At 29.4% G+C, this 118,849-nt stretch overlaps 2 protein-coding genes across 2 annotated transcripts; both read left to right on the forward strand.

Annotated features, from left to right (window-relative positions):
- The first annotated feature begins 23,357 nt into the window (after positions 1 to 23,357).
- On the forward strand, positions 23,358 to 99,614 carry LOC129956229 (receptor-type tyrosine-protein phosphatase mu-like). Its single transcript, XM_056068285.1, has 17 exons — positions 23,358 to 23,924; positions 40,098 to 40,248; positions 49,719 to 49,806; positions 53,073 to 53,149; positions 57,326 to 57,362; positions 57,566 to 57,663; positions 61,294 to 61,410; positions 62,614 to 62,774; positions 66,861 to 66,996; positions 69,491 to 69,640; positions 71,867 to 71,966; positions 75,730 to 75,797; positions 76,462 to 76,596; positions 93,215 to 93,346; positions 95,786 to 95,934; positions 98,239 to 98,374; positions 99,357 to 99,614. The coding sequence occupies exons 2-17, from the start codon at positions 40,114 to 40,116 to the stop codon at positions 99,417 to 99,419; spliced, it is 1,782 nt and encodes a 593-aa protein (XP_055924260.1). The 5' UTR covers positions 23,358 to 23,924; positions 40,098 to 40,113; the 3' UTR covers positions 99,420 to 99,614.
- On the forward strand, positions 85,271 to 90,594 carry LOC129956245 (cilia- and flagella- associated protein 210-like). Its single transcript, XM_056068286.1, has 2 exons — positions 85,271 to 87,173; positions 89,217 to 90,594. The coding sequence occupies exons 1-2, from the start codon at positions 86,592 to 86,594 to the stop codon at positions 90,192 to 90,194; spliced, it is 1,560 nt and encodes a 519-aa protein (XP_055924261.1). The 5' UTR covers positions 85,271 to 86,591; the 3' UTR covers positions 90,195 to 90,594.
- Positions 99,615 to 118,849: the final 19,235 nt, after the last annotated feature.

A 118,849-nucleotide genomic window follows, 5' to 3' on the forward strand; every position in this document is an offset into this window, starting at 1 on the left:
TGTTCACCATGAGCCGCAATCACATGTCGTAATCGGAGGACGAAATTGATAGATGTTTTTTCGAAAGTGCCCAATGGAATGGCTGCACATCATTGATTATTTCTTCAAGTGTTCGGTGAATTATGAAGTACACTGCATCCTTCAAGCAATCCAAGGGAAGAAATCGCAAGGACTTAAGTCTTGTGAATACGGTACTTCTCTTTCCTGTGAAACATGGGTAATTTGAAGCAATTACATGGTTATCAAAACATTCCTCTAAGAAACGGAAAAGGTCAGGAGTGTGGTAAAGGTTTGTGTCTAAATCAGGATGCAGCGGATGGTTCGACTAAGCAATTTCAAAGGCTACAAAATCGTGCAAAATTTGAATATATTGTTTTGTAGTCATTGTATCATGTAGAAAAACGGGTTCTTATATCTTTGCTGGAAACCAATGCGCATACCGTCACTTTTTGAGAAAAGAGTTATTTTAGGACCGCACATAAGTATTCTCAGTTCTCCAAATTCACCAATTTTGCTTATTGATGAGTCTATCGAGATGGAAATGTGCTTCATCTGAAAACCAAAACGAGTTCACATCAATATTGCCACCTTCAATCATGTTCAGTAGGGTGGAACGAAAAAAATCAATTTTTAATTTGTAATAGTGAGGAAAAGTTACCTTTTGGTGTAGATAAAATAAATTATAAATATGAAAAATATTGCAGTAGGTCTTGAGATGCTTCAAGGGCTTTAAAGTTTCAAAAAAATTGAAATTTTTGTTACATTTTAAAATTTTTTTACAAAATAATCAATTTTTTATTTTTTATTTGTAATAGTGCGGAAATGTTGCCTTTTGGTATAAATAAGATAAATAAAAATTATAAAAAATATCAGAGTATATCTTTAGGTACCGCAAGGATGTTAAAGTTTCATAAAAACACACTTTTGCAACTTTTTAAGGATTTTTGCGTGCCTCGATTATGAAATAAAAAGCTTTCATTAGGCATTGCCATATGAATAAAAGTATAAAAACAGTTTTACTATTGCACTGGATGATACTGAGTTGTCGCCGGAGCAATTATGGAGGTAAGGCGGAGACAAGACAGAGCTGGTTTCAAATCAGTAGCGTTGCAGAGTTCAGTTGAGTTGGCGTCTCCCCTCCCTCTATTGCGTAACTGATTTGTTAGTTTGTGCTTATGTGCTTTGCTGTGAGTTAAAATGGCTCAGTCTAAATTAGTGAAGACAAGATAAATATCGGAGTGCTTTATTTTTGGGAAATTTAGTGATTCCTTTGAAGTTGAAAGCACTACTGACGAATCTGTGTTGCTGTTATATTAGACATAACCTCAAAATTGCTTCAGAGAAGGATCTTTCGGTAAGCTAAATATGTGACACTTTAGTTTCCATAATAGAACAAATATGGCCAAGAGCTTCTATTCCCGTTGCTTCTAGCAAAAGAATTTCACAAATGATAAAAACTTATTCTGCTAAATACATGAATTTATTAAAGTTCTGATAAGTTTAATCTCAACGTCACAGAATTTAGACGTTTATTTAATATTGCTGACTTGAATTTAAAAATGTCCCAGCTGTGGAATAAAAGGTTCTAAACGATAAATGTTCTAACAGGAAAATGGTTATAGATAATGTTGATATTGCTACCACAAGCGCTTTGAGGAAGAAAGAAGCAAGAAAGAGTAAAGAACTACAAAGAATCGTTAAGTTTAATCAAGAACGGGCGAAAAATACTAATGCATCAGAAACGATTACTGGCGACAATGACAACGCTGATGAACAACAGTGTTCTTTACATAAAGAAGCAAGCAAATCAGATCCATCAAATAGACAAGGAGCGATAAAAGTATCAAGTGCCTGTGCGGTTTAATATTAAGTTAAAACTTTATACAAATGGCATATGAAGCTGATTCAAATAGTATAGGGGACTCAGTTATCGACTTTTCCTATTTTCCTTGTCACATGTAAGCAATGGAAAGAGCTGTGAGACTGATGGCGGAATCGGTTCAAAAAGTCTGTGGTTCAATCGCAAGAGAAGGATATATAAGAGAAAAAATTTATTCACATGTGAATTTGCCAAAATTTAATTTAAAAAACAGTTTATTCTGGCAATGAAGTATAAACAAACATTTTGCAGCTGTAATCATTAAAGATACAGAAGTAAGAAACGCAATACTGGACATAAAAAATATTTTTTTATTATTATACTTTGTAATTAATATTTTTTTCCAGTTGTAATACTTATGTATGTATTTAAAATCATCTTTTGTAACATTAGTTGAACAAAAAATTCATAAAAATATTTTAAGGTTTAATATATTAAGGTTTATAATTTTTCAATTTTTTTACAAACTTTAAGCTCTTTTCGGCACTTTGAAATATTGTTACATCGAAACTAGAATTTTTAAAAATCTTTTTGAACCTAAAAGCTAATTTTTCATAACCATTGCGAAACTAAAATCTAAGAAAATTTTTTAAAGGCTTTATTTAAAAATTTCCGTTTTTTCAATTTTTTTTTTACAAATTTTAAGCTTTTTGTGGCACTACAAGATAATGTAATATTGCAACCAAATTTTTAAATATTGCTTTTGAACGTAAAAGGCAGCTTTTCCATACTATTACCAAAGTAAAATCTAAGAAAAAAAATTTTAATGCCCTTTTAAAAGTTTCCATCTTTTTAATTTTTTTAAAAAAATTTCAAGCTCTTTGTGGCACTTTAAGATAATGTAATATTGAAACCAAATTTTTTAATATTGTTTTTGAACCTAAAAGGCAACTTTTCCGCACTATTACCAAACTAAAATCTAAAAAAAAAAAATTTTTTTAAGGCTATTTTCGTTCCACCCTAATGTCCAGCCATTCATTCACAAACATGTTTCTATTCTCTGCGGACACGTATGAAGTGGTTGCTGTGTTTGAATTTTGTATGGGAACAAGGCTAAACATTCACGTATTATCTTATGCGCCTCCGTTTTGCTCATTTGTCTTGCGGCTGCATTTTTCGTATTGATTTTCCAGTGGAGTGTGCAATTGTTTCTCCTAAACGATCAATACATTTGCTTTTGTAATAGCCGAATGGTGTCGTCCAACAATCCGATTTTCATATCCGCAACACTTCTCGTACAATTGTTTTATTGTATTCGACTGCGGACCCTCAGCGACTTAGAATTTGCATTGAAAGCTTCTTATTGTTGTAGTAATACTCTCCCGCAATCGGTGGAATTCCAATACAAGAAAAATCTTTTCCTCTAACAAATATATCATTTTCAAAACTTTCCTACAAAATCTGCTATTCAGCTCTCTACTGCTCGTCCAGGCACAGAAACTCATTTTAAAGTTGAAATAGTAACCCCTTCTGAGGCTGCGTATCTTAATGATTTGCACGCTGGAAGAACTATAACAGTGACTTGCAGGGCCATCTATTGATAACGTTTTGAACTAAAACCAAAGACTATAGAAGGAAAAATTTATGCCCTGTCCCAAGAATTTGCTTCAAGAATTGTTTTTAACCTCAATCGTTTTCCTGTTATGCATTTTTGAAAATCGTCATATCATTTCAAGACACCATGCACATTCCATTACGTTATTATTATTTGTAGTCATATTTTTTTAAATAAATTTTTAAATAGTTTTATAAAAATTAATATTTATTTAAATATAAAAGACAAAAATACAAAAGAAAATACTATTCATCAACATTCAAAATATAACGCACATCAAATATGGGAGGTTCATTATTATTATTATGTTATATTAAATGTTCATTATAACTTGAATAGGGGAAAAAAAAAACACTGTAACATATCTAAGCCATTAAAAAATTTTCTTTTTAGACTTCTTCAAATTTAATTCTGGACTAAATTAAGTATCTGAGATATAACAATCCCTTTTATTTTCTTTCATATGAATTATAGAAAAAGTATTGAAATCGTCAAAAAATTCAAACTCTAGATTTTGACGAATCAAGAAAATGTGGATCAGGGAGATCTGATCCACAATTCAGATCTCCCTCAGTATGAAAAACACATTTTTAACATTATGCCATTCAGTTAGCGAACATAGCAACTCGAAATCGCTTTGAGTTCGACGAATGAAATTCGGTAAATAGTCTTTACACAGGATATGTAGATTTATATTAAATCTTGAAAGAAATCTAACAATAGAAAATCTGTGCAATTATAAGTTAACACAGTGACTGCAAAACGAAGATATCTTGACGGATGTAACGTGGTACACAAATGTGGCATCTAAAGTGGAAATGCTTATCAAATTGGGTTTCAGATTCGTCGAGAGGTTGATCGTCCGTTGGTTTGTAATTTCAAAAACATATAAAAGCGATAACTCTAAAAACAATGACTTAAATAAGTGATATTTGATATGGGATTTTGTGGCTACAGTTGTAACTCTGTGTCAGATTTTGGTTTTGATCGGTCTGAAAAAATCCGTTTAAAACACAATTCGATTTTGGGGTACTATTAGCATCATGCCAGGAATTATTTGCTCATAACAATAGCCAAGGATTACATGATAGATTCCATAAAAATGGTAGTTTCACGCCATTTTATATTTCGAACAACTGTTCGCAAATGCCATGCAAGTCATTCACCAACTCACCCAAGGTCTATAATTTTATGAATGAGGAATTTGACAGTAAATGAGAAAGGTTTAGGGAACAACTATCTGGCTGGTGATGCAAATGATTGTCAAGGCAGTTCATTATTTCACGCACGCACGCACACCACAGAGTAAGAAAGAAAGAGAGAGTTAATACATGAAAAATATTTCTTTCAGCATTCACTATCTTTTCAAAGCCGAAATGAAATTCTTGATTAAAATGGCATGTGAGATATAACGATCTTTCTTAATAGAGGAAAATGCATGCGCTTAAAAGATTTAAAGGAACAATGTAATAGGTTGATTTTCGTTACAACAATGGACAGTATTAGTTAAGTAAGCAGTTAAATGAAAATCATATTTAAAAAAATTATTTTTTTTTAAATTGGGGGAATATTGCATGCAACAAAATTAGTTTTATTAAAATTTTAAATGGTAAAAAATATCTTTTTTTATTAATATTTTCGCAAATTATGACAAAAAATTAATTTTCTCTTCGAATTTTAACAGAAATTGTTTAATTCAAACTTTTATCAAAATTTCGAAAACCATATGTGCATTCCCAGAAAAAATGTGAATATGAATGTTCTCATCATTCAAAGTATATTCATAATTAATTTGACAATTATATATTCCCTGCTTTGTTTGCACAGTAGCAAATGAGAGACAAACAATAGCAAATGAGAGGCTTTTATTATCAATAGAATTTTTGCGTCAAAAGGCAAGTCAACCAATCAACCAACTGACTCTCCGATCCGCCACGAAGGTGCACGGATTTAAGCCATAAGGCTGAATGACCGGACCGCCGCAGCAGCAACACTGGCGGGAACTGTGGATGAATCCTAAGGGCCATCACCGGCCACGGTACAACCCTCCCCGAAGGAAGTACGTCCGGTCATCGATGGAAGGAGTCAGATCCCCCACCTATTTGTGTACCCTCCAGGGTGGCGAAATCCAACCACCATGCTGGAAGCATTTCATCCCCATTTGAAGGTCACCCCCCGGGGGGTTGCATGAAAAGGCAAAAATAAAAAGTTTTAAACAGAGCAGAAAATAATTTTTCAAAATAGATAAAGAAGGATTGTTAAGTGGCAATTAATTATAACAATTACAATTTTCAAATTTTTAATATGTGGGCCTAATTTTTCTATGCTATTTAAATCATGACCCATTTCAATGAATTCCTTTTATATCATTTGTATATATATATTTATTTTAAAGAGTGGCATATTAGTTTTGTATTAAAAGAATGTGCTGCACTTTTTTTAATTAGAATTAGAAACAAATAAAATAAATTTTCTAAAATAAAAAGTAAATAAATAAAAGTAAAAGCTCCTTTCATAAATATTTTCTTTATGATGCCGCCTCAACCAATGATATTGAGAATTACTTATATCACAATTTTTTTTGTTTAATCTAGTTATATTAACATCCCGTTTTAAAGCAACACTAGGGCTATTTTGGGACGAACCTCAATTCTGAACCACGGTCAGATGACGAGTAGGACACCTGAGCTGGCACCCCTTCTCCAAACTTCCACACCACACCAGCGGGAGGACGCTTGGTCCAGACGGATTTAACATGCACCAGACCGCTTACACGACGTTTTTCTGACAAAATCGGGTCTTGAACCTGAAACGCGCCAGATCCGAAGCCGCGATCTTATCACCAGGCCACTGCGGCCCGGCTTATGTCTCAAATAAATATGCTTATCTTTTTTTATTCCTCCCTTCATTAATTGCATTAAAACATATTTTTATCAGTAATGATAACTCAAATGTATTTTATGTTAATTATATATTAGTAATGAAATCATTTCTTTTATTTAACAGTGCATGCTATCTTATGGTTTTTTTTTTCTCTAGGAATACATGCAAAAGATTTCAGAAATAAAATTATCTGTATCTACTGAACATGAATTGAGTATTCTGTGAAGAAAAGAGTTTTTATTTGTTTACATTGCACAGTAAAGAAGCCGTAAATCGTTTTCTGTTAGACAATTTGAAACAGAATAAAATTTATCATTAATGAACTTCACAGGAGAAAAAAAGGTCCCAGATTGACGGTAATTTCTAAAGGGGAGGAATATTTCACGGAACGAGCAGGTTAAATGGTTATGAGTTTTAGAGGACATTCAGAAAGAACTGAACAACGCTTATTTTATCTTTCCTCTGCATCGTTTGAAGGTTTTCGAACATATTTTGCTTCTATTCCATTATTTTCTTTTCTCGCTTTTTCTTTACTGTTTCTCCAATACAATAAAAGTGAGGAAGGTTAAATCTAGAAATTAAATTCAAGGACTTTGGAACGTATTTTCTCTTATCAATACAAAAAATCGTCTACGTTTGCCTGTTGCGAGACGATGAGAAACTTTGTTGTGAGCTTAAATTATTCTATTTTGTTTATTAAAGAATAAATGAATAGTTAAATATTTAACATTTTACATTTAAAGTAATAAAAGATATAAAAAATGAAAAAGGCGTTGTCTTTTGTAAAAGTTTACTAACTACTTTTTTTTTAAAAAATAGCCAGTCTATATTTGAAAAAAAAATTTATAAAAACATTGCTTCTAAGTATTTTTTTTATTTGAAATAGATTATAAAAACAATAAATTGAATGATATTAAAAAATATTTTTAAAAATTTTCCAAAAACAGAGTATTTTATTCAAAAAAAAAAAAAAAAAAAAAAAAAAGAGAGATATACATATAAGTAAAGGGAGTCTTTATTTGTATGCTTTTTTTAATACAAATTCTTTTTTGTTCGATCTTTATGAAATTTAGCCCGTCCTCTTCATGACAAAAGATGATAACTGTTAGCTTTTCAAAGTTCAGCATTTAATTAAAATGTATTAGTTTAAAATCCAGCAAATTTTTAAAAGTTTTTTTTCAGTTATATTTTTTGAAAATACATTGTTTCCAAAACGATTTTTACACTATCATAAAAACTGAAAAAAAAAAAAAAAAAAAAAAAAAAACAGTATTTTAAAACATATTAACTTTATTTCCATACACCATTTTTAAAAGTTCAAAATTTATTTTTTTAAAAATTTAATTTGATACACATTCTTTAATAGTATTTTATCGTTATTATTAAATTGATATTAATTTCATTGTTTCATTCGTTCGTTTCATTTGCCAGTGTTAATATTAAGACAAAAAAATCACTTTCTGTGGATATTTACTCCAATGCAGCATTTCCTCTGCTTTCATTTCGTAGTATATATACTTTTAATTTGCATGCGATTTTATTTGCAATAGATTGATTCTATCAAATTTATATTTGTTTAAATTTATGAAATAATAAGGTGAAATTTTAAATAAATGCTTTCCGTGTTAATAAGTTAACAGCATGAAAAGCTAATATTCTATGCTATCAAACTGGTTCTTAAAGGCGGCTTATCAGCAAAAATGGCATCATTCAGAAAAAAAAATGTCCATAATTTGTTAATACTCAAACGATAGAAATGCTAGAAATTATTTAAAAAAATTGTATGCCTTTTATTCAATATTCTGTTTTATTTGTTCTCATCATTATGTATTAAAGATATTTTATTTATCGCTTTGTTTTGAGATAACTTTTATCTTGATATCTTTCTCTTAAATTAAATTTCTAAAAATACATTATAATGCATTCTTGGAATGAAAAAAAAACTTTTCAAGTTACGTTTATTGCACAATAAAAATATTATAGTTTTTAACTTTATAAATATTTTTGCTTCTTCTGTAACAAAATAAATTTGCTGTGCGCATAAAATTTACGCATTAAAATAAGCGTTAAATAGAAAGTTAAATATATCAGTTTCTGCTCCACGACGCAGACACACAGGAAGGATAGAGCGAAAGGAAATTGTTCAATCACATTCGAATCTGAACCAATACCAAGCAGTTTTATAGATAAGGGGCTGTCTCAAAATACGCGTTTTGAGAACAATCAAATGCTTTTATGTCTTAGAATATATGATTCTTTTCTAATAGCATGTAAAAATTTCAAGTTTCTGAGTCAGTTATCCCTTTTCACAAACATTGAAGAAAAAATTCAAAGAAACATTAATATCCCGCTCGAAGAGTAGATATTTTCTAAATAAAGAACACAACATAATTCGAGTATTAATTCTTTTATATTTCTGTAAGCCTTGTGCTGTACTTTGTCGTGCACAAGGTTGACTTATTATTAATAAAAAAAATTCTTTTATATTATGTAAACTAAAAGCTTTTTACTATAATAAAATCTATATTGTCTCTAACCATTCTTAAAAATTAAAAAAATAATTGAATTAATAAACTGTGTTTTTGATAAAGAAGGATTTTCTTCGTGTGACATTTTTTTTTACCCTATGCTTATATCGATTTAATGTTGTATATACATCTATTTAATGTTAATATATAAAAAATTGAGTAAATAACCAATTATACCCTGCGTTTCCGACTGCAATGGGCTGGTAGCAAATCTAGACTTTAAGATCAGAAAGTCAAGGGTTCCAGACCAAAGATACTTTGAACACAAAGGTATATAAAATCTTTGCCTACTGATATGATGTTGAAGTTTAAAGAGAGGTTTGAAAATTATCTTCATGATCTGAATTCTCAAGTAACTTGAAAAGGTGCATTAATCAAATCCAAATTGCAGAATGTCGTAAAATCAAGCTTTTTTTTTTTTTTTTTTTTTTTTTTTTTTTATCAATAGTGCATCACAAAATCGAGCTTGGGTAAGCGTGCTTGAACGTGCATCACGTAAACTGGATTTGATGCAATTTTTTGAAATCAATTATCATGCCCAACACATAATTTTTGGCAGAAAATTACTTTTTAACAGCCTTATTTAAGACTGACTGCACTGGAAGATAATTTCAAATAATTGAATATTGTTTCCCTAATCATGCACAGGCTTATTTTTCAAAATTATTAAGGACTAATTATATTCGGGTATTGGAACAAAAAACATACCGATAAAAACAAAGTATTTGCACATCTATACAAGTGGTTTTCAGAGCTATAAAATTCAGAGATAAAACATTTGGGTTTTGTTTACCACAAGCAATACACTTTCGGTTATCAAGGTTTTTCCTAAGGAGCGAAAAGTATTTTTTGAACAGGAAATGCTTTGCCTTGTTCGCTCAATATAAAAAATAAAACCGCAGATCTATTAAGTACTATTTTCAATGCCTTTTGAATTTAAAACTGAAATTTCGTATCTTTCGAATATAAGGGACGATATTTTTTTAAAAGAATGAATTTTTAACACACACAGTAGATTTTTTAAAATTAAAAGCAATTTTAAAAATAGGAATCCAATTGCCTTATTTTCTTCCCAGTTTTACACTGTTTATTTCAAATATTTCATTTCTGATAAAATTTTCCTTTATAACTAAAATTCATTTTTTGCGACCATACAAGTGCTTTAAATGATTTTTAATGTTAACAAATTAAAACAATTAGTAAATGTAATTCTTTATACTTTCAATGTAATCTTCAATATATACTGCACATGTCCTATAACATCAAATTGTATGTTGCCCTTTTTTTTGGTTATATGACACCATTTTTTTCTTGCAAAATTCAAACTTTTTAAGAATGAATCAATTCGGAGCACTGATGTATATCACGTGTGCTGGATTTGACTCCACTAGCCCGTACACAAATCAGAGTTTAAGAGTAATCATGGTACAGTTTTAAAGAAGGTCACTGATCATAATATGAGATAAATGCATTTAGAGGCAGAAATTCGGAAAAGGAAATTTTTAAAGTTGTTGATCAATAAAAAATAAACAAAAAGAGAGAAAAATCGTTGCACTTTATTTCGTACTTAGGGATGTACTCGGCATTATTCGGGTAAGATTTTCATATCTTTTATTAATAAAAAATGAAATTATAAACTCTAATAAACGACCTTTAAAAATCATCGAATGTTCTTTTTTTTTTTTTTTTTTCTAAGAAGGATACTAACTTTAATAAAACTTTAGAATGATAACTCGCGGGAAAACTAAAAAAATAATTTAAATTATCGATAATATTTTCATTTATAAGGAATGGCAATACTAATTATGAAATGATCATTTCCATATTTGGTAACACACTTTTTAATAAATAAAGAATTCATATAAACGATGCGAAATCTTCATAAATTTTTTATGATTCATAATATTTAGAGGGAAATTTGTACAAGAAAGCTTAGATAAAATTATGTCTGTTTACATCGCTATGTAAGAGCGAAGTGACAGATATTTTCCCCTTCAGTGATTTTACTAAGAGAATCTGATAGGGATTTCTTCGAACGTGTAGACTTAGGAAAAGGAATCTTAGGTATTTTCGAAAGGAATGTGCGAGTGATAGGGAGTTTTATCCCCCCCCCCCAAAAAAATAGCCACCAGTTTTCTAGAGCGCATTTTATAAATAAACAAACATTTTAGAATGAAATTAATATGGACTAATTTAAGTATCCGAACACGTTCAAAGCACTTTTTTTTAGAAATACAGGGTGTAGACATACTTTAACCATATTTCTGGATTTATGATTATTCAAAATTAGTAATAAAATGTCAATATTTGAAATAAATATTAATACTTTTTGAAAATTGGCATTTAATAGCATAAATTTAAGCAAATTCTTAAAACACTTCAAATTGACTACACCGAAAACTATTACTCTCATCCGAACAAAACTTATACCAAAATAAATTCATAGTTTTGTCTAGGAAAATTACAAGCGTATGGTTATAATAATAAATAAAAATTTTATAACCATTCGTAGATTTATTATGGAAATTTTAGTAAATTTATGTTATTATTCAAACAATCGGCTGTAAATTAAAAAAAATATTCACTCAATCTAAATTCTTTTAGTTCATTCCCTAGAAAATAGCATAAAGACAAATTCAACCAAATTTCATAGTAATATGATAATTATATTTGGAGTTATTTGATTTGAAGTGAGCAAAAAAATAAGTAAAAATCAATTTTGAGAAAAAAGCATTTAAAGTATACAGTAACATATTTTAATAATAAATTATGTGTGTACATACTAAAAATTCACCACATTTATAGGTCATACCTTCTTCCTCCTCAGCTTTTAATAATTTTCCTTTTTTAAACGTTTTAATTTTTTTTTCTGGCAATTTTTGCATTTGGCAGTGAATGCCGTCTAGATTCAGTTATTCTTTGTCGAGCTCAGCAAATGCACCAACTGCATTTGCACTATTATACACTCCACTAACCTTAAGGATATTCAGTAATCCTATAAAACCTTCGTTAAAATGTATTAGAGACATAAATGCTCCTAATCTAAGGGTTCGGAGCTCAGCAAAGACATCTTTAGGTACAAATTTCCACAAAACACCGTTGAAAACTCTCATGGCATTTTATGTCTTTTTTGTGCAAAACATTTTCCGTATTTAAAACTAAATTCGTGTTTATACAAATTTTTAACATGTTTTTTGCCTTTTAAATTGGTACTTTCAGTTATTTAAATGTCCACTTCCAGTTTACCGATCATTACTAAAATATCAGTATATTGATTTGTAATTAACGTAGAGACAAAAGTAAACCTTTTTTGGATAGCTCAGGTCTATCTAATAAAAGAATTTTAAAAAAAATGCCATTTTTAGCTAAAATCGACCTTTTCAACGTGTTCGGATACCTTAAGATAAAAATAACGAAATGAATAAAGATTTAATTTGGTATGTATATATTACTTGCATGTCGAGATTAAGATTTTTTTTTTGTATCTATCAAGATGAATTTTCTGCATTCTTTTTAAGTTCTAAAGAAATAAAATGAACAAAACAATTTTTGAAGTCAGATAAATAAGATCTAATAGATTGAGACAGTAATATAAAAGATATTCGTCGCTAAAATAGTGATAACTTTTCCTGATTATGTTAGATCAGAGAATATAATTTTCTTAATTATTGGTAAAATTTTGCTATTTTATCGTCTGATGCATTTTTCTATCAATATATGCATGCGTGACTAGATATTTCGTTTAACCTTGAAATATAATATTATTTTTGTCGTTTATTTCAATGAAGTTTAAGTTATTGAGTTTCTTCCTCATACGTCAATAGACAGCCGTTACAATGTACGAATTGCATGCATTATTTCTACGTAAATGCTCGTAAAAAATCTATGAAATTGAACACAATTATGTAATCAGGGAAGTATCATTTTGTGAATATTTGATCTATCATCACAAGTTGTAAATAAGCGACCGGAATTCAGTATTCAGAATGGATTTTAATGTTTAGCATAGCATGAAAACTTTCTAACATGTTAATGTTTTTCTTCCCTAGTACACCACCTGCAAATTGCTACCTGCATAATGACATTTGTGGTTAAAAGTCCTGCAATTATGACATGCCATTGGATGAGGAGCTACCAAATTTTTAAAGTAGTTATTTTATGGGTTGTAGATGTCCAATAAGAAAGGAATTTTTCAAAACTTTAATTAAAAATTAGTTCATATTTTAATGTTTTGCTCAATAACTTAAAAGCATAATACCATATATAATTTTTTTTTCTGCACTCAAATTCAAAATATAAATTTTCTTCTTCCTTAATACCAATTTTATTTCTGTATAATTTATTATCCACTGTTACGATATTAAATACGCTTTTTTATGTGTCCTTATTGTTGTTATAATTAAGAGAGTACATTTTAAAGAACAGTATAAAAATAAACGAATTAACCCTGAAATATTTTTATTGCTACAATATTTTACATTAGAATTTCGAAACTCTCTTGATTTTTTCTCTCAATTGTAAGCAGCGTATAACGTTGTTTTACTGCATTCTAAGAATCTTATCAACTCATTATGAAATCAAAGAAATTCTTTTTGGAATGTGTGAGCTGAAGTACGTGATTAAACGAACCAACACATTTCAAGAAAAAAATTATCTGTTGGTACGAATCTGGCTGAAGGGTTCGAATTAGTTTAATTTTGGGAACTATTGTGCATCTTTATCTAGTGTACATGATATTAAGAACATTTCTGCATTGTGAAATAATTCTTTACGTTTTACTTTATATAGTTATTGGTAATGTAATATTAACATTAAAATTTTTACTTTTCTAAAGCTTTTTTAATAGTTCTTTTACTTGTATAATTTTTAACACTATTTTATTTACAATAGAATTACTTACATTTATTAATTTGATTAGAATAAATCTAATCTAAACTGTCTTGAAGTTTTTGTAAATTCATAATATATTATTTTTTAGGTTTATTTAAATTAATATAATCTCTTTTGTATTTTACGATAAAACCATTAACATGTTGGAAAAACATGTTGGAAACATTAACATATTGCTTTGATATTGAAAGTGCATATGTTGATGTAAACAAAAATTTTCTTTCGAATTTTAACTGTTTCTTTTTCAAGTGACAATAATTTTTCTCGTTTTCATTAAAATAATCAAAATGCGAAAAATAATCTCTTTTCCCTCACTTAAATATTCTGTGCAAAAGGTAAACATTTCGTCACAGCTCAGTTTAAAATATTACATGAAATATATGATTTACTGTTAACACTGATAGGAATCAGTATAAACTAGCGCAATGTTTCATGCTGTCACGAATTTGTTATACTGGTTGCTTGCAATGTGTCTCTTCACTGAAAAGAGAGTTTTACGCGGATTGTTAATTGATGCCAGGTCAAGGACCTCCAATATTAGCAGCAATTTGAAAAATGGAGAAACTGGTTTTGGAAAATACAGGAACTATGGGTCTATCTTCGTTAGAAACAAAGATCTGGTGATTATTCTAGAGAATTCTATGCAATGTCATGCTTTGTTAGAAAATCAATATGAGCTAAAGGGGCTGAAAATTCAGTTAATTCTTTCTTTCAAGTGCTTATTACTCCCTAATGTTGCCGCTCACATTCGCGTTTGTCGTTATTTAATTAGCTATTTGTTGTTTGCTTGTGTGATGCTAATTTTGCTGCTCTTCTTGTACACATCGGCTGGATCTTTGTTATCTGCTCTTAAATTCGTGGAATAAAGCATCATTTCCAATCATTCAACATGTTTGTTTCTTAAAATATAATTATCATATATTCAGTGGTTTGTACATTTACATTTTTTATGGGATTGTGGGATCAAATACATTGAATCTATGAGATGTAAAAAAATAAACAATAATGAATAAAATATTTTATTTTTTAATTTTGCTTTCCATTTTTTTAAAATTAATTTTGCTTTTAATATCCTTTCAGAGTTATTAGTCCGTAAGTGAAGGGAATTTGCAGAATAGCTCAACTCCTTACTATCATTTATTAGTTTTAAATAAATATAATTTTTTAAAGAAAATGTCAAAAGAAAAATCATTAAGACTAGCGAATAAATTTCCATGTAAATTAAAAAAAATATTCATTTTTAATTCGAGGGTGATACAGTTTAAAAGTTCATTATATGTTATCCAATGATAAAAATGATTGTATTTGTTAAGAGGTTAACGATCTTTTCTTTAAATGATAGCAATCTATGGAAACCAGGCAGAAACTTCCTTCCGTGTAAATAGTTTGTCTGGCAGGTGCATGGGTCGTGACAAAAGAATTAAGAGACTTTAAATTGTTTCAATAGTTTATTTTGTTGCTAATAAGTGAAACAATCATTTAGTTCAAGTCTTCAATCAAGCATAAAAGAACAAGAAGTTTTTGTCGTGAAACAGCTATTAAATATCTCCCTGAAGAGTTATAAATATACTATATACTTTATAATCTTTCGTTTAATAATATTTGCATAAAAAATCTGATTTTATATCGGCTTTATGTCTTTTTATAATTTATTTAGTCATCTTTGAAGACTAGTTTGGTCATCCGGATTTATGGTTGCTAAAAATTTCAATTATATATTTTGTGTTACTTGATTTTAATGATTCCCTAAGCAAACCATTTTTAAATTTCATATTTTTATAAACTTATAATTCATACTATTTTAGATGTCTGATAAGTTGTGTGTCACTTACGTTCAGTTGCATTTGCGCTAACTCATTAAATAGTGTCATTTGCGCTCAAGCCTTAAAAAGGTTGCCACATTATAAATTTTATCTTTCCATGCAAGATTTGGCGTTTTTACAATGCACACCATATGGTAATCGATCACTGTCAGAGTGAGAATGATACTCCATGTCCCTGATAACGATTACTGAAATTCCTTCAAATCTGAAATATATTACCTCAATTTCTAGATTATTTACTGTCAGATTTAAATATACATAATCCAATGTACAGCAGTCGACATGTAAATGCAACATTTATACGTACTACATTAAAACGCTTAATTCTCGGATACAGTATCATGAGCTAAAGTTTTATTCGCAGATAATGTAGTAATAAATTTCTGCCTATTTTCTTAAAAGCCCTGCCAATGATTTGATACTAATTTTCAATTTGTCCTAAATCTAAACTTGAAAGAAAGGCAGAAATATAATATATTACTTTTTATTTTATTCATTCTTTTTTTCCCCTGAATTTCTTGTCTAAAGTATAGATTCATACAGACTAGATCTTTATCGTAATCAAAATTGTATTTACAATAGTAAATATTCAAATATTAGGGCGTAAGATAAGACTAATTTCACAGCTATGTAAGCATGGTTTCTGAAATTATTTTTTAAAAAAAAGCATTAGGGAGTTGCACTTAGGAACAATTTTTTTTTAAATACTGCATCTAGACATAGTTCCAATTACAAAATTTCATTAAATAAGATAATCAATTGTATGAAAATTGCAAAAATTAAATTTTTATCATAATCTCAAGTGTGAATTAGCATAATTTTTCTCTTACTTTCATTTATACGTACAGAATTTCACATTTCTATTTAGAAAATTTGAAGGGATATATTTAGTTTTAAATTTTGAAGGACTGGCCACAAATTTGGCAGAAAGAATTTATTTCAGAATGCAACAAGTTCATCAATCAAACATTATCGTTTCAAAAAAATTTGATAATTATGCATAACGTTGTTCACTTTCATTGTTCGGCAGTCTTGGGAAGAGAAACTTGAGAAACTGAACATTTAAGATATCTCAGAGACTTACTGGAATACTCAGTAAGAAAAAGAATAAAAAAAAAAGAACTTGTGCAGTTTCTTAAAGAATGATATACATATATAAAGCAACAAGAAACTTTTGGTTATGATGATGGCTTATTTAGTATGTAATCATGATTCTTCTATAGTTCTAGAAGAATGCAATATCATTTTGCTTCTCGTCATTTTAATAGACTGTGTGATTTAGAGATTAAAACTTGTAGGATCCTTACTTCAATCGGAGTAAAATAGTGACAATGAAGTGTCATATATGTGATGAAAAAAATTGACATGTTGCTCTATTTTTTAGACTACTCTTTTGCTATATTAGAAACAGTCAGTCCAGAGCTCAACATTCCAAAATTGACTGAGTAGAGAATATAATAAGTGACATTCATGCAGAACATAGGATCGGCGTCTTAAATCAAATAAATAGACCCTTCATTAGGCTTAATCAAAGCTTTCTTTGCTGAAAAATGTTATTTGGAGAGATGAATGCTGCTTTGATCTAGATAGAAACAATAATTTTTAAAATTGTCACGTTTGGAAAAGTGAAAACAAATTCTTCGTGCAAATTCTTCGTTCATCATCAGTCGCAGTTTTCTGTTCATATGTTACATGCTGCTGTTTTTAGAAGTTCTTTAGTTGTTTTCATTTCCTACAAAAGTATACTGTAAGGTACTAATAGATTCAGTTAATTTTTATATAATATTAAATATTATATAATTATTATATATATAAATTGAGAAATGAATTAAATTTATCAGTAGATATTTGATAAATCTTTGCTGACTAACTCAAAAAGCCAGTCCTTATGTCACTTGAACTCGATCACGTATGCCCAAGTATTATTAAGATAATGCATTTCTGTATAGGTGTCGAAGATGTTAATTTAGAACCAATTTTAAGCACTTTAATTAATGCAATACCAGGCTATTTAAAAAAAATAATGAAAGCTAATAAGTATGTTGTATGCTTTAGCAAAGGAAAGATAGAATTTAAAGCGCTTGAAATTAATTAACAAAACATGGTATATCCTTTGAGAATAAATATTATTGACCACAGTTAAGTACTTATTACAGTATAATTTTATTCAAATACTGTAAAGATAAGGTTAGGTTATTCTTTTTTTTGAGGGAGGGGGTGGGGTGTTCCTCCAAATAGGGCTTAAATTGGAATTAAAATTATTTCCTGAGTCTGATATTCAGATCAAGAAGTCTATCGTATCACTCAGAAAGCAGTTATAATCATTATCATAAATTGGAATTGGGAAAAACTAAAGCAAAAAGATAATAATTAATATGAAAATATACCAAACAATAGAAAAACTGAGGCTGTGGGCTTTTATATCTTGAGGAACAAACGAATAAAAAAAAGAAGTGCTACAGCTCATAAAATACCAAATTTGAGTTCAGATTTTATATGGTGATATGAACTCAAAAATCAAAACCTATTTTGCATTATTGAGCTTAAAGAAATTAGTGATGTAATTTCAGGAACCATTTCTTTAATTGAACCGATGAAACCATTTTAATAGGCTATGTTTTATTCTTCTTTAAAGTGTATTTCTCAGAAAGTTTATATTATTTTAAAGGCAAATGAACTACAAAAAAATTACTGCTTTTGTTTTACTGAAGTTTTCTGTCGGTTTTCATTTCATTTTCATCTTTTGACAGTAACTGCCAAATACCGGTCCTCATTCGGCGTTGTAACTTGGGGGGCGACGTATTCTGTAATGTTTACTCACATTACCATTATCTTGGAATCGTTGCCAAAGCCTGGCGATGATACTCTGGGCTATTCCAAGTTCCTCGGATACTTCCCACTGGGTATGTCCACATTCCAGACGGCCGATAATTCTACCCGTAAAAAATCATCCAAATGCGTACTATGTGTCATAACTATGCGGCTATTGCACTAAAAGGCTTATAAAGCTTTTGCGAACAATTTTACTTCTTTGCCTGTATTCCTTATACATCACTCTCTTACACTTTCGTCATTCTGAGGTACTATCGGTGTCATCTGGTAGCTTCCTGCAATTTGCATATGATTTTTGAAGATGTGTATACTCATTTTAGGGGTGATGTGTATTAAGAGTTTAGGGTGATGTGTATTTAAGAGTTCGATTTTCACGTGACTCTTAATTATCCTTAATTTATGGACATGAGTGTAGAAGAATATGCCTATATCTGACAGTTTAGAAATTAGTTCCTGGGTTTTGATTCGGGCGACTATCATTTATATAAAGCAGAAAATAATATCTATTTGTCCCTCAAAAGTACTCCTCCAAAAAGGTGGCAGAAGTGATATGGAATCTACACATGTCTTTCTGAAGAAAGAGGGAGATGGGGAGGGAGGGTTGTCTGCATTAATATCAATACTGCTGTTTTTAAACTTCAAATTCAATTATTTCTTAATGAAAATGAAGTCAAATTTCGACATTTATGTTATTTTTCTCCAGTAATTTCTGAAATAATTGTCGGAGGAAAATAGTTTAAATACCATTTTGAAGAGCAAGTAATTCTTTTCCATGACGGTTAATGCTTTATTTAATTTTCACTGATTTTGGAATGATTCTAGTCTTTGTGTAAAAGTCATTCAGAGAGTTCCCGTTCCAACTGAAAGAGCAGAATTAGGAGGGAAAAAAAAGAAGAAAGATTATGCGATTTTTTTTTCGGTCACACACACAAAGAAAAGAACGGTACTTTGGGCCATGAATAAACCATCATAAGATGGAATTCCTATTGCCGTCATACTTATGAAGGGAAGAAAAAAATGGAATCCCAAAATGCATACACAGTTTCAAGAATAGTTTTAGAAATTCAAATAACAGAAAAAACTTTCTTCAAATCAATCTTCTCAGCAATACCCCGAAGAAAAGGAAAGAAAGTCTTTAGTAAAGGTTTTATGATAATTAATTAAATAATTAACCGTTTATTAATTAGAAATTGTGTTTCCGTGTTTAAAAAAATACACTCATTGGGACCATTCCTACAGAATGAAATTATTTAAATTGTTTTATTTATTTATCTACAAATTGCTCCTGCAGATTATTTTTTATATATAATATTTATATATAAAATATTAAAAAAAATTTAATTTATGGAGAAAATTATCTTTACGCTGTTTTTGAATTCAATTAATATTCTCAATTTAACTATGAAACATATTAGACTATAAAAAGATTTTGTGCATCATAATATTTACCAATTATTAGAAAGAACATGCAACAAAAATTCTTTTTACATTATGAACTTATTACTTACTAGGCAAAAAGTATTATTATTCTAAGAAACGTCAATTGTATCATCCAGTTTATTACATTTAACGATCACAGCTGTAAACGCATGACTAACGCTTGGAAACGAATAAGAAATCGAATGCATTCGTGCGAAGTGAAAGTAGAATGAAGTCATCAATTTGGATGATTTGTAGAATTTTTGTTCTGCTTCTTATGAAAGTGTTTGCCTTTCTAGAGAACATTTCAGAAGATCTCATGCAGTTGGAACGCAACGAACTTTTTTTTCCTTGTTTTCGATTTTACAGTATTTGTTTTTGAATGAATTAATATTTTCTTGCATTTTTTTTCTCTTTTATAACTCTTTGCGGTAATAAAGTACATTTTAGATTACTGAAGGATTTAAAATATTATTTTAATTAGTGAATCTTGACGTAGAGAATTTTAAAAGTATGACTCTAATAAAATGGAGAATGTTTTTTTGGTGTAGGAGAATCATTTCTTATAACATCAAAACCAAACATAACAGCGCATATTAATTAACATTTGTAAAGGGTGTCCCAAAATCAACACAAGATTTGAATCTGCCACCATTCGTGCAGTAAAGTGTTGGATACCCTATTAAAAAAAATATCGTAGCTGATAGTTTAGAGATGATAAAAATAGAACTTTACACAATAGAACATCGTGTTAACCTACAATTTTAATTAAATAAAAAAAAAGTTTTTTTTTTAATTATGTAGGACAAATGATCTCCACGCCTTTACTGTCACATGCGCACTCTTTTGTCGAAATTTTCCATGACAATTTTGTATAAATGTGGCTGAATTTCGTTGGTGCAGCATTGAATTTCCTCCTTCAATGCACGCGTGCTTGTGGGCTTGTTAGTATATACTTTTGACTTCAAACAACTCCATAAAAAGAAACTGAGTGGTGTTATATCATACGATCTAGAAGGCCAATTCTCAAATTTTTGAACTGTGGCCACCAGACTTTCATTACTTTTGAAATATTGTTCAATAATGAAAATACGTTGTTCTATCGTGTAATACTCTAACGCTTCATTTTTAACAACTCTATCAGCTGTCAAATGCCTTTAAATAGGGTTGTCAACACTTTACTGCACGAATGGTGGCAAATTCAGACTCAGAATTTTGAGTCACTCTTTATCATATAAGTATAAGTAAACCAAATTTACATATCTTACTCGAAATATAATAACGAAGAGTAGTTTTAACCTTTAAAAATTAACTATTTTCAGGGAAAAAAATTACTGAAGAAACAATAAAAAAATGGAGATTATGAAAAATATTGTTTTAACTTTGACAAATCTTATCATTCATATTGCAAGCTAATAATTATTCGTTTTAATACAGTTATAGCCCGGTTGCAAATTAATCATATAAGTTAAATTAATAAAAATATTATATATGTATTACATATGATTAATAACTGATAATAAATTACGATTTTTATAACATACTTTAAAATTCCAATGTACAAAGGAATTAAAATTCTTTGTATGATATCTGATCTTACCAAAATAATATCTCTGGTATATTTATTAACAAATTTAACGGCTCATAAAATTTATCGAAAAGCCTTTTGTAACTGCTTCGCGGTTGAAATACCAAAGTGATATATTTCTTGATAGTATACAGTTCTTTTTCTTGGTGATTTTTAAAGGAAATTTATTTGTCTGATCTGGAAGAATGTATAAAAGAAATTGAAAAAGAAAAATGAAATTTATGACTTCAGTAATAAATATATTCATCATGATCATGCCATTTTTCATTTCATTCTTCATTACATTTCATACAAAATTAACTAAGTCAAATTTAATAAGCTAGTTTAATAAACTAAGTATACACAATTACTGGGTATTAATGCGCTGACATATTGCTTTTTTAATTATAAAGAGAAAAACTTTATAATAAATTTGAAAGAAAAAGTATATACCAAAAACACACCTAATCTTTAAAATAAATTATTGACATTAGAACTTTAGTAGTAAAAAAATAATTCTGACAATATTTATTTAAATAATAGTTTAAAGCGATAATTACTAGGAGAATATTTCTGCATTACATTCGTGAAATTCAATAATGAAAACAGATTAATTGTTTAAGTTAATATTTTTTAGTAAATATTGCTCCAAACTGTTCTGTTGAAAACAGTTTATGCATGTCAAATCAAGCAATATATAGGAAATAAACTGTGACTGTAAACATTATGAAATTAAAAAGAAAAATATCGTCAACATTTTCAAACTTAGTATTTAGTTTTTTTTACTAAAATTAACTTCTATTTTGATATATAAAGATTAAGTTATAAAAATAGATTGACATATTTAAATGATTTAAAATAACTCTTGTTAGAGAATATTCTCGTTCTTTTTCATATAGAGAATTATTAATTGTGTGCAATTACTACACTAAGGAGTTTTAATTTTTGAAATAAAGTTTACTTTGTTGGAATGACACGAATTGATTTATTTATTTATCGATCATGATAAATAATGATATTTGCTTTATTTGTTTGATTTCTTTAAAACTAATTCAAAATTCTTCACTGATTTCAAAATTATAGAAGTTGACTTTCCGGTTCTGAATGATAATTAAATAAAAATAACTAATATTTGAAATGCTCAATTATAATAAAATTCTTTCATGATCAGGATTACATAATTTTTTTTTGTTTTTATTATTTTTCATGTGTCTGTGTGCTGTAGTGATACAAAATTTGGCATTCGTCCAGTTGGAATAATAAATGAGGTCAGGATTCTAAACTCCATGTATTGATTATTTTTGGATTTGTGTGAATTTTAGATGGGAAATTAATCGTAACATGTTAGTACTCTAATTTTATCAAATGAAAATCTTTTTTTATATTATTTTATTTAAGTGTAACCGAAGAAATAAAGAATTTTCTAGCTGAAAACTAAAAATAAAAGTTCGGTTTAAAGAATATAGAAATAAAATTAGTAAAAAAAAATTACCCAGAACGTTTTTACATATGAACAAATACAAATCGATTCGAATTTGAAATATATTAAAAATATAATTCAAACAAATATAGTTTCAATGGTATTCTTTATCGAGCAATTTCTCAGTTAAAAATTAAAAATAATAAAGGTTATGAAGTTCTTTCGAAATCTATCGAATATTCCACTTAATTTTCTTTTACAAAGTATCTATCATTCACTTCACGTGATTCAAACATAACAAATCAATATCAAATAACAGGGAAAACAAGGTGTTTCACATGTAAGTACAGACATTTTCCGCGGTCCATATATTTCCAATAGCATTGAGCAACATCTGTTTTCTCACTAGAGCAAAACAAGACACGGTATTATTAGACAAGCACCTTTCATCCAAAATAAAACAAAGAAAAAAAGAAAACACCTGTGTATGCTTTTTACGCGATTGGAATTCACAGACTTTTTATATCGTCCCTTTATTAAACGGTTTCCACGTGACGTAGGCGTCGACTCAACAACCATGACCATCCCTGCCCACTGGTAGTGCGTGTTTCGAAACTCAACCTCAAAGGCGCATGCGCTTTTCATTTTGAATTCTCATTCGAAACATGGCAGACGGAAAAGAGTAAACAGAGATTTTACGCACAATCCTCAAAATCCAGTTTTTGTGATTCTACTGTTTACTACTGATGATGACCTGGTTTCTTTATTATTTGTAACTGCAGCATCAAGTGGAAACTTACTGCTGTTCTTGTTTCGTTCAAGTTCAATGAAACAGTTTTCGAGTTTTGCATTTTTTTTTAGTGTGTCCAAATGAAGTAGTTTCCAGTGCCATCACGTTTTTAGTTTGGAGATACCCTCTTTTTTTTCTTTGTGTGTGTGTATTTAAAAATAAAACGTAATCATCAGAAGGGGTGTAAGGCTGGCCTTGTGTGATGTCTACAGTGATTTCCGTCGCCCTTGACCTGTTCCGAAACAATCCTATTGTGAAACCCTTGTTGGATTTTTGTGCACCCTCTTCGGAAGTACAGTGATAAAGATCCGTATTTTCAAAAACGCATTGCTCAATCAGTAAGTTTCTATTGTTATTTCCTTCCTTTATAGCTAATCTCCAATAGAATTCGATTTTATTATCTTTCACTAGCAATATCGGATCACTGGTTTTCCGCAGTCTCCCTTTCACTAGATCTGTTGAATTTCAGTAGTATTTGAAATCGGTTCTTTCTTTTTGACTAAAATAAACACTTTAACGTGATTTCTTAGTCTGAAAAATTTGTAATTTGTTCTTATTTGCTCAAAATATTTATAGATAATAAGCTAATTAAGTAGCGCTATGAAAAGTATTTTCTATGCTATTAAATATGTGAAAAGTGTTTCAAAGTATGTAAAAGCAGTATTTAATTGTAGTGAAAGAAATATTTTACTAACAATTTTCTCGCCCTGAAATCTACATTTTGCATGCATTTATTTAAATATTAAAAAATTATGATTTGTTGAATAGTTGTATAGAAACATTTTCCCGGGAAATATTTAGCTTTTTTAACATAAAAATTTATTTTAGAAAATGTGTTTAAATCAAAATTTTGTATTGAAAATAATTGGTAAATTTTACTTGCATTATTATTGCAATATTATAATAATATTTATTTTAAAAAATAACGTGAAATTAGGATTTATTATCTTTAATTAAAATTAGTTGACTAAAACAGCCATTTTAATGAATTGCAAAGATAAAATTTCATTGAAACAGAAACGGTAAAAATTCTTGAAGATAAAACCAATAAAAAGAAATATGTTTTATTCAATTTTATCATCTTTAGTTATATTTTAAGTATTTATAGAAATGGATTTAATAAGCTGCAGATTGATACTAATAGGAATATAATGTTCTAATAAATGAAGAAGCGTTTATTGTAAAATTATAAGTAATTTAATGTACTTATTTAATCGTTTATCAACTTCGCACAAAAAGTTGTTACATGTTGCAAACTTTCTTTGTTTAACGAAACAACTAACTAAACTGACTTGTTATTATTATATTAGCAAGAATATATAAAATATTAAAATTAATAGAATCGAATAGGACGCTAAAAATTGTATAATTAGACTAGATTGCCTTTTTTGGTATCTTTTTATTTTTTTATTAAAAAATTGCAGCAGTAAGATATTGAAAAATCTCGACGTGTTATTTATTTCCCAAATTTTATTGAAGCATTACTTTTATTTTTTGTTTTAAAAAAATCGACTAATCACTGTAATTTAATCAGGTTAATTTTTTTTTAATTTGCATCTTTTTGTTTAAGTTAAGGAAAACCAGTAACTACTGTTGAAATTAAATCCATTAATGATCTTATAAATGTTTGCAATGATTTTAATAATAAACATTTGAAAAAAATAAACAGTTACTTTGTAAAAAAAGAAGCATTCAAGCTGTACAATTAAGTGTTATTTCACTTTAAAAATTCATTTATTTAAAATTAATGGATTAAAAAAAAATTAGAGATTTTAGAACCAACTGAAATTTATGTTTTGCAGTTTTAACATATATTTTTACTTTATACGAAAAGAAAATATTGTAACCAAACCGTAAAAAAAAATCGACTTCGAGTTTCCGACGAATTTTCTCGTTTTAGATCTCTCTGAGTACGAAAGGTTTTAGAATTATGTCTGCTCATATGTCAGAAAAAGTGATAACATATTAGATGAGAAAAATTTGGTATGTGGTCTTTACACCAATTTTGTTCAAGTTTCAAAAGAAACTCGTTCAAAGGAAATTTGTCCAAGTGAACATGATGACTTAAAAACACAAGGAATGAGAACAATAAAATTTGATACATGTTTCAGCGTCTAAAGTGTACTTACTCTATATCAAATTTTGAACGAAATCCGATTATGACTTGATCACGTCTCTGGCTTATATAGACTCATGCATTCAATCGTAATTTACTCAAAAAACACAACGACTTAGATAAATGAAATTTTGAATGTAATCTTGTTACTAAAATTGCAATTCTGTATCAAATTTTGATTGGCGGTCGACAAAAATGAGACTAAAATGTATATATATATATTTTTCGCTGTTCTACGAAATCAAAAATGCTCATATGCGTGACTACAAAATAAAAATTTGAACACTCTTAGCTACCCTAATTTTCATGTGGTAAAAAGGGTTGATAAAACACATTTATAAGAGTGTTCTAAACCCTCCCTTCTTCAGGCAGACCACTCACATTGGTTTATTATTTCAAAGCAAATTAGTTTTAAAATGTTTTTATAGATAAAATATATAACAATAACAGAAGACACATGGAATACAAAGTGAAATTTTTCGGCTTCTACATTTCTACTGATTTAACGTATCTTGAAAATCTGTCTTTGATATTTATGTACATTCCATTAGAATTCCATAATCACAGAGTAAAACTTCCCTTACTTTTTAGTTTTTTATTCCATAAATATATGTGAGAAAAACTCATTACATATCCATTTTCTGCGCAGATTCGATGTGTTCATATTTGACAAAAACAGCTAGAAATTTCGTTTTTTTTTTTCGTTGTTGAATTGTTGTTTTTTCGTTTGTTGTGTTGAAACGATCATTACTTTCTGAATTGCATGTTTGCATTACTACTTATATAGTTCACATTAATTGGAAGTTAAACTGCTTTATTATATCTTTTCGTTGACGTAAAATACACATGGAAAACTATTCAATTTAAAGATCTTTTTCTTATTTTTTTTTCATATTTTAATTTGTTGTCAAACTCTATTTTCGTTATGTAAATAAAATTATTTGCAATGTCAATACCACAGACCATAAAGGATCTATCCTCGTCCTGTCGAAGCATGTGGGATAAACTGAGTACAGTCATTGTAGACAGTGAGGCGAAGTTGTCACGACTCTAGTTGAGTTCTAACAACCTTCATGGGCCATGGAACAACTCTCCTGTTGGAGACATGTCCCGTCATAGTAGTAAGGTAACTCGATCCCATGGCATTTCTTTACCCACCAGGGAAGAGAGAACCAATTACGATACCGGAAGCTCATCATTCCCATATCTAGTATGCTACCTATTGGAGCTTTGTAGACATTGGGATCAAATTTTGATCCAAACCTATTAAGAAATTTGTCAATATGTTCTTCTGTATATTAGCGTGTGTGTGAAAACGAATACTTGAACATACAAGATTTAGATAAATGCAATTTCCTTTTTGGTCTTGTCACCAAAACTGTAACCCTTTTTCGAATTCTGTGATTTTTATATGAAAAAGCCCAGAATATATTTTTCTTCATTGTATAATGAGGTAGAAAATACACTTTATCGTTACGACTGTTGGTTTGTGAAAAAAAAACCGAAAGAAGAACAATTTTGATAGTTATTTACATGATTCATATTATATGCATTTTTCCGAGAAATTGAAAATATAATGATTATTTTCTTTAATTCATTTCATTTCGCTCTTCAAAGAATGGCATTGTTTGATCATTAATTAAAAAAGCAGTTTACGAAGGTAATTCTGAAATTGTATCATACCAAAAAAAAAAAAAAAAAAACTACTGCAGAAAAATTTTCGAGTTTTTGTTGTGTCTTGAATATTTTAACACATTTTATGTTGATAATTAAGCCATTTCCATCATTCCTTCGAATATTACTATGAATTAGTTACTATTAATTATCTAACAGGGGTGTTTGTGCTCCGGGGAAACCCCGGAATTCCGGGGATTTTGAACTTCGATCCCCGGAAATTCCGGGGATCGTCGTTCAAAAGGAAGTAGGAATAATAATGAATTATTTATTTTGATCTGGGTAATTTTGTTTGCTTTTAAAGTAGAAAACGCAAGGTCAGTGTGTGTGGTGAAAACTTTTCCTTTCTTTCTCCAAAGGCAGTGATAATGCGTGAAAAGGGGGAAAAAACTTCTTTTTTGTTCTTTCCTTATTGCGAGTTATGACTCATTCCCCCGGTTCTCGGACATTCTCTTCTGGATTCTTTTCGGCAAGTAGGCGCGGCAGAAAAAAAAGGGGGAGATTTCGTTCGACCAGATGTGCGATAACGTGACTCTGGGTTCAAAGGTCTTATCTCTACTGGCGTGGCGCCAATAAGTAGAGAAGGGGGATTTTTCGCCGTATTAGCTATTTGTCATTGATCGCTTCGGAACTTTTTTTTCTTCGCTGTGTAAAATTTTCGTTTCATTTATTGATGCACGTGTAAATTTTTCGTTTCGCTTATTGAAATATTTTTTTATTTATGTACGCAAGAGAATTTCATTTAGAAATTTCAGCATATGAAACAGAAATTACCCCTTAAAAATTCATATCTAATTAGTTTTACAGCATTAGATCCAGAGCTAAGAGGTAAAACCAGTACAATATTAGCTTTTGAAAAATTATCATCTTTTATGTCCCATATTTTTAGTGATAATGAAAAGTCAAAAGTAGAAGCTGAAATAAGGTTATACCAGAGTGATATTGATATCAAAAAAGAAATGCTCTACACATCTGATGAAAGTGGAAATCAAGTCAAGTGTACAATTGATAAATATTGGTCTAAAGTTTTTAATTTAAAAGATGATTTCACAAATGATTATAAGTATCCTACATTGGCTAAATTGGTCAAAGCCTGCCTTAGCTGCTTCCATGGCCCATTAGTGGAAAGTGCATTCAACTTAATGGATACACTTGTCACTGACTATAGAACCTCTCTTAAGATTGATTCCCTAGATGCAGTGCAGACTATTAAATATGATTTAATGGCTTCTAAAGAAACCTCATGTGAAAAATATGGCTCAAAAAATCCAATGACTGATCCAATTTACAAAGATCTCTTACTGAATATGAACAGAAGTTGGAAAACATATCAAGAGGACTTAAAAACATGTATTTCAGATGAGTCACCTATAAAAGTCTCTGAAAAACCTTCTACATTAGCAGAAAAGCAAACTGCTTCTACCTCTGCATGTGCAGTTCTCGAGGAAATTTCTTCAACTGTAAATGAGGAAAATAAAAGTCAACCTTCCTGCAATTATGAAGTTCACCACAAAAGAAAGACAAGCCCACAAACATCAGAAAATAAAAAAAAAGCAGCAGAAATTAGATAATTTTTTTAAAAGAATTAATTCAGGTAATTTAAAAGATTTGCATAAAATGTAGTAGTTTATATGTTTGAAAATTTATGGTTATTAATTTTGCAAAAAAAGTAATTCATTGAACTTTTATAATTAGGTCATTCAATACTTCATAATTGTAATTTTTCATTTCTCCCCCCCACCCTTCTCGAAACTCCAAAATGCCGGTAGTAAGTCCGTAAAAGTTTCCGGGGATTTTTTGGGGTCCCACAAACACCCCTGATCTAATTAATAGATATACTTCCTCCTTTTGTATATTAATGCACTAAGATTTCCAGTAGAGAATCCGCGTTCTTCTTTTATCTCTTATATATATTTTTAAAAACTTTGCTCTGAAAAATGCAATTTATTGTCCTGAGAATAATTTTTCCGCCTCCATTTTAAAATAAATAATGCGATAAAAATAATAAAAAAATAATGACGTGAGAAATAGCATGGGCGTTTCATGAAATGGTAAGTTCAGTCATACAAATCATTGCCAACAAAGCATAAGAAATATCAATAACAATAAATTGAAAAATAAATTTTTTTTGGTGTGTTTCGCTAAATCGCTTAAAATATCCACTATAATTAATCAATTTTGATTTTTTTTCTGAAAGAAAATATTATTTGTATGGATAGAACAATAGGAGGAGAATTTTGTAACGAACAACACTATATTTCTTCAAAGAATTCCTCTTCTACTAGCCAATAATTGCAATTCGCTGTAAAAGAGATAATGACAAAAGTTGCGAAATTTTAATATATTGCATTAGAAATGAATATAAAAAACGATATTATTACATCTGATGATCGAAATAGTTACGAGAACCAATGGATATAATTTTGGTACATTTACATTTGTGCTTTATTTTTATAAATGAATTACTTTTGATTGCAGCCTTATTATAATATTTTGCAAAGAAAACAACCTTTTTTTTTCACAGAAATGTTGAAGTAATTTATTGAGAAATAAGACTCTTTTTTTTCCCTTTCAAGGAAATATGAAAATATGCCATTTGTAAAAATTGCTCCGTCATTTATTACCGTGAAATCATTTATGACAATCCAAAAATGTTTGACTTGCGTAATATTTTTCAGATATATAACTTGACGTGCGATGCTTATATATTTATTGTGATAGATGTTTTTTTAAATCAAAGTTTAGAAACAGATTGCAACTTTTTTTCCCTTGTAAGATGATTAGATTATAAAATATCCTTTTTATAAAATTAAAAAAAAAAAAACGTTGCAATACATGAAGTTGAAAATATATGATTTTTTATAACATGATAATGTTTATAGGTTAGCTATATTAATTGAATTGTTATATTTTATATAATTATATTGTGACGTACACGATAAAATTCTGTTCATAATTCCTACAACGGCTCGTTGGACCTATAACTATCAAATTTAGCGCTAAGTAACTTCTTGAACAGTAGATATTCATTAAGAAAGAATTTTTTTCAAAACATTTAATTATATCTTTATTAAAAAAATCAATGAAAATTATAACTGTTTTCCTTAATAATTACTGAGAATATTATTGCATAAATTATCATTTTAAATCACTTTAAAATTCAAAAATTAAGCTTTAAAGTAATATCATCTTTATGTCCACACATTTATTCTTCTAATTTTAGTAATTTTTAAAAATGTTTTCAACTATATTTTGCACATTATTTCATTTTAATCGTTTTAGTTATTGCATTTATGCTCGCGATTATTGCGACGACGCTAAATATATTTTTATGTGAGTTTATGCTGCTATATATTTAAGAATAAATTATTAAAAATAATAGAAATATGAAGCGAACCTGAAACTTTTATCATGCTACAAAATTTTTGGCCGAGGGTTTAGAACCTCTTTAAATCTTTGTTTCTCTTATATTTTACATGATTAACGAATTACGGCTTTTGAAACATATAAAAGTTTAATATTAATTGAATAGCCCAAAGATAAATAACTAATATAATGTTAATAAAATATAATGTTTTTAATTAGCATTGAATGATTTAAAACGAGAGTAAATTATCTGCAATACCACCTTCCTTTTATATTTTGAAGAACAACTTTAATTAATGAGTTTCACCAACAATTTTATCACCGAGATCTTTAATTACATTTCAAAATAATGAAAAAAAACTGATTAATTAATGTGCTTAATTAATTAAGCAAACATTTAAAAGTGCTTGCTTTGTTAAGTGCATATTTATCGTGTAATACAGAGAGAACAAATAAAAACAGATAATTTTTCATGTTTTGAAATCGTAAAAAAATTTTAGTAATTTAAATTTTCAACAATGAATTTTCAACATTTTAATTTATGATGATAATCAGGCCATAACGATTGAATTGAGTTTAAATTGTTTTCATTTCTGCAGATCTTAGAACAAAATTAAGCTTGATTTTTCTTTAATTTAAAGAAACGTATAAGATTATTTATTTTTTATTAAGTTAAAAGAATGCATGCCTTATTTCCTTAATAATTGAAAAGATTATTATATCTTCTTAATTCATCATTTTCCTTAATTTTAGGATTATACATTTTGTTTCCCTGATAATTTTAAAGATAATTATCCTCTTTGATAATATGTTTCCTTGAAATTATTTCAGGAAGCCCGTATTTCAAAATTTTAGTTTCCAAAATGTTAGTTTAGTTTCCAAATCGTAATTAACTAAATAACATGTTTTTTCGACTCATTTGTAAGATATGATGCATAACTATGACATTATAAGAAAGACTTGAGAAATTACTTTACTTTAAGGGGAAAATGAAGATTTACTAAGAGAAGCATTAATTTTGAAAGGGGGAAAATGTAAAGGTATTTATGCTTGAAAGCTTATTTTTGAAAAAATTTTTTATTCAGTTAGACCACGCAGGATTCGAAAAATATTTTCTTATTACTTATAATGTTGCAAGTCTGATTAATTTTATCTTTTATATTAATCTTCTTTTATATAAGGCTAATGGAGATCATATCTAAAATTTTAGTTGTAATCAAAAGCTGGAGAAAACGTTTACTCAGATATTCCAAACGTAACATTTTCAAAAGAAGACTTTTCGGTATGGCTGCCGGTTTAACACGAAATTGATAAATTTATCATGTTGATATTAGCCACTTTCACGATTCTACCACCTGATGTTTTAACGGCTATCCTAAGTCCATATGTATTAGCCTATTTAGCGAAGTTCGTGAGTCAAAGACTCATAATAAAGTAGGAATGTGGAATTTCCTTTTGATCAAAGTGACATTAGATCATATAGAGAACGTCTGAGGTAGCATCATGACTTTGGCTTTAAAAAGGGATAGTTGCTTTCCTGGTAAGTTCTCACAGCAAGCTGTAGATGTTTTGTGTTTCTCTACTAGAAAAACTAGCATCAAATTGGATGCGAATAAGTAGTTTGTTGATGAAGTGTACATTATTAGTTTTTGAATAATGTTAATTGAGAACTTAGCTGGAGTGGAAAATCAATAATCTTCTTCTTTTTCATGTTCTTCATTCTGCATGAAAAATATGCTTCATATATCTTCTCTTTCTTTATGTGGAGTTAAAATACTTCTTGATTGAAAATAATTAAAGTTATCGTCATTTTACAACTTAAGAGTGACCAAAACAAAAGAAAAAGAAAACGAGTTAATGTGTTCTTATTACATTAAAACATCATCTCAGTGATAGGGGGAAATTCGCCCATAACAGTATATCTTCTCTGTATATTATAAGATGCACATTTATTGATGTACACCACATTTTTCTGCTACACAGATGATATTTTAATACCACAAGAATATATCAACTCATTTTTCTTTTAACTTGATTATTTTAAATTGTATACCGATGATATTAGTTCAGTTGATAATCTAATTCATGTATGTGGATTAAAAAGCATTTTTCAAAAGTAATGAAATAGCTTTAAATGAAATGATTAATAGAAAGAATATTAATATTTAATTATATATTAATCTTTTATTATAATCTATTAATCTTTTTAATGAAAAGATTAATAGAAAATTTCTATTAATCTTTTTTTTTTTTCAAAAATAAATGCTGTTTTTTTTTTAAGTTATGAGGGTCAATACTATTTAATTAAGACAAACATCGACCATCAGATTTTTTTACTTGCAAATTTAAGTATGACAGATAGAAAAGCTGTACGAGAGATAAATTAATATGTTGGGTAATAACATTCAATATAAATTATATCGATTGTTTTTAATTAATCATATCTCTTTGAATAATAATATAATCTTAAAATATGTGAAACTTAGACTTTAACCTACAATCAGCTCTGTATTTCATCTTTTTTTAATATCTGTCTTTCAGATCTACATTTTTTATTAGATAAAAAAAGAGTTTGCAGGTCAAACTTGAATAATTAAACTGGATAATAAAGCTCTGACCTTTATACTTCCTTATTCTTATTTCTTTTTTGAACTGATTTCTTCTTTAGCTCTAAATATTTCAATAACGAATTTTAATTTTTTCCTGACCTTAGATATTCTTACAAATGCCATTGTCATTCTTATTCATTTTAAGAAGGTCACAAGGTGAAGTTCGGTCATGTTAGAATAACATTAGTTTTCACGTGGACTTCTTTTAAAATCATATCACTATCCAGTATTTCATGCTGCTAAAACTAGAATATTTTAATAAAATAGTTTCAAATGCTATTTTCGTTTTAATAGAATTGTTTGTACAACGAATGCAAAATAGATAAGATAATTGCTACAATTTTTAATATGTTACGATTTATTTGGATTACTATTGATATGATTATTATATGATTTATTTGAATTAATAAAAGCAGCCGATTGATAAGCGATCATTTGATTGTCATAAAAACTTTTTCAATTCGATCTTGATATCTAAAAAGTAAATAAAAAAATATACATTTTCTTGCTACTGTGCTCATCAAAGTGTGTGCTGTGTTCATTAAAAATTTAGCTAAAAATTCTATTTCATTTTATAATTATTCAATTAGAATCCAAATAAGCCATCGAGACGATCAAAAAATAGAAGAATGTTAATATTTGAGCAGCTTCTTGAAAATATTTCTACATAGAAAGAAAATAATGTTAAAGCAAAAATAATCTTTTTTAATTTCTATCTTATGTTATAAAATGATCTAAGAATTATTATTTATTCATAATAGAAATTACATTTTGGTATATTGTTGTTATACTACTAAAAGTGTCCACATAAGAAAAAGAAAATTGAATTAATTTATTCTTCTTGTTTTAAAATATCATCTTTCTAATAGAGAAAAATTGATCATATTAATATATGCTTGCGATATATATTGTATACTGATGATATCTTGATACGCGGTGAGGCAGCTCACGTATCTGCACTATGGATACACAGCATGCCCAATTGTTTTCAGTACATAACAAATTTACTTAATTTGTAACTCTATACTGATATACGTCAAAAATTTAATGAAATTTCTTTTAGCGTTTCTTTTTTGGAGAAGCGCAAGATAAACGATTTTACAGCCTTTATAGAGAGAATAAACATATTCAAATGCACTTACCTTTTAAAAAAAGCACGATTTTTGTTGCACACTTACAGTAACACGATTTTTCAAGGAGGAGGGGAGGTATTCTATCGAAAAAACAGTGACAGCCATGCTGGTCTTAACATTTCAAACTTTTTTAATTTTAGCGAAAGTGTTTGCAACAATGCAAACATCATAAAGATGATATTCAATTTTGCGATAAAATATAAGTGTATCAGAAGTTTATTGTGAATTTATATGTATATTTTTTGTTCCAAAAATTCTTTTCAAAAAATATATTTTTTAAATTTTGTTTTTTATTAAGAATGAGCAAGTTTTAAACCTGGTTTTCTCTTTAATTTAAAAAAAAAATGATAGAGTTTTATATTCGAAATATATTTCGTTTCATTTTTCTATCTTTTAAAATTTTATTTCTCTCTGAATATTAGCAAATAATAATTCATATATTTTAATTTCTCTTTACACTAAAAAAAAAAACGATAATTTGAAGATATGGAGATAATCCTAACATCATTTTGCAGTTAATTCGGTGAAAACGATATTTTTGTGAGCTTCATTTTTTTTTTCTTTTCATGTTCCAGAAAATTCTTTAAAATAAAACTTTTTCTCTCTTTCTCATAGAATCAGTAAAGCTCGGAGAATAAACAGTGAACCGTATGCTTAATTTATCGAAATACCACTTTAATTATATACCATGCAAAAGATCTCTTTTTTTATATTGGAAGACGTATTTTCCGAAATTGAATGGAACCTTTTAACCTTCGAATTACGTGTTCGTCATGCGATACGCTTCACCTTCGATTTTGTTCAGCCTACGGTTTTAGTTATTCAAACAAGATCGTGTGGTGGAACAGTTTAGACTTAATGATACTCTCTCGTGCTTTTAGTTGAATCACATTGTGTTTTTCCCTTCAACCGTAGCGCCTTTATCAGCTTACATAAATTCCCTTTTATTTATTTATTTTTATATTTTGACTGTAACCGTGTTTCTTGAAGTGAGAGGTGCTTGTTCTCATTAATTTTTTTTCTCATATACACTGATGAATACTATAAACATGCCTATTTGTTCAAACACTATTGGAAAAAAATGAAATGCGAAAAAGAATATAAAGAATTATTGAATGCAGAAGTAATATTAATATATGTCTGTTAGTTTTATATTATAATTCTTTTGCTTAAAACTGTATCGGTCTGATTGGAGATTATTTTTGAAGTCACAGACTTATATAAGTTAAAATTTTGGTCTAAATTTAAAAAAACAACAACGATACTTTGAACTAATTTTATTACATTTTTTTAAATTGTAAATTTTTTTTAAGAATAAATGCTAATATCGTATAAAAAATTTCCATTTAGAAAAATAATAACCTCTGCCGTTCTAAAGATTTCCATTTATTCTAAAATAATTTTACTTAAATGCATATACTTTGAATTTCATAAATGAATATATAAAAGTATATTTAATTACTGATCCAAATAAAACACACAGAATTAAAGTAAAACATTGATCTGTGACATAAAACTCCTTTTCTTAAAAACTTCCAGACATTTCTTTCTTTATCTTATAAGAGCATTTATATTCTCTGAGGTATTATGGGATAAACTTTTGATACTGAAGTATCTGATAGCAATCAGCATGATATTGGTACATTACCAATCCATGAAAAAGTGAATCCTCCCAAATCAAACATTAAAAAAAAATATGTTTCAATGGTTATCATTTTAGCATGTTTTTATTAATCTTTATGTTCTCTGTTTGTCTGTTCAGTGCAAATTTTGCAATCGATTTTAAACTAATTTTCTTATGAGCTAGATACTTGAAATTTTGAACGTAGCTAGAACTGGATGACATTACGATAATACCGCTTTCTTGTTTGTTTGTCTGTTCGGTACAATTTTTGCCATTGATTAAAAACTTCGTTACCGATAGATGACGCCACGTCAAGTCGTTAATTCATTGGAATGTTAATTTAAAATCGATTTCAAAATTTCACACACACAAGATTAAAAAGCCAGTAACAATTTTTTTGAATGAAAAAACTTAATACGCTTTTAATGTACCCTGTTTTTAAAACTGATTAAAAAATATAAAATAATAGAGTTTGTCCTGAAAATTTGATATTGTGTATTTTTAAAACTCATAATCACGAATTTTCAGGACAATCTGTATGAATCATAAATCTGTATGAGACTAAGAGTCATTATTTTATACCTTACAGCCCATTTTAAAAACGAACTGAATATTAAAAAGTGATTTTTATGTAGGTAATTATTACATTTTAAGTTACATTCATAATTTAGCATAACGCTTTCAAATTATAAAAATAATAAAGGATTTAAATAATAAAGGATAATAAAAGAATTGTGCTTTCTAATAAAAAATATTTAGGCTTTCTAGCAAAAAAAGTTTAGTCCCCTTAATAAATTTATAATTTTTAAATGTATAAATATAGCATAAAAATAATAATATCATTTCGTATGATTTCATAAACAGATGATAAATGTATTTACAGAATCTATTTAATGTCTAGTAATACATGTTGTCATAATCTATACTGTGACTTTATTTACTTTTTTCTTTTATAAGATTCACAATGGATTTCAAAATTTGATTGCACAATTCATTTACTATGAATCACATCACGTGAGAAATAATTCTTTCCATTTAAATGAATTAAAATGTATATCGTTGCTGTTGGAATTAAAAATTTAAAGTGGCATGTAATGCACCTCCTAATTAAATTAATCATCAGATAAAAAAAACAACCTTGTATATATTTTGAGATAATATTTTTTAAATTGATTAAATTTTATGTTTAAATTAATAAATAATGAATAGTTCTTTACTTTTACACAAAAATTAGATCATGCAAGATCATTGGACGATAAAGGGGATAAACCAACCTCTGGATAATCATGATTGGATATAACCCACAATATACCACTAAGATAGTATTTTATGAACAGAAAATTAATGTTTGCTACTTCTCTCTAATATTAGAATAGCAGTATGCATTTAGCTGCAATATGGTTTTATTTGTACACTTTGAAATAAATGAAATTTCATTATATTGTACATTGACAAAACAAATCAAAACAATAAACATCCTGTAATTAAATCATCTATTCTTTGAGACCCATTTAAAATGTTCCCGTGCTATAGCCTGCAAAATGCTCGAATGAAGCTGTTGGTTCACACTCGCCAATTCTACTGGCCTTTTCTAATGCACTTCCTGCAGCAGATCTGACTTATTTTTCTTTTAAAGCATGTATCCGTTTCGCAGGCGTCATACCGTGAATCCTGTTAACCAAATAGTTTATATTAAATGTGCCCCCATTCAGGATGCCGAATAACGTTTTCCTCCTCCATTATTTTTTAATTAGAATAGAAAATAATAGTTAGTGGAACAAACAGAGGTTGGGGCGATCAGATTAAAATCTCCGGTCAATAACCTGTGAGACAAAACCTTTTCTGCATTATTTGTAGGAAAAAATTAGTAAATACGTGTTAAATGAGAACTGCATATTAGTATTTTACAAATAAAATAAGAAAAAATTCTGATGCGTGAATATAGTAATAATGGGATTAATTTCATAGGAGGCACAGAGTTCTAATTTTTGATAATAGCTGGTTATTTTCAAGAAATAAATTCAACCTCAAGACGATATTTTTTAAGCAGATGGTATTGTTTAAGGAAAAGGTTTGTCAGCTTTTTGTAATTGCATTTTCGACTATATAAAAAATATGTGAATATCTTATTACTTGTGAATTACAAAGTGCCTCTAATTAAATGTATGCACATTTCGAATAACTATTACATAAAAATTAATATCATGCATCAAAGTTATACATCTCAAATAATTACAAATGCAATATCTTGTCAGCTATCAGCTATGGAGACACGTATCAGCTCCGTTTTTGAAGAGTTATCTGGAGGTTTGCCTTACATAATTATTTTTTTTTTGAGTCTGTACTTTTGGATAAATAATAATTGATTCATAATTACTGCAACTCAGGTACAAATAATCCTCATTTAACAATGGAATGTAATTTGAATTTGTATTGTTTTAACTTTGCAATGATCTTCAATACATATTTCAAAAACCTTCGTGTATGCAAAGTATGTTTGAGAATTAAGAATTGCATTTTCTATAGAATATAATATCTTCGAGGTGTGAGCTTCTATCTAAACAGAATTTTAGTGAACTGATAATTAGGACGAAGTATATTATCTTCCCTTCTCTTCTGTATTCTAGTACATTATCTTCCCTTCTCTTCTGTATTCTAGTATATTATCTTCCCTTCTCTTCTGTATTCTAGTATATTATCTTCCCTTCTTTTCTGTATTCTAGTATATTAACTTCCCTTCTTTTCTGTATTCTAGTATATTATCTTCCCTTCTTTTCTGTATTCTAGTATATTAACTTCCCTTCTTTTCTGTATTCTAGTATATTAACTTCCCTTCTTTTCTGTATTCTAGTATATTATCTTCCCTTCTTTTCTGTATTCTAGTATATTATCTTCCCTTCTTTTCTGTATTCTAGTATATTATCTTCCCTTCTTTTCTGTATTCTAGTATATTATCTTCCCTTCTTTTCTGTATTCTAGTATATTATCTTCCCTTCTTTTCTGTATTCTAGTATATTAACTTCCCTTCTCTTCTGTATTCTAGTATATTATCTTCCCTTCTCTTCTGTATTCTAGTATATTATCTTCCCTTCTCTTCTGTATTCTAGTATATTAACTTCCCTTCTCTTCTGTATTCTAGTATATTATCTTCCCTTCTCTTCTGTATTCTAGTATATTAACTTCCCTTCTCTTCTGTATTCTAGTATATTATCTTCCCTTCTCTTCTGTATTCTAGTATATTATCTTCCCTTCTCTTCTGTATTCTAGTATATTATCTTCCCTTCTTTTCTGTATTCTAGTATATTAACTTCCCTTCTTTTCTGTATTCTAGTATATTATCTTCCCTTCTTTTCTGTATTCTAGTATATTAACTTCCCTTCTTTTCTGTATTCTAGTATATTATCTTCCCTTCTTTTCTGTATTCTAGTATATTATCTTCCCTTCTTTTCTGTATTCTAGTATATTAACTTCCCTTCTCTTCTGTATTCTAGTATATTATCTTCCCTTCTGCTTTCTTACACAGCATCGCATTCTAGTGGATTTCTTTGTATAAGGATAAATGAAATTTACTGATTTTATCTCAAAACTTTCTGCAATCAACGGCGGAAGAGCATCCACGGTATAAAAATAGGATTAAGCTTAAATTGAGTTGTTTAGTGCCATTTGTTGTTCGATTGAGCGGTTTTAAAAGCAGTAATTGTATAATAACAGATAGCAGTTCGAAAAAGGCCGATAACTAATAAAATTCTACATTTGTATAAATTAAGTATAGAAAATTCTGTGTTTCTAATAAATTATTTATATAAAAATTATTGAAAATGTGTATAAGTTTAAAAAAAATATGGCTAAGTAATAGCTAAAAGTATAGATAATGACAGTAATATGTTTAGTGCTATGAATTTTTTTCTGGCTTTCAAGATTTAAAATAATTTCTGACTGAGAGTGAATTTGAATATATTTATTAATTTAAAAATCCTTTTTCATTCTAGACCTTAATTTATTCCAATGACACTGGAAATCATAAACTACGACGCGCCGCTTGGGGCCGAAAGACAATACATAGTGAAAATTGAAGATCTGGAACATTATGTCAAGACACTGTCTGAATCAAAAATTGGAAATTTTAAAGATCAATATGAGGTAAGAGAGCTTTGAGTTGTGTTTTAAATAATTTAGATTTGAGTTTTGGAGCATTACTTGGCATACTTATTTCTATAGGATAAAAATACTGTATCTTTTATTATTTTGCTATATTTTATGTGTTCTATATGGTAAAAATGTTCTGTGTCATATTTTTTTTTTTACTTTCTTTGATACAAAGTATACAACAAGAAAATATTGTAATTGCTATTCTAATAAAAAAATTCGGACTCGAGATTTTAACGTATCTTCATGTTCAGATCTCTCCGTAGATCTTCATGTTCAGATCTACGAAAAATACATTTTTGAAATGAAGTCTGTCTGTCTGAGAACATGATAATTCAAAAGCACTTTGATCTAGACGTATGAATTTTGGAATATTACACCATATTGTTAGATTCTATCAAATTTTGAATGAAATCCAATCAAAGGAAGAATGTCTGAATTGCTATTCGAATACAAGTTGACACGCAACTACAAAAGGAAAAGAACTATGTAGTAAAATTTGGAGCATTGATTGATTCTAAGGTTACTTCCTTATTATATTTGGTACTAAATTTTGTTAAAAGGTTGACTATCTGTCAGTCTGTGACTTTTCATGCATGCAAATGCGATAGCTCAAAAACGTAATGACATAGATTAATGAAATATGGTGCGTGAATCTTGTCACTAAGAGTTTAGGTTCATGTCAAATTTGATTTCCAATCAGTTAACAAAATGGATCCAAAATTCATATTCAGTTTTTTTATGAAACACAAAATCTTCATGTGCTGATCTCTGAAAATAAAATTTTAAGCACTGGGGCATTCATGATTTCCTCCATGGTTCATAATTTTATGGGGGGGGGAGGGGGACGATTGACTACACTTTCTCAAAAGAGTCAACGAAAAAGTTTCAAGGAGTATTCTCCCTCTAGTTCATTATTGAGATTATAAAGGCGACTCTATAATTCAAAGTTATATATGAGGGAATTTGCAGAGTTTGAAATAATGCATTTTTGTCATATAAAATCCTAACCAGGTTATATTAGTGAGTTATCTTTCATTTTTAATATGTAGTTTTCTATTACATGTAAATTAAATTTCTTAGGCTTGGTTACAGTTTTGGATATGTGTTTTGAAGACTTTTGCCGTTCTCATATTTGACTATATATATATATATATATATATGTGTGTGTGTGTGTGTGTGTGTGTGTGTGTGTGTGTGTGTGTGTGTGTGTGTGTGTGTGTGTGTGTGTGTGTGTGTGTGTGTGTGTGTGTAATGATATTTTAAAATCCGATTTAAATCCTAATTAATCTCCTAATTTTTATCTTAATTTAACCCATATTAACTTCATGCTAAAATATTCTCTTATTTCCTGATAGAATTACTATTTTTTTTATTTAATTAATCCTACACGCGCTTTGTAAAACTGCTTTAATTAGCAAGTTCTCACGCTCCGAGTGAAGGGATAAAAATCTGTCATGTTTAGTAAATTCTTTCAAAAGATATCTATATTTCCTTTTCCTATATCTATACATGTCACCTCTCTGATTATTACCTCTGAGCTATTATCTGAGAACATAAATTTTTAATGTTAGAAATAGTCAAAATTTGAGCTTGAAAATCACTTTTCTGCCTCTAACTTCAAACTTATTGCAGTTACCGAAAAATTTTAAATACCAAAACTGTTCGTCTTAATGAGGCGCTAACTTGGCTAATTGGATTTATTTTTCTATCTTCAATATTAGGAATGTTATAGCAAAATAAAAATTTCAACCCTAAACCCTTTCTACCCCCCCCTCCTTTGATTTAGATTAGCAATTATATATATGTAATGATATTTTAAACTCTAATTTAAATCCAAATTAATTCCCAAAGTTTTATCTTAATTTAACCATAGTAACTTCATTCTAAAATATTCTCTTATTTCCTGATCCAATTCCACTTTCTCTACTTAATGAATTCAACAGAAGCTTTATAAAATTGCTGCATCGGCTAAACTCCGACACTTTCACACAATCTGCGTGAAGGGACAAAATACCGCTGACTTTACAAATTCCTCTAAAAGATCCCTGTGTTTCCTTTGCTTTTTGATTAACAGGCGATGGAAATCCCTATTAAAACATCACAGTATATAAGACCAGGGATAAAAGGTTTATCAGCCTTTTCCTCATTTCTTTCTGAGTTGTGTGTGTGCTCGTCTCTCCTGCTTGTACATAAAGCGTGCTTCTCCGAGATGAAATAAAACGACGTCAAGAGATCGAAAGTCTCTTCACTGTCTTCGAAACTACCTTCTGATTAAAAAATTATGTGATTATGAATATGTTGTTAATGAATATGTTTTGTGTCAAATATTCCAAATATTCTTCATTCAAAGATCAAGTCAATGGTTCAAGAGATTCATGTCAATGATTCAAAAAACAGTTATATGCTGTGTGTTCGTTCACATTAGGGTTCTTATTCTTTAGGTTTGGAATCCTGTAATGAATATACGTTGCAATGAAATTCATGCTCTTAAAAACACAGATCATGCTTTTTAATATCATGGAAATGTTTCTACAGAGCTTATACGCATAGAACCCTTTGTTCTCTTATATGATTGCTTGTGCTTTTCTGCGCCTTGTCAGCTTGAAATGGCTGTCGACTAAACCTTAGACTCAAACATCGAAAACATCCTGTTTGAACATGCCTGATTTTTTTTTCGCAAATATGTAAAGTTATTATTTGATTTAAAGTTAATCACGTAGAAAGCATCAATCTTGGGTCTAAGCATGATGCTCAAATTAAGAATATGATGGAAACTTAAAAAAATAAAAAAAGACTGAATCTGAAAATGAGTTGTATTAAGTAGCACGATTTATTTGAATGTACTTTGTTGGGACGTGTTTGCCTGGAAAGGCGTGGAAGGTCTCGTCTTCGTGATTAGGAGTATCATGCGTCCGAGTCTCGATCCTCCCTGCCCAAGATTCATCAAGTATATAGAGCGGGTGCATGCTAAAATTCTAGATCCTGCAGGTGGCAATTCCTATATGCTAATTTAGACAATTATAACTTTTTCGTTGCTTTTCTTTTTGCATTCAAAATTAGTAATGGTAGTTTTTGCAATGTGTTACTTCTCTGCTTTTGGTAAGATCTCATTTAATGATGAATGAGTGATGAATTTTTTTAAATACTTCAATCCAGAGAAAATTCAAATGCATAAAAAATAATCCCTAATTGAAAATAATAAATATGGATATGGAATAGATAGTTTTCCATTTGAAAATGATTTCTACATTCCCTCGCCATCCTTGCTATTTTTCTATGATTTAAAACAACGAATCCTTCTTCAACAGCTGCTGCGGTTCTTCAAAAATTGAGTGTTAATCTAACGAAAAATATGCTGCTTTAAAAAAATTAGGTAAAAGCAAATATGTAGATTTTCTATGATTGGTTTATTTTATAATTTTTGATAAGCAAGAGTGAAAGGTACATTCCCGCTTATCAGATTGATAGAGCGAATTGCAATCTTGCTATTTAAATCCTCATTTTATTCTAAAAAGAGATATATAATAAATATATATATATATATATATATATATATATATATATATATATATATATATATATATATAAGAGAGAGAGATAGTAGTATGCATTTAAAATATCAGACAACTCATTTTACGATTTATTTAGATTAAGGAAATTGTTTTGAAGCTATTCTATGTAAGATCTCATCATTTTGAATCGTGCTCAATTGGCAAAAACAACAATTAAGAGCCATCCCAACAATTCCACTTTAACGAAAGGTTATTCAACTCGATTTAAAGTACATTAAGTGGTTTTAGATATATATAGATAGAATTTATATTCGGAACCCTCTGAACAAATCGAGATGACCTGATCCCGAAGCTACCATTTTAACGGGAGTTTAAATCTTAGACAAACTATTTATTGATCCACCAATAACAGTTATAATTCCTGATGGTGATGATGTCATGTCCACTTTACAACGGAAAGGGGGATGCAGTAGCTTCTGAGAGTAAAGACACCTGAACACCCGAGGGCAAAAGTCTGACTTCTAGCTCAAATGAAGATGACACTTACACAATCTCTTTTTACATGGGAGGTTCTTTCACACACCTCACGGATAAAACACAGGGTAAAGAACAACCATGCCCGAACCAGGACTCGAACCTGGCACGCCCAGATCATGGGGAAGACCCGGTACCCCTAGGCCAAAACGCCGGCGCTGTAATGGATAAAAATAGAATATAAAAAATAATTTATACAAATGAATAGAAAAAAATGGCGAACTTCTGAAAGTAAATTTTTTTTTTTAATGTCTTCAGAAAAATTTGTTAGCATTTTTTTTTTCTTTCAAAATAGCTTTTGACATTTAATATTTATCGTATTCACTGTACTTATGCAATCAAACAGACAGACTATCTTTGAATAAATTGAGTTCAAAGAAGGTGATATGAAGCTTATATACCAAATTTCATTTGTCTAGCTTAAAACGATTTTCACTTATAGTGTTTACAGACAGACGGACGGTCGGAAAGACATGTATATTTCCAAAAATGTATTTTTCAACCTCACAGAGGTCAGAAGTGCGTAGAATTGTCAAAATACCAAACTCGAATTTTTTGATAACATTACTTCATATAGAAGAAAGCAAACAAGCAAGGACAGATACGAGTTACGGAGAAAGTAGAGATAGTTACAAATAAAATAAACTATCAATAATCAATATAAATTCGTCATCCACCTGCCTGGGAATGATAATTCTTCGAATATAGCAACTAACTTTCCTTGAATTGTACACTTCCTGTTAGAGCGTAAAAGGAATTTCCCCCATCGCAGTAGTCAAGTTAAGAGGAAACGAAGAAATCTGACTTTGCTTTTAAGCAGGTGTTAAGTTTTGGGTTTCGTGCCAGACTGGTAACAGCTGATGTTTGAAATATTTGCACTGGTAGTCATAGGCATATGTAACTATGCTGTCTTAAATGGATTCTTTTTTCTATTATAAATTCTATATCCAGGAAGTTATTGATACGCGGACAATAATATATATCTTCAGAGTTGGAGTTAATATGAGCTTTAAGATAATGTAATAATAATTTTTGTAAGACAATGATTTCGAAAAAAATGGCTGAAAATACCAGACCCTGCTTAATTTTTGATTCACATATTTTAATTAGCTTTGAAAAGTTGACAGCGAATTGTTTCAAAGAGTACGTGAATCAAATTTTATCTGTACCGAACAGAAACTGCAGTTTTGATAAAGGAACTTCACATTTTCTTTATAAATATAGATTTTAATTTTTATTGAATATTCAAGAATTTTTACATTGCATATTTATTTGTTGTTTACAATGTTTTACATTGTTTTAATTTTTTTTTTATATTTAATGTGATGATTATTTATGAACAAAATATAGTCCCTTCTTTTTACTACGGTAATAAACAGTGCATGAAACTTTATTTAAATCAAATTCTACCTTTTAATTTTTAATACATTGTACTTTAATTTAATACATCATTACGAATATTATGACATCTAAAAATTAATATTTCTCAAATTTCTAGATGCCGCAATCTGTGCGGAATTAATTTTTAGCTAAGTTAACATAATAATTAATATCTGAGAATTAAAAAATTACTAAGAAATTCTCTTGATACTAATAAATGTTTTTATCTAGACGGTTGTTTGTTATCCGGATGTCAATATCTTAGATCTGAGTGTATGAAAATTGTTGGAGAAAATCTCATACATACTGGCGGAATGCTTAAGATATAAAAAAAATATGTATTATTTGCAGCTCATTTTAGATGTAAATATATAATAATATTAGAAGTTTTATTTCCTTGCAATGGGATCTTTTCATAATGTTTTCGGACTCTTAAATCAAAACTAATCATTAAAATTGGATTGAAGCAAATAGTGATCCACTAATAAAAAAAGGCAATGCTGAATCAAAATTTAAAAAATGCCAAAAAATATTAGTAATAATGTTTAATTTTGTCCATGAATGGAGAAAAACCACATTGGCTACTCTGCCCCGCTTATTAAAGGCATCCGAATTAAATTTGAATGACCGGACAGCCACGACATCAATAACGGGAACTGAAGTTCACTCCTAAGGGCCATCACCGGCCACGGTACAATCTTTCCCGTGAGAAACACGTCCCGTCATCGATAGAAGGTAGCGACTCTCACCATTTCTATATTCACCAGGGTGGCGAGAACTAAATACCATACGGGAAGCTTCTCATCCTCATTTCTGAGGTGACCCCCCCTCCCCAACGGAAGGAAAGAAGAATAAAATGATTCATCCAAAAAATAATATAAAGAAAATTACAGATCTCAGCTAATTCACGTTTGTTATTTATTCATGCTTAGATTTATCCGCACATCGATAAATCAATCCATTTAAACATAATAAAACGTGTCTTAATTGCTAAATGCAAAACAAAAGTCAGTATTTCGCATCCGATAATGACGTAGAGCAAAAGGATGAAGATATTTTCAACTTTAAAAAGGATTGTGAACGGTGGTGGACGATTATACAGATTTGGAACCAATATCTGTGCAAACTTCAGAATTCTATTACATTAGAAAATGAGTGAAAAATCTATACAAAATTCCAAATTATCAAATTTGCAACATGCGAAGTTAAACAAAAGTGTTTGCATGTTGGTTGTAATCTAATTTTTTCTAAAATGATTTAATAAATTTTGCTTGTTTTAGTTGAAAAGAAATTGAACGTTTTCTGAACAAGTAAATAAAAACTGATGTTTGTGAAATCAATTATACTTTGATATAAATATTTCGATAATCATAATGATTAGAGCTGAAGAGAATTAAGAATGATATTTTTACAAACGTATTATGCCTTAAAAATGACTGCTTTGTTAACTTTAAAGTACATTGAAAATGCACTTGCTTCCATCATTCTTTCCATTTTACATTAAAATTAAAATTTTTATTTTTAAAATGTCATTGTTTAGTTAACAATGCGCTTGCAGTATTGAATAAGTTTATTACATACAGTGAAAATTTATTAAAATTTAGAATCGGATGGTGAAAATGTCAATGGCATTTCCATATTTTGTATTTCTAAATGTTAATGACCTTTACATATTTTGTATTTCCAAATGTCAATGGCATTCTCTTATTTGTCAGTGACATATTATTTCCGACTTGCTGAAATTTACCTGACGTATTACTAATTCCCGGATCATGATTTTAAACAGATATCGGAAAGAGATAAATACGCTACTTTTGAATTTTAAAATGATTTATATGATGTTTTTGATTTCAAAGTATTTAATAAAACTCTTTACTTCAAGTGTCTGTTGAATTTTTATTATTTAAAACGTGAAATTATTCAGTTAATAGCTCAAACATAATAAGTCGTTCAAAATAATAAACTTTATCAATGTTCATGGTTAAGATGAATGATTTCTTTTGTCTAGATGATTACTTTTACCTTCTTACTGGAAACAGTGTTAAATTTAATTAATGTGTTATCCTTTTTGAAATTGCAGTAAAATTTCTTTGGGAGTCGCTTTATGCTTTTAGCTCTAAAGGAAAACTCACTTGAGCTTTTACCGATCCTTTCACATCAAGAGAGGGAGTTTGATCCCTGCGGAATTTTTATTGTTCTGAAAAATCCATGCGGTGGTTGTACGGTGAAAAATCCAACAAGTACAATAACAAAGAACATATCTTCTGTTCGAAGATATGAATATACAGAAAACAAAACACAGTCGAAACATAAACCAAGACATCACTTACAAAATTCAAAAAACAGCAAAGCACAAAAACAAATCGTTAGTAAACACTTTCAACAACACTAAATATTCGGAAAGAATTAGGAGATAAGCACTCCAAACCAAGATTTCTATCGGCTGCTTTTTTTGTGTATGCATTTCCGCTTTTATAGCTGCAACATCGAAAGATCTAAAAAGATCTACGAATCTTTTTTAAGTCTTAAAATTCCCATTTATTCGGGATTTTTTTTTTTTGCCTTGAAAGTCGCCAAATAGCCACCAAATTTTCCGTCGCCAAGGCCTGGAGTCACGGATCCAGCATCCTTTCAACATCAGTCAGAATTATCTGTAAAATTATCTTCCACACTGAAAGACTAATTGTGCAAGGAATCAGTGCTACAGTTTTGTAACAATATGTATCAGGCATCTTTGTATATTTGGAGGATGTTTCATTGAATCAGGTCTCTATAGAATCTGCCATTTTGAATTCACGATGATGAGATTCTGCCCCCTTCAGAGCTAAAAGCAACGTTATACTGTCATTTCATAATAATTTTTGTTACATTTATTTCATGTAAATCAAAAAATTTAAGAGTGCACTTCTTTGCTTTTTAAAAGCATTTTTGATATATTTTCTATAATATTATAGCAAAAGTTTTATTCTGAACTCTGTTAAAATTTGCTTCTCATGAAATACATATTTGGGATTGGACACTTGCAAACAATAAAGAGCCCTCTGGAGAAGACGCATACTGGTAGAGAAAAAAGAATAGAAAAAAAAACATTACATTTTACATTACATATTAAATTATGAAACATTAAAAATGCATAAAATACATTAAATGTACGTTAACTTTTTACATTAGGAGATAACTAAAGAAAAGAGCTTTGGCAAAATGGCCCTAATAGAAGATTCAGTGACTGGAATTTTTATGAGTTCTTCGACGTCAAGACACATCCAATTTCTTGGCCATTTGAGCCTGTGTTCTCGCCATAATGTACGCATAGTTTTCGCATATAGCTTTGATCACATGGTTTATAGATTCTCCTTCTTTGTCATTGGAGCGTTATCAAAATTTGGAGCCTTATCAGTTATTTGTATATATATTTTTATGCATAAAAATGGTTTAGTTAATATTTAGATAGAATTAATGAGTTAATAATATCCATAAAATAAATTTAGTTTTAACCTTACAATAAATAAACATTTTTTAAAGAAAATATAAAAGACTTATTTTGAGCTTTGGATTACCAAGTGAGATCATAAAATGGCACCAACGCCAGTGTCTGTTGGACATTTAATTAAAAAATTGTAGTGTTTAAATAATTTTACAGTTGAGTTTTACACAATTTTAAATTAAGTTATCATTTCCCCCATAAAAAAATAAATGCATAAAAAGTTATATTTTGATTTGGGGTCACTAAATGACCCCATCTCATCGCTAATGTTATATGTTATAGAAATATTGTGATATTCCGCAACTACAATACTTCGCTGATTTGAGAAAAAAAACTATATGCTGTCTGCTACATGGATAACTACTGATTTACACTCCTTCCCTACGATTGCTATATTTCCCATTGATCATATCCTATGTTTATGTCTATGCTGATTTTAATTTTGCATATTATTTTTATGTTTATGTTTTATATATTTCTATATATATTTAAAAATATTTTATGATAAGATATTCTGAGTTATAATTCAGGAAATTTATAATTTTTTCTAGATGCTGGGATCAAGTCCACAGAAACCGTGTATTGCAGGTATGAAGCCAGAAAATAAGCCGAAAAATAGGTATCCAGATTTATTGCCATGTAAGTTGACATATGTATTATTTATTATGCCAAATATTATTTTTGAAATTCATAATAAATTTGATTACATTTAATGATAAGATTTATTAATATCCATGCATTCAAGATTTTAGATCAGAAGCTCACAATTTATAAAATTTTGTAAGACATGAATCTAGCCAAAAAATATACAGTGTGTCCCAAAAAGGTGGAATAAACTTTTATTTCCCTAAATATTGTCCTTAAGCATATACTTCTAGTTGCAAAGTTTCATTCAATAAGGTTTTAAAAAATTGTACGAAAATACTTTAGATCTGTGGAGATTGATAATATAAAATAGAAAAAAATTAAATTTTTATACATTTCTTTTTAAATAAAAGTATCAATTAGCAGATTCTTCTCTTACAGTCATAATGCACAAACAATGTTTCACGTTTCTCTCTACAAAATTTACAAAGAAATGCTTATTTTAAAATTTAGAGTTTAGTTTAGTTAAGTTAACGTCCCATTACAAATCAGAACCAGAGCTATTTTGGTACGGACCTCATAATTTTGAACCGCGGTCAGATGACGAGGACGACACCTGAGCTGGCACACCCCTCTTTACACTGTAATGCACCAGCGAGAAGACGTTTGGCCCTGACGGTTTGACGGGCAACAGACCCCCTTACACGACGATTCTCCGGTGGAATCGGGTTTCGAACCTGAAACCCTACGCCTCATAAACCGAGAACTTACCACCAGGCCACTGCGGGCCCTTTAAAATTTAGAGAGACTATCTAAGAATTTAAATAGAAACACTTATTTCAGAAATACCTGTTTATTTGGTGCAAAAAAGTGATTTAGAATCATGCCCACTAAGACAAATATGCAAATATTTGTCTGAGAGAATATGATCTAATTATCATGTCTGGAAAGAAATTTACTAATCATGTATAATATTGGTCACTTTGATTGGTCTCAAGTTCGTCTTTATGACGAAGAAAAGAAAACTTGAGAAACTAACCGCTTAAAAAATTCTAGACAAGTACTAGGCTGGTGAAAAAGAAAAGAAAATTCCTTGCTCGTAATTGTGTCCTTTTTAAATGAATGTTGTATTTCAGTAACAGGGAGCGTTTGAAATGGTGACGGTTTATGCTTATATTATCGTAATGCTATCCTATTTTCAGAATAATACAAACACCGTTTTCTAAATTCTCAGCATCCTTTTAGGAAGAATGTTTATAGAACGGTTTTAGCGATTTTACTTCTCCGGAGAGGAACAGGGAGATTACAAATGATTTAGAGGGAGGAGTATACAAATGATTCAGAAATTTGTATTTTGACGTATTTTTTCAAATATGTTCAAATTAGTTCATATTTTTATGCTGGAGTACGAAAAATCAGTTCAGAATTCAACATTCCAAAAAAAGATAGTATAGAAAATACTTCAACTTATTAATTGGCGGAACTTTTTCATGGAATCCGTGAATTGTTACAAGAGTTACATGTACAACGTATGGAATTTTACAATTTAACCGCACTTCAGGTAAATTGAAATTCTACATTTCTGAGAAATATATTTTGGACAGACGAATGCCGCTTTGATAGAGAAAGAAATCGATGTCTTCAAAACGGTTATTTTTGTAATGGTAAAAATCTATTCTTTGTACAAGAATATTATCATCAGCGTCAATTTGCTATAATTGTGCGGTGTGGCATTTTCAGACACTCATTGATTATACCTATCTTACAACAGTATACTAAATGATTACCAATATATTCAGTTAGTTTTGATTGGCATTATGTTTGAACTAAAGTATGAATTGCCTTTGCAGTACACATTCTGTAGATATTTGCCAGTAAATTCAAAAAGGCTGCCTTTAAATCACAAGTAATGAACGCGATCGCATATGAACAAGTTGTGTTGTAAAAATGTAACTTTGTATTGATATTGAAGAATGCGTTATCATTTTCTGATTCTGATCTTTTAATAATCTTTTGTAATATAGATATTATTCTTGAAAATTACCGTTAAAGACTCTCACAAGCACCTGTCAAAGATATAAAAAAAATGGTCTAATAAACTATTTTTTTAACATCTCAAATATTTTTACAAGTAGGCCTTGGAGAACTGTCCGTCCAAAACATTTTACTCATTTTTGTTATAGGGAGGTATAAAAATTTAATGTTTGTAACTTTTTATTATCAATCTTTACATAAGTCGAATTAGTTTCAAACATTCGTGTACCTTATTTGACGAAACTTAGCACTTGGAATTATATATCTAATTACAGTAGTCAAAGAAATAAACTCTTGTTTCACCTTTTTAACGGAATATATATGAGTAACCTAATATATATGTATAATTAAAAGTATTTGAAAATTCAGAATCAGATCCTTCTAAATAGAGTGTTTATAATCAAACAACAAAATATTTTTAATTTTAATAGTTCATACAACTTAATGAAAGTTTCGCATTTTAATAAAACAAAAATATACTATATTTAAATTTTAATAAATGGTAATTATAAATAATACCAAATGTTAAGATGCCGTAGCATAGTTATAAAATATTTGCAAATATTTAAATATTATTGATAAAAATTTATGCGAGAACTGTGTCTGTTTCATTGTAAATAATTTCAGTTTGTTGGGCTTTATGTTCATTAATTTCAAGAGGAAGTCATATTTAAGTTGCAACCATCTTTTGTTATTAAAGTTTCAGACAACCACACCCACACACATATACATACATATATATATGTATGTATGTATATGTATGTATGTATATGTATGTATGTATATGTATATATGTATGTATATATATATATGTATGTATGTATATGCATGTATATATGTTTTATACATACATACATGTGTTTGTGTTTGTGAATAAAAAACAGGAATAACTTTTTAAATACATTCTAAACATTTGTTAAAATTGTTTGTTTAAAAATTGTACCATTAAGCATAATGTAATGTACCACCACTATTGGTACACACGCACCATTATGCATCTTATAGGAACTCCTCTTAGATTATCTTAAAAGTATTGATATAAACAAATATGTCAATGTCTTGGAAGAAGCTAAGAAAGAATTTTAGCTAAAAATTCTTTTTAAAAAAAGGCTAACAAGCATTAACAAGGATTTTATGCAAATAATAAGACTAATATGCACTTTATTATCATAATTTTACCGTGAAAGTTAAACAGATGAATATATAACAAATTAAAATTAGTTTATTAATTTTTTTTGTTATTTTATTTTTTCGTAATAAAATTTCTCAATAATTTTCAATTTCAGATGACGACAGCCGAGTTATTTTACAAAAGTACAAAAATGATCCGAATTCAGATTATATCAATGCAAGTTATGTTGACGTATGTATAAAAATATTACAATTTAATACTGCATATAATTATTTTCCTTTTTACCATTTATGTAAGAATTCATAATTGATGAAATGCTGTGGAACTTCGTTTACAAATTTGATTTTATAATGTAAATGTGACATCGCTTCCAATGTGTTTTTAAAGTTAATATGAATCATAAAATCATCCAATTTTACTGCAAACCTTAATATTTAAATGGAAATTATGACTAATGATTTGACAGGAAATTAAAACTTTGGTTGCTAAAGAACTTTATCTAACTTCAAATGTGCTTTAATTTCCTGCGAAAATCTATTTCTTTTTCCTGCACGGAAGTTGACAAATGTTCTATTATATTAATCGAAATAAAAAGATAGCTAAAGTTCACCTTGAGTTATTTTATGCGTTTTTAGTTCAAAAACGTGAATTCATTGCACGTTGGTATCATAAAGGAAAGGATAGGATATTATATTAGGATATGATAATGAAAACGTCGAGTTTACAAATGCTGTTATGTCCTGATCTTGAAGAATCTGAAAGGACTGTAATAGTTTTATTACAACTCCAAAAGTATGAATTCCTCTTGGTCAGTTGGCTAATTTTTTTCTAAGGGTATGATGTATATGAAAGGTATATGATGACACTTTTTCAAAAGAATTTTAGAATTTTATAGTGTACGATCGGTATATTCTAATAAATACTTTACTTTCGTATTTAAGGTACAGTTTCGTAATTTTTACTTTCGTAAATGATAATTTGGATTATGTTGTTAATTAGATTAACTTAAAATTCCGTAGCATTAAGACGTATATCATATAACTTTTTATTCAGATAGTAAAAAACTATGAATGATTAAATATTAATTAAAAAATATGAAAATCCAATGTGCATCTCAATTTCCCAAAGGTTAAGGTGCCGATTCTTCGTTTCCGGCTAAACGAGATACTGGCGCAACAACTAAGGTCACGCCAGTTTTTCCTAAATGATGCTAATTAAAAACACAGCTGTGATTGAACCTACGGCCTCCATATTTAGGTCAAAAGGATCTCCTCTTACAGTGTTTTAAGCCGTCGAGTGGCATTTATGTTTAATTTAAAATCTTTACTAAAGGAAAGGGAAAAGAAAGAAGTCGTGTGTGAAAAAAATTCTGCCACAGTTGATTGATAAGATGTGGGATTATACTCTGTTAATATAAGAGCATCGATATTTCGCTTTGTTAGTGAGGCTTTTTAATGAATTAAAGCTATGAATATTCACACGAATGTAAAAAAAGAATTCTGCACTAATTAAATCCCGTAGGGGAAGATTGATGTCATATTGCCCTTTTTAACATGATAATACTTAAAAGCTTGTATATTATTTGTAAATTGCGTCATGCAACATGAATGATGACGAAATAACTAAAAATATTCTACGGGGTAGATCGTTTGTTTGACCTATGACTACCAAATTTGGATCTCTTGCAAATAGAAAAGAGTTTTCAAAATGTTAATTAGATTTTTTAGCAGAAAATTAATATTAGTTTTAACGTTTTCCCTCAATATCTTCAATATTGTTGCACAATATTGTTGTACGTTGAATTTACTCGGCATCTACATCTGAAAACAGGGATAACAACTATTGTTCATGTGCATCCCAACTTCCTCCTTTCAAGTTTCACTAAAGAAACATAATAAATAAACAAACTATAAAACATAATTAATAAATAAAATTTTATGACATCAGTTTTTTTTTGTATACATTCTGTATTATAATAATAAAAATATTTTACAATAATATTATTCATCACTTTAATTGTAGTATTTTTGCTCACACATGTTACGATGATTATAACTTAGTTGTGACATAATAAACTTCATATTTTAAAAATAAGCTCTGATTTAAGCTCAAATCATTATCAGATACGAAGTTTAGAACTAGAGGACGAATTTCTTTAAATTTTTTTAAGAGTGAGTAAGACATTGCTTAATGTTATAAAACGTAATGCAATTTTTTGGTCATTATTCGATTATTTTTATTAATTAATTTAAGCATAGTTTTCAGATTCATATATTTCAACGGACGATTTGAATTTCCAGAAGACACAACGATAAGAAAAGTGAATTCGAATTTTGGATGGATTTTTTCCCAACAAGCTGAAGTCAAAATCTGACATAGTTCTGAATTTAAATAATAAGATAATCAAATTTCATTTTTGCACTTTCCAGTTATGGCATCTAATGCTTGTGAAAGTGCAGTTCAACAAACGGTCAACCTTTTGACAGATTTGGTTCAAAACTTCGTCAAGATTTACATATTAAGTGCTAAAACTCTGAACTTACCTTTACTTACATTGTTACGTTTTTGAATTTTCACTTTTATATATGTGCAAAAGTCTAAACTGATGGGTGATTAACCTCTTAATGGATTTGGTTCCAAATTTGATTCTATCAACTCTTTACAAGTTAAATCAACCAAACTGTATACTAAATTTCATCTATGTAGCTCTCTCTGTTTTTTAGTTATCTTGTTAACGTATATTCGGACTGCCGAACAGGCGGACTTTCCATAAACGAGTTTTGTTCAAAATTTAAGAGAAATCTACAAATCTGGTGCAAGGATCACAAATCAGTTTTGATTTAACGTTTCAGAGACAGACAAAATTCAAAATATATGTTTTTCAGATTGAGAGAGATCTGAAATATGGAACTTTTTCAAAATCTCCAGTTTGACCATTCTAATGATAACAATACTGTCTCTTCACATAAGAGAAAGTGTAAAAAAAGGTTAAAACCTGTAAAAATGGTGTTTATGAATTCCGTATCAATTGAAATATGTACAATTGAATTTTAAATAGCGAATATAAGCCCCAAAAGAAACAGCTGATTACAATATTAAAACGTTAAGCTTTATTTTTGAAATTCGCATTTAATGCCATGAATTTTCAGTCTTAAGGAAATCAAAAAGCAGCAACAATATGTCATCACGCACATGGATACTTATGCTGAATTTTGATAGAAAATCAATCGAAAAATGTTTGGTTTGCAACACAATGGCTCTATTGTTTTTTAAACACTTTATTATTGACATTTTTACTTTCTGAGCTTCCATGAGAGTGTAAAACAAATTTTTGTCATTATGACAATATGTCTCTGAAGATGTGGCAAAAATGATTGAGCTAGACGGCTGAAATTTAGTATATTATTTATATGCAATTTCTTCCAAGTTTTGAGAAAAATTTATTCACAGGTGGTCTGTCTAAGTACTCCAGGAGGCTGTTTAAGTACAAGTAAACTCAATAAATAAAAAACGCAAAGAGTTAGTTAGGTAAAATTTGTTACACAAATTTAGCACTTCAAAAAATTTGAAGATTTGAATCAAATTTTGAATCAAATGCTCAAATGATTGACCTTCCGAGGGTTTGTAATTTCTCCTGTATGTAAACGCAATAATTCAAAATAATGATATTCGGTGTGTTATTTTATGATTACAATCACAGTTTTTCTATAAAATTTTGGTGTCAGTCAGAGGACAAAAAATCGACGAAAATACATATTTTTCTCGATAGATTCAGTAAAAATATTAAATTCGTAACATAGATTTGTATTTTGTAACTATCGTTCATAATGCCTCGCAAAACATTCGAGGCCTAACCTGTCCTTAACTGTATGTAGAGGAAGGAAGAGAAAACTTGTATTGGAAAGAATGTGAGAAAGTTTCGAGGAGACCAGTGGGCAGATTTTTATGTAATAGTATATAGGATGAGAAAATGGAGAGTAAACTTATTTTCTCTCGAGTTGTTTTTAATCTAAAAGCAGTTACAAACGCTTTTGATTTTAATTAGTGAAGGATTCTATTTCACCTTTTATTATCTAAAATTCTAATTTTTTTTTAAAATAGGGAATTACGTTTTTGGGTACGGATAGATAGAAAGCAATAGCACTATTTACATTTATAAATCGAGCATTCTTCACAAATAAAAAAAATTCTATTTTCTGAGCCCTAAAGAAAAAAGCAATTGTGTTTCACAGCATTTCTATCATTTGTTCTTTGATGAAAGGAGTTTTAAGATAAATCGTATCGCTTTAAATAATTTTACTTCATACACTTAACATGTAGCAATTGATTATTTCTCTCTCAGCTAAAAATGTTAAAATATTCTTTGGTTTGTTTAGTTTAATTCATGATTTCTTTTTTGTATTACAGGGTTACAAGAAAGGTACACGCTACATTTGCGCACAAGGTATACAGTAGCTTTTAATATTATTTGTTTTGATATTTGAATCAGTAATATGTACAATTTAATAACTTATTAAGAAATACTTTTAGATAACATTTCACATTTAATTGGAAATGATTAATTATATAAACGTTTTTTAAACCTATTTCAGTTCCATAAATTCCAATGCCATTTTATTTCGATTAATTATATTTTGCATCTTCCAGGTCCGCTGGACAAGACAGTTGGGGATTTTTGGAGAATGGTATGGCAGGAAGATGTGAATGTTATCGCTATGACTGCAAACATAATAGAACACGGAAAAGTAATCATTTTGCGTTGCATATTAATTCCATATTAACTATTTGTCAATATAAATTGCATTTCATCAAATGATAGAATAATGTTATTATTATCGTATTTTTATTTTGTATGCTTGGCTTCATATTTATATTTACAGAAATATCTTGATTTTTCACGTTTATAAAGTTACATGGTTCCGGATTTTTCCCTCTTGCTTAACCCTTTCTAGGGCCGTGGGATGTATGCTTCCCACCAAATTTATCAATCTTTGTATGAAATTATGTAGGTTTACATAAGTTCTAACAAATTTTTTTAGTAAGTCAGAAACTTAGATGCTTCAGTTCTTTATCTCAGACAAAATGATGTGTCTTTATTTGTTACTTAATTATTAATTAACCAAATTAATTAATTAATCAAATTAAATTTATCTAATAAGCTAAATGAATCCCTTTTCTTATTCTAATTTCAAGCCTAAAAGCAGTTTGGCATAATATGACTAGAAAAAAATGGCCCTTTAAAGGGTTAAAATATACCCTATTTTAGAACAAGGTGCGAATTCAGAATTAGGAAATAAAAACAAATATCAGAAATAAAAAGAAAATTTGTCCGTACTTTTTCAAAAACTAATAGGGAACAATCCAGGCTGTTTTGTTCGGAAATGAGTCAAATCAAGCTACCAATAAGCTGTTGAACTCGCATAGCAAAGTACTAGTACTCGATAAAGTTAGAGAAATATGAAGTCATATTGCTTTGGAAACCAACAACTGGGATGGCTAAAAAAGAAGACTATAAATATTTAGAGACAGTAGGTAAAAGAATAAAAGTATATAAACTTACAATAAGAAGTCTTACGTGAAGATTTTAAAAAAATCTGGATCTGTCAAACGAATTTGTTGCATTTTAAGAAATCTTCTATATGAAAATATTTCTGTTATGCACAGCACTTTTATTTTAATACTAGATGAGGTGTTATTCTGTCAACAATATTTTTGATCTGATTTCGCAGATTAAGTATCGAAAGTTGTAATGGAAAATCTCAAGTACAGTGACAGAGTGTCTAAGAAATTTAAAAAAAAAAGGTTGCAATACACTTAAGTTTTAGTTCAGTTTAGTTATATTAACGTCCCGTTTTGAAGAAACACCAGGGTTATTTTGGGATGTATTTCAATTTGAAACGCTGTCAGAAGACGAGGATGACACCTGAGCTGGCCTCCCATCTCCAAAGTTTCACACCATCATTCCAACGTGAAAACGTTTTCCCCGAACGGATGTAGCGCTTCACAGACCTACTTACACGACGGCTTTTCGGTGGAATCGGGTGTCGAACCGCACGCCCTCCAGTTCCGAATTCAAGACCTTCCCACCAGGCCATCACGGCCCGTTGTGCATTTAAGATTTAAATATACATTAACATTAAAAATAGACTATAAAAATCCGATAACCTATGAATTAAAACTTTCTTGAATATTCAAATCAAAATTAATCTTTAAAGACGGAGAGAAACAAATAGTGATCTGATAGAAAAGAAATACACTGCAAATAATACAAAATAAAAAAAAAAATCTGAAAGAAAATAATAGAAATAAATTCTAACTGTCCCATGAAGTGAGAATATAATGAATCATTATCAGAATAATGAATGAGAAATTGCAGACCTCAGCTGATTGATTTTTCTTACTAACCTGTATAAAAATTGTTTAAAAACATTAAGCATACGATTATATAACTTATTTTTTCATGCATAGCTTTATTCGCGCACCTTAAAGCAACCTTTCTGAGTTACTAGACCACAAAACAAAAGTTGGAATTGGCCGTTGGTGAGGATATCTTTAAATTGCCCCCATCGTTGCAGACGATGCTGGACAACTGCATATACTGATGTTATGCTTTATATCTATATGTCTGAAAGCCATAATCTTTAACCTCAATTAAAGAAAATTTGAATATATTTATATCGAAACTTTGACCCGATTTTAGGATTTTTGTTATCGTTCCAATCTACTGTGTAATTTCAGGGCAATATTCTATTGTGCTGTCAAATTTATTTTCAGTATTCAAAAAATATTTTTCTTTTGTTGGTATAGTATCTCTATGCTGTCTCATAGTTAATTTACGGTACTAAATCTGTGACAATATATTGTTACGAATCTGTGATGCGGCTTCCCAGCATAGTCGGTTCCATAGGAGGTCCTAGAGCTTAGCGACAAACTTGGCGACGAATTTGGCGACTTTGGCGCCAAAATAGATTATACCCGAAACATCGAGAATTTTCCCGAACCATCCATTAGGAACCGAGTTACGCCTCGAACGTTTCTGATTGGTTGAGAGATTTCTAGCCCCGCCTCCTGAGACCTATAAAAGGAAGCACCCGCAGCTGCCGGGCAGTGGCTCCAAATGTCGTCGAAGACGACCACGGCAAAGTATAGACAGCAAAGCACAGTGAAGTCTCTTCTTACCGGGGATAAGCCCCTGCCGGGGCTAGGCGCCCCGTCAACCCAACCATCAAGCTGCCGGGCAGTGGTGAATTGAGTCGTGAGCCAGTGGAGTCGAAGAGTAGTCAGAACCTACGATAAAGAACTGGCCTTCCAGAGATAAGCAGAACAGCGACGGAGTGAAGCTAGTGCTGAACTAAGCTGTGTGCTTAGTCTGTGTGCTGTGTGCTGCTGTCTGTAGTAGAGTTTTGGATGCTGCTGTGTATGCTGTTGTATGCTGCACGTCTCGACTGAAGACAATCGTCTTCTGTGCTGTATATAGTTGTCGTTTTTGTGCTGTCCTGTGTGTCTTCGTGTAAATAAACGTCGTTGTTTTATTTTCTACTGCCGCCTGGTGATTGAGCGTTCTTCACACTATATAACCCCCACTATCCAAACGAATCCCGGAAATTTCGTAACAATATAATTTGAAACGGGATCTCAATTTTATAAATCAAAATACATAATTTAGTTTAAATTTAAAGTGACAAAAATCCATTAATTGTTATTCAATTGCAGTACTTCTCTCTTATGGTACAAACCGTATGATAGGGAATCTTGCAACCAAGTTAAAATCTGAATACACAAGGCATTTTAGAAAATACAAAATATTATAAAATGTTACTTAGGTTCCTATTAAACTGGCTAATTTTGAAAAAAAAAGTCAAGATTTTGATTACTTTCTGGTAAAAATTATTCACAGTAATGTAGAGTTTTATGTTATATACATAGCTTTTCTCTTGTGAAAACTTTCGTTGATCGGGTTTTGGCTTTACAGCACTTTAAGATCGGTGTGAGATACATTTTTCTTGTAAAAGGTTCTAGAATTCATTTTAAAGTTCAATTTTTCGTTTGGAAAAATTCTCAAATAATAATTATGTAATTATCTGTTAATTAATATAAAAAGGAACAAAAAGTTATGACAAATTATATTTTTATTATATAACAAATTATTTATTTATTTTATAAGTTATGACAAATTTATATTTTTATTTAAAAAGTTATAATTATATTTTTTTTAAACCTGACAAAATTTTATTTTGAAAGATCTTTTCACTAGACTTTTCACACGAAACTCTATTTATTTTATGAAGAAATCGTATATCACATTTTAAAGTAAAGTACTTATCTTTGTTTCTAACATCCTAGTTAGTCTTTAATGGATATAATTTTTTTTGCAGAAAAAATGTGAAAAATATTGGCCAGATAAGGTTCTTAAAGCAGCAGATCTTATTATTACATTTCAAAGTGAAATGGTTTTCATTGACTATACAATCAGAAATTTCAAAATTGTAAAGGTATGTAAGTTTTTGTTTATTATAAAAATTCTTGTAAAAATTTTATTACAAAAAATTTCTAAATTTAAAGTATTTCTTGTAATAAAGGAAACTGCTTGTTGTCTTTAAAAAATTTATTTCAAATATCTATTAAACGCGAGCAATGATAATAATTAACTCAAATTTTGGAGTTTATTAACTAGGGATTATCTTGATTTTCAAATATTATTACATTAATTATTAGCTTATTACAGTTATGTATTTTTCACTTTTAATTTATTCGCTACTATTTCTATTAACCACAGCACTTTTAAAATGATAAAAATACGATCTAAAAGTAGAATCCTACAAAAGATGCAAAAATTTCTTAAATGAATCTGGCTCGGCTCATTCGACATACAATATCAAAATACGAATTGGTTCATTTAATAACAACTTCATGGAATACCTTTCTGCAGTATTCATTAAATTATGAAAACCCGTATGTTTTCAAATTTTAGGACTTTATAAAAGACAAATCAACTTATGAAATTCTTGATTCTTTTTTTCAGAATGGTAATTTCAAATTTCTGATAATTTGATAATTTGTAAATTATGCATTTTTTTTTCTTTGAAATTAAAACTTTAGGAACTTTTTTATTTCTCCCTTTCTCTCTCTCTTTATCACAGTGTAGAGGATCGCTTAAGATCTGAAAGATGATTGAAAACTAGTCTTAAGAAGAATTTTATCTCTTCGATTTCATTGGGCAATGCTTGGATTTTAAATTGTATTATTTCATTAAAACAATCCTCTTATTAAGCCAAATATAATTTTTATACAAGAATACTTATTAAAGTAAATTGGATAACCAGAATCATAAAATCAGTATAACTTTGTAGCCATGGCAGCTATCAACCAACTTTTAATACGACGCTGGTTTTTTATTATAAAGCAATAAGTATCGTAATCTGAATTGTCCTCTTGTTTTCAATAACAAGGATATATGGTAAAAAAATCAACTTCTATTATATTTCATTTCTTATTTTCATAAAGTTTGAAGTTATTAGATGATGAAAAGGGAAAAGCGAATGTTATTGCTGAAAGATTCCAACGAAATGTATTCAAGATTGAAAATTTTGATAAACTTGTATAAATTTAAGAACATCCACCCCTAACTTTTAGCGAGTGATTAGCGAGGATTATATTTTATTGACTATTTGAAACCTTTTTTAATACTTTTACAGATGGGAGTGTCTGGACACCGCATGGTACGTCAGTATCAGTACACCGCATGGCCTGATCATGGTGTGCCGACCTACTCCCTCGCGCTCATAGAAATGATGCAAAATATTAAGGACTTCCAAAAAGAACAACAGAAAGTAACTCCTTGGTTACTGCATTGCAGGTGAGTGAAGAATAAAGCGACCTTAACGTATGTCGGTTTATTTACTATTTACTGCTTATATAATACTAAAAATCCAATCTTTACAAAAATCGGAATATGCTCCTGTAAATATTTGGTATGATTAGACTTGTAGAGAACCAAAAGTGTCAGCTCATTTTGAAATGACGTTACATAAACAATTAATAACACACAACAAAGATCGTTAACTTTAAATGAGAATGCACAAGTTGTTGAACGTTATTGCTCAGTCTATATTGATCACCAACAGACGGAATTGCAATAGCTCTAAACACCATAATTAACAATTCTGCATATTGTCTCTCTCTCTCTCTCTCTTTATCTTTTGATGGAAGCTATTAATTCTTTGATTGAAGATTTTTAAGGCTTTAAATATTATGTTATGGCTATCATAAAAAAAAGACAATTGGGGGAAAGTTCAATGCTACCTCTCCATCCAGTTCAACTGTTCAGAATTCTATGGAAAGAGGCCATATCGAAATTCTGGGCTGATTCATCCTAATAAAAATGTTGTTCTTCATTCTCACCCATCTCTTGAGTGAATGAATAGCTATTTTAATTTCAATTAAACCGAATTATTTTCAAATAAAGACAATAAATTTTCACACAGATAAACTTCTCAACACAACTGATACCTGATAAGTTCGCGTACCTCAGTGAAACAAATTTATTATCAGTTTCCAACTATTTGTAATTGTGATGCATGATTAAGTCATTGTTTATATAACTGTATTATTTTAATTAAAAAATTATAATTATAAAGAATGAAATGTATAGTATCAATTATTTAGAATCATGAAACTTCTAATAACTGAGAAAATTCTGTGTTTGTATTTATTAATATTAGTTTTGAAATGTAATACTTTCTTTAATGATAAAACTTCGAATTTGTTTATGAAGTAAATAAAAGTGTGGGAAAACTAAAAACACTAGTTGTTATATGTAATGTAACTTAATGTTTAAGATTTTTAGCTACTCAATGTAATACTGTCATTGCATTGGATGGCTTTTATGTTTTTATTAGTGTCATTTATTACATGCAAAATCCTTTTATCTCCCACAAATTTATTTTTAATTAATGTGAGAATATCATTTGCCTCCAAAAAAATTTTAAATTGCTACACAGAACTCTAATTTTACCATAAGTTATTAACATTATCAAAAGAATGAAACATTCAAATTTTTGAAGAATGACATTTTAATAAAAATTTAAATATATATAGCAAATGACTATTCAACGACAAACTAATAAAATTATTTAAATAATCTGTAATATTTCCATTAAATAAGAATGACAATACTAAAGATAAAATAAACTTTTTAATGAAGGAAAACATAATTTTCAGTTAACAGAAAATAACTATTTGATTATTGGTGACAAAACTTTTCGCTAAAGCTTTGTAATGCTTAATAATATTTATAAGTAAAATTTGAAAAAAATCTATTCAGTATTTGGGTTTCTATATGTTCGAATTATTAATGGATTTTCATTTTTTTATTTTCTCAATTTTATTTGTAAAATAAGAATTAAAAACTGATTTTTTTAATATGAAAATAAGTTTTGAAAATTCGTAAAAGCCAAAAATGCTGAAATCAATACTGTAAGGAAAATTAGAATGCAGTAAATATAATAAGAAAGAAGAGTTCTAAGCAGTGATTTAAAAAAATGTTATAAATAATAATAAAATTCCAGTTGAGATTCATATTTTCATTTAAACAAAATATTTGCAATTTTATTTTGAACTTTTTGATTTTTAATAAAAAAATCGCCTTCTATTTTTTTAGGGTACTTACAAAAGCCTTTTCATTTTTTCTTTGACGCCTCATTCCTCTTTGGAGGAATATTGTTAGTTTTTGTGTAAAATTTACCAGTGTTATTTCTTCCCGTTTTTTCTTCTAAAAAAACGTTTCCAAAATTCTAAATTTTGAAAAGCTACTCTTCCGAGTAGTAAATTATACAAATGCGACAGAAAAACCCGAACAAACAAATTTTAATATAACTTTATTAAAAATAAATTAACAAAGCATTACAAATAATAATAAGATTAGATATTTACTGATAAATAAATTTAATTGGTTTCAAAGTGGCCGGCTTTTGCAGTGATGCAGAGGCGCTAAAGCTTATTGAAATTTTCAGCAATGGGCCGCAAGTCTTGTTCCTTTAATCTATCCCAGTCCCGAAGAAGCCTTTGCTTTAGAGAGTCCAAACTTTTATACCGTTTAGTGGAAGCCGTAGACTTCAAAATGGACCATACATACACTTTAATCATGGGATTAAGATTCGGCGAGTATTGTGACCATTCTCCAGATGATATCACGTCCAGAAAATTTTCCTCACACCACTCTTCTGTCGTTTTAGCCTTGTGAACTGATGCAGAGTCTTGTTGAAACTCCCACTTTACATTGCCGAAGTGTATTTTGCCCATGTAAATATAAAAGCTTCTAAAATGTCCCACTGGTTCATTTTTTAAAATTATTTTAACTCTCTCATCCACAAAAACCAGAGATTTACAGCTTTCGCAAATTTCGCCCCAGACACTGACCGATTTTGGATTTTTGCAATGTTCCCCAATTGCTGAAGTACTTAGTACGTCTACAGACCATAACCTATAGTTCTAGGAGTTACGAGCTTTTGGGCGGTAAATAGCTTCTCATTAGTGAAAAGGAATCTCTCTCAATGCTGACATGCGGCCCGTTTCAAAAGTTTTCAGCTTCTTTGGAGCTGTATGAGTTGTTTTCTTCAGTGAGAAGCTGAAAATTCTGGTTCTTGTTAGGCTTCAATCGAACACTGATATTGCCATTCGTTGCACTGATGGTAATATCAGAGTTCGGTCCACTCATTTCCAGTTCACCAGCGATCTTTCTCATGGAAACCTTCGAATTCCATTGAACTTGCCTTTGATAACCTTACGCTACTAAAAGAGTCCACCGTAGGTTTTAGTTCACTTCCTGGACTTTGACCATCATTGCCAAGCACTTTGAAACGATAGATTGCTTCAGACGCTATTTGCCGAGGCATATTAAGCAAACGAACGACTTCATATGGTTCGTTTTCCAACTTTAAAATAGCATATATTTTGCTTGGCATTGTAAAAAGGCCAAAAATTAATACATAAACTAAAAGATGATTATAAAATGATATAATTATAGTGGTAGACAAAAAGAAATAAACAAAAATTAAAAAGAAATGAATTATCTTTTATTCTATGATGTATTAACTTTGTCCGAGTTTTTGTGCCGCACTTTTGCATCATATCTATGTAACTAAGATTATTATATAACTATGATACGAAGATGTAACTATGACTATTATAAACTATAGTTATAATAACTAAGCTAATTGAATGGCGGATTTCCTACTGGGAAAACGAGGCAGTAGCTTATATCCACTGAACTAACGAGTGGTCGCTGGAATGTCTCTTAAAAAATGTTAACCTAAACTGTAAATAAATAATTTTTTAAAAAATAAAAATTCTAAGAATTATAAAACAATAGAATAATACTAGCACATTGCCAAATATAATTGAGAAGGTTTCTACCTGTTTCCTTATATACACTTAGAAATTTATAAAAAATTAAAATAAAAAAGTTTTTAATAAACATCAAGAATCTGTTTAAATATAACTGTGAACTACCACACAGTCATGAATCATGATAAATAAACAAATAAAAACATGTACATTTTCACAATTGCTAAAATAAATAATTAACCTAAAATAAATTATTTCTTATTAACACATTGAGAAAAACAAATGCCAAAATGCAAAGCCTAAGCAGGGTTTTTAAAAAAGGGTTCTGATAATGCCCACTAATTAAAACTGCAATATGTCTAAATCCACCACTGATCTAAATAAAGCTTATTCGTCCTAATGAGTTTCAAATTATCTATTAAGCAAGTATTTGTAATATCTTCATTCACTACCATTTTCTGCCAAACGACTTTGTGAAGCTTTCCCATTATTTTTTAAATAGCTTGTATGTTTTTTTAATGCTTAAATCGTTTCATTTTTTATTATATTTCCCATTGATTTTTATTGCAAATCTTTATTTGTTAATTTTTCGTCGTAGTGCTGGTGTGGGTCGTTCTGGTACTATGATGGTACTAGACTCAGCTCTTGAGATGGCTCTCGTTGAAGGAAGGGTGGACGTTCTCGGTATTTTGTACAAAATGAGGCAACAGAGGGTGAACCTGATTGAGACTGTTGTAAGTGAATGTTATAAACATAATATTTCCAACTCATTTATAAATTATGCTTTGTAATCTTGATTAGTCCTAAAAGAAACCAAAGAAATAGTCTTAGTAATTCTTGATTAATTTTGAATTTTGATTTCATTTTGGAGAGGTCATGTATTTTGTTAATTTTGCAGGGCTACATTATAATGCATTTATATTATTTTAAGTAGAATTATTAATAATGATGACTTTTTAACTTCTAATCAATGTTTAAATTCGGTAGTAGTTTTTTAGTGAAGAATCATCTTTTAAATGCAATTTTAGAAGTATAACTAATTTTTAGAAATCTGATTCTTCATATTTCTAAAATAAATGATTCCATTATATGCAATAAGTTATCCTTTAGACTAGGGTTAGTTCAGTTTTCCAAAGCAAATTCTTTACATAGAATGAATCAAAATGAATGCACTGATTAAAAACTCATATAATACAACAAATAGTTACTATATTTACTTCACACATATTTCAAAGTTTTGAGTACATGCATCGAAGTTGTTGAATACATGCTTCTATTCTTACACAACTTCTTCAGATCTGTAATGCAATTTTTGGTATCCCATCTACAGTTTAATTTTGTCGATGCCACCAAAATAATCTGTCATACAGATTTTCAAAACGGTTATAACTGTTGGACATACAAGCTCCATCTCAAACATTTAGTCATATCAGCGGATTAGTCGCTGAAATAGTCTCCCTGATTTTCTAATTCTCTATAATTGTAATATATTTAAGAAGTTTGTAGAACTTTGCTCTGAAAGGAGGATATATGTTTTGATTTAGCAATTTTATGTCTTTTGAAATGATAGTATATATCAAATAAACATAGTTATGCAATATCTAGTGTTAGTTTATGAATTTTGGTTTTATTATTGAAAAGTGCACCTAACGATGTCCTGTACACGGATGTAACGCATCACTTATAAAGCATAAAATATTTTTGACATATTTTTTAATTTGGGGGGGGAGAGTAGGGGATGGTGGTAAAAGCACCCAAAATATATTGTATATTTTTTACTGCAGATTGTTTTCAGGTTGGATAGTTGCGATCAAATTGTAGTTGATTCCCGATTCGTGTCAATAATAAACGAGAATTCGAAAATTTAAATCAATACAATGGTACAAGTAGAAACTTACAGAAAGCATGTCTTGCATAACTAAGGATAGGTGAAGCAAATAAAATTAAAAAAGTTAGCATATTACAAATTTGTTGCATAATCTACACATTGCATGTTAATTGCGATTCCTATGAAAAGATAGCAATGTGTTCCTCCATTCATTTATTATAATTCATGTCGAGTTTGTTTGTTTTTTTCGTTGTTGTATTTTCACTTTTTAATCCTTCTAAATCCAAGCAAAAAAAAAAAATGTTTTTGGAATTATATCTGTTTATTTATAAAGACAAACAATTAGACGACGGGAATTCGATTTGTATTCTCTGAACTAAAACTGTAGATATCTTTCAAATGTTGGTTGAAATTCTTCAGAGGAAGTCTGACTGCTCGTATACATAAACGCAGCGATCATAATCATAAGAACAACAAGCCAGGTGTTTGATATCTGGTATACGGTTTTTCTCATGTAAGTTTAAATTTTGGACCAAATGTGTCAATTAATTAACAGTATATAGCATTATCTATTTGTTTTTATGTGAGCACAAAAGCTAAAAAACATAGAAAATTAAATGCAAAAATTTTAATATGTGTTTTAGTTTAGTTTAGTTATATTAACGTCCCGTTTTAAAGCAACACTAGGGCTATTTTGGGACCGACCTCGTAATTTTGAACCGCGGTCAGATGACGAGGACGACACCTGAGCTGGCACCCCCCCCCCCCCTCTCCACACCACGCAACACCAACGGGAGGACGTTTAACCCGCTTACACGACGGTTCTTCGGTGGAATCGGGTCTCGAATATGAAACCCTCCGGTTCCGAAGCCGAGACCTTACCACCAGGCCACCACGACCCTTTTAATATGTGATTTTTATACAAAGTAGATTTTTTTAACCATGCAAAAATTAAATTCGTCACTTTATTAAAGTATAATACATGAAAGCTGACGATGGAACTGCCCAACTAATTTAGTATTGCATCGCGTTAATAATTTTTTTTCTGAAATTGAGATTTTTTGCTGAATTTTTGTTAGTAATATCCCGGTTTCGAGATTAAAAATTTCAGATCCTATTCTACTGACAGTTCAATGTGTTTGTACGTATGGTCTGTTTTAAACCTGAATTGATGGATGTTATAATATTTCTTCAGTGTCAATATTATCATAAATATACAACTAAAAGAGATAACACGGTTGGATTGCTGAGTATTGTGTTTCTAATTTCTTAAAAGTTTTCAGCTAGCCTAAATATTATTTATGTTTTCTACAAAAAATTAACCTTAATTACATTTTTGACTTGTTATTGAATCAATTATGAAACTTATGCACTTATTTGATATTTTTGTCTTTGAACAGGAACAATACATTTTTGTGTATAAGGCATTAGTCGAATATCATTTTGGGGACAATTCCTGCAAGCCTGCTAATGAAATGGTTCTCTATTTCAATAAGTTACGGCAACTGGACTCGGATAAGAAGAAAACAGGATTAGAAATCCAATTCGAAGTAAGTTATGCGATTGAATTAGAAACTATGTTCAAAATTTGAACCTTTGGCCCCTTCTCTTGATTAAGAAGTTATTCCAATTAACGTAATATATTCATAAATTTAAGAATTCGAAGAAATGCTTAAATTTAGAAATTTAAATTTCTATATATGTGACGTTAATTTATTTGAACGCAAATGATAAATTGTTCCTTCTGATCCATTCTTAAATTATCTGTAGCACCGTTATGTTGGAATCGAATCAACTTCTTCCTCCTTCATGGAGTTTATCGTACCTATAACCGGTTACACCGCCCCGCCCGAAGGCACAAAGAAAAATCTGAATGACCGGACCGCCACAACAGCAATACTGGCTGGAACTGTGGTTAAAGCCGAAGGGCCGTCCCCGGCTACGGCACAACCTTTCCATTGGGAAGTATGTCCCGTCATCGATGGGAGGCAACCTACCCACCCACACACACATACATACTTTTTTCTATGCCACCAGGGTAGCGAGAACCAACCACCATACCTCAAGTTTCTCGTCCTCATTTACGAGGGACCCCTAGTAGGAGGAGTTTATCGTGCGTTCACATATTATGTAGTTTAAATTAAAAATGATTGAACTCTGCTTTAGTGAGCCCCTTTATGTCGCCAGGTCACTAGTACAAAAAGCAAAATGACTGCTACTGCAAACACTACAGTAAAACAATCACAGAAGTGCTGTCTTCTTCAGGATGCCATATTGACGACAAATCGATGGAGAACATTTAAGTAGATTTTAAACTAAAATCATTTAATTATTTTCTAACATCTATTTCTTTTTTATTAATTACATAATTTTATTTACTTTCGTGTGCAATAATCCAATGAGACTAATACACAAATGGTCATCTTTATATTGATAAAAATTAATCAATATTTAATTACTAAAATAATGGTTATGTAAGGCTTTTAAGAGTTGGTTGTTTCTCTCAAAATTTGGCAAATCACTTTTATTAAGGGTGGGGCAGATTCCAATCGCACCAATCAAACATATGCAGTCCATGATTTAAGGATTCATAGTAAAGGGTATGTGTGTTGTTTTTTGCTTAACAAAGTGACCTTGTTGCAACTGAGGATGAAATGATTGAGCTCCAATATTTGGTTGCATGCTGCCTTTTTGGGTTGCTTTCAAGGACAGTAGAACTACATTAGTATTTTGATTGGGCAAAATCAGAAAAACTTTATGCAGCCGACGGACCGCTAAAAGCGATTTCTTGCTAAAATGCACATTAATCCACTAGTTTTAAAATAGTGCTAGACATGAACTTAACCTGATAGAACGCACACCTTCTTCCTCTTCTATATCATGTCTTAATGAACTAAATCATTAATGGAACCCTTGTTGCTAGTCATTAAATTGAAAGGGATTGATGGGAAATTGTGATGCTAAATGAAAAAATATGTAGGTAATGACAGTGAGTTGTAAACATCTTGAATTTATTGAAGATAGTGCTGGAAAGTGTTTTGAAGAATATATATCTTCTAAAATTACTCGTGTGATTATTTTAATTTCAAGATATCCTGTAAACTTGTAATTCTTTATATTTGAAATGAACATGGAAGAAATTAAATTGTGACACGAATATAACTTGAATATTTTACTTTAATAAATATGAGGAGTGATAATAGATTTTTAGTTTTGCAGCTTATTAAAATGTGATGATGTGAATTATTGAAAATTTTGTTTTATTTGAATGGAATAGTTACAACTCGATGACGAAATCCTGAAAGTTCGTTGCCGCCAAATTTTTATAAAAGTGCCATTTCATATGCATCAGATGCGGCTTAGTAATTTTAGTTTGGCATTCATTACACACTTTATTTGTGAGATGAAGAAAATTAAATACTAAAAGTATTTGTAAGACATTTTGTGTTGAATGCAAAATAAGTCATACTAAAGTATATTCGTATGAATTGTTTTCCTTCTAGTATAATCGGAGCATTTCTTCTTTATTTGCCTTATCTTGCTTACTTGGTGCTTATTTATATAAATAGAATTAACAAGTTTATTTTGCTTTGAATTAAATTATTTGCATAATTTCTTCTTAAATCTACAGTGTGTATATGTGTGTGTGTTATTAAAAAGTAATTTTTTTTTGCCTTCCTTGAATTGAGACAATTGTTAGTTTTGAAATGAATAAATTATTGTACAAGAGAATAGTAGAAAAATACTAATAAGTTTGTTTTTTGTTATTATTCTAGAAATTACGGCAGTTGGAAACTCCATTTTTTCAGCAGAGATGTCTTACTGCACTGACGCCGAATAACAAAAATAAAAACAGAGATCCATACATCTTACCACGTAAATATCAAATAATATTTACTTATTGTACTAAATGTTTTTACTTATTGTATTTTCATGAAAATTGCAATCAAGGAAAATGAACCTTTTTTTAATAAAATTATTCATGAGCTTATCAAATCCTACAGTCACGAGAAGAAAACGCACTTGCAGTCATCAACCAGTTCTTACATTGAGCCAGTAGAGTCACAAAAGTAAGATCAAGCATGCACAGAAAAAAAAAGTCTTTTGGACAATGGCAGGTATATGCCACAATGATATTACACGCCATTTTCTCATGTTTTCTACGCATGCACGATCTTATTGATGTGAAATATAAACACTTTTTTATTCTTATGCGGTTTACTGCAAACCCAACTGAAAAGTATTATTTAAAAGAGAATATCATCTTCCATTAAACAAAGTTTTCTCACATATTTAGGCCATTTCATATGTCTATTAATAATAACAATAGCTACCAAAATTGGCAAAGATATACTTTGTGATGTGCATTTTGAAGAAATTTCTTAAATTTTACATCATTTCAAAATTTCAAAATTTTTCTTTTTAATGATGCATATTTAGAAACCACGTGAAATTTTGATGAATGTTGGCAATTTTTAAAAATATTTATTTGTCTATTTTCCAATAATAGGTTACGTTGTTGCCTGGAGTCCAATCCGATTTAATTGTTTCATCAAATATTTAACCTCGTCATTTTCTTTCCTTTTGAAATCTAACGAAGAATTCTCTTTAATATCTCTGTAATTTACACGATAAATAAAGAACTGATGTAACATTATCGCGATATTTAGAAGATAGAGGAACCGGATATTTATGTGTTTAATAGCGCTATGGTGTTATGAGTTTAAGTTCATTAAAAAGGTTGCTTCATTTACACAATAAATGGAATTTAAATAAGGCAATTAAAGTTTCACATCTAGAATATCTGGCACTTTCATGGTATCATGGATAAATATAGCTGAAAGTTTTAACTGAAATTAAGGATATCAAATATCCCCGGTGAACCAGCTGGTCGCCAAAAGTTTAGTTTAGAAATAAATTTACTTCATATTTCTGATGATGATATCTTATTTTCTGAAATCATAAATAAAGATGACATCCTTTGAAAAACTTGTTTGTTGAATTTGTTAAAACAGCAATATTATAATAAAAAACATTAGATACGTTGTTTGAAAGATAAAATGTTGTATTAAAAATGTTATAAATTGAACTTTATTGCAATGTATTACCTTGTAATGTCCTGATCTAGACTGATCAAATTTCCAGACAATTCTTTATTTTACAGCCCTAAATATACAAAGAACAACTTGTTCTAATCTTGGTTAAATAAATAGATATTTACACTTGTAGTAGGAGATACAACAGTCAAAATCAGAGGTTTTTCTTGAAACTTAGTTCTTTATCTCTTCAACACGACCATTCCAGGAGTAGTTTCTCAGACTCCGAACTCGTGGGCGTAGTCCAACAGTTCATGCCATTCGTTTCTTCTCTCCTCTCCAAAAAAAAAAAATCTCCGTTCTTTATTTCGGTGACAATCTCCGCCTCTTAATTTACATTGGTCATTTGAGCTCTCCTTCGGCCAATCGGGGTTCAGCAATATGCTCTCTAGGTGGCGCCAGTGGGTCGTGGGGAGGTCCTTGCATAAAGAGAAACATCTAGCATCCAGATGTTTGAACACCCCTTTCTTTTTGAAGGTACTGTCAATACCTCTGGGACGAGGAATTCCATATGTGGTCTTTCATTGTAGTCGCTAATGAGAAGATGCGAGACCACCCAGGTGAAAAGATCCACCATCTGGCTATCTCTAGGAGTTTAGTAAGTAACAGCGACTACACAATGAATCAGTACAACACAATGTCTTATCAGTGCTGGGAAACGGGGAATGTTACAACCTCTATACAATCATATGAAACAAAGTTGCATTGTCAGTAAAATGCGGACAGTGTTTCAGAAGTTTAAAATGAAATCTGTTGTAGAGACATATTAATAGATTAAGGAATGCTTCTAGAAAATTAAGATATATCTTCAAAATTTTGTCCAAATAATCATTTTTAATGTTGTTGCAAAGAAATAAGCTCGAAACGCCAGAAATCCTAATAATAATAAACGAAACATTAACAAAGCACAGGTCCATACATACTTTGGTGCTGACAACTAGCATGATATTAGTTTTTCCACATCAACTCTTGTTTGTAAAATATGGCAGTGATACAATCTTTTAATACATTAAATATATTAATTTTAGAATATAAGCATTGAAAAAGTATTGTATCTTAATAAAGTGTTAAACATTTTCATTTAACTAGACAAAAAAACATGGTAACATTCCTATAAATCTATAATAGCTTATTTATAAACTTGAAATGAGAATAATTAAATAAGAATATATAGAAAAATGTATCCCTCTTCGTAAGGTTCTTTTGTTTGGCATTGTTAAGTAAACTATTTACAGAATATCTTCGTAGATACCAACATAATCTGTCAACATATGAAAATCATTCGTTTTGATATCCTTCTTTCATTGTCTTTACATCCTGGTAGCGATATTTCCCTTTTTATTTCACGTATATAAAGTATAAAGAAGATATTGTAATCGTCAAAAGATGTTGACAATACCACTTCGTTCTTCGTCTGTAAACGTCTTCGTTATTTCAGACCTCTGTGAGTGCGAAAAACGTATTTTTATCAATATGTCTTTCTGTCTGATACAAAGATAAATCAAAAACTTTTCATGTTTCTTTACTACAAATGTGTAGGTTTCTATCAACTTTTGGGCAAAATCCATACAGAGAGTCTGCCCAGTTGTTCAAATATAAGCTAACACGACAACTACAAAACGAAGACAGCTAGATGGATAAAATTCGGTATATAAATTTAATATCTATTGTGTAAACACCTATCACAGTTTGAGCAAAATCCGACAAGGCTTTGACTATTTCTCAGTCTGTATTTTCGGAAGATTTACATGCAATAATTCAACAACGCAATGACCTTAATATATCAAATTTGATGCATGATTTTGTGACTGCAATGGTAGTTCTATATCAAATTTGATGCGTGATTTTGGGACTGCAATGGTAGTTCTATATCAAATTTGATGCATGATTTTGTGACTGCAATGGTAGTTCTATATGAAATTTTGGTTTCAATCGGTTGGGAGAAACGCGGCTAAAACATACATTCGATTTTCAAATATTATACCCCCTCCCCCTCACACTGGCTAGGAATTAATTGCCAAAACACTCGCCGAGGAATGCATAATAGATACAATAAAAATGTCAAATTCTCACCAAAAGTTAATATAAAAGTAGCAAGATGTTCTCAAGAAAAAAACTTAATATATAGTGTGCAAGATGTTCTCTGACTTACCGAAAGCCCCCAATTTTTTTACAGGCAGCTGTGGAATAAGGCCTTTAATAGAGAGTATGCTAGAAAGTTTTAGGAAGACCATTCTTGCTGATTCTCTTCTAGTATTGCCAGGAATTTTAGGGAAATAATTTAAATGGCTGTGTAATGATGAATCTTAATGCTCACATTACAAACAACATCTCTTAAACTATTAAGTATGTTGCTAATTAACTCTATACGGCTTTCTATAAACTTCTTGATAATAAAGAGAAGTAATTCTTGAATAATTACCATCGATTTAATATTTTTTAATATCTTTCAGATTATGAATTAGCGTTCAAGTGGATTTTGGAAATAAAATCGATATTTTATTAATGCAAATTTATACTGAAGGCTAAATTTTTTTTTTCAGCTGATGATGGCCGTCCTGTTTTGAAAACTAGTCCACCATCTAACTACATCAATGCTGTATATGCCTATGTAAGTTTTTAAATTTTTTAGGCTTGCATTTCATTTTTTACAGCTTAAAAAAAATCAGGTATTCTTTCTTAAAATATACGTTTGCATAATGAAAGTGTGTTTTAGAAATAAGTACTAAGTGCCTATTGTGATAATCTTCAAATGAAATCATCTCATGCTTTTTAGCTGATTATTGAAGGGAAAACAATGAGATTCGTGTGTGAGAAAAGAAATTACTTCTTTTCTTTGAAATCCAAAGCCATAGGAATTGCCTAGATGTTTAATTTCTTTTTTAAATAACTGTATACATTTATCATTTTCTGTGAGTATTATCTAAAGGAAATACTCATTTATTGCAGTTAAATAGTTAGTTGATTCACCTGTGATTCAGCAGCTCTGTGAGACCACTGTCTGCCTGAGCGTATTTTTTAATTTGATGAAGATATCGTTTATTGAAGTGATTTGTAAGACTCCTTCAATACTGTTCGTCACCCCAAGAGTTAAGAGTGAGATGGAACAGGATTCGAATAACGGCGAAAGTTTCTCAAAGTGTTCATTCGGCTGTAAAAATCCTGTCTCAATCTAGTGAACTAGCTATTCTCCAATTGTTCAAGCCAGAATGTAAACGTGTCTTAGAATTTATTAACGGGTTTCTTTCTTTTATGATTTAATTTTATATTTGCAGGATTATGGCGTTCAAAACCACTTTGTTGTTACCCAGTTTCCACTTCCAAATACAGTGCCTGACTTCTGGCAACTTCTATGGGACACGGGGTCATCGACAATAGTAGTTCTAAACGAAATAAGTAACAAGGATGAGGTATGTTTTTTTGATTCCTCCTTTTTATTTTCTAGGCCAAGATATGAAATAAGTAATAAATAAAAATAAAAATTAACAGATGAGTATTTGAAGAAAAGAGAACAGCAAGTTAAAAATTCTATTATCATTTGATCGTTGAACGAAAATAGTCATATTGTTCAAGTGAACTTTTAGAGATTGAAGCGGATGAGCTCAAATAATTAACCAATGACACAATGTAATTTTAGGAATAAGACCTATTTCTAAAATAATAAATGAGGAAGAAGTAAATAATAAAGAGAAATGAAGTAAAATTGTAGTTTAATGACGCCAATATTATGATAATTAAAGGGTCATAATTCATCATAGGAGAAGCGCTGATAACCTCTGATTCTATTGAATAATCGTAGACTATCTGTGAAGGATTTTAGACTTTTATTTTAACAGTAGTTCATAGCAGAAATAAAAATTGAATATGTCACTCGTTCAATACGGCGGAAAAACAAAATGGCATGTTATTTAAACTATTTTGACAGCTGACGTTTATTTTCTAACTTTTGTTCAAAAGAGCAACATGCAATGGTAGCATACATACAACCAAATATTAAAAACCAACCAACTGCAAGTATACAATTCGATTTAAAAGTCCAGTATCAAATTTGAAACTTTGGGCATTCAAAGGTTAAACCACATTCACAACATTTTGATTTTATATCAAATTTAATGTGACTGTTTTGTTTCATTTTTGAATTATTATGTTCAGACACAGACAGACCGATTCATCGAAAGATCGATGCGAAATTTTTTTATCGATAATATTACTTTCCATATGTATAAATGTGCATATCTAGTATGGCTATCATGGCAAGAAAAAAAATTGTCACGAATATTTTGGTGTTGTTGCCATTAGACTTCTATAAACTTAGCTGTTAAGGTATTTCATTTAATTTGAAAATTTTAAAGAAATCCAGAGTTTTACTTTCTCTTATAGGAATGGCAGAACTCAGATAACTCAATAATCAAATTGGAAAATGTAAATTTTTGTGTATGATTTTGTTGTGAATATTTTAAAATTGTATTTAAGTTTAGACAATTCTTCCAAGGAGAAGATTAACAAAATATATACTCGATCTTACTATAAAACGAAGATGAATGCGAGTTCGCAAATTGTACAGACTAAGTCTATGGCAAAGGACACCGACGTGCTCTGATTGGTTTAAGCCTTGGCATCTTTTTGGCAATGTTTTGCTAAAAAGATGCCATATCGAAATATATTTTTATAAAAATAAATAAAATATGTAAATTTATCACACACACACCCCTCTTTTTTTTACGGTTTACATGTAATATTAATCTGGAACACATATAAAGCAGAAAAGATCAAATCCTGAAACCTAAATTCAGGAAATATAAAAATTAAAATTTATTAAAATATTTTGTGTGTGTGTGTGTGTGTTTTTAATATTATCATGATATAACTAAAAAAATTAGTTACGAAATCACATATTTCGTTAATGCTTACATATTTATACGTTTTGGGCATTAAGTAATCATCTCTCCATATGTAGTTGAAGGGAAAGTAACAAAAGTTCAGCAACAAATTTCAATGACTGCATAAATTATCTAATAAAGGCACGAAAATCATAGAAAAAAAGAATTATTTAATTGCTGTATCGTATGTTGAGTAATTACTTTCATATAGTTTTTATACTTCTGTGCATAAACAACATTAGTTACTTGTATTACTAGTATTATTAGTAATATTTATTATTATTATTAATAATTAGTATTGGTAGTATTACTAATAATATTTAGAAAAAATAATTATATTAATACAAATTAGATCGTGTTGATATTTACTCGTGTCTTCCATAAAACTAATGAAAGGTACAAGGTTTGAGCCAAGTAAGCGAAAACTACACTACTATGAGTGCAAAACATTGCCAAAAAGATGCCAAGGCTTAAACCAATCAGAGCGCGTCGGTATCCTTTGCCATAGAGTTAGTCTGTACAATTTGCGAACTCGCAAGATGAATATAAAACGCATAGTATCGTAATAGTATACGAAAGTGTGTACTTGTTCCTGCTGACTTTCAGTATAATTAAAGCTACTATCTAATAAATCAACTTTTGTAAAAATAATAATAAAAATTTTATTTGCAAAAATTAAAATTTCCGACGAAAAAAAATGTTGGATACTTTCTTTAATGTCCATTTTAATAAGAAAATAATTTTTCGATAAAAATCTGAACTGGTAAAAGCCAATTTAGATTAAATACATTACTTTTTTTTTCTTATCTTTAATGCAATGCTGTTTTTGGCATCATTTTACATATTCCTTTACTAGTAAATTTGCCGTCATCAAAATCACAATAAATCTTACTGAACAATAGTAAAGCGCTTAATAGCCTTTTTTATACAAAAAGAAATGTCGCTGATTTATGTAACTTTGGTCTGTCCTCACTAACTTGGCAGAACATCTATAACTTCGGTGTTTTTTCGTTCCCATGGATACAACCGAGTTCACCTGCCTTTCAGTGTGTTTCTTTGCGTAGTTTTGAGACCTGAATGATTCATATCGCTATTGTTTATTACATACAATTCGTTGCTTAATGTGCAACGCTTGGTTCTTTTATGTCGTCGAAAAAGGTATCACATTGCCTCACGTTTGCAAAACAGGAGTGACGTAATATCTGTAATTAAGGTGAGTAATTGCACAAGTCAAGCGAGTTTCTTCATGCATTTGATTTAGTATTAATGATTTATTTCTAAAGATTTGTATTCTTTTGTTAAATGTGTAATCATGTAAAGAAAAATATTTTTTTTCTTGGCATATATTAATGAATTAAATTTATTTAATGTTATAGCTATGCAATAAATTTAACTTGACATAATATTTAGCGTATAGTGGCATTTTGTGTTATCCGGTGATGGAATGTCATATATTTTCTTCTGCAGAATATGAAGTCGATTCCAAAATTAAAATGACTTAGTAGACTTGGCATGTGTTTTATTAATAAGCACTCATTTCATAAGATTAAGTCACAGAAATGCCCTTTGAATGCTGTTGAATATTTTTTTCCTTATTTGTAAAATTTATTGTGTAAAATTTATATGATCGATTTTTTTAAAATTACATAAGAAATTATATAGTTTTTTATAGCAGAACATATACTAGGATAGTGAAATAATTATATATTCGTTAATTTTTAAACTATAATACATAAAGAAATTTGAATTATTTATATTAATGCAAATTATTTCATTACTTTTTAAAATTGTCTTATACTAAATAGAAAAATATGAAGAAATAACTTTCAGAATTATTATTATTATTATTGAAATAGATAAATGGGGAGTTTTAGCAGTAAAGGCTCTCATTCCCTAATGGCAGCGAGTTATAGATTATAAATATAAAAAGCTTCAGTGAACGAAGAAAATTTTGAAGATAGTGCTTATAAAAAATAACTTTTTGGATCAAAATGATTTTATAGTTATAAATGCCATTATGAAATACAATAGTTTTATGAACTTAGCAATGCTTATAAATATACAGCATATATTAAATAGTTGTAATGCTTATTTTATTCTAATATTAACATCAAATAAGATTGTCTATTTTAATTTTGCTGTTTTAATTCATTTGATTTTATCTAAGTTTTTTATTCATATTCTGGACATTTTTAGAAAATGAAATATTTATTACTTGTTTATTTTTGAAGATAAATTGAGGCAGCACAGATGACACAATATGTTATCACAATATGAAATAATCACCATTGTAGAAGAATTAAACAGCAGGACACGCACACACACACACACACACACACACACACACACACACACACAACAATAATTTAAATATTAATTCATTTCCAAATTTTTATCTTAATTTAGCTCATATTAACTTAATTTTAAAATGGTTTCTTATTTCCTGATCCAGTTTCACTTTTTATTTAATTACTTTTAACACGCGCTCTAGAAGACTGCTAATTCATGAGGTTCTCACTCCTTCAGCGAAAAAATAAAAATCCTTAATGATTGCAACATTCTTTTAAAGATACCTAAATTTCCCTATACCAAATCTACATGTGTCAAAGAAAACCCTATCAAAATCCCATTGTAAAAACTATTGAAGTGAAAATTTCGATCTCTTTTACTCTTCTGCTATTGTGTCGTGATATAGACTGACATATTTCTTACCACTAGGGATTGCAATACCGAACCAAAATTTCAATACCGGTATTCGGTATTTTTTAGATCTTAATACCGGGATACCGGCTTTAATACCGGTATTAGAAATTTTCGAAAAAGAAAGAAAACACGGGTATTTCTTCGTTTTATTTGCCAATTTTATAAGAGAGTGTAAATATCACAAAAAATAATATGGAACTTATAAATTATAACAATATATAAAGAATCACAAAAAAAAAAGGGACAACTTATTTATTTAAATCACAAAAAAAGTGTAAATATCGCTATTCAGTCTGTGATACTATTACAAATTTTTGAAATGTGATCTTAAGAAACATAATGCATCAATTGTACTGTCATTAAAGCTGAAAAGTAATTTTGTGTAAAAATTACCAGCTGTCGGAAACGCTCTTTCGGCATCTACCCTAGTTGGTGATACTGTTAGCGATACGCGATATACTTTTTCCAAGTATTTACCTCTAAATCCCTCATCTTCAAATAAATCGATTCCTCGTCGGATGGTTTTGGATATAGCTGATTTCTGTATTGTATTTTGGTTCGTTGATTTTTTTTTTTTTATTTATCGCTCATTCTAATTTTTGGTCAAGAGACAATTCCTTTTCACTATCGACATTAGTGTCATCATAATCTTCGATAACTGAACCGTATTCTTCTGAATGTGGATAGGTTTGTGGGTAAAAAATGTTAAGAAAATTTACTATAAACTTAATCAGATTTGAATTGATTCTTTTCTTTTCTTCTTTTTCATTTTCATTTTTAAAATCATTAAAATTATGTAAATACCATAAGACATTTTCTATTTCGGTATGTCTTTCTTCTGTGCGATTTTTCAATGTAATATATAATTCTTCAGATAGTGACGTGTGCTGTTCTTTCACGATTGAAACATGAAATTTATTGTTGCATTAGCTATTAATAAATTAAAATCTCTCCGACATAATCCCTCTATAGTCAGTTTTATTGGAAGTAGAGCTGATATAGTTCTGGATATTAAGTCGAATTCACTGTCTGAAAAATTAATTTGCAGGTTTAAGTCGATTATTGCTTTTTGGATTGGATTTCTAAATTTCAAAAACCACTCCATCATTAGGAGTAAACTGTTCCAACGTGTCTTAGAATCTATTATTAACATATATTCTGTTTTATTTTCAGTTAGTATAGATTTTTGTAATATGGCATTTTTTGTAGGAGAAAGTTTAAATATCTTAAAATTTTTTCGAACTTTATAAATTATAGGAAGCAATTCTTGATGGGTTAATATTTCATCCTCATTAGCAATTTCTTCAACAATTACATTGTCATTATCTTCATTGTCAATATCACTCTCACTCTCTTCAATGTCGGAATCCGAAGTTTCTATATCCACAATATTTGGATTCTTCTGTTCTTTATTTTTTTGGTATAATACATGTATTACTCCTAATTGAATTCCATGTGCATAGCATAACTGCTGATTTTCACCAATCAACTTTTCAACTTTTTTCATAATTGTTGCCCCGTCAGTCGTTATGGATAAAATATTTTTTTTTTCAGGGATAATCCATGTTTCGCTAATTTAGATTTAAGCAATTAATTAAGCCATTAATTAGCTTATTAATTTCGCCAGTTAGGGAGACATAAAAACAAAAAAGTATACTATTTTGCTATGTTGGCGATCTCTGCACATATAGTGGAGACAATTTAAAAAATGTTTAGTAAATACCGAAAAACCGGTATTTAAACTTGTGAATACCGGTATTGCGAAATTGTAAAATGGCTCAAAATACCGGTATTCGGTATCCCGGTATACCGGTATTGCAATCCCTACTTACCACTCTTTATCTGTACAAATTATACTTCTCAGGATAGAAGAAAACGAGATTTTAAAATCTTAGAAGTTTCTTCTATTCGGCCACGCAACTGCTAAAATATGTTCTGGAAGAACCCGTTTTAAAGCAGTTTTAAATTAGAAAAAGATTGTCAGAAACTAAATCAGCAAATTAATTTCCATAAAAATTCTTTGTAATATTTTATACAAATATTCTGTATACTGTTATCATCATTTTGAAATTATGTTTAAAACTTGTTCCTCTCTGAATAATTTAGGCTTGCTATTGTATTATCATATTGACCATATTCTGACAGTAACAGAAAATGATAATAAACTACTATCAGTGCTAGAAGAAAACGTTTCAGCCATATAGTTAGACTATGAAACCGAAAAGACAGAATTTTATTGAGCATTTCCTTTGAACTATATTTATGCATTTCTATCGTGATATCCTCAAACTACAAGTGAACTGAAAGAAAAATAAAATAAAAAACTTTCAGTGCCAATTTATTATTTAAAAGCCAGATGTTGTTACTACATTCAAAATATTTAAGGGCTTGGCGTCCATTAAATTTTTGAGACTGCCTTTGCGTGTTTATTTGCAAATGAAAGACAAATCGATTGAAAATCAATTAGAGCGCTTTTGTTCAAAATAAATTCGTTTACAAAGCTAATGGAAATTCTCACTCGCAGAAGGTGGCAAAAAAATGGTGATAATATGTAGATGATAATATTTTGTATATCTTTTTGAAGCTATTTAATAAAATTACATTGCGTTTTAATGAAATAAATTACAATAACAGTATCTCTATTTACTTGTGATTCTTACTGTTTTAGGTTAGACTTAAAATTAATGTCCGGTCACCAAATTTAAATTATTTGAGCACAATTTCTCTTTAACTGTAATCTTGTAAGGTTTTTTTTTTATTTCAACCCTAAAAACCGTTTGTTACCATTTCCTATTGTCATCCAATATAGCGCCTTTCGGCGAGTTTTTGAACTGTTGGCAAGTCATGCTTGGCGAGAAACTATATACTGATGTTAAATCTTATCATATTTTGTACAAGTTGCTAAATTTTTCTACATCTTTTATATGTTCGTTTCATGCTTCTTACTATTATAAATTATTCATAACTTTAAATTAAATAGCAAACTGAAATTTTTGTTTATCCATTTGCTTCCCTATTAGCACAAGCTATTATAAGATATATCCACAATATTCTAAATACCGACCAATATTGTGAATATATCGTTACAATGTTGTTGGGCATTTTGTGCTAATAGGGTAGTAGCCGGAATTTGCATTAAATGCGGCAGATTCTGTAACCTCACATAGAAAAAAAGATAAGATTTATAGAGTGACATATTATAAGTGGCATAAACGCTCAGTTGAAATCTAAATTCGGGTGCCTTTCTCCTCGCCAAGAACACCAACGAAGCCAAAGTTCAAAATAGCTGACAATAGCTGTTTTACGTATTGTTTATTTGATCAGTCATCATGAATGGCGACTTTGAATTTCATTCTTGGCGAAGTGAAGGGTTCCCTAAACTATATTTCAACCAATAGTTGTTGTACTTACACACTCTTTAGTGACTTCCATATTGTCAGAGAAATAACATTCTTACCTGGCGATAACTGCTCTAGAGTTAAGGAACAAAGCAAATTTACTAGACTTCGAATTCTTTTAGAGCTCTATTTCAGAAATTTGTCTAGATCTAGATTTCAATAATTGTTATTATTGAATTGTCAAAATTTCGCTTTCATTGATTTAGAAATCAGATAGATTTAGTAGATAATGTTACTTTATATAAAACCAAATTTCCCACCAGCGGTTAAAAGAGAACTTGATATTTCTAAACTTAAATCATAGATACATATTGAATATAAATCATTTGAATAACTTTAAAAATAACATTTATGATTTTTTCACTTTCAAATTAAATAGAAATCCTTCTAAATACTACAAATATATTTCTGGTTAAGTTACTTGTACTCCAATTTGAAAAGAGTATGAAGAAAGTCCGGTTCTAAAATTTGCCTAGTTCTATACCCGCGATCCTACTACAATAATTGGCGAAATGACAAAATTAAATAAAATCGCTAGTTAGCAGAAATGTTATAAGAGAAAAAAACTTTAGTTAGAATACATGAGAGGTATTATATCCCATTTTTATTTTAATCAGAATAATTATTCAATTGATATTATTGATTGAATCGGTAATGTGAATAAACAATGCTACGAGTATCGGAAGAAAGTTGTTTTAGGAAAATAATGTGTTAACATTATTTTAATTTTAAATCTGTGTTAATGGTATGTTTCAACTACTCCTCACCGCTAATAATAAAAATGTTTGTGTGTATTCTTTTGCTCTTTATAGACAAGATTATTTCACAAATTTGTAAAATTTGATACGTATATACCTTAGAATGTAAAAATTTACATTTCCGAGCAATTTTTAAAAAATTTTAATTAATTAAAAATGAAGTGAAATTTTCTTTTTTTTTTCCACGATAAACTACAAAAATATTATTGCACAAAAAGGAATTTTAAATCATTTCAAAATGTAAAACATTTTATTTTTAATGATGCCAATTTAACAGTCGTGTAAATTTTTTCTGAATTTTGCCAGTTTTTATATATATATGTTCCTTAGTTTCCAATTCTTTAATTTCCCAAAATTCAGACCGTATAATTCATTATTTAACCATGTGATTTTCTTTGATTATAGAAAACTAAAGATAAGGGATTATATTTTAATATCTGTGGATAGGAGACAAAAGGAGTTAATTACAATTTAGTGAAATTAAGAAAATTAATGAACCGTATACTTACATTTTTAATATAGCCACGATGACATGAAAATAGTCTCCATAAAAAAGGTTCGTGTACAAATTGAACATACAAATTTGTATACAAATGAATGTTCATATACAAAATGCAATTAAAATAAGGCGGCTTTAATATCTGACAGTTTTGACAGAATCATGGATATAAAACTATATCTAAACAATTCAATTAAAATTAAATATCTATATCCCCGCGAACCAGCTGCTTTTTAAAAGCGACTAGTATCATATAGTGAATTATGCAATTACAGCACGTTTCCGAGGAACCGATTTAATATGGCGGATAGGCCGGATAGCCTAGCTTATAAAAGCCGGATAGACCAGAATTCAATGAACACATATCTTTACCCACCAATACCAAAAGACAAAGTTTTTATGCCAAAATTCACTGTTATAATACGTTTTTCTTTTCTCACTTCTTATTGAGTACTAAGTTTTCCATTTATCTCAAATCACGCAGGATGTGAATTTAACGAATAATGTATGCATTTTGCTATTATAATCAGGAACAGCGACAAAAATTCCGTTACACACTGACAAAACAATGAATAACTTTCTGCTCTTTCCCTGTCACAACTTGTATTTTGCGCACGACACGTAGGAGGATCCTGGTAGACCCCCGCTTCCAATGCCTTGGTCAATGCAACGCCTTGCCTTCCTCATTTAATTACGATAAAAGAAAACTAGAGTCAGATAGTACGGTAGCTGGATATTCGCGAACCGAATACTCGGAGGTGTACTGTACATGCCAAAAATAAGTACATCTGTAAATGTTATGAGTTAATTGAATAATCGAATTCATTGTAAAAGTGCTTTCATTGTACAATGCCTTTGGCAAATTAGAAGCAGTTTATTGCGAAAAGAATATGCTCTCTGCAAAATAACATTTCTTAATCTGGTCTACCATAAATTTATATATTTTGTTAAGTAATGGACAGTTTTTTTCCATAAATTGTTTCTCTGATCAATTTTGGATATGATTTAGATACCAATATCATATGAAAAAAATTATGGATTATAAAATGAAATATTTTATTAGAATTTGTATTCTCATACCTTCTACAGTAATTTTCAAGATACCCGCAAGTCTACAGAAGAAGCTCAATTTTTTTAGGTTAAAACTTCTCCGTCTCGCATAACGCTATGGAGAACGACCCTTTCAAACGAAGATATCCTTTAGAACAGCCAAAGAAGAACATTCTCCTTTCCAAAGACAACATCAATAAGATCATCTCTCATGCCCAACAATTCCAAACCGACGAAGAAAAAGAAGCCGCCCTCCGAGAAGAGCGTGAAAGAAAACGCAAAGCAAGCAAAGAATTGGCGGCTACTCTTTCTCAAAGGAAAGAGCCGGGTAGTGAGCTGAAGAAAAAACAATATGAACTTGGAACGAAGTTTGCGAAGTTCGAATTGGACCGAGAAGCCCGAACGGAAGCAAGGAAGAATCTGGTGCTGGAGCAAGCTTACAAGCGTTTGTTCGAAGACACTGACCGGGTGAAGTACTTCAAGACAGCCAAGAATTTTGCTGAAGCAATAAAGGAAAGGAATGATCAGATCGCTACGAGGACAACACACAAAGACGAAGAAGTCAAGTACGACACTCAGTTTTTGCTGAGAACTATGCGTGATGTGGATCAGCATAAATGGGAGGAACAGGAAAAGGAGAGAATAAAGGAACAAAACAAAAAGAAGAACGCTGAAAATTGGAGGAAGCAAAACGAAGAGGTATGTAAACATTCTCTTTCTAATATAATTATTCTGCTGTTTGTGAACTGTTTAATTTAATGCCATTAGAAAATAAACTTTACGAAGCGTATATTTAAAATATATAATCTTTTTAAATGGATAATTTTTAAAATTTAATATTCGATTTCAAATTCAAAAACAAATTTAGCAATATGTATATTATAAATGACTACTTCTACCAGTCCGAAAGCTTATGGACATTTTGAATGACCGGAATGCCACGTAAGCTGGCATATTGTTGAGTCTCAAGGATCATCATCGGTGACAGCATAACCCTTCCTGCAGAAGGCACATCCCATCATCGGTTGGGGTAACTGACCCCACTACCAAAATTTCTGCACTCACATGGGCGGTAAGAACCAGCTATCATGCCTAAAGCTTCTGAACCCGATGCTATTGTACATAAAAGCAATTTCTTGTAGATATTTTACTAATTTCAAATTTTTCTTATCTAAAATCAAGTTTTTACAATTGAGTATGGCGTCACAAACTTAAAAAAAGAGATCATATTAGATCTGTTTTTCATTTGCACAATTCATTTTCATAAATAACATTATTAAATCCGCATATAGCAAATACAGTGAAAAGTAAAATACAATTATCAACTATAACATTTTGGAATACTTAATAAATGTGTTCAATAATCTTGCCGTCTAAAACTATGCACGTTTTCTGTAATGTCTGTCAGGAAAACGCAATGTTTTGCTTTAGTAAACAACAAAACTATGTTCCATATTTTATCTGGTATATCCATTTCTTTTATTTAATTCACTGGCAAAGAGTCCATATAATAAATAGTCCTCCTCTATGTTGGTAGCCTTATATTGTGTTATAAAAATACTTTCTTCGATAAATCTGACCTGCCGCTAAGATTTGCCACTTGATTTTAGAACATAGTTTACCTGCTATATTCGTCATTTTTTTCTTTATATTAGTATTTTATTATAAGCATGAATTCGCTAAAATGTGTCATATCTTGCAAAATGTAGATCCAAATCCCCACACAAGTTGGACCCAAATAGAAAAAGATGGGTCGCTGCGAAGTAACCTATCCAGTAGGAATACACCAAAGAAAATGGCAGACCACCAACTGGCAAAATCATTAGCTGGCTGTTTTATATTTTAAACTTTAGGAAGGCCAACAATAGAAACTGGACATAATAAAAAAGTAATCCTTAAAATAAATGACAGCTCTAACTCAGAAGACATGAAATATTCGAGTTATATTTCATTATTTTTATAAAAGAATGATTGCGAAATCATGCATCAAGAAATATACTAAACGCAACTATAAAATGCTATATTGATAAAATATTTTGCCATATCTTAAAACTATTATTGTTTGAATAATTTTCTATATATTAACATACAAAGAAATTGACTAAATGTTGCCACAGTTTGTATTTTGCATATTATGAAATCTTTCAATATTTCTTAGAGTGCTTCTAATTGTAATTTAAATAAAATGAAATGTAAAGGAAAGATCCTTTCTTTTACTTTCTTTTCTTTCTTTGAAATCTTGAAAGAAAGGATCATTCTTTGAAAAATCCTTTCTTTGAAATGAAAAGATCCTTCCCTTTTCTCTTCCACAAATACTTCTATAATGATATCATTTGTTGATTTCATTTATAAAGTCATTTCAATAGGTCGATGTCAGTTCTAGTAATGTCATATTATTTAATTGTAATGTCACGAGAAATGGCTTATAATTGGGCAAGTCTCATGTCATTCAACTATACATAACTTACATTGTGATACATCAAATCTTATTTTTTCCTTTTTATAATAGATCCTTAAAGGATTCCAAAATAAAATTTTGTAGCGCATTTAGCACGTACAACGAGTTTATTAATTGACTTTATAGAACATTATTTGCAGTTTTAACATAATTAACGAATGAAATATGGCTGTAAAGGAATTAGTGGCATTAATTGTTTAGTTCTTTTTAATTATTATTGAGTTTAGATTAATTTAATTATTTTTTTTGTTAGTTTCACTTTTTTTTTCTACATTTACTTCCAGATTCTACAGAAAAAAAGCAAAGAAAAATGGGAACATTTAAGGGATGGTTACCTCATTCGGGATGAAGATGAACGGGACAAGGAAAAAGCAGCTAGGAAAGAACTTGAAGAAAAGGAACGAGTACGTCAGTACAAAGAAATGCTAGAGAACCAAATTTTAGACAAACAAGCATTATTCGATACCCACCATCGGCAAGAAGAAGCTGAAGAAGTGAAGGCCAAACTTTTTAACGATTCCAAACGCCAAATGAAATTGGAACATCAAAAAATAAAAGAACAGCTGGACAAAGAAAAGAATTCACTGAGACAGCATGTGGCGAGCACTTTGACTGACGAAGGCGCTGTCTTAAAAGCTAAAGAAGAGGCCAGTTTGAAAAGGGCGATTTTGGAAGCTGAAGAAAAAGCGCGGGAAGAAGGCGCCATGAAGCAACTAGAAAAAGAGGAGGCGCTAGAAGCTATAAAAGAGTTCTACGATAAAGAAATGGAAGCAAAAGAGAGGCGTAAATATGAAGAAAGGTTAAGCGGATACCAAGAAGGTCGCAGGATTGCGGAAAATGTGGATCGTTTACAAAGAGAAGAATTTTCCAAAGCAAAAAAGCGGGAAAATCTCGAAAAAGAAGCTCAGCATTTGCAGATGCATCAGATTGCAAAACGGCAAGCCAATAAGAAAGCAGAAAATGTGAATGAGATAAAGGATTATATGAATCACATGCGAAGTTTAGACAACGAGGAAGAAATGTTCCAGAAATTTGCTCAGATGGAGATTGAGAAATGTGAAGCCCGAGGAGTAGACACCTATGCCATGAGGAAAGCTGCTAGGCCTGGTATTGAATGTGGAAAGGGCCCGCTATTTGAAGACCGTGGGCATATCAGGCCTAGGTACTATGCAGCAACTTGGAATCCAGACGATCTCGTTCATGTTAAACGAAATCAAAGACTACAGGACACAAAATCAAGACTTGGATTTACTTTGTATTAAGAGTACCGCATTTCTTCAGTAACGATGATTGTTTTCATTTTTCTACGAATTAACACATTTGCTCTATCAAGAATCTGTATCAAAAATTGAGGATCAGAATGAAATTTTTAATTTTGTAATTTTAACATTTTATGCTTATAATTCAGGTAAAACAAGATATTTAGAATGATTTATTTATTTAAATAAACAAATTATTCAAAACTTTATAAATGAATTTATTTTCTTGTTGCCTATAAAAAGAATTTATTAACCACTGAACGCATTATTTTAAATTAATCAATGTTGGAGATTGACTTAACTTAGTTGAGGGTAAAATAAGAGGTTAATTAATATATTTATCAAAAACCGAGCGAAAATATCAGATCTTATTATTTTTGGAATGTGTTACCTCATTCTGATTGTCATAAATCTTACTTACCTTATTTTTTTCGATTTCAATGATAGCATTATCTTATACTTTTAAACTGAAATGAAAAAAAAAGGAACTGATATTTTTATAATGTTGAATAAAAATAATATAAAAAAAAGTGACTTATTATTTTTGAAGTAATCTCTGTTTAAGTTAAGACATGTACATTGATATCAACATGCTTAAAACGGAGTTGATAGATCTCAATCAAAGTAAATAATAATTAGGTTTGTTATCTTAAAATTCCTCAAACATTTTTTTTTTCAATAATCAATTGTACGTTATCGAATTCAACTCGTCATTTAATAATCTTTTGCGAGGAGGTTCAACGCGCTTGATAGCATCGGTCCAGTAGAGTAGCAAATGTATGTGAGGTTAGGGCCATGGCATTAATTTCTTCATCCACTCATGATATTTCTTCTAAAAAGATGGCAAACGCAATAATGTATTGTTACGAACCTGTGATACTGCTTCCCAGCGTAGTTGGTTCCATAGGAGGTTCCAGAGCTTGGCGACAAACGTGGCGACGAATTTGGCGACTTTGGTGCCAAAATAGATTATACCCGAAACATCGAGAATTTTCCCGATCAATCCAGTAGGAATCGAGTTACGCTTCGAACGTTCCTGATTGGTTGAGAGGTTTCTAGCCCCACCACCTGAGACCTATAAAAGGAGTTGCAGCTGCCGGGGAGTACGAGTGAACCAGAGTCATGAACCGGTGGTGAATAGAGTAGTCGGAACCGACGGTAAAGAACTATCCTTCCAGAGATAAGCGGAGCAGCGACGGAGTGAAGCTAGTGCTGAACTAAGCTGCGTGCTACTGTCTGCAGTAAAATCTGTTGTATGCTGCAAGTCTCGGCTGAAGATAATCGTCTTCTGTGCTGTATATAGTTGTCGTCTTTGTGCTGTCCTGTGTGTCTTCGTGTAAATAAACGTCGTTGTTTTATTTTCTACTGCCGCCTGGTGATTGAGCGTTCTTCACACTATATAACCCCCACTATCCAAACGAACCCCGGAAATTTTGGAACTGTATTATATCTATGACACCCTCTAAAACTGATACTCATACCTTCCTTCTTACCCCCAATCACTATATAACTTCCTCAAACGTCTTATAAACATAACCAACAAGTGTACAGATTTCAGAACTCTTGCAAAGAGGAAAATGAACAAAAATGTTAGGTTAAATGAAAGTGGATGGAAAAAAAAGAAAGAAAAAAAACCGAGATGCATATGTTATGTACAATACTAATATCTTCCTTATTCCTTATAGCATGTTAGGAATGATTTTATTAATTTCGTAAAGAAAACTGAAATTAATTGTTAGGCAAGAAAAACAATTTTACATTCAATATATAAATTCAGAATACGTGAAAAATTTTGTCAGTGAAATTTAGGAAAGAATGATTTTTGTATTCTAAGAAGGACACTTACTTTGCCTTATACAAAAAAAAAAAAAAAAAAAAAAAAAGCTGACTTAAGGTATAATTTGGGAGATATGTATTCAACTTTTCTATGCAATACTAACATTTAAAATTTCAATATTTATAAATGGAAAATTTCACGTTTGTACCTGTTTAAATTGAGACTTTAAGAATAATGTTTTTTGTGAAATGGGTGTATTTTGGCGAAGGATCAATAATAAAAAAATATTTACCAACGAAACCATTATATAACAAATATTAGAAATATTTGTTATATAATGGTTTCGTTGACAACCAAATTTTGTTTGTGTTTAATATGATATACGAAATATAAACAAAAATTCAATTATGAATTTGGAACCTTAAAGTTAAAGTCCCGTGTCTTCCAAAAGTAAGACTGATAAGATTTCTCTGCCATTATAATAGATGCCGAACTGTTCATAATAATGTAAAATCAATAATAAAAACATCGAAAAATAAAAAGAGGTTACAAATTATTTCTACATAAAAAATAATTTCTAATAAAACTGCTCATTGCTATAAAACAAATTTTAAAATGTATTATTTTGCATGTTTGAAATTCCAACTTAAAAGATAATACTCAGAATAACAGTATATGAATATTAATATCATAAAATATGTAACAAGAACCTGTGTAAATATTATCTATACTTCTATCAATATAAGTTTTATATTGATGAAGTATTTTTAATAAATAATATTTTATATATTTTTATAATATTATTATTTAATAAATAATATTTTATGTGTTTTTATATTATTAATTAATAAATAATCTATAATATATATTTGATATATAATCTTTCAAACAGTCAGGCACAGTTAAAAATTTTCATTTACCAATTTAAATTTTCTAATCAAAGATAAGGTCACCATAATTATATCTCTGTTTAAAAACATTAATATAAAGTTCCAAACATATTTATCATTTTTAATTTATAAAAGTGAAAAAAATTAATTACGAGTCTGTATTTTTTAATTTTAGGGAAAACTATTAGGTTATTAAAATATTGGAAGGATATTACATAATTACTTGATGACGATCGGAAAATTCACCATCAATTAATATTAGGAACATCATTCAGAAATTGTATTTAAAAATCAAGCTTTATTTTTTAAATTGAGATTAATATTTATAAATAATTATTGAATTTTATCTTTTTTAGAGTTCTCCAACGTTTTGGCCGCAATCTGGCAATATACAGCAAGGCAACATAAAAATTCAGCATCTGGCTTCCGAAGCAGAATATTTTGGTGGAGTACTAGTTCGGAAATTCAGCGTCAAAAACCCCAAAGGTGTAAGTAGAGAGTGGCGTTTTATTACATTTCCATTTCTTCATCAAGATAATTAGTAAAAAAATTTGTGCTTACGTTACATCCAAACAAACTTTTCTTGAAAACAAAAAAAGAACCTAATATTGCTGCTATCCAAATTTTTTTTTATATATTTTAAACTGGCCTTTTTTGGTGATCAGCTGATTCATCGGGAATGTTAAATCAACTTAAATTAAATCTTTCATGAATAATTTGAGTTTGCTCCATTAAGTCTAGTCTCCTAATTTCGTTATGCTATTTAAAATTTGGATGCCTAGGAAATCTATTCTAAATTGCATGTTTTCTTTTACGATAATGTACTTTTACTTAGCGATTAAAATTCTCCATCAATTAATAATTGGAACATCATTATTTCATTTAAATAATAATTGGAACATCATTATTTCATTTAAATAATAATTGAACATCATTATTTCATTTAAATAATAATAGGAACATCATTATTTCATTTAAATAATAATAGGAACATCATTATTTCATTTAAAAATTATATTTAAAAACCAGTAATAAATATTTGAGGAAATAATAACGGCTGCAACAATGAAATCTATCTCATGCTAATCTATCTCATGCTAAAAAATATTTTTAAAAAAATCATCAAAATTCCATAAAAAAAAAGGCCACGGTAGCTAGTTAAATTATTATAATTAAAAAGACAATTTTTAAATTTTAAAAAGTCAAATCTCTGCAATAATATGTTGGAAGCTATGGCGGATAAATGTCAACATTCCAGGCAATTTTTATTTAATTTAAGTTTTTATTAAGATTTCGAGATGTGATTTTTCATCTTCTATCAAACTTTTGTTGCTCTGGAAGTGTAGTTGCTCTGGCCGCCACTTTTTTTGGAAACAAAATATTAGTGCATTTCTGTTTTTTAAAGATTTTTGGTTGTTGTTTTATATTTCTTAGGCATAAGAGCCATCTTTGGCCAAACTGCGCTACCCATATGGTAAAGCAGAGGTTAAATTTTCTTTTAAAATTGTTTATATGAATGATTACATGAAAGCAAAATAAAATAAAAATACGTTGGAAAAAGTAGAGAATGGTTATGCATTTAAAATGAAGAACAATTTAAAAGATTTAAACAGTTGAAGAAATTCAATGCACGGTAAAAATTTAATAGCATGTAAAAATTTAAAAATGTTTGGATTGTGTTTCTCTCCCAGTAAATCAATGAGAGTTAAAGGTGAGGCATGAAAAAACTTGTTATGGTAAACATTAAAAGTAGGGCATTTCATTAAAATGTGATGAACTGTAAAATATATACAACATGTAGACCAAATAGGTGCTCTGTCACCGAATAGTAGGTGCTTATGGATGAACCGAGTATATCCTATATGAAGGCGGGTTAATCATTTTTTTAAAAGAGGAAAATCATAAGAGGCCAAAGAAATAATATTATGCATATGTAGATATATTCGTAGAAGAAAGAAGAACATTGAATGAAATTGATGACAAACTTGTTTGAGGGTAGGAAAAATGATGAGGATACAGTTTTTAAGAATTAAAAAAAAATGGTATGTTTAGAACTTTTAAGATTTAAGCTTTCTCAGACATAATAGAAAAACTAAACTCTTGGAACAATCATTAATGAATGTTCCTGGATTCGTCTTTCTAATAGAAGAGCAAAGAGAAGTTCATATGAGGCCAATCCCCCGATTAATTATTTTCTGGTAAGAAAACAATAATTATTCAGAAACTTCCGGAAGTAAGTGATATAGTCATTAGTACAATCAATAACACTATTAATACCCTAAGTGATTGCACAGTCTCTGTACTGCAATGATTTTTAAGCTGAATTGATCGAAATAAAAGATTGAAACATGGAAACCTTGATAAAACTTAGAAAATAAAATAAAAAATGTTTAGGGGGACTAATTATCGAAACTGAGGGCAGAGTACAGTATGGTACAGTTACTAAGTTGAAGAGTACAGTTTTTACGACAAAAATTAATCTTATTTAAGTAATTTACCTATCTTATTAAAGTCTTATAATCAATTTAATGAAAATCTTATCAATATAGAAATGCGGGAGTCAGTCTGACATTTTTAAAAACATTTTGATTTCTTAATAAATATTGGTATCTTTATATTTAATATACAGATATCTCTTAGTCCAAAAATTATACCATTCTTTTCTATGCAAAATTCTAGCTGAAAAAGAGGAAAGTCAAATTAGATAAAAAAAGAATATGATTAAAATTTAATACGAAAAACTAAACTCAAAATAAAGATTGCTACTCCAAATTGATGGGCTGAACATCATGAATTCACTCTTCCAATTCGCCAAGTAAATTAGATGTTATCATAACTTATTTGTTAAGCATTTACGATGACCTTATATTAATATTAAATATGTGATAATATATTATCTTGAATCTAAATTGTAACTTTATTTTCAGAAAAAACGTACGATTAAAACATTTCATCTGCATGGCTGGAGAAGGGAAGATTTCGTCCCTCCACAAGTGGACACTATTGTCCAGCTAATTGCCAAAGTAGACAAATGGACGAGAAAAAGTGGGCCAGCACCTATCTTAGTCACTTGTTAGTAAGTATGACTTGCCAGTGTTCAGATCCCCTTCAGATATTTTGTATTTTTAAAAGCGAGAAAATGAAAAGCTCCGGACATTTTTTCACAGATTTAGAGAATTTTCTGAAAGAACTTATAGTATTAAGAATATAATCATGTATGCGTTGCTCTGATTTTCCAAACAATATTTCAAAAGCACGATAAAATCAGCTCTTTTTGTAATTTTATGGTAATACACTAGTATTTGATCTAAATATTTTTAAAATATTTGTTTAATTATTTTAATTCTGCTGAACTTGGAGTTAGAAATTGATACTGAGATACCAATGGTACTTCCAAAATATTATTATTTTCCACTCTAACCTTGAAATCAGAAACTGAAAACGAGCAGCAGCATTTTTTAAAATTTCTTTAGCTTTTTCTTTTATTGAATTATTGCTCATTATATGAAAAAATGAAATTTTTTTGTCATCACAATAGTATACGATGAAAATGCAACATTATTCCATTCATTTTTGTGAAGTTTAGTGACTGTGGGATTCTATATGATGTACCAACATATTTTCAGATAGATTATATTCATAACACTTTTAATTCTCTTGGAGTTAGAGACTTACTGAGATGCCAATAGTACTGTAAAAATATTGCCATTTTTTCATTTCTAATTCAGAATTAGAAATCTAGAAACGATCATCAGCATTTTATCTTTATTGAACATTTCTTTCATCATGTGATTCTTCATTGTTTGAAAAGAATATATATCTTATCGTCATGATGGAAAATACATTATCATCGTTTTCAAGATCACTGAAGTGCATCTTTGCAAAGCTCATTATATTTCTAAACCAGCAAGAGTATATTTTCAAGCCTTTCCACCAGATGGCTCTAGTTTCAAGTATACAAGATATCCTCTCTAATCGTGATCCATTATATAATTTCAGATCTTTGGAGATAAGCATATACATTTAATTCGAAAAATCGTATAAATGACACAAAGAAATTTATTTTAAATTATATCAGTCGATAAATGTATTGCTGACAAATTTATTAAATCTAAATTTTATCACAGTTTCTTTGCCTGGTTATTTATATTTAGTAAATCTACTTTGCAGTATATTTACTCTCACTATTTCCCATATTTACTCCATCTAAACTTTCATAGTTATACTTATACAAGGAAGTGTTTTTGTGTATGTGTACCGATGCTTTAGAGTATTAATCATTAAACATAGAGCTAACAAATTCAGCATATATATGCTTTAGAAGGTATGAATGTGCACCTCAATGCAATTTTTAAATATTTAAAAATTAAGCGAAATTTTTGACATCTGAAATGTTTAAGTACAAATTTTATTTTTACGCCATTTTAAAATTTAAAAAAAATTATCTTGTTAATGGTGTTAACTATCATGCATATTTCTCTGAATTTTATAGTTAAAAAAATTGTATGATTTTTAACAATAATTTTCATTGTTGCAATGAGAATTGAATCTCTTTTATTGCGTTATCATATATTTAATCGAGTATTTTCTGCCATCGTTTTAAGCAAATGAAGAAAGAATCAGTTTAATATCTATGCAATTTATATGAAAAATAAATAAGGTGAAATGAAATGGCAGTAAAAGTTAGACAATAGACTAATAAGATATCCACATTTTTAATAGAACTATGATGTCATGAGACTTGACTACAAAAAAGGAAGAGTTCATTTATGCAATAAAAGCAAATGTAAAACTATCAGAGTAACACTACTCTAATAAATGTTTCAATTTGATACTTAAAAATACTTTTTGTATTATTAAAAATGAGCATCAAACTATGCATAAAAGATATAATTAGAATTTAAGACAGCCATTACTCCAGACTAAACTGCTGATCCCCAAAGGCTGCTAAAATTGTATAAAAAAGTGAGAGAGTAAACATACAGCTTTCGTATATATTAATGTGCAAACATATACATCGGAACATATACACAGACATGTACATTTATAAAAGTTTAGACATTGATGCGAATTGTGATGAGCGAGAATAGAACCTGAGACGTTGCGGTTCGCAGGCCAGTAACATGACCATGATACAAAAGCAATTGTTCGGGTAGCGTAGCTGTTAACTGGCTTATAAGCTATTAACTACAACATGTATAATTGCTTGATTAAATAAAAACATAATAGAGCAGCTATTTGATTAAGAAATAGTTCTCTTTGTCAAAAAAAAAAATGTTTAGTTAGTGATAATTTTTTATTCTCAAACTTTTTTTTTATCTATAGTATAGTGAAACATTTACTTAAATATCACTAAGTAATTTATAATTTCCATTTTTAGTGATGGCTGTCGAGCGTCTGGTTTCTACTGCGCCGCTTCCTATTTGGCTGCTCAGATCCACGACACGAGGCAGGCAGATGTGATCCAGGCCGTAAGGACAGTCAGGCTTCATAGGCCAACTTTCATACCTACGGTGGTAAGACAAATGGTTTTGTTAACATTCCTTTTGTGAAAAAATTATCAGATAACAAAATTTAGCTGTCATTTTTCGGTTTTTAATAAAAACTAATTAATCCAGAACATTGTTCATATAGGAACTACAAGAGTGTGCTTTTCTTCTCTAGAAATCTGTGAGGTTATTTCATGCACACTTTAATATTTTGGTTCATTTTGTTGTTGTTTCCGATGGCACTTGTCATAGACAAGCCCGCTGACTAAGTTAGCGAATTTAAGCCGAAAGTTTTTTGCGTCTCTTTCGCCATCTAGGGCCAAGAGTACGACTTAGCAACTCACACGTCACAACCCTATTTATGGGGTGGACTTCATTCATGCAATTTATTCATTCAACCACAGGTCACAATTTAGACCTGAACCAGAAAGCGATCACTTCTGATCCAGTACCCACAGTGGTATTACTCTCGACATGGAGAACTTTGTGACCATTATACGAGCATTATACGACCATTATACGAGATTGTGAGATTTATACGAGCGTCCAAAGTCCTACCAACCAGGTTATCCCGGCCTTTGGTTCATTTTAATGCAATGCTGTGAAATAATGTGTCTCTACAGCCAAACTTAATTGCATAAACTGTATACTACATTAATAATTAATTAATAATACATTATCTTACATTGTACTGTTTTGTCAGATTCTATTTCTCTGCTGTGAAATTATTGTCACGAATCAGCTGAGCTTTTCTTTTCTTTCTATAGTAAATTTTGTGTGTGCACGCGCGTGTGCTCATGTAAGTGTCTTTCGATATTCAATGCTATAAAACTCAGTATTTTAAATACTTCCAGAAAATGCAAAAGCGCATATTGCGGCATTCACTAGCAATACCTCAATCGATGTCATTTGTATTATTATTAGTATTGTTAATTTAAGTAGTCGTTTCCAAAACCTTTATCCTATTTTATTAAAAAAAACTTATTTGTTTTATTCTATTTTATTTTAGGAGCAGTACCGGTGGCTTTATGAACTAAGTTGCTTCTTAGTATCTGAAAAGATTCTAAAATGAAAGAAAACTGTGTATTAGCATCTACCGGTGACTGACGCCAGCTCACTTGTACAGGAAAACTATAGCTTCCAGAACTAAATATCAGGCAAAACCACCGATTTGCAATACGAAGGAAACTGTTTTATTAATATGTAATGTATATCTATACATTTTATCGTTCGTATTTTAATAAAGTGAATTTTAAAAGAAACAAAATGGAAGATTTTTGCTGACTGTCACAAACATATTTGTTTTTTGATGAAATCGCCATAATGCACTGTAATGTTTTTTAAACATTTAAATATAAGTTTTCTTTTAATTATTAAAACGAATAAATAATTTGTTTTATTTCATTCAATCTGTCTACTTTATGGTGTACAAAATCCCCAGCATTTTATAATGATTAAAATATTCGAGATATAAGAAAATTCAAAATACTAAATCGATAAAAATAATGGCGTGATGTTTACATTATAGTAGTGGAAAATTTTGAATGAATCCATAAATAAGAAGATTATGAACCTGTCTTTTAACGAGTAAAGGAAAAAATTATCCAAAAATGAATTAATTAAAAGAATAAAACAGGAATTTGATCTCCACTTTATTCAATAATGTAAATCTGTATCAAATTTTAAGACCAAATTAGTCGTCGATGGCCTGTCTATCTACCTACAAATATGGTAACAAAAATGTATTACGTTAGATGAATGACGTCCTTACATCTCAATTTTAGATTTATATCAAATTTTGGATCAAGTTTGCCGAAAGGATGCCGTACGTTTTACTGAGTTTTTTCTCCTTTAATATTTTATGAAGTGAAATAAAATATGCGGCATTTTCAAGTAAATTATTATAAACATTTCAACTTATATTACACATTTGCCTGTAAGGATTTTACATACACAAAATCAAGACATAAATGCAAGGAAAAAAGAATGGTATAACAGAGGATTCAGTACCAATGCAAAAAAAAAAAAAAATGCATTTGAAGTAAGGAGAATCTATCGGAATCGCATAACACTGCAGGGCCAGAAAGGTTTTCAAAGAAGTTAAAAGCAAATAAATAAATAAAACAAATGCAAGAAATGGAGCACTTGTTTCTAACAAGTTTAACATTGACACAGGGTCGAATCCCCTGCATTTTGAAAGATTTTTTCATGTCGCGGATCTCCCCGGCATTTGTAGAGATCATTGATTTCACATGATTTCAGTATAAGTTAAGGCACGCCCGGCTGTTCATGTGATATATCATATCAATGAACCGGGTCACCAAGCCCGATACAAAGGATGTCTAAATGTAATGTATAGTATTTCGTAATTTCTTTCGTAAAGTATCGCGAGATGTAGGTTGAAACCACATAAAACCATCATTGGATGAGGAATATGTTTTTCTGTATCACTTTACTACGAGATAGTGGTCATAGGAGGTGTCTCCAACATTGTCAATCGAGGTAAATATGGAAAAATTTATCTGTGGGTGGGGAGGGGCTGCAAGTGTGCACTCATGTTCTTTGTAACCCTTCTACCACACGAAGAAGATATTTTAGACTCTGAAATGCTAAATAATTCTGAATCTTCCTTATGCTTTCTATGCTCATCAGTTCACCCTAAAAGTTCTTCCAGCTGGTGTTGAATTTTCTGGTATACATATCTTCTAATTTCATCTCTTCATACAATCATTCTGCCGATCACTTACTATTTATTCATTAAAAATATTAAGTATATTTATTTTTGTGAATGATATTGCGGTCATTTTTTGAATGATTTTTAAAAAATTTGTTTCCTGGAGGGAGAAAGTCATAAGGAATCATTAGTCAAAGTCATCATTAAAAATATTTTTTTTATAATATCAGGATAGGAGTAAATGTTTTTTCTTTATAATAAATTTTGAAATTATTGTTCAGAAATTTATGAAATGAATTAAACAAAAAAGTAACGAACAACTAGTGGCAAATGTTATTTTCTATACATTACGCTCCCGAATATCCGGCTTAATGTGGTGGCAGGACTAGCCGAGTGTTCTATGAATTCATTTCTTTGCCCACCAATACCCGAAGACAAAGTTTTATACAAAAACTCACTGCTATAATATGCATTTTCTTATTGACTACTACGCCCTCCATTTATCTCAAACTACGTAGAATGTGAACGCGGCCTGGTGAATCATATAAGCAGTTGTTGGTAACGTGTCGAGTTAAATTAGAAGGCTCTGCACTGGTAATTTATATATATTCCTATATTTCATTACACGTTTCAAGAATTTATTAGAGAAAAAAAGAATATAAACTGTTCACATTTTAACATGAATTCTGTAATGCCCCTTAAATGCAGGAAACATATACAAAAGATTAACGTAAATGGTAGGCTTAGTTCGAAAGAAAATTGGCTCAAACTGATTTTATTTTTCACTGATAAATCACCACACAGGTAAGAAAAGTCGACTCTAAGATAAGAGCCAAAACTTACAGTTTTAGGTTTTCAAAAAGTCCTTAATAATGCCTTAATAGACACCTAGCCTTACTCATCTAATTACGATAAAATAAAACTAGGCCGGAATGTATTGTATTGTATTTGATTTTGTATGATTGATATCAGGCCAGAGCATTTGATAGTTTAATAAAAAAAAAAAAAAAAAAAACAGACATTTTTATTTCTCATTTTAAGTTCCTGGTTTTTTTTTTTTTTTTTTTTTTTAATATAGTAGAAGGTTAGATCGAACACATTTCCGATTTTATCTCATATTGCTTCTATAAATGGGAGTTTATTTACTTCACTTTTTCTTCAACAGTATTCTGTGTTGCTTACAAGATAATATTATTTAAGTAAATATTACCTTCTGAATGATATTATTGTCATACTATTTTCCTCGTTAATCTATATAATATATAAAATATCAATTATAATACCTGACATTTAATATTATTTTTTAATCAAAGAAGTCTTAAATCTCAAAATATTAAAAATTTCTGTCGAATTATTTAACAAGTAGCATATTTTCTTTGATGACAATCTAATATTTCAGAAGTAAAAGTAAAATCTTATGATAAATTAAACTATTAGTTTGTTTTTATTTAGTATACTTCAGAATTCAAATCATTAAAAATTTTAATAAATGAATAAAATTTCAAATTTTCCCTCATCCATATGAATTTTGATGGACATGAATCTAAATTGGGACTGTGATTTCAAACAACTGTACCAACAAAATGTACCAATTGTACCATGAATGTACCAACAAAATATATTAATCAATGTATTACTATATTTTGGAAATATTTGTGACAATCTTTTAAATCTCCGTAATGTGAATTGAAATGAATTAAAATTGTAACTACCGAATTAAAATAATTCGCAGCTGACCAAACTTCGAGTGCAAGCTTCTAACTTCCAAAAGTAAAATCATTCATTTTAAATTTTTAATGAACGTATATTAAAATCTGAGATTTGACCGAATCTAATTGCATTTGGTAAAAGCATGAATTCTAGTTTATTTTAAAAAGGCAAAGTAACTTCTTTATTCGTTGCTATGGAATTTTGTCATTAACACTGACTCTATCTAAAACAAAATTTCGATTATACAACTTCCGGAGTTATAAACAAATTATCTTTAAAATACATAATATTAATGACGGAGAATAAGATGAAGTATTCTATTTGGTTGAAAATTCTAATATTTGTTATTATATCTAATATTTGTAATTATGTCTTAACATAGAAAAGGCGCGTATGCAAAAGAATCCAGCTTGCAAATAACAGAATGCATTACGATAAATTGGAATAAAACGTAATACGTGTTTAAAGGGCTAAAAAATACAATTGCTTTAATGTAATAAAACAAAATATTGTTTGTACTTTAAGAAAAGAAGCAAAATTTACAGACCCATGTTTCGCAGATTGCGGATAAATGCAATTACTGTGAAATCAGTTCATATTATGTTACAGTAACTTGATGAATACCAGCATGCATACAATCAAATTAAATGTTATTACGCCTTGCTGTGAAGCCATTGAAGTTCGTTTTTGTGTTTGAAAAAATTTAAATGATTATTCAGATTTGCTTTACTAGTAAGCTTTCAAATTGTTTTGCTCTGCCGTTGTCAATATGGTATAAATATCAGGCCCTAACTGGCATAAAATCGCGAAGGAAGATTGTGCTTACCAAATAGTAAGAATAGTTGTGTCGGAATAGCAAAAAAATTAAGCAATTACAGCACTTTGTATGTGTGTGTGTGTGCGTGCGTGCGCTTACCAAATAATAACAGTTATATGGGAATAGCAAAAATTTTAAGCAATTACAGCACTTTGTGTGTGTGTGTGATTATAAATAGAAAAAGAAAGTTCAACAATAAATAAATGATGCAGTGTCTTGAATCAAAACAAACTGATTCATTTTTAATTGCAATCTTAATTCCATATTTCCACCGACTTCATTATTATCGAGACCAGTGAGATTACTTTTCTCATTTAATTATTAATTTAAATATGTATTTTATAACAATAACTGAGAATTATTGGAATTTCAATGCAGCTTTCAAATTCAGCTCAAATATTAGTGCATTTCTCATACACTGCAATTTACGTTTTCGTTTGCAAAGTATTAAGAAAATATTGCAATTGTCAAAAACTTCAAAGTGAGTTTGATGAATCTCCAAGTTTTAGATCTCCGTGAGTTAGGAAAACATATTTTTAGAAAATTTCTGTCAATCCGTTCATCTACCTTTCCGTCTCTGACAAAGATAACTCAAAAACACTTTGAGCTAAACGAATGAAATTTGACATACGGTCTTTACAGCAAATTTGTTGTTTTCTATCAAGTTTTGAACAAAATCTGTTCAAAGGAACTCTACCTATCCTATTGTTTGAATAAAGATAACAATATGAATAAAGATAACAAAAAGAAGAAAGCATAGATAAAATTCGATACGCAGGTTTAAAATTTTTAGAGGCAGGGTTAGCCTGGCTGGTAGAGCTTTTGATTCGCATCCCTTAGGTTACAAGTTCGAACCCCGCCGGCCGAAGATTCTCCGCGTGCTTGGTGGCTGACGCACGTATAAATCTATCGTGGTCACAAAGTCCTCCATGTCGAGAGTAGTACCACTGGGGGTACTGGATCAGGGGTGAGCTTTCTCTGATTCAGGTCTAAATTACGATCTGTGGATGCGTGAATGAAGTCCGCCTCGTAAAAAGGTTTGTGACATGTGTGTAGCTAAGTCGTTCTTTTGGCCCTAGAGTGCGCTACTATAAAAACTAAAGACTCTCCCCCACTGGCTTAAAATCACTATCTTTGTAACAGCGGGCTTGTCCATGGCAAGTGCCATAAGAAACAACAACAAAATCTTTAGTGTAGGCAGCTATGAAATCTTTATCCAAAGCCAATAAGAAGTTAATCAACTGTCGGTCTGAACTTTTAGAAACATTTAAATGTGATAACTCAAAAATGAAATGATTTAAATATATCAAATTTAATATGGTATTTTGTAACTAAAATTATAGTTTCATGCCAAATTTTGATTTGAATCGGTGGGAAAAACGCGTCTAAAACACAAATTCGATATTTGTATATTATTAACCCAATACTATTAACCAGTGTTATTAATTTCATAGTATTAACCAATGCTATTAACCATACTATTATTCAAAACACTTGTAAAGGATCACATGATAGATTCTGCAAAAATGTTGAATTCCCAGCAAAGGTTAATATTTTATAACTATTATACTCCGATACCATGCAAGACGTCCTCTGAGATAACATCTTTATTACAGAGTATGCGAGAAAATTTTAAGGAGACAACTCCTGCTAGTTCCCTTGCATTATCTTATTCATCTGCTGATGTTTAATAGCAAAGAATGTTTTTAATTTAGTAAAATTTAAATAATCGCTCATCACATCCATTTTACCAAAACACATGGAATCTGCAGATCCATAATAAATTTCATTCGGTCAAATCAATTATTAGGCTGTGGCTTGGTCACTATATACGTGAGGTTGATGTCGAATTGACTCGCCACAGTATAAGCATTCCTGCTGCACCATAAACATCTCATTTTTGTCGAGGCGGTTCCAAAGTGCCTTGCATGTTCTGCGGATTTTACCATAAATCACATTTTAATCGAATATCCATCGTTTAATTCCTCTCGTTTACATTTTTTTAAGTCATCGCCATTAACTTTGGAAGACCTGGTGGATGAGAAATACCACTGTCGTGGATCTGAGAATAAATTTTTAAATCCCATTATCTTTTATACATATATCTAATAGTTTTTAATTTTTGTTTATTTTTGATATGTTTTTCTGGATTCATTGTTTCGCTTTTTTAAAACCAGTATTTTGCTTAAATATATTTAAGATTATACATTCTTCACATATATTTTTCTCATTGTAATATTGCTATCTTCTGCTTTTTCATTTTTTGTGTTTTTATAGTTTGGTCTATATTTTCATTATTTGCTTGGCGCAGCGTGGCTGTACATGGTTTTTGCGCCAGAAAAAATCAAACCAAGAATAACAACAACAAAGCTATTTTCTCAAATTTGGAATTTGGACAGAATTTTCTTGCAAAAAAGCTTCATAAATTAAAATCTAATTCATATTTTTTGTTCAAACTTGGTTCAATAATTTCTCAACGTGTTCTGCAGGTCCTGAATAAGAGAAGAAGAATTTGCTCATTTCAAAATATTATATAACTGTTTTAATGTTTCATAATGAGGAAAAAGACAGAAAATGTTTTATTATTTTTCAGTCAAATACCAATATTTAAAGACTAGATAGAAATACAACTTATTTTTTTTTAGTTCAGGAACGGCATAATATTTTTCTTAATCTGTCTGGAATATTTGGAACGAATAACTTAGCAGTCTTTGTAACAAGAAAGTTTTTGCTTAAAAGAAGTAATAAAAAAGTAATAAAAAGTAATAAAAGCAAAAAACTTACCCTCTATTTTTCAATATTTTAAAAAGGTTTTGGTGTTTAGCTAGTATAATTTGGTTTAGTACATATTTTTTTAATCAATTTTATCAAAACATTTAAAAATATGACTATTTTATAACGTTTTTCATATTCATCCCTAATATAATAACATATATATGTCCGACTTTTATTACTATCATCAAAGTAATAATCTTAATATAATTTAATAATTTCAAAAATGTTTATATTCTAAAGAAGGCAATCAATTCTTACCATATTCTATATAATTACATTCTATCTTCTTCCATTTGTTCCTATAGAATGTCAAGAGCAGAGAACAATTAATTTATAATTCAGTTATATACTTTAATATTTATCACTGAAAATGGCAAAAGTTAATTATCATATTCATAAAAGTTTTTAAAAGACAATCTTTTTTAAAAAAAATTGCGACAAATGTAGCATATCTATGCTTTGATGAATGCCATAAATAACGAAAATGTGTATTACATATCGGTGAAACGTTTTTGCTTCGTATCTAGGTATTTCTCATTACAATAATGTGCTGTATTTAGGTCAGATTCACCTAATTCTCTACTTCGAACTCAGGTTACTTGGAACATGCAACATTGACTGAAAAAAAATAAACCACATATTTGAGATAGCAACGGCTTTTGTTGGAATTCCCCATAGAATATCTTATTGACAAACTGTTCTTTGAAAAGTTGTATTTTCTTGACAGTTTCTATTATTTTGGAACGGTGGAGTATATATTTAATTAAGTAAAGGCATTTCGCTTTGGAATTTCTATAAATATTTTCGACAAAAAGTCAATCTAACTGTCATAACTGTTGTATTCTTTTCATCAAAATTTTCAGTATTATGTAATATTAAAAATGTGCCAGATGCATTTTAATAATTAAACTTTTGCAACAATTCCATTTTAATACTACTGGTATTTTCATAAACGAAAATTAAAATTTAACTTCAAATACAACAAAGTAACATGCACCTAGCAATAAAATTGCCGACAAGGCACAGAAGATATTTTTTTTAATATTGATTCAATTATCTAGTTAAAACATTTTTAACATTATTATTAAACATTAAAAAGTCTGCTTTCAGACATGTTACTTATAAACTTTAAGAAATCAAGAAGAGTTTTAGTAAATAACTTTTAAATATCGTTAAAAACTATTGGATTACTTAAAAATTCATGGCAATTCCTCAGTCATGATACCTACTGAGAGTGTCGAAAGTGTTAAATAGCTGTAATATCATAATAGATAGGAAGTTTTGGTCATGACATATTTCGGCTGTGTGTTATCTAAATATTCAGTGTTTGTTTTAATGTGATGTCAGTTCTTTCTTCCTACAAAATGTTCGATTGATTCCAGAATTAAACTGGTTAGATAAACTTGAAATATATCCTCTATATCTCTACTAATAATAAAAATGAAAATGTGTGTTTGTCTTGGCGCTCTGCAGGACTGACCGTTTGACAAATTGCTACCCAATTTTGGCATCTTGGAGAATAAGAGTAAGAATCTCGAAACGATTTTTTTTAAAATTATAATATGAATTTTAATTAATGAAAAATGAGGCTGACTTTTAGCATTTTTCCCGATCACTTCTAAAAATAGAGTTTCAAAAAATAAATTTTATATCACTTCAAAATTTTTAAAAATTTAATGACACCAATTGAATAGTTATGTGAATTTTTTCTGAATTTTGGTAGTTAAAAATTTTTTGTCAAATTTTTAACTACCAAATTTCAAAAAAAAAAAATTGTCAAATTTTTAACCATTGATTACTTTTTTGCCCTGAAATTTGAACTGTTTTCATTGTTTCATCGAATATTAAATTTAATGATTTTTTTTTTCATCGTATGAAATTTTTATCGAATATTAATTAATGATGATTTTCTTCTGTTCTTGAAAGATGATGAATAATAATTTTATTTAATATCTGTATAATTTTTAACCCTTAACTGGGGACGTGCGGTCTGTGAGACCGCTAGCGATGGATTTTCTATCACCCCTATTCTACTTTTAGCTCAATTGAATGGATTGACCCTGTAGCTTCCTGTTTTCTGACCTTCAATGCACATGCACTTTTTCAACCGATTTCAGAAGATGCTTTTTAAAATAATTCAGTTATTTCTTCGAGCGCGGTCTCTAAGACCGCATCTCCCTGTTAGTGTCCCAGTGATAAACAAGGCTTAGCAGATGGCGCTAAAACTTAGGGTCCGAAATATCATCCAGTTTACTGATCCTATTATGAAGCAGTGCTCCAGACACTTTTAAATGAAGCAGAAAGTGATTTTAGTGATAAGGATAATTGTACAGAAGAGATTTTCGATGAAAGTTCGCATTGAACTGATTTTGATATATATGTTCAAACATAATCAATTTTCTTGTGATAATGTATTTTGAAAAATTTATAAAATATATTAATATACCAAGAGATATATATACAGAATTTATAGGTTGATTTTTATACTAGTTCTTAACCTGCATGTTTAAAATGCCCTAGAAAACCATGCTATGAAAGTCACACAAACCGATGAAAAAAGGGTCAATTTTACCCATTGTCATTTTTTTTTTTCATATAATTGTTGAATTTTACATTATATTTTCTTCTATATACCTTGATATACAGTAAAAATAAATGTGATTTAAAAAGTAAAAAGTAATATGCTTTTTCAAGAATATTATTTATTGTAACATGTAATTTGAGAAGAAAATGCATGTTCCAACGCATTTACTTTTTTCAGTGACAATATATTTTGAAAAATTTCTAAAACATATCTATATATCAAGAAAAGTATCTGCAAAATATATTGGCAGTTTTTCATACTAATACATTCATTAAAAAATTTAATTTGAGTCTAAATGAAATGCGGTCTCATAGACCGCACCTCCCCAGTTAAGTCCTAAAATTTCACCTCCCTAGTTAAGGGTTAAGGCAAATAAAAGAGCCAAATAACAATATCGCGAAATGTAGAAGATGGATGAGCCAGATATTTATATTTTTAAAAGTGATATGATATTACAGAATTGTCTCCATTAGAAAAATTCATGTACATAATAAACACAACTTAAAAAAGACAATCAATGTAACATGACTTCAGTGTCAGATAATTTGGTGAAGTCATGGACGTTAAGTTATATCTAAACTATTTATCTGAAATTAAATAATCCTACCGAAGTAGCTGATCGCTTCAGGCTACTAGTGTGATCATAAATTGAATCTGTTTCCATCACTGCAATCATCATATGGACATGCTTCGCATTATACTATGAAATAGTATTAGAAATACAAAGGTGACTTTAATATATACACTTACCTTTTTGGGGTGGATGTACATTTTCAGAAAGAGTTTCAACCAAATTTATTCGGTTGTATGACAGATGCGTACAACCATTTGCGTACAGCTCATAAAAAAGCCAATTAATCACGCGTAGCTCTTTGAAAAAAGGGGGTAGGGAGTAATTAGTCTAGGTTTGCTAAAACATATGTTATCTGTTGGCAAGAGTATTTGGCGAGAAAATGTATTGGTATTTTAACTAAATTTTGATGCTTAAACACAGGGAAAAAAACTTTTGTCTCTATTTGTATATGCTGGCTCTGTACACACCTTGCTGTCTGCCTATCAAATTTGGCAAATATATATTTTGGAGGGTAGGAAAGTGATTTTTTGAATTTTTAATTAGAATTTTAATTTATCAAAAAATAAGAGAATTATTTGATAACTTTCTAAAAATTTACAGTAAAAAATAGTTTTTACTTCCAAATCATATAAATTCTCTGCATTATTCATTCAAAATCAAACTAGGCTAAATATAGTTCTCATGAAATGAAAATGAATAAACTTTAAAAAAATCCGAAATAGAAATTCCATTCTAAAAAAAAAAAAAATACACCTGAACTTAACTATTACCATCACAAACGATTCCCATTGTTTTAAAATAAGTGGATCATTTAAATGTGCATTTCAGCTAATTAATAGCACATAAATATATAAGAGAATTTAACAGTGATAAATTTACTACTATTTGAAATTAAATCTGTTCAAAGATTTTGAATTTCTGGAACTCAAATAAATAATTCAAATACACATGAAATAAATAATTTAAGAAGCCTGATATAATAAAAATACATCTTATCTTATATTTAAAAATATAGTATTCTCTTTTATGTGAAAACTTTATCTTTTCGTACGTAAATATAAACGGAAGATCTTGACTATAAAACATACATTCTATCTAAGATCTGTATTCTTTTTACAGAATAAAATTAAGCAAAGACTGATAAACCAATAAAATTAATGAATTTTTTAAAAATTTTAAGATAATTTACGTAAGACATAATATTTTTTGTATTAATATTTTTAAATGCACTGAATTGCATATTTTTTTCTTCCAAATATACATGTGTTAAATTTAGTATCTCTACGTCCAATGGTCGATATTTTAAATAGAATGATAGACGCATATATATACATTCACTTTAATTCTAGGAAGAAAATCTTATTTTGTTAATTAAAACTTTTAGATTAAAGTCTGAATATTCCACACTTTAATTTTTGAATAATTTTAAACGAAAAATTTGGAGATATCTGTGAAATTTAAAATATATGCTTCTGTGTTAAAAGCCAATTTTTTCCACCCCCCCCCCCATCCTTTGTGTGTGTGTGCGTATGTTATTAAGTAATTTTTTATTTAAGTTCCTAAAACAGTCTTTATTTTATTTTATGAATTAAAAATAAAACTCAGGATATTTTAATGGAACATTACAAATGGAAATGGAATAATAATACGTAAGAAAGCATTTTTCACAATTTTTAAACTTATCCCGCATTTACTATTTATTTGATTTTTATAATATTGCAGTGAATTGAATACTATGATCTAAGAAATCATTTAAATTATTTTTTTGTACATAGTAGCATTAAAGAATTAATGCTCTGTGAAATATTCCTTCAAATCCAATATAAACTCACCAAACCTTTAGCCTATATTGAGAAAAAAAAATTATAACTGTTACATAAGTATTATAATGCAGTTTTTTTTATTTAGCAATATACTAATAGGGAATTATTCATTTTATTTTAATTACAAGATTGCAAATTTCTATAATGGAAATACTATAATGGAATACTGAAGATTTAATCAAAGTTTCATGTATTATGAATGAAAGTAAATTACAGAAATAGAAGCGAATGTTCACTTATATAGTTATGAAGAAATAAAACATCTCTTTAAAAACTTCTTTAATGTTACAGCAAGAGTTTCTTCTGCAATGCAGTAAAAGAAGTCTGACTTTATTTTTTTTAAATAAAGAAGCTAATGTTCTAAATTCATTTGCTCTTAAAATCTTATATGGATCTCGACTGGACTTCTGAAAACTATGGGCTCATTGTGAGATAACCAGACTTTTTCCATAGCAAAATATCTGCAAATTGTGCATTGTTTTCACGAAAAAAATCGCTTAAGAACGTCCGAATCAATGGTAAAATCCCTTGATTAAGTAAGATGCCCTTGAAGCCATTTCTATTAAATATAATTAAATTCCCAAGAGATTTGAATCTACTATACAGGAGCTGTTATGTCAACAGTCCAAAAAAATTATTTAAATAATTCTAATATGGGGGAGGGGAGGGGACAAGATTTTTAAATAGGTAAAGTTGGCAATTGTCAAGGAACCCCTCAGCTCTTGATAATTTTTAATAGTTGTAGAAAGGTAAATAGTTTTATACTTTCATTTAATGACAGTGGGCCGTGCAGTCAAATTTATTCAAGTTATAATCAAAATTATAAATTAATTTTGAGACTTTACTCTTGTAATATTTCTAATTATCATTTACTCGTTATGCTATTTTATAATTCTAAAAAATTTGAAGCTTTACAGTTTAAAGAAATATATTCCCTCCTTTTACAATATTTTTTAGAGTGTTATAGAAAGTTTTCTTTTGTTTTCGATATTTTGCTTAAAATTAATTTTACGTCTTGACAGTGCACTTTTTTTATTTGTACAATATTGAAATGGACTTTTTAGAAAGGGACTTGCGACTTCAGTTTTCAAAATTTACTACTTAAAATTGGTGAATAAAAATTAAATTAAAATCAATAAAAAATTTGGAGGGAAAAAGGGGCTTTGAGATTTGCATTATCTCAGGGCCCCAAGAAGGTTTAAAACGGCCATGAATTCTTTTGAAATTAGAAATAATTACATTGTTTAAAATATGGAAAAAAACGCATAGCTAATAAGTAAACATTTCAATAAAGGGGTAGATGTATATTGTTGAAGAGTATTTTACCAGAACTTCATTCAACACTATTTTTAATGACTTTTTGTACATATAAGAACGATCTTAAATGAAATTAAAGTTTCTGAAGAACATATACTACATATATTAATGTAAAAATCCTTTTTCTTAATTTTGTTTTATATTTAACAGTAGATTTCGATTATAGTTTAATGAATAGTGCAACTAGAAGAAAATTAAATTTGAATTCAGCTAATATTTCCTACAAATTTTCGCAGGTACAAATGATCAGTTAGCAAAATATTAATATACTTCTGATTTAGTAAGCTGCTTATTTTACACACCTTATACTTAAAATATTTCATACATAAAGTGCAAAGTCGTATAATGAACAAATAATTTATCTTTATCAGAGTACAGATTTTTGAAAAAAATGTAACAACATTTAAATTAAATCTACGATGATAAACAGAAAAGTTTAAATTTGAATGGCGTTCTACTCTGGAAACTGATTTTTTAAAAACAAATACAAATCCCTCCTTACAAATCTTTCCAATTCCACTAACCTCATTTAATTGTACTTTAAATATAAGAAATAATTTTTCATTGCCTATTTTTAAATAACGAACTTATTGAATTAAATAAACGAATCAAGAAGAAATAAATCAAAAATTAATGAAACGCAAACTCTTTCGTTTAATGCAAAACATTATATTTATGTAAAATAATGCATTTATATCTGAAATCTAGAAAAAATTATTATTATTTCGAAGTGGGTGCACTATTTATATGAGCAGAAATATCTTTCCCCAATGTTTTTATCTTACATTTTTAAATATATGCATTGAAAAGCAATCCATCTTTCATAAAAAGCAAGTAGAAATTACTCCTATAGTATTAAAACGCATGAAATTATATTAATGAACGTATCGTTAAGTATTCGAAATTGTGTCAAACATCAGGCTAACTCTCGCCAAATATGACACTTTTAGATAACGTTTAAGATGTTGTAACCTCTTCTAGAACTGAACCTTCTCAGTAACACAACCGCATTGTAAACGAGACAACTGATTGACAGTTTTATGATTCGTACGCAAATGGTTGTACGCATCTGTCCCACTACCAATTTATTCACTTATAAAATACTTATCACGTGCTGATCTAAAAAGTTCAAGGCAGAAAAGGAATCCATGGGCCATTTCTAAACTATACTTTGACTGCATTTCAGAATGCCTTTGACGGTTTTTTTATATCTCGCCAAAAAACTACATTTTCATTCAGATTCATTGAATTCTTCTTTAAAAATCAATCCAGATTGAAAATTCAATATTTCACAAAGAAAAATCATCCAAATACAGTCTTGAAATGAAATATAATAAAGCTGTTGATAATTTAAAATGTATCTGATTATTTAAGAGAAAGTTTAAATCTAAATTCTAAAAAAAATATGATGATACGATGAACTGTTCAAAATCTTTTGATATAAGATAAGTTATATTAAAAAATGAAATAGTTTTTAGGAACTCACAATTCATGAAATTGAAATTATTTATTGTTTGCCAGGTACACTGGTTGTATTTAAATTCATTTAATTCTCTCATAAACAACTTTATATTTTTCCTCAACAAAGAATTCTCGAGTATTAAACTAAAACAAACGTCAAATCCATATTGTTTTAATACCTTCATACCTGTTTTGTTTATTGCGTGAATTAACATTTCTAAGCGAATCGATTCCTATGACATTATAGTGAAGTTGAAAACTTAAGTACTTTGATAGTCTACTATAAATTGCACATTATTTTGGGGGATAATGTAATTTTACATTTTGATTCCTCCTGTAAACTGTACAGATACTTATCAGAATTTTTCTCCCTTATCTTTCAACTATAAAAAAATCATTCAAATAAAAATTTGATGAAACATTGAAAACGAATTGAATTTCATTATCACAATAAAATCTATTGTTGAAAATTCTGAAAAAAAATTTATTACCAAAATTTAGGAAAAATTATCAAGACAATTGAATTAATATAGTTTAAAGGATATTTTTTAATTTTAAAATAATGTCAAAATTTTAAAAAAGTTTCGAATTCTGCCTCATTTTTAATTAATTAAAATTTCAAACTAATGGTAATTTTTCCAGGATTCAAATTTCTACTCTCCAAAATATTCTGTGCCAACTTTGACAACTCTAAGTCAAACAATTTCTCCTCCAGAATTCTTGCATACACAAATTTCCCTTTATTATTTTCGATGTATATTCTTGTGTACTTTGCATAAATGATCAAAAGTTTGTTATCATTGACAATTTTGAAGCTAATATTTCATTACTTCTTTAAGATTAAATTAGTTTTATAATGAGAGAAAAATATTAGGAATTATGTTTGTCCTCCAATGTATATAGAAATGCAATCCGTCAAGGGCACAAAAGATGACCGAAATTTGTTATTTAGTTTTAACTTCAGAGTTATAGATTCATATCATATTTGCTCATATTTGTCAAAGGATAGAACATGAGTACTGGATTACAATTATCTAGAAATACAATAAGCTGGATAGATTATATTAACTGAGGCAAACGATTTTTATTTATAAAATCACAGCTAATCAATAAAGCATCAACTTTTAGACTAGATTGTATCAGGTAAAATAACCTTAATTATATATTGAAACTTAACATAGAACTATCTATGTTTTGAAAGTCAACTAACAGAAAATTGTATAGTGGATTTCCAGATTATTAGCTATATAATGAAACAATTTTCTACTTGCATTAAAGTATGTCTTCACTTACTAATGTCGTTATTAGCTCTATATTCAAAGTTTTCTACTAACAGCAAAGCATATCTTTAACTACTAGTTGTCTTATTAACTCTATATTGATACAGTTTTTTACTTACAGCAAAGCTTATCTTCACTTACTAATTGTCTTATTAACTCTATATAGATACAGTTTTCTACTTACGATAAAACTTATCTTCACTTATTAATTGTCTTATTAACTCTATATTGATATAGTTTTTTACTTACAGCAAAACATATCTTCAATTACTAATTATGTCATTAGTTCTACATTGATGCAGTTTTCTACTTACAGTAAAGCGCATCTTCACTTACTAATTGTCTTATTGACTCTATAGTAATACATATAGTATTCTACTTACAGCAAAGCATATCTTTGCTTACTAATTGTCTTATTAACTCTGTATTGATACAGTTTTCTACTTACAGCAAAGCTTATCTTCACTTACTAATTGTCTTATTAACTCTCTATTGATACAGTTTTCTACTTACGATAAAGCTTATCTTCACTTATTAATTGTCTTATTAACTCTATATTGATATAGTTTTCTACTTGCAGCAAAGCATATCTTCAGTTACTAATTATGTCATTAGTTCTACATTGATAAAGTTTTCTATTTACATCAAAGCACATCTTCACCCTACTAACTGTATTATTAACTCTACAGTGATACATAAAGTTTTCTACTTACATCAAAGCACATCTTCACCCTACTAACTGTATTATTAACTCTACAGTGATACATAAAGTTTTCTACTTACATCAAAGCAAATCTTTACTTACTAATTGTGTTATTAGCTCTATAATAAATTTTTATTCTCAAAAGTACTTAGGTCAAACGGTTACTCTTCATAATACCCACACATACATATGCTTATACACATGTGTTTTCTACTTACAGCACAGCACATCTTCACTTATTAATTGTATAATTAGCTCTAAATTGATACAATTTTCTACGTAGAGTAAAGCACGTCTTTACGTACTGATTGTGTTATAAATAGTTAGCACATCAAAAGACCAAAAAAATATAATGTTAGAAAAATTTTTGAAAGGGAATATTCAAATCAAAAGAATGGCAGGGAAGTTTTATGAAAATCAAGAGATATAGATTTCCAGTTTATCAAAAAGCACAAGTTTTTCTCATATTTAAAATTAGTTCATATAACTCAGTATTTCATGGGATAAAATTATTTTCAGATCTGAAAATAATTTTACTACAATACTTTAAGCTTATTTAAACCCTTGTCACATCGATTTGATTTCTGCTCGCTCACTCCCGTGCTAGCTGACCCTTCCATTAGCCTTTACCTTTATTTATTTACTCTCTCGATTTTCAGCTACTTTTCTTTAATATTCTTTTTTCCACCGCCATCAATGCTAAAGCGACAAGAAGACTTTCTTCATATCATGATTTTTTATTGTTCGTTACTTAAAGGTAAAATTTTGTCCTTTTTGATATTTGCGTGTCTGATCGAATAAACACACATATTTTCCCTTTTTCCCTTAAATTGTTTTCGTTCAATAGGAAAGAGAGTCGGTAATCAATGATCACTTTGTACAATGATTAGGGCAACTTAAATATTCACGAAAATCCTTCATAACATTGTTTGATAATTAAACTAAAGTCATTGGATTGCTGTGAATGTATATTGAATGGAGTCCACATTATGAAATTAAAAGAGGAACTAAGAATTCTGATTTAAACAAAGATAGCAATATTTTTATTATAACATTAACAGTAAGTAGCAAAGAAAAGTGAATGAAAGATACGATAAAACAATAAAGTTGGATTCTGTTCAATATAACAATATAAAGGCATTGTTATAAAATGTATTTAAAGTTAATTTTGAAGCATTAATGAAAAATTAAAAAAATTATTCGAAAATTAAATTATTAATATTAAAAAATAATTTCTCTCCTATAAGGTTAATAAATCATTATTTAAGAAACTGTCGTCGAAAAAAGTGATTAAAAAACTTTCAAAGTTTGTTATGATTTTTATTATTTAATTATCTACAGGCCAGCGTCCTGGCATAGGGGTAGCGCGTCTTCCCCGTGTTCTGAGCTTCCTGGGTTCGAGTCCCGGTACGGGCCTGGTTGTTCTTCCTCCGTTCTATCTGTGAGATGTGTGAATGTGCCCCCCTGTAAAAAGGGGTTGTGCAAGCGAATGAGATGTGTGAGTAGCTAAGACGTACTCTAGGCCCTAGTTGGCGCTACTGAAACAAGAGACGCTCCTTTGGCTTAAAATAGCTGACTTCGTCAGAGGGCTTGTGCATGGCAAGTGCCATTATAAACAACAACAATTATTTACAGAATTAATTACTTTCAAAAATTGTGAATAGCGTAGTCAATCTAGAAGAAGATCCCGAAATGGCAAATGCAAATTTTCATGCTTTTGCTGTGTGCAATTAAGGAGCAGTTCCTGCTATAAATTGATTAAGAGACACATGTAATTTTTGTTTTATATTACAGTTTACTCTGTAGTAGCCAAAATTACAAAAAAATTTTGGTTTCAGTTCGTTTCTGAGATTTCATGATATATAATATTTTTTTAACCCCAGCCATAATGACAAATTTAAAAAAATACTGTAAACCGAAGTAAGTATCTTTGTTAACAATTTATATACGCAAAGAAAAAAGAACGTAAAGTAATTAAATAAAGAAAAAAAATCAAATTATTGGATTTCGAAATTTTGATAATTTTTCATATTTTAATTTCTATGCATATGAGAAAATCCTTTTAGAAATTATATTAATCTCTACATTTTCGAACAAATTCGAATCTGGACACCCTACAAGAAATACGACATAGTAGATTAAAGAATTTTGAATTTTATACGGACATTTTAAATCTCTATCGAATTTCTAAATAAATCCGAGAAAGGTTTCTCTCTTGTTTATATGAAAACCATAACTGAAAATTGCAGCAAGCTATATGAATGAAATAAAACTCTTTTTTATGGCCGTAATTGCATATCTGTGTAAAATTTTGTATTCTATCTCTTAGTTAATTTACTGTCTATCTGTCTGTTTATTTTTTTCCCGATAATTCAAGAAACGCTAACAGGTTAGTTAAATGAATTTTATTTGTGGTCTTAATATCAAAATTATACATCTGTATGGAATTTCACACCAATTCGATCAAAGTGAAGATACAGAAAAGGCTTACCCGATTCTCCTCATAAAAGGTCTAGGTTACATCCGGAGATTTAAATGATGACCACCAAGCCGAAGATGGTAATTAAGGTTAAAGTCTTAAGGACCAGAACTGAAACACCAACCTTATTCACAGGAAATAGCTCAAAACTCCACAAACTACTACAAGTTCCCATCATTAGAGTTGTGGTGGTTCGATCCTACAATATTACTATACCTAATCAATAAGACGAGAACTTGTTATGCGGCAATTTCTCTCCACGTTCTTTGCCCCCCCCCAGAGGAATTATGTAAGTAAACAATATG

The sequence above is a fragment of the Argiope bruennichi genome, chromosome 2 (assembly GCF_947563725.1).
Source record: "Argiope bruennichi chromosome 2, qqArgBrue1.1, whole genome shotgun sequence".
Lineage (NCBI taxonomy): Eukaryota > Metazoa > Arthropoda > Arachnida > Araneae > Araneidae > Argiope > Argiope bruennichi.

Excerpts from the sequence above, each read along its gene's own strand:
- LOC129956229 (XM_056068285.1), top strand. The coding sequence starts at position 40,114 with ATGACACTGGAAATCATAAACTACGACGCGCCGCTTGGGGCCGAAAGA. Across the intron at positions 69,641-71,866 it reads GATTAGAAATCCAATTCGAA|AAATTACGGCAGTTGGAAAC; the intron begins GTAAGTTATGCG and ends TTATTATTCTAG. Across the intron at positions 75,798-76,461 it reads TCAATGCTGTATATGCCTAT|GATTATGGCGTTCAAAACCA; the intron begins GTAAGTTTTTAA and ends TTATATTTGCAG.
- LOC129956245 (XM_056068286.1), top strand. The coding sequence starts at position 86,592 with ATGGAGAACGACCCTTTCAAACGAAGATATCCTTTAGAACAGCCAAAG. Across the intron at positions 87,174-89,216 it reads GGAGGAAGCAAAACGAAGAG|ATTCTACAGAAAAAAAGCAA; the intron begins GTATGTAAACAT and ends ATTTACTTCCAG.